This window comes from Rhyacophila brunnea, unplaced genomic scaffold (genome assembly GCF_057557595.1).
Source record: "Rhyacophila brunnea isolate RB1 unplaced genomic scaffold, BYU_Rbru_1.0 scaffold_1, whole genome shotgun sequence".
In the NCBI taxonomy this organism is placed as follows: Eukaryota; Metazoa; Arthropoda; class Insecta; order Trichoptera; family Rhyacophilidae; genus Rhyacophila; species Rhyacophila brunnea.
In genome coordinates this window covers 60,185,483-60,303,313 of record NW_028232751.1, presented here as the reverse complement: position 1 = coordinate 60,303,313, position 117,831 = coordinate 60,185,483, and the positions used below count along the sequence as shown (strand labels likewise).

The following is a 117,831-nucleotide window of genomic DNA, read 5'->3' as shown; positions in this document are numbered from 1 at the left end:
CAAAATAAATTGTTATACTTCCTAAAAGTATTTGAAAATAGATATCAGTAAATTTGAAAAATTATGGAATAAGCCCATTGTACGGGCTCATTTTTTTTTTCTTTACAATGTTCAATTCATTTAAGCGGTCAATAAATTTCTCACTTTAACTACTTAAACAACAGTATTTTAACAAATTATTACTACAACATATGAATTTATTAATTGAAGTAACATTTACTTAATAGAACTCCATTATAATGGTTTTCAAAGAAAGTTATTGTTAAATTTATGTTGACAGCTGTTACCGCTTCGGTTACAGTTACGTTATGGCTATAAACCCATCTTGAGAACGACCTACAACAAGTAGGTTCTACAATAAATAGATAATGAAGTTATCTTAGATCGTTCTACAGGATGAGTTTATAGACTGAAACATCTATCAACATAAATATTTAATAGAATTAACTAATGTTATAATAAAATATGTATTTTGAAACAAAGTTTTGTCACATTTGCAGTAATAATTATTATAGTATGCATGTACTTAATTATATACACATAGTTATAGGTATTCTAAATTGTTAATTAGTATTTAGACATAATATTTCCAGCACAAAACCATTTTTCAATCCGTCCATACACCTTTAATCGAATATGTTCCAGTGTTTTTGTAATCAAATAGGTAGGAAATTTAATACCTACTAAGCCTTGGATGTATTATAATTGTATAGTAAATATATTAAGTACATTTGTGAATTTTTTAATTGGCTTTACAAGCAATCAAATTCAATAAAGCTAGTGGAAAAGATTAATTTCATAAACAAACAATTTCAAACCTGTTTTGAAATGGTTAAATCTTGTGTAATTAAATAATAATAATAATTAAAATCATTAGCGAGGACGCTAAAACTAAACTTTAAAATGAAAGTTAGAAACGAAATTTAACCTTGATTTAATTTACAAAAGATATTTGCTATTACTGACAATTTAAAAACACCTCCGATACATAGTTTTTGAAAATATCTATGTGTATGTGATAGACCACAATCCGTCCAAAAAAAAAATCTGGGGTCTTAATATTTCTGAGGCTGTTAGAATCAATGGCATACGGTAACTTTTGCTAGTAGGTGAAATGCATAAGTATATACTATTACCCACTATATTATTGTCTACTGGTTTGTTACTAATTGAATCATGAAATGAGATGTAAATTTTACAATTACATAAAAATACATACTATTATCAATATAAATTGTTTTATCAAGTATTTCTGAGGATGTGTCATATCCACGGCATTTATGAATTACATGCCACTGGTTAGAAGATATGTTATCACGTCATGTGCCCAAAGTAATTATTTATGTATTTATATAATAATAAAACACATGTTTACTATTTATATTGGGATGAAACACAGAAGAGTAAAATTATGTTTAACAAAATTAGTATAAAATGTGTGATGAAATTTAATGCTCAAATTGTAAACTCTCAAGTATTAACATTTTTATTGAAATTTTGTAAGAAATAATTTTTTCAGAAAGTATTATTTTTTCATTAATTATACTAAGAACCTTCTCACCTAATGCTTAACGGAAGAGGAATGATACAATTTTATTGAATATATCAAGAAAGTATTTCATATAAAATTACTCTCAAAATTAAAAAGCATTATTATTAATATATTGCTCAAACGTCCATATATAAATAATATTAAACATTAGCTTTCTCTGTGTCCGGAAACTTGTACGTGTGCAGTTCGCCGTATCACACTTCACTGTGAAATGTTGTATCGGAAATATATGGCTGTATATTAAAAACTGTCCAACCTCTTTGGGTCGTATAGTACTGACATAAAATTCATGTCTAAATAGAACACGGTTCTTGCTGGTTTACACAGGAAGCCAGCAGCAAACAAATTTTGAAAATAGCCGATATACTGGATTATTTGTTAGGTTTTCATTCTTGAATTCATGAATTTTGCCAAAATCAGCTATGAAAATTGAATTAATGTTCATATTGAATCTAATAAAATTGGAGACCGTATAGTATACGGTCATCTCTTTCCGATAAGAAAGCTCACGGCAAACTGTGCCACAGTGAAATGTGTGTACTTACAATTTACATGTAACCAGCTTTGTCATATTAGCATTGTTAATAATGAGTACATGCACTGATTTTTCTATAATATTCATTATCAAAAAAAATGTTGTGTCTGTAGAACATGTACGGTAGAGGTGGAACTTCTTGAGGAAATTAACATTGATATTAAAAATTTTATATAATGAGGTATTCATCTTCAAAACTGATTTACTGACACGGAAACTGACATTACAGACATTTCTGTACATCAAGCGTAACTGGTTGGTTTTAACATTAGTTTCTCTTCACCGTACGGTACGCATTGGCGTTTTAATTGTTTAGTATTATTAGTTTCTGAAAATTTTGATAAATTATATATTGCGTGAAATTACACCTAGAATATCACAGTGGTGAGACGTGGAGGTATGCTGGTCTGACACAAATAGTGCACACTAAACTTTGTCAGTCATACTTATATATTTTTATTGTACAAATTGGAGATGGTGCGGTTAGTTTTTAAAATTCAATCATACTCTGCCTAAACCAAACCATAATAGTTTTGGCATGCTATGGCGATTGACAAAAATAGTGCACATTTTTTCAGTCGTACTTTTTTGTTTTCATTGAATTAAGAATAAATATTACAGATTGTGTTCATCAGTTTTAATTCATTAAGCCCTGCCTAACCAAACCATAATAGATAAAAATATAATTCCATCTATAAAATATCTAAAATTATGTATAATTTAATGGTGTAATTTTAGATATTTTATAGGTTAACGATTATTTATTATGGCTTGGTTTATACAGGGTTTAATTGAATTTCAGTACATTCTTTTTGTTACATTATGTCCATATCATGTGGGAACTTATTGGTTTTTGGATATTGACACTTCATAACATTTATTCGTAAATATCCATTGTTTCATGTTTGCACTACAAATGATAATTGAAATATAAAATATACTTATGATTATAAATCATCTAAACACCATCGATAGCATTTGATATTTTTGTTGAAATATTTTCATTGTAATTAACTTTTAAATTCAACATATTGATCGTAAACTGACCAAAATTCACATTAAAATCATCGGTCTATTGTCATTATCTCTTTTTAATAAATCTGTCTTGAATATCTGAAAAATTTTCAGTCTCATAGTTGGGCGAGTATCTACGAATACACCTAGACAATGTGAGAGAGAAAGAAATAGTATGTTATGTCTCACTGCCAGATTCAATTATTATGTTCCTCTAATTCTATGAAAAACATCCACCAAGAAGTTTCACAAAATATTGTATTAGCTTTTCTTGTGAAGAAAAATAATCTCTAAAACTAGGTCTGAGAGTCTATTGTCTGGCTGCTTTTAAATAATTAATTTAACATGTAAACTCAAAGCATATAGAAATATGCTAATATAGAAGAATATTAATGTGTCTTCTAGATATACAAATTTTAGTGGTAAAGTAACTAAATAATAGTATAAGTTTTAGTCCGCTCTCACATCAGAACTTGCCTTGTTTGCAACATGTCGAACACATCGATGTGAGGTCATTGCTATTCATAAAACACAGTTGCCAAATGGAGTTCCGCAGATTGGTCGAATGAAAAAAAATCTGTTGCAAATCGACAAGTTGCATGCGACTCAACCTAGTTGAGACTGGCTCTGCCGAGCCTGCGCTTGCGCATATTATTTGAGCTAGCCTGCGGGCTTGCGCAAACCGCTCACGTCAGCCATTAGCTATTCCTATCTAAACGTCACGTTCGATACATCAAATCAACAGAAATGGCAGACGAACGCAACAACATTTCGTTTGTACAAGAAATATAGAAGCAAGCATGTATATATATATGACTATACATGGAGACACCACTGTGTCATTTTTCATTAGCTGCAGTTCAACTAACTTCAACAGTACCTTAAAACAGTCCGGACTCATTCTATAGCAATTTTGGAATCTATCCGGGTGCTGCATGAGTTCTGCTGCGATAAATGATGCACTGTGCATCGATATATGCCTAATTGACGGTTTGATTTATGGCTGTGTGGCAGATGAAGTGAGTTTAGATGTGAGATCCGGCTTAGTCCATACAAAACATTCCAATAAATATTTGTAAGTCTCACATATTAAAAATGTAATAACAAAATTCTTTTTAAAATGTTCATTTGTATTATACTTAAATAAGTACTTAGTTGTATAATTGATTTTATTTACCGTTAATCTTTGGTGAAAGGCCATAGTATTTAAGTGAACAAGTTAGCTTTTTTATATTTCTGTAAGTAGTTCTCTCACTTTTTTTTAAATCGCTACCAACTAATAAGTATGGAAGCTGGTAGTTACTAAAACAAACAAAATTATTTTTATGGAAGATATGTATTATGGATCTTAATGATAAAATTATCAGCGGTATTAAAATAATCAGTCCATTTATATTAGCACTCGTCACAGAGAAGAGGCTACAATACTCATCCCTCTGTTCCAAGGCCAAAATCAACTGATGTTTTTACAATCATTATGTACATGTGTTTGGATTTAGCAGATATATTTACTGGATTGTGTGAATGACTGACAACCGATCCTGGCCTGTTTAGAATACATTTACATTGTGGAATAATGAAGCTTTATAAATCATTTTTACAATAAACATTTTTCATCCATATAATATGTATAATAATTAAATTAAGTTTTAAATATGTTTTATTATTGTTGAAATTAATTATTAATATTAAACTACTGTTTTAACACTTTATTAATGTCTTTTACTAGTGAATATTTATGAAAATTAGTTTTGCCAGCTAATGTTTTATGTTTAGCACTATCAATTTATAATACTTAGACCAGAGTTCACACTGTTGAGGGACATAAAATGAACTATTAATTATTATATTAATAAATTTTAGAACAAAAAAATATGCTGTTGCTATAGATGGACCGGTGTGACACCAATGTTAGACTATAATCAGAATAATAGCATATCGTCGTTGATTCTGCAATACCTGCTATGTGCACATTTTGAGTTATTTACATCGTTGGATAGGTTATTTTTTTCTCCATTCATCTATACTACCTGCTAAGTGATTGGAATTAGCAAAATATTCTAAATAAATAAGAACAAAAGCTGTCATCTGTCGGTGTTGAATTCAGTGATGGTAATATCTGCTTTGTGATGTAAGTGTACATAGCAGAAATTAACTTAAGATCACCTTTATGACATCGATCACATGGCAGATATTACTAAATGAAATAACAGTTAAGTGCAATTCAAACAAACATTGATATGACTCATCACTAGAGAGTGGATTTGTGGAGTATATAACCGTCAACCCATAAAAAAACACATTAAAATGGTGGACGAATCCAATATCCTAAGGAGACTTTTGCCCAAATGATTCTTAGTATGGAATTCTACAATTCGTCAGTTGTTTTTTCTGCCAGCTCAGGTGCGAAGGTACTTATAATAATTATCTTGCGAAAATAATTTTAGCTGAGCAGCGTATTGCAAACAATTGATAATAACATGTACCCATTAAGATACTCGGGTGACCACTTTTATTGTTCTTTTTATCGCAGCAATTTTATTGTAAGCAATAGTGAACCATTTTATACAATGCGTATAAAATACATGTTTTAATAATTATATTTCTAAGAACTTTTTCGTAGGTACGTACAACTACTATGCATACAAATACCAATTAATTGATACCTACAAATATTGAAAGATTTTGTCCGTGGACCTTGAAATATTCTAAAAGTATCATATTGATACCATTACCAAGTATGTGTATAGTATCAAAACAATAGGTTTTCTGGAAATATTCGTTTGAATAATTATTATATAATTATAATATATTATGTTATTATATATTGTGTATTGCGTCAGCCGTAATTGCATTCTTCTAAATGTTTTGCACTTACGTTCATTATAAATATTACGTTAATACATTTAGATTTTGAATATTACAGAGCTACTTATCCGCAATGCCACACACTTTACTACTTACCGTGATTAAATTAGTTATAAAACCTTAAGTAGATAAAATGTAGGTTACCGTTAATTTTAAAAAAACTCATCGCCCGTCCCATTTAAAGTTACATGTAAATTGTACGTAATACATTTCACCGTGGCACAGTTTACGGTGAGCTTTCTATCGGAAAAAGATGACCGTATACTATAAGATAAGGTATCCAATTTTATTAGATTCAATATGAATATTAATTCAATTTTTATAGCCGATTGTGGCAAAATTCATAAATTCAATAATGAAAACCTAACCTAACAAAAAATTATCCAGTAATCGGCTATTTTCAAAATTTGTTTGCCACTGGCTTCCTGTAAACCGACAAGAACCGTGTTTTATTTAGACATGAATTTTATCTCAGTACTATACGACCTAAAGAGGTTGAACAGTCTTTAATATACGACCATATATTATTACCGATACAATATTTCGGATACGGCGAACTGTATAATATGTACCTACAGATTTCCAGACACGCCCATTTATTCATGTATTTAGGTATTATTATTTGATTTAAATGCACATAAAGAGTAAAAAAAAAATATTCATGATATAAAACGACAGGTACCTAGACACATATTCCTTTAATAAACACTTAATATGAAAGTTTAAAATTTTTTTCTACTTTTGTAATTTTGATATACAACATATTTTATCATATTGGTGCATATTGTTGCGTACATAAAAATTAACTTTAATAAAAAACTAACTGGTGGTGATATTTGTACTTATTTATTAAATGACTGATTTATATAGATAGGTACGTTATGAGATGGGTAACTTTATCACTGAAAAATTTGCTATGTTTAAAATTCATCAACTGTAGGTGTCAAAAAAGGTTCTCTATCGATGACAAATTTTGAATTGCTTGTAATCGCTTCATAAATGAAGAAAGTGAACAACTTTAAAATGAATTATTTTCAATACAATATTATTTATCATCATCAGCTGTGGTATACACCAATATAGTATATATTTTTTATCGAAATACAAGATTTTGTACACACGGCGGCTGATGTAGCGTAGCCATCTATGAAACTGTGGGTTGCGGGTTCAATCCGGCAGATGGGAAAAATAATGCATATTGTTTTTTCAGCGTGTACCTACTCAATCTACTGAATGAATTTAGTGGGTTGGGCGAATGGACTAACAATAATAATTATTCCTCGTAAAGAAGGGTACGTTAATAGGTGGGTATAACTTGCACTTCGTAGGGATATATGTTTTCAAATTGGGACTGAAAATTGTATCCATCTAACTATCATTATTTTATGTATGCGTATTGTTCTTAAATCAGTTGTTTAAGACAATTCAGTCGCGTAACAGAATATAGAAAGCTCCATAAAGACAATGTTTTACTTAACTTCCTTTTTATTTAAAGGATATTGTGTACATATAGAATTATTAATCCACGACGTTCACAAAATGATATGTAATTTAAATAAGAGTAAGTGAAGCAATTTATAAGTATACCTAATAAAAAGCAACATGTATACGTCTCTAGTCAGAGTATTGATAAGTCGCGCAGCCCTTGTTATCATATTAATAAGTAAGGAATTCAAAGATATAATATTACATACCTATGTATGAGTAAGTAGATATTTAATATACAACAAATAAATATACGAAATGTACAATAAGAGCTTTAGAAAAATATAAATCATCCAATTAGCTATTTTTTTGTTCAAAGAATAATTCACAAGATTTGACAATGTAACATTTTTAATTGAAGATATCTACATAGTTTGAAAGCACATCAAAGAAAACTGAAAAGATCTTATTAAAAAATAATACGATGCCCAGCAGGATACAAACCTGCGCCCACTGGATTCGCGCCAATGTGCTCTGCCAACTAAGCTACCTGCGTTATATTCAATTGCGATGTAAATTATTCATCACAAATATATTCAGCTAAGCTGAAATTTAAGAGATACATCCCTCCACAGCTATTATATATTTTCATATGATACATTTATTTTAAATATGTTAACATATTATAAATATTATTAGCTACCGCAATGGGAAATTTTGTTGAATAAATTCATATGAATAGTCTGTAGGTAGATACAAGTTTGACATACTGTCCACGTATTATGATGACGAAGAGTTTTGATTCTTGGAGTAAAACACGCAGAGTTGTTCGAGGTAGATTGTAGATTTACCCAAGGGCCAAAACATCCTCCATGCAAATAACATCATATTAAATAATATCTAGTAATTTGGTTTGCAAAATTATTTAGTGTTTTATCAAAATCTATTGTGATATTTCAGCCAAAATACATAGTACAGTGCACAAAATGTAGAATCGAGTGCGATGATGGCATCGCATGCACAAGTAAAATCACTGCCATTTGAATTCATACATTCAGTTCGGATGCGATGATCTCTGGAAGTTCTCACATACAGGCGGACCTCGACTTACGAACGTTCGACTTTCGCACAATTCGCTATTTCGCACATTTCAAAAAAAATCTTTTTTAATCTGGCCGTGGGGTTAAGATATCCCCTTCTCGCTCGCTCACAAGCAAGTGCATTTCTTGCGTCACTTGCATCCTGCTCGCACCCGTCACTTTGCTTGTGAGTTAGCTAGGATAGGTGGCTTGCGCAGAAGCGCTTGCGGGCGTGTCATGTTGTGCGTTTTGCTAATTTTCTTCATTTGAAATATTTCACCCTAAAAATTTATAAACATGAGTGAGAAACGGAAAAACTGCAGTGTTGATACGAACAAAAAGAAATCAAGAAACTTCACATGACGTTCTGATTGCGGTGAATCTTTTGCTTCAATCGAACGTTCGTATGATACAAACAGGTCTACTACGATATGTTCAATTTTGAAAAATAAAAATAAAATTAAGGAATACGTTCAAAATTGTGGAAATATATTATCTTTAAAGGTTGTTTCTAAAGGACACGGCATAGTTATGGATGAAATGGAAAAATATTTGTCATCATGGATCGACGACCAACATCAAAAAGATGTCCCTCTGAATATTTCAATTATTCAAGCGAAGGCTCTTAGTTTGTACAAAGATTGGAAGGCTAGAAAAAGAAGATTCTAACACGATTTTTCAAGCAAGTAACGGTTGGTTTATATTAAATTCACTGGAAAATCGGCTGATGCGGATAAAGATGCTGCAAAAGAATTTATTTCCTCATTATCCAAAATTATTGAAGATGGAGAATATTCCTCTAGCCAAATATTTAATGTAGATGACACAGGTTTATTTTGGAAAAAAATGCCTAGTCGTACATTCTTATCTAAGGAAGAATCAGTTGCCCCAGGGCATAAACCTTCTAAAAACCGATTGACATTGCTTCTTGGTGGAAACTTGGCTGGTGATATAAAATTGATGCCAATGTTAATTTATCAACCAGAAAATCCCAGAGCATTGAAAGGGAAGGATAAAGAATTGCTTACAGTAATCAAATAAAAAAGCCTGGGTTTACTGCGTTAATATTAAAAGATTGGTTCACTTTACATTTCGTGCCAGCAGTTAAGCAATATTGTAAAGTTAATGATTTACCATTTAAAATAAGAAAAAGAAGAGTGGCAAAGAGTTAACTCTTGATAACTTTTTAAGGGAAACACCCGCAAACCCCACTTAAACATGTCTTTTAAACATCTTATATTTACTTGATAAATAAATATTTCAAAATACACACAATTTATTTTTTTTTACTTACCTCTACTTTCGAACATTCAACATTCGCACACCTTTTCAGGAACCAATTATGTGCGAAAGTCGAGGTCCTCCTGTACTTGTTATTTTTTTCTCCACCGTAGATCACATTAAATAGTTAATGAACTACTGTGACTGTATTCTTCAATAATTTGTCTAAATAAGTAGGTACTAAACTATACTAATACTATCGCTTCTACATAATGAAAATTCCTCAGTATCCATAAAGATACTATAACAATAATATTTATTTCATAATTCATTGTACCTACTACATCGTACACCTTATTTTTCTGAATAACATAGGTTCCATAAATTATTAACGCATTTTTTAATTAAAAAATGTTGTAATATTAGAGTCCGTCCCCAAAAAAAAAGACTCCGGCTGACATTTTAATGAGTCAAGTTAATACATTTGTCAGTCACATGACAGTAATTATCCATTGATTTATTGCATGGTAAGAATTATATTATTTCTTCTACTTACTATAATTATATAATTGTATTCAAGAATTAAAAGTGTTTGAAATTTAGTGGCTAAGGTTGAGGTAATTTTTACTATTTACTCTGTTAGGTGTAAAGTTATTGTAACATCAACATGTTGAAAACACATTTTGCCATTATTTAATTTCAATTTATTTAAAAAGTTTAGTGCCGCTATAATCTACATTAAGGTTTTATCCGAATTCAGGAAGTATATTAACAACCACCACCTCAATAGCCAATATTTAAATATTACTTACCTGTGTTTACAATAATTAAAAGTGAAACATTTTATCTGTTTTCATTTGTGTGTTCATTGTCATTTTAACTGTTTTTTTGACATGTAATTTTCAAAGCATTGTTTTTTACAGATGTCGTATCGAGGAAAATTTTTTTTGAATCAGCACTACACAAAAAGTATCAACAATCTGATGCTCCGGGATCTTTAGATAATTTTACAGCTTCTGGCTCTGATACGAAGCTCCTTCAGATTTTTAATGAAACTCCTCCATCGGATAATAGCGATGTTGGAGATCTTATTTTAACTCCCGTAGATGTGCATAGAAATTTAAATGAATTCACAAATTCAAACACAGATACCTTTGAATTTATAGACTATATTACATTGCTACTCCCTGACGACGGACTTACTCATATTTTAAATGGAACATTCCGTTCAGGTGAACAACATAATATTCTACACACAAATAATGATCCTTCTACGGTCGTCAATGAAAAATATATCCGTGTCTTCAGATATTATAGAACAAGCTGAGTTGTTGGAACCTTCGGTTGAAACTCTTCGAAAAAACACTCTTATAGGGCTGCAAAAAATGCTTCAAAAGAGAGTGCAAGTTCTGAAAAACTGGCATTGACAATGGATCTCCAAAGTGTACTTTTGTGCCCCAAAACAGATGCTTCTGCCATGTATTACAAGTAAAAACTCCAAGTTCATAACTTTATCATGTATGAATTAAATAATAAAGAAGTGTCATTGTACGTATGGCATAAAGCAAATGGGGGTGTATCAAGTATGCATTATGGATTACTTAGAAAATCTACTCCTAGCTATAAAGAAGTGGTACTTATATCTGATGGATGTAATTACCAGAATCGCAATAAGGTGTTAGTTAGCCAGTGCTCTTAGCGATACGGCTAAGAAAAAATCGATAACAATATGTATCAACATATTTTGGAAAAAGGTCACACTGATGGAGGCCGACAGTGTTCATTCAACGCTGAAACATTATTTCAAACCACCAATAAATTCACCACCATTATTTCCTTCCTTTTTAATGTTTTTTTTATTATTCAATCAATGTAAAACTATTAATGTCATCAAATTATATAGTCAACCGACTTGAAACATATTTACCTATTTTTTAAAACAGTTTTTTTTGTCTCCTGAACAATTTGGTTTTGTACTCATAGCAGGTATTGTAGAATCAATGACGAATACATAGGTTATATCGCACCCCCGCAACTAAACTGCCACAATCCAAAAAACATCAAACAGAGAAAATTAGCTTTGAAGTTTTTAACTTTCGCATTTTTGTACTGTGTTTTTGAAATATATTTAGATATTGAATGAATTTTTGACTTGAATTTGATGACTTAGAGATATAAAATTTTCGGTACATATACTATGAAGGATAGACAATGAAACATAGTAATTAACTCAAAACACGTAATTTTGGACTTGTGGAGATTTAGTTGCGGGCGTACGATATGTTACTCACAGAATCGTCTTGTTTGATTTATAATACATATCATCACCTTGGGATTGGTTTGTTGAGCTCCATTTTTGGCTAAATTAATTTTTAAATGAAGTTCAATTTCTTTTTATATGTTACACCGAATGTGCGAAATTGACTATTACATGAAATGGGCGAAATTTTGGCTAATTCATGTAATAGTCAAGCCTGTTGCCTTATCCATGAATTAGGTAATTTTTCTGCTGAGTACATGAATTCGCCACGGTATGGAATTCTTGAACTGTCAACATGACAGAAGAAAAAGTAAATTTAATACGGATGGTTTTATTAGTTATAATTGGACATAATATAATATTATTATTATTAGGTTAGGTTAGGTTTTGTAATTCTGAATTAAATTATTCAACTGAATGTCCATTTTGAGGTTAGCTATCAAGTGTCAACAAACTATCACAAACATTCAATCGACCATTGCACAATTGATACCCAAGCACGAATCAAATCGCGAAAATACTTTTCAATAAAATTCTTCCGTTATCATATTATAGTTCTAGAATTTTTTTGCGCATAGTAAATGGATATGAACGTCATTGTCATTGATTGGTATATTTTTATATTATAATCAATGACATTTGACACATTTGTTTAGTTGCAAAAAACACCACGGAGCGCGATCATCTATTTTGACCATAGATAATAATAAATGTACATTTTGACCAATCCATGAGCATTTGATACATTTAGTTTAGTTGCAAAAAATACCACCGTAGTGCTACTATCTAATTTGTCCAAGACATGAAGTAGGCAGAAAAATTACTGCCGATTTCACGCACTCTCCAGATATTTTGTCTAATTCATGAATAAGGCAACGGGCTTGCATTTTTCATGATTTAGGCAAAATTTTGCCCATTTCATGTAATATTCAATTTCGCACATTCGGCGTAACATATATAAACGCATTGAAATCATTAAAAAAGATACCTATTTTATTTTTCATTAGAAATAGATATTTTTTTAAAAAATGTCTTAAGAAACAATGGAATAAAAATAAAACAATCATTGCATGCTGATTTGTCTAATGTGTGGACATTTTGCAAACTAGCACCAAACAATTATTATTTCAAAAATGATACCCACTATCAGCTATATTTATATTGTAATTTTTTTCTGTTGCTTGTATGCATTTAACATTGATTTTGGTTCTCCGATTTACAGTGTAGCTTTAAGTAAGATTATATTATTTCCAGTACTATACCTACAAATTGAGTTCCTTATGAAAAGTATATTTGAAAGAAAAAATCGGTGTGTGCACTTATGTCCGTGCGTTAGAAGTTATACTTTGGCGTAACAAAACAAAAAAAATATTCAACATTTATTAGTTAAGTAGGTACATAATACAATTATTATTATGATACATTAGGTATTATTACCAAATCAAAATTTGGAGCCCTGACCGCGGTACGGATTCCCTGTTAATGTTACCTAGGATTAAGGCTAATAATATTACCTCTACAATTTATATCGTGTATTATCTCTGTTGGACCGGCTTCATAAATTTAATAATTTGAATAGCGCGGCTTTAGTTCGCAAACCACTGCCACCTGTCGGAATCATTGTCGTATTTATCCGAGACACAACCCTGCCTACAAGGCTTTGATGGAATGTATTGATCTAAATAACATTCATCTTTTCTTTTCTTTCGAGGCGTGTGCATAGAACAGCAAACTACATTCAAGCTATTTAATGCAAATTTGCATGCATAAACCTAAATAGAGTCCATTGAATAGTGACATCACGTCACTGACGTAATATGAGTCATGCCGTGACTAATGTTACTGATATTGTGAATAGGTGTAAAAATGTGCAAACAGTACCATATAAATTTAATACAGTATAACCCCTATTTTATGTTTTCTACCCCAACTAAATCTAACCTAACCTAATCTTAGTGTGATAATGATGCATCGAAATGTATGAAAATAGGTAGGTATCAAACTTTAAATTAACAATTATTGGATTGAAAAACATCTGTACTGACAGAAATGGGTATTTAATATAATTGCCTACATGGGATAAACTGTTTCCGCCAAAAAAAGAAGATAAATGGTCATGCGGTCATTGGTTTTTTTTTTTTTTTTTTTGAATTATTAATAACCATGTCCTTGCTTTTTCGTACAAGGTGGTTGTTGTTAGTAATTTTGAACAATCACAAACGCCCAGGCTTTGAGAAAAACACATAAATATTGTGTGTCCTGACCGGGAATCGAACCCAGGAACTCTCGGGTGGAAGGCCAGCGCCTTACCCACTGCACCACGAGAGCCGCCTGCGGTCATTGGTTATATACCTGACATAGTAATCAATATTATTCGTATTGTGATCGATGAGTAAACATTTTCGATAGTTTTCTTTTGATACCAAAAGCCAAACCAAATCCTAACCCAAAATAAGTAGGTTTTGTCACGTTTTGGATTGTTTTTAATATTTTACCGCATTTTCTTCTAACTTATACCCTCTAATTCAAACGTCAATTTAATAGGTACCTATACTAACGACAAAATCGATGTAATTCCAATAACATACCTACATGACCCGTCCATAAATTCTCACCTTGTAACGGATTCTATGTTAATCAAGCAATAAATGATCCGATTTATATCAGCTTAATTTATTAATTAGTAAGACGTTTGGTTTTCGATACAATGGATTTTCTATTGATTATTGATATATCAAACGTCAAATTGACATTTCAGATAAGGTGTTACTGCTTAGAGACAAATTAATATTTATTTCATTCTAGTGGCAGCACTAATTTTATTCAGCATTACTCTATCCATAAAGTTACAAAATATTATTAGGTACGTCATAATAATGTAGGTAGGTACGAGATATTTTCTTCTGAGCTCTGTCGATTAAGGATTATTGATGTGGGGGGGGATTTAGGCATTTATTGTAATGAGTTTCAGGGAAAATGTGATGTGATTTTGACACGTTTCAGTATCTATTGTTTTTCAATTTTTGCATTTTTTTCTATACTTATGCAAACAAAGGTACTGTAATTTTATTTTCACAAAATCTAGCGTTTTTCCTGCCAAATAGCTTGTTTTTGTTAACAATTGTTGGCAACACTTACTGAAACAAACGTCAAATCTCAAACTGTTTCTGGTTTACACTGCGCTTGCGCAATCCGTCAAAAAGTTGTCAATCGGCTCGAAAATGGTTGGAAACGTGCTGAAACATACCCAACATACCTGAAGTATGATCATAAACACAGATTATATCAGAATCAATTGTAATTCATGACATGAATAATTCTAGGTAAGCCATTTTCATTGATTATTCAATTATTATTTAAATATGTACCTACATTTAGAAACAAATTGATTTAAGTACATTTATAGGTACTTACTTATTTGTGTTTGACAGTTGATGCTAGGCAGGAGTGGGAAAATGATACAAAGCTTGTGTTTGTACCTACAAATAATTTTCGTCCATCGTTTACTATAATATTATAATATAGGTAATATAATAACAAAGTGAATAGCCAATCTGTTACTAATTGACCACCAGCTAATTTATTTGTAGGTATACCATATAACTTTTTAGACATAGCCTATAAATACTGACAATACACATATTATTTTGACAAATATATTTTATAAATGTACAATGCATTGCATACACAATAATCTAGTTTGGTAACAGAACGGATAAACATGCAAATTTCAGTATTTATATATAAAATAAATACCGCACAATGTGTTGTGTTAGATAAGCGAAAATAATATTTAGAGATAAAATACCTACTTACCTTACTACTTGTAATTAAGTATAAGATAAATGCAAAGACATCGTATACCTACCTACTTATCTATAAAATCTGATACCAACTGCGTCCAATTATCATTACTGATGTATCCATCAGTCATTCAGTATCATCTTACAACATATTTTTGGGTGCGTACTCCTGATTATTTATGATGGCTAGTGACAGGTAAATTAATTATTATGAATTGAGTGACAATAGTATTGTATGATTTATTGTTTTGATGACGTATTTGTTGTGTGATACAATAAAGTTATTCTAAACAGGAAACTGAAAAATTTATTTGAAATACAATTTTCATGTTTCTACATTAGAATTAACCACTGTTATAATTTTTTTAATAACAGGAATGATGTGGCTTACCATTTATCACTATAAATTAAATAATCCACAATTCGTTGACATGATTTTCAAATTTTAAGAAATATTGTAGGTAATAGGTTTTTGGGTTGTCACCGCGTGTTCTTCCTCTTTCTTTTGTCAACATTCCGGGCTCGTTGCAGAGGCTATTCTTATTGAAGTGTATAGTGAGGCGTATGAACGTGAACGCCACTCTAATTGTGTCAAAAGACAGCTCTCGTAGTGCAGTGCGTAAGGCGCTGGCCTCTCATCCGGGAGCTCCGGGCTCGACCCGGTGAGGTCACAATATATTTATGTGATTTTTTCAAAGCCTGGGTGTTTGTAATTGTTTCGTTTCTATTACTAAATAATACACTATTGTTTCACTACACTACTGTCATTGGGCCTCTTGGCATATGTAGTTTTGTTATAAAGAATATATATATATTTTTTATGTTAAAAAATTGCTGTCTGATATCTGTTTAACTAAAAGCAGATCTTGCTGATAGTAAAAAAGGGTGATAGTGTACTGTGCCAGAAGCCATGACGTTAGATGTAACCCATCATCCCTATTACAATCAGGGTTCCTATGAATTTTGATCATGTGTCTATAGAGTGTTCGCCAATTACTGATTGTGTAGTATTTTAGTCGATATGCCCTCTTGTGTCCACTCACACGATTTTTTACCGTTTGTGAGGTTTGGCCAAGGTTTTTCAGGACATCTACGACAGCTTATCTGGTACACAAACATTTTCTCCAATTATTTTTCAACATATCTTGTTATTTCTTCTTCATATTTGAATGGTTTTTCAATACATATAAGGTTTGTAACATTTTTATCCAGCAATGACTAGAAAAAGGTTGTGTAAAAAATATCTTCTTATGGTAGTTTTGTTTTATTCATAGTAAAGTGTACGACGTGTTGGTTGTGGGCTGCGGAGCATCAGGCATCGCGGCAATCACCCGACTTTTTCAAGATGGTGTCTCGGTTTTGGGGCTTGAAGGATCGAACCGGATCGGTGGGAGAATCCACAGTGTGGAATTTGGCGACAATATCATCGATTTAGGTGGCCAATGGTAAGATATGTTAAGGCTTTTTGTCCTCCAGCTTCAGTGGCCTTTCAAAAAAAACTGCTAAAATAAAATCACAGAATATCTGTTAGTTTTTTTAGCTCAGCCATATTTCAATCCACTAGTTTTTTTCTTCAAAGAGTATGTTTTAGGATATTAAAATAATTTGTTCCCGAAAGGAAGAGAAGTCTTCAATTGAAAAATTAGTTAAATATGGCAAATTAACAACGGTTTATATTTATTATGTATGAGTAAATGAGTAAAAAGACTAGATTAACCCTCTAAATTACTAAATTCCACACAGAAACAGTAATTTCCATACAAAGTTGTCCAAAACTTTTCTTTTGGCTGTCTTAAAAATTACCTAGTGATTTTATATTAGATCATCATGTTCGATTGTATAAGAATCATAATATGAGCCTCGACAGAGTGGAGGTTGTGTTAATGATTTTTTAACGAGAAATGTATGTTAACCACTTGCTCAACATATTAAGTCCATACTCTGGGTCCAAACACAAATTGAAAAACAACTTGTGAATTTGCCAGACTCGAGATTCAAAATATACATGCTTAGAAAAATGAACCTTACCTACGTTTTAATAAGGGTCATTCATTATTGCCGTATTCTGCTAATGCGTGAACATTTTGAGGCTACCTACCAATAATAGTAAGGAGCCGTAAATTGGAGTCGGTTTATTGATGTCACTTTATACAGGTATGTCACTGATTACTGATATACCTGCGTGTATCTTTTGTATTTTACCCCTCTGGATCATAATGTGTCATTCAGGTAAGGGTCCCTGAGATCTCAATAACCAAATAAAAGGTTGAAAATCACTGGGTTAATCACTATTTCCTCTCCATGACAACGGCAGTGATCTGCAGTGTGGACGTGTATCAACAGTCTTTTTTCAAGGATTGGCTGTCAAATTCACACAATCACCATGCGGTAAAATGTAATGAATTTTTTTGTAATTATTCCATAATCTGTAAATCTTTGTCATAATATGGCCTATATGTACACAGTTGATATAAGCAGTCTTTAAATTTCTTATCTTTATTGCTGTGTAATGAATTGCTACAATGATATACCTTCAAAGTAAATATGTATCGCAAACTCATATCTTATTTCTTGTATGGGATATTATAGATTTACTATTTTACGTCATAGCATTCTTTACACCTCATTACATATTACAGTCATCATATTTAGACAAGTTTCGACTCAAATCTGAGTTATTAAATCTTTGTTTTGTTTGTCATTCTCCTGATTAAGTACACCAATTTGTTTTTTTGAAGTTATACTTCTTTAGGCGTGTTTGGAAAATCAGATCAGAGTGTATTTTTGGCGTGTGACATGTAACACATAATTAATTTTTTCACACAAAAATAATCGCACTCGATTGGATTCGAACCACCGATTGTTCGGTTATCAGCCGAATGCACTACCATTACGCCACAGTATGATACTCGAAATCGTGACGATTATACAGTATAATATTATAGTTTAGAATTGTTCCGTTGCCTAGGCAGCGAATTTATTATACAGTATAATATTATAGTTTAGAATTGTTCCATTGCCAAGGCAGCGAATTTATTATTGTCGGCCATTTGCAATTCCTTATGTAAACAAACTATTAAACGTCATAGTGGCAGTTGTTACTTTAAAAATAAAAACAACGATAAATAATTATATAATTTAGTAATATAAGTTAAAGTGTATATAAATAAACCAATGGCGTTCCAATAAGCGGTCCTTTTTCTTGAGTGTGTAATATAACAAGATAATTAAGAGCCAGTCGAAGAATCTAGATTATCACAAGTTTGTTTTTGTTTTGTTACGCCAAAGAAGTATAACTTCTAACGCGCGTACATAAGTACACACACCGATTTTTTACAACGTTTTTATTAGGTCGTATTCTTATTTGTCCGGTGGTTGTTTATCCGGTACAAATCTTGCAATAGATTTTTAACTAACTTCCCGACTAGCTAGACATTTGAAACTTTTAGAATATATCAGAACACGATGCCAATGAATTTTTTTAATACTTTTAGCCATCTTTAAGTAGAATGTAATTCATTTTCAGTTAATTCTGTTTGTATGAAAAGTTATTTCAGAAGAAATCCGTAATCTAATCCACTATTATTGGTTGCTAAGGGGGGTGGTCCTAGCAACTCAATTATTAATATATACGTGCGTTACTATGGAAATCAATATGAAATGTCAAAATGACATTTCAGTATCCTATATTTATTCAGTATTTCTATCAAGTACAATTAAAAGTTTTTATTAATACATAGAATTGTCAAGTTTATATGATTCAACAGAAAATTTAAAAACATGGTACCTATATAAAAAGTTCTTTTTATCTTGTAATTATTTATGAATATTTTTTCATACATCAATGTGAAATTTATGAATACAAATAATGCTGTTATTAATTATACGTGGAATGATACTTTTCCTAAAGTGAAAATTAATTTAAAATTTTTGTCTTATTAAATGCACTTCTTCAGGCCAAAACCTAATGTGGGTTTAGTCCTCTTCAAGCATCTGCCTCCACCTAGGTCTTCCCGCTGGCCGCTTCCCTCCAGCTTAGGACGCCCAAGATCAAATATACCTACACACTCCGTGAAATGGTGCTTAATGGAAAACTCTTCTTGGCCATATCCACCCCTTAGATGGAGCATATGGACACCACGAGGCACCTCCAAGAATCCCTGTTGCTCGCCAGTCTTCTTGCTTCATTCCAGGTCAAACCAGCATCCCGTAGCTCCGCCGTATACACTCTATAGATAGTATTTAGCGGCCTTCCAGGATGCTGGAATCTGGTTGGCTTGAAGAACAGGCAAGCCAGGTTGAGGTATTTTTCTGGCATCCGCATCACATGGCCGAGCCAAGTCCAACGTCGCCTCTTCACTTACAGCCTGATGAGAGGCTGCTTGGTGCGTTCTTTTATCTCCTCGTTGCTCGTAAAGTCATACCACCGCACACCCAGTATCCATCGCAAACATCTGTTTTCGAATCTCAATAATCAAGCTTGGTATACGGTTGCCCTGAGCTTTCGTAAGGTGCCATGATTTGTTACCGTAAAGCAGCACCATCAAAATGCAAGCGTCAAATAGGTGGCATTTGGTTTTGACCGAGTACAATCGCGAGTGTCAGACACTCTGCATCGAGTAGAATGTTGTTCCAGCCATTCCCATTCGGATAGTGAGCTCTCTCTTGACTCTTGAAACTTGAAAACTCTAGTGCAGTCAAATACTTTGCAAAATTCAAAAAGGAAATAATATATTTAAATCAGTATATATATTGTAAACCTACAGATCGGTCATATATTCAGTTATTGTGTTTTATGTGCCATAAAATATTTATGATTCAAACAATAATAAATTATTCATTTATGATTGCACGTGATTGATACAAAAACATTGCATAGTTCTATTGTGTTATTGCTAGTAATTTATGAACATGCTCATAGATAACAAGAATTTTATTAAAAGTTATTTTCACGATTTGATTCGTGCTTGGGTATCAGGCAATGGTCGATTGTTTATTTGTGATAGTATGATTTGATAGTTTGTTGACAGTTGTTAGCTAACCTCAAAATGGACATTCAGTTGAATTCAGAATTACAAAACCTAACCTAATCTAATAATAATAGTATTATATTATGTCCAATAATTATGACTAATAAAACCATCCGTATTAAATTTACTTTTTCTACTGTCATGTTGACAGTTTAAGAATTCCATACCCTGCCCAATTCATGGACTCGGCAGATATTTTGCCTAATTCATAAATAAGGCAACAGGCTTGCATTTTTCATGAATTAGTCAAAATTTTTCCGATTTCATGTAATACGCAATTTCACACATTCAGTGTAACATATATTATATATGTGACGTTAAAAAACAAACGTGGCCATCTCCAGTCAATGACTTTTTTGAGATTTTTGGTTGGTATGATTGCTTGTGTTGTTTTATATAATATTATTTAGTTAAGACATGGCTATCTCCTCAATTTCTGCTTCAAAAATTCAAATAAAAGATGTGATTTTTTTCAAACTTAGTCATATCCATTGATTTTTTATATCAAACGTGGTCACATTCGTCTTGGCCAATAACGACGTAGCACTTTTTCAAAATGGCCAATCATGTCGTGGCATTTTATCAAGATGACTCCCATCAGCAAAAAGTTTTCTCTGTGTATACGATGTGCTCTTCAAGTTTTTAAGCGAAATAATTGTCAAAGAATGGAAAATAATCCAAATAAAGTTTGAAATAGTGTCTCCAGATAATGCACGAAAGTTAACCAGATCAAATTATACCATTAAACGTTCAAAGAAGACTGAAAAACGGTAAGTAAATTTTGATTTTCAAACGTTTTACGACAGTTAGCATTTTAGAACCTCAGGGCTGTGCCTTGGCTGTTCATATTTTATGTTCAGTTTTAAAGCTGCATAATATCGTGTAAACTGGTTCAGTCATCTTTATTTTTTTTATATATTTTTATTCAAAAATATTGTTATGTTTGTTTAGTTACCTTTAATTCTAATATCATAAAACTCAAAATAAATTCATAAACCCAATTATAATTTTCAAATTATGAAGTGTTAGTTGTAAATATGAAATAAGTTATACATTTATAATGTTGTTTTTTTCGGGTGCCGGTCGAAATCCCGAAGGGCCGAAATCCCGAATGCCGAAATCCCGAAAGCCGAAATCCCGAATGGCCGGAAGCCCAAAGGCCGAAATCCCGAAAAATAAAAAAATATAAACAGTAATAGTTTTCAACCAGCGGCACCCCAATAGGCGGCGCTTTTTCTAGAGTGTGTAATTTAACAAGATAATTGGAATAGTTATATAAAAAACTATTATTGATTATGGAATGATGCAACAAAATAATTTTCAACCAGCGGTACCCCAATAGGCGGCGCTTTTTCTAGAGTGTGTAATTTAACAAGATAATTAGAATAGTTATATAAAAAACTATTATTAATTATGGAATGATGCAACAAAATAATTTTCAACCAGCGGTACCCCAATAGGCGGCGCATTTTCTTGAGTAAGTAATTTAACAAGATAATTAAAATAGTTATTTAAAAACTATTATTTATTATGGAATGAAGCAACAAAATAATTTTCAACCAGCGGCACCCCAATACGCGGCGCTTTTCCTCGATTGCATAATTTAACAAGATAATTAAAATGGTTATATAAAAACTATTATTAATTATGGAATGAAGCCAGAAAATAATTTTCAACCAGCGGCACCCCAAAAGGCGGCGCTTTTTCTCGATTGTATAATTTAACTAGATAATTAAAATAGTTATATAAAAACTATTATTAATTATGGAATGAAAATTATTTTATTGCTTCATTCCATAATTAATAATAGTTTTTATATAACTATTTTAAATATCTTGTTAAATTACACACTCTAGAAAAAGAGCCGCCTATTGGGGTACCGCTGGTTGAAAATTATTTTTTTGCTTCATTCCATAATTATTAATAGTTATTATATAACTATTTTAATTATCTTGTTAAATTACACACTCTAGAAAAAGCGCCGCTTATTGGGGTACTACTGGTTAAAAAATATTTTTTGCTTCATTCTATAATTAACAATAGTTTTTAATACTACTATTTTCATTATCTAGTTAAATTATACAATCGAGAAAAAGCGCCGCCTTTTGGGGTGCCACTGGTTGAAAATTATTTTGTTGCTTGATTCCATAAATATTAATAGTTTTTATTATAACTATTTTAATTATCTTGTTAAATTACACACTCTAGATAAAGCGCCGCCTATTAGGGTACCGCTGGTTGAAAATTATTTTTTTGCTTCATTCTATAATTAATAATAGTTTTTAATACTACTATTTTAATTATCTAGTTAAATTATACAATCGAGAAAAAGCGCCCCCTTTTGGGGTGCCGCTGGTTGAAAATTATTTTGTTGCTTCATTCCATAATTAATAATAGTTTTTAATACTACTATTTTAATTATCTAGATTAATTATACAATCGAGAAAAAGCGCCGCCTATTGGGGAACCGCTGGTTGAAAATTAATACTGTTTATATATTTTTATTTTTCGGGATTTCGGCCATTTGGGATTTCGGCCATTCGGGATTTTGACATTCGGGATTTCGTCCGGCACCCATTTTAACACAACCCTGTTTGTAAGAATACAAAACAAACCGATCGAATACAAAACAAAACTGTCTATCTCCAATAGTATTTATGTCAAATCCAGATGATACAAAACAAACATAGCCATCTCCAACATAAAATCGTAAATATCTTGTTTATTAAGGATCCGCGATTATTGAGCATTGTTTAAATCGTATTCTTTAAATAAAATATAATCATAAATTAGGAAATTATTAACTCACGGGTTCAAATTAACCACAAAAACAAAAAAGTTGATTTACTCAGTTTCACATGTGATGGAGATGACCACGTTTGTTTTTTAGCGTCACATATTAGATTCCTAAGTTTCGTATTTGTGCGTCTATTCTATACACAAGGCTGCTATTAGCGGCTATCGATGGCTATTGAGGGTAGTTTATCAAATTTTTATTTTTTTTATTTTACGGAGGCTTTGACTATGACTTGCTGTCATATCGCCTCTTCTCATCTCGATGAGGATCCGCCGATCAGGTCCTTACTCCAATTCTGTTAAAGAACTTTACAATTTTACCAAGCTCTTCCGTCTTACTCACCGCCAGGGCATCTTTCAATTCGAAGATATCCGCAATTTGCAACTGTACTCTGTGTCGTTCATATTTTGGGCATTGTACTACTATATGTAGAATGTCCTCCAAAACATCACATTCATCGCAGAGCTGCGAATCGCCTCTTCCATGAGGACATCAAATCTTTTACCCATTGTGGGACCTGTTCTTAGCCTCAGTATCAGCTTAAGCTCATTTCTCTTGAAAGGAGACTCTATAAACCAGGGCACCAAACGTATGGATGGAAAATGGACTTATTCCATTTCTCCCTTTCTAGGGATGCCCTGTGGTGAAAATCTATCCACATGCTTTGGCACATTTTCTTTATGGCCTCATTTATGTATTGAGGTGTTATAATTGTTACAATAAGTTACCAGTTTAAACTGTCAAAACTATTTATCTTGCTCTAAAAGATAACACAGCCATGAGAGGTGCCGTTAAAACAGTTCAGAGGTTAAACTTATTGTAACAATGAATTAACCTCAATATTTACATATGATAAGCCACCCTCAATAGCCGCCGTGTGTATAGAATAGATATGCAAATATAGTTAATTGCAATAATAATAGTATTGAAATTATGTACAACAATATTGGTTTATGGGGATTCGATAATAATATTCTAACCTAACCGAAATTTATTTTTGTTTTTTTTTAAACGGTACATGTTCAAACACGAGCGTTAACATGTTCTTACTCCCTACTTCAGTTTTAGTTTGTCAATTTATGGCTACGGCCGTATGTTGTAGTTTAACCACTGGGGAATGCCAAAAGAAATGGCGTATTTCAAAAAAACACTACCTTATTCTTAGGTCAATAATTATTATAAAGCAATCATTATTCGTAGGATGTTTATCACACTTGAATGGTCAAAAACATAGCTTATAATTAGTATCTTAAGAATTATCTTCAAATGTGTTAATCTTGCCCATTTTTTGAATAATAAAATGCCTAATTCTTGTCAAATTTGGGATCACAGATATTATCAATATAAATTTTTATCGTAAATATTTAACTATAATAATGTCGACATAAATTATACTAATTATTATTAAACTGGCGCTAGGGGCCGTTCAGGTCCATGGCCGACTGCACAACGTTTCTCCAGGAATCTCTGTCCAGCGCTCTCTCTTCCCAGTTGACTATCCCCAGCCTTTCCGCATCCCTTTGAATGTTGTATACTAATGGTTTTATAAATGCGTTTAAAAATTAATAAATGTAAAAAATCTTAACACCACTGCACATGTATGTACTGAAATATGAGTATATTCTAAAACATTAGAGCGAGAGGTTTAAAAGAATACTATTTTATGTAATAAAAATACTTTATGCAGTCATCAAATGTTTAAAATAAATATAAAGGATAATAAGGCTTCAAAATTATATAAATAGACTAGCTGACACGGCAAACGTTGTTCTGCGATATAAATTATTTCTAGTGAATATTTTGGTTGTTAAATAAAAAATAACGAATGTATCGTAAGTGTGTGAGGATGGGATCTATGACAGAAAGAGGAATGGAGCGCTGTAGACGATGACCGCCGATAAAAACAAAAAAAACACCAACTTTTCATTTTCTCAATTCAAAATGAGTAATGATGTTCATAATGAATGAATTACCTGTGACAGGATCTCGTTGTTTAATGTTTATGCAATATCCGTCTTGTCCCTTCCAGAAAATTAGCGGATATTGGAGAGCGTCGTATGAATGGTGTGTGTCAGCGATGAACTCCAGATTATTGTTTCTTCTTCGAATCACGATTTCTCGCGTCGATGTGCGGTCGCCAACCATGATTCCAGCAATGTCGTCAATAACAGGCGCATTGAAACGACGCACGTGCTCTCCAGCTGGTGTTTTATCAGGATTGATGACAATAGCGTGATTGTCACTTGGCAATTCGTGCATGTGTGCTTTGAAGAAATTCTCACCGCCGCGCCGCGCCCATGAAGTAGATTTGTAAAAATGTATGTGGTTCGTTTGGCATTGGCAGCAATGAGCCTACTTTGTGGTATACTTGGCCTTTGATTTTGAACGTAGAATGGAATTGTTGACCATTTGCCGCAGTATTGTGAACTATTTCTGTTGCTCCAGACGAAGTCATTTGAAAGCATGAATTGAATGTGCGAATGGACTTCAGGAACAGGTTTGAATCTGGAACCGTGCCGATGAGCAAGCCGTTCAATGGTTCTGGTGGTATCTCAATTTCTGGTAGTTGCACTTTTCCTGATGCGCAACACATCCCGGCTGACTCATGTTTGAATTTGAGCGCATGACAATGGGGACATTCTTTGTCCATAGCACCAATCAGCACTTTCGGATGAGCGGAATATTCAATATCTGGCTCGTACTCGAATGCGAGACGAAGGAACGAAGCGGATGTAAATGTTCGATGTACTTGTTGGCGTTGTCGGTCATTTGCTCTGCGTGTGTTAACTACGAACCGGCGCGCTTGGCTCCGTTCCAATTGTCGTTGTTGATTTCGTTCAGCTCGTGCCTCTTGTGATTGAGATGCACGCAATTGCGACATGCTTACACGCACATTTTTGTTATCTTGTTGGATTTGTTCGTCTGTTCTTTCTGCTCTACTATTTCGCATATTTGTTGCTTTATTCGTTCGACGGCCCAAATGGCCCCCTTTGCGTCTTGCTGGCATTGTGCACTGTAATACACGCACATAAAAATAGATAAATTAAAATAAATCGTACAAAATTTTGCACGCACTGCGTTGTGATATGCCGAATGAAATGTCAAAATGACGCGACGCTTCTCTCGAATTTTTCTCGGACGTAGCGCCATCTGTCATTCAACAACATAAATAATTTCGTTCTGTTTGAAATACGAACGACGGTTAAATTTGTTCATACAAAAATAATAAAATCGCGATTTAAAAATGGGAGGGTGGGGGTAGGAGAATTAAAGTTTGGGGTTATATGTATTTTTTTATGCCAAATAATAAAAAAAATACAAAAAAAAAATTGTCAAAAAAATCAAAGAAAAATTTTCTGGATAGAGATACCCTAATCACCTAGCGGTATGAAATATACTTGTTGACCTATTCTCATACCTAACAAATATACATAAAAAAATTCATAAAAATCGGTTGAGCCATTTCGGAGGAGTTCAACCACAAACATCCTGACACGAGATTTTTATATATATAGAGATTATCTACAACGTTTAAGCAATGTCCAGGATCATACTTTGAATATACAATAAAAGCTCCATTTTGACCAACGCTGAGCACGTCCGCCCTTAATACATAGTGTGATCATTTACACAGCATAGTCAATTTTTAAAGATAATTTGTATGATTCCAAAGATATCTATGGAAATTGAAAGATGTTTTTACATTTTTCAGAAAGTTGTAGAGGTATTTGCTAAGCAGAAACAACGCAAAATAGATTGTCTATTTAAATAAGGTAAATACGTTTTTGTGCACACTCACTGAAAGCAATTTTAGGAACCACTTGCCACCACTGATAATCTAGTCATTTTACAACGTTTTTATTAGCTCGTATTCTTGTTTGGTGGTTGTTTGTCCAGTACAAATATTGCAATCGATTTTTAACTAACTTCCCGACCAGCTAGACATTTGAAACTTTTAGAATATATCAGAACACGATGCCAATGCTTTCTTTTAATACTTTTAGCCATCTTTAACCAGAATTGAGTTCATTTTCAGTTAATTCTGTTTTGTATGGAAAGTTATTTCAGAAAAATCCGTAAAAAGTAAAAGACTATTATTGGTTGCTAGCAACTAAATTATTAATATATACGTGCGTTACTATGGAAATCGAAATGAAATGTCAAAGTGACATTTCAGTATTCTATATTTGTTTGTTTGTTTGTTTGTTTTTTATTTACTTCATATCAAGTACAAGTTTGAGCATATTGAGCATAATAATTCAACAGAAAATTTGAAATCATTGTATAGGTATTATAAAAAGTTCTTTTTATCTTGTAATTATTTTATTAGTAATTTACTAAAGCGTAAACTTTTTTATGTACTTATTTATGTTTACGTTGATTTATTTGAAAACGTAAAGAATATTATACCTGTTATTATTATTTCAATGAAATGACAGCAAAGAATTTTCAAGGGCCATACTAGCATATATTACACATGTAAAATTTTATTTTATTTACACCAATTTCAACTCAAATTATTGCACGATTGCTTTTGTTTTGAAGATATCATGTAGAATCATTATTTGATAACCAATGGCCTGATGAGATTACCCACCAAGAAATATTTGTATGTTGGTGTTTAATTGTGCTATTATTTAATTTAGGTGTCATGGGGAAGAAGGCAATATTGTATATTCGATGGCAAAAGACTTGGATCTGCTCGAGCATCGTGACGCTGCTCTCAGCTTTACCATGATACACTCAAATGGATATGTTTTATCGAAGGAGGTTAATGATAAAATCCAAGAATTACACATTGAGGTAATCAATGAAGTTGACGAGGTCATGAAGAATAGTAAAGCACCACTGGGAGTGCATTATATGGAATTGTATGTATTTTATCTTTATTTTAAATCCATCTAAGCAAAAGAAAATTATTCATTATCAACCGGGGTCGTTCCCCTGCTAGATGAATACCTCCCTAGCTTTTTCCATTTTTCTCAGTTCCTAATTCTTTACTGTCATAATATTTCTACTGAACTAGGTGACTACTGATTGTACAATGTTATGTATTCTCATTAGCATTTGTGTATGGCATATAAATTGAACACTCTCATATGATCTTACTTTGTGTACCAGTGGCGAAGGATGGAGGTAGGCTGTTAAGATCTGCCTTCAATAGCGCACACTGAACTTTCTCAGTCATGTGTATTTGTTTTCATTGAAGTAAGACTACAATTTACAGATGCTGTTGGTTAGTTTTTAAAATTCAATTAAACCTACAACACCAAGCCATAATAGATAATAATCAAAAAATACTCATCTATCTATAAAATATCAAAATTATGCAATTAAATCATACATAACTTTGGATATTTTATATATAGAATAATATTTCTTATTTATTATAGTTTGGTTAGGCAGGGCTTAACGAATTATGTGTAATAATATGTATTCTTAATCCAACGAAAACAAATAAGTATGAATAAAAAAGTGTGCACAATTTTGTCATATCGCCCAAAATATACCAAAACTATTATGGTTTGGTTTAGGCAAGGTTTATTTGAATTTTAAAAACTCACCAATACCATCTGTAAATTGTAGTTCAATAAAAACAAATAAGTGTGACTAACAAAGTTTAGTATGCACTATTTACGCCCACGGTGGCCGCGCGGCATAAGCGTTGGACTATAAAGCCGTGGGTCCCAGGTTCGAATCCTGGGTCTGGCAAGTACACATATTGTTTTTCAATTTGTGTGTGTCAGAGTATGGACCTAATAGGTTGAGCAAGTGGCTGACATCCATTTCTCATAAAAAAACAAAATCTGTCAATACAAACTTCCACTCTGTGGAGGCCCATATGATCCTATCAGGATCGGACATGGTCGAAAAAAAAAAAAAAAAATTTATGCCGTATCTTAACAGCCTACATCCACACTTCGCTACTGGCGTGGATAGTATATGAAATAATTTTTTTTTAACCCATAATGGAATAATGACCTCCATCAAGCGATTGGAAGTTGGATGATTTTGGGCCTATGAAGGAACATAGTAATTGCAACGTCATACATGTCTTGACTGGGGAACTTGTGACATTGGTTTATGGTATCATGGCAGTGGCAAAGACTCCATACTACGCGATTATTTAAAGCCTACCTTCTTAAGGAAAAAAAAATTAATCGCATATTGACATATTTATATAATCACTTGATTATTTTATATTTTATAAAAATAAGTTGGAATGTATTGTACAAGATTACAAAATTCTCTGCAAAGATTAAAAAAAATATACCACAGCACGCAAATAAATGTCAGAGTATTTCTCAAGGAATTGTGATATTTTTTCGTATTGATTTTACGTCACGTAACCTTAATCAGTCTATCAAATTGTATTGTATATGGTAGGGTACTATCGCAGAGCCTTAAACCTTTGCGCATAATATTGTTGTCATGACTGCACTTTGTCCAAAATAATTAATAATTAGATACTTTATAAAGAAAATTTCTATTGTGCTTAATCGCATATTAATAAATATTGATTGTCTTTAAAAATAAAAAGATATTTTATCTGATGATTTGTGATGTGTATAAATATTTTGAAAAATACGTAATTTAAACTCATCCCTCAATTTTATGTGAGTGAGTTTTTGAACTTTCATTGAATTAGTGTGTCGTTGTCATTAGTTTGTACCTATAAATTAGTGGTAATATCGTATTATCTTCTTGTTTCCCGTAAGTATACCTGACAAGTATGCTCTTTTTCCCAGATCTCCACAGCCTACCTCTTTCGAAAAGTCACCCTTCGCCACCGTACCATGGAAAACCTTAGAGCTTTTGCTTGAAAGAATGAAACTGACATTTTTATTATAGACCTCCAAGAGGAAGACAGAGCATAGAAGACAAATAATTGCAAAGGTATTTTCATATCATCATTATTTAATATATTATCATTAATTACTTTCAGGTTTAACAAATTTCTCAAGGCACCTGAATATTCGGTAATTGATCCAGCAATTGGCCAACTAACTATAGAGATGTTCCAAAAATTTCAAAATACACTTGATGCATCGGACACATGGTTCGATACGTCCTCCGAAGGTTTGTCAAATTATGTGACTTGCCCCGGGGATCTATTACTACACTGGAAAGGAAGAGGATATAAAACAATTCTAGATGTTTTGATGGTAAATATATCTATGCATTGCATATACCAGTAGCGAAGGGTGGAGGTAGGCTGTTAAGATCTGCCATAAATATTGCACATTAAACTTTGTTAGTCATACGTATTTGTTTTCATTGAACTAAGACTACAATTTACAGATGGTGTTGGTTAGTTTTTAAAAATCAATTAAACCCTGCCTAACCGAACCATAATAGTTTTGGTATATTTTCGGCAATACGATAAATTGTGCACACTTTTTCATTCATATTTATTTGTTGTCATTGGGTTAAGAATACAGTCGAACTCGGTTATTACGATCACGAACATAGCGGGATCTCATATGTAACGAGGAAACATTCATTGACATTTTAATTTATGATTTTCTCCATACATTTATTCACTTTTATAACGAGCTACTTATTGGATATACCGAGCAAAAATATCTACAAAAATTTTCTTTCGACCCTATGCAATAAAATCCGACCGTAGACCGATGCCGCCGGGATCGGATCACGTTTATGACACTAGTTAAGTGTCCAAGTACCTAATTGGTGTTTTCGCCGACAATATTGAAAAAGTATCCACGCATATGCAATTTCATGCTTTGTGAAGTCAGTAGGTACCTACTAGCGTTGATTACAATAAACAACTTCTTTTGTAGTATATGAATGCCATTTGCCAATGCGGGGATTTTTACGATGGTTTTCAGATTTTTTATGTTCTATGCTTATATAGAACGTGACGTGAAAAATGTTATATAAAGATATAACAAGTAATGCTTATAACGAGCAAATTCAGTCGGTCCTATCTTCCTCGTAATAACCAAGTTCGACTGTAGGTACATATTACACATATTGTTGTTTCATTTTTTTTTTTAATTCATTAAGCCTTGCCTCAACCAAAATATAATAAATAAAAAATATTATTCTATCTATGAAATATCCAAAGTTTCAATTGCATAATTTTAGATATTTTATAGATCTACGAGTATTTTTTGACAATTATGGCTTGGTCTATCGCAGGGTTTGATTGAATTTTAAAAACTAATCAGGTAAATTGTAGTTTTATTTCAATGAAAATAAATATGTATGACTGACAAAGTTTAGTGTGTAATATTTATAGTGAATCTTAACAGCCTACCTCCACCCTTCGCCACTGGTATATACATACACAAGCAAGTCTGGTCTTGGGGCAATTGGATCAATTGGGCCTTGCACCCTACAGCGCTACAGTTGCTCTGGACGTAGTAATAAAAAAATATAAAATATTGAAACTTCACAAGAAAAGTTGGTTTTTAATTTAAAAAAAGCAGGGGGAAGGGGCTTGAATCATAATTCTTTAAAAATTTAATAAAATAAAAACATTCCAGCAGCTTTGTTCCAATTTATGATTGTATCCAGGATAAATGATATCCTCATTCCACCCAACTTGGAATTGTGAAAGTTTCTTGTGAATGATTTCGCTAGCGGTATATTTTCATTCTTCCTGTCATGATCGTGGATAGTTTGACAGTTCTACAATAGTATTATTTTATTCATATACATCTTACTATAAAATAATAATTAGAAATTATATTAACTACATTGTGAATATGTTTAAAAGTTAGTAAAAGCCGACGCGTACTAACCTAACCTGATCAGTACCACGGACGAGTTAACCCGCCAAAGCATGTATGTCGTGTCAGTCCACGGACGAGTTAACTCGCGGGTTCTTGTAAACGTCATAATTTCTGAATAAACTTTGTGTATATTTTCTAAACAATATTTATCATTTTAGTGTGAAAATATTCACGATAAACTCGAGAAACATGTTGATTTGGTAAATTTTAACAAATATTTATCATTCTGTTCCTATTTCATATATTTTAAGGGATTTATTTTATTCCAAAAATAGCTGGCCTATGAGTGTCCAGGTAGTAAAAATTGGCTGGCAGTGATGAGGTTAATTAAAATTTCAAATTTCAATACGTGCTGGAAAAATATAATTTCATCCGAAATGTCATTTAATTATTGTTCCTATTATATTAAGGCTTAGTCACATTGAATTTGATATTATTCTCTATTTAATAAACATTAAAAACTTCAAAAACTATTTATTGCGATATATATTATTTTATGTTTCTTGCTTGTAGAAAAAAATTCCAAATCCTGCCGAAGAATTGCCTATTGATATTTTATTTAACAAAGAGGTGACCAACATAAACATTGTCAATAGGTCAACGGGTAATACAAGAGTCCAAGTCAAATGCAAAGATGGCAGTTTATATACTGGAAAGCATGTTATTGTTACGGTATCCCTTGGGGTTCTTAAAGCAAGGTATTATATCAATTAATTTTGTTTTTGTATTTAATGACAATGAAATAAAATATTATCAATAAATTTTAGTAGGTACAGTATTGCTATATTTTTCTATACTGACCACAGTACAAAGGTTTAAAAATATAGTATGTTTATCACTGAGCAGATACCTAGCTGATACATGAATTTTATTTTTTTAATGAAACTTAACAATCGAGGTGCTGATGATTGAACAAATATAAATACACCGGTAACCAAGTTCAGTAAATTGTCTTCAAAGATATAGATGTAATTGTAAATTCTACATGACTGTTGTGAAATTTTCAATTTCAAACATTTCTTGCACTTCTAAACACTTCAGTTGCCACATTTTTATTTCCAAATACAATTGTTTTTATATTACGTACATTATATTTAGGGAATGCAATACCATATGGAAATACCTCTCCTATATTTCCAATTGAATACCAGTATTTGTAAAATAGTTGAAAAATATTAATATTTTATAGCACGTTATACGGTATTCATGATTTATTATTAATTTGTGACACATTTTCAGATATCTCGAGTTGTTTTCTCAACCGCTGCCACAATCAAAGGTGATGTCAATCCAAGGTCTTGAATTTGGGTCAGTTGATAAAATATTCTTCCTTTATGAAATGGCATGGTGGCCATCACACTTCCGATGGATTGGGCTATTGTGGACCGACCAGGACAAAGCTAAATTTAATGGCGAAGACAAATGGTTAACAGAAGTGTTTGGATTCAATGTAGTAGATGCCCAACCGAGCCTTCTATCATTCTGGGTCACTGGTCCTATTGCTCGATATGTGGAGACTCTGCCGCTTGACACGGTGAAGGATGGTATATGTCGCCTGGTTAAACAGTTCTTCGGAAAGCTGTATTCCATTCCGCCTCCTAAAGAAGTAAAAAGGTTTGAATCAGATGTAATTTTATAATTGTGAATAACGAAATTCATTCAATGTCAATATGTTAGTTTGGATTAACTGTGTTTTTTTAAGATCACTGAAAATAAATTCTGGGATATGTTTGTGAAACAAAGCGTTTGGACTATACTAGGAATTGCAATACTAAATGAAATGTCAGTACTAGTTTTTCAGTATTTATTATTGAATACCGGTATTCCTTAAAACATTAAAAAAAAAACAGAAGTACTTTCTGTAAATATAGCTATTAAAATCTCTGTAACCCATAGCCGACCAAACACGAGAATTTCTTGTGCAGCATTTTTTTGTCTTTTGTAGGTACCAAGAGAGGGCACCTTTTCGTTAATTTTTTGGGACGTCCATAGGCATCTATCAAAAAAATAACGAATTAAATAAGTTTAAGAAGAAGATTTCTGCACCAAATGAAACTTTGGTTAGCGAAGTTTCTTACCAAATAAATATATTTATTTTTTAAATGCATCACCATGAGAAAGTGTCGCTGCTTGAATTCGTACTGAATATATTTGTGAATTTTTTTGTAACTATGTGACAACTATTGCTTAAATTGTTGATCTAATATGTTTTAAAACAGCTTCCTATACTCTACAAATCAATGATTAGTGAAGTTTTCAACCAAATAATAATTTAAAAAAATACTTGAAAACATGGGTAGTTTGAAAAGAAATCAACAATAGTTTTTATTTATTTCTTTGAACCTCCCTATTTCCATTTTCATTTATTTTATTATTTTTAAAACTCGAAATTATAATAGGCCATCCTTTTTTTATATATGTTCCAAAAATAAATTGATTTCAAGTTATATATTTTGAGTTATTGATATTTGATTATTGGAAGTTATTTTACTGTTCTATATACAAAAATAAACTTGGATTGAATGACCAATTTTTTCCGATAGTCGGACACAATGGGTTAAATGGATTTTATATCAAAAACCTACCTACTTACATTTATTAGGTTAACATTAAAAAAAATGTATTGATCATAATACAATATTATGGTGATTTTTTCAAATAATTTCAATATATTGATAATTTTATCTAAAGCCTTCAATTTAAATGCAAATAAGTCCAGTCCGGCTGAAGGAAAATCTTCTTAAATTCAACACTTCTACATCAATAATTATAGAATAATTGAACAATTGTCATGATGTTTTCTATTTTGAAATAATATTATCATAATTCATCGCGACAATTATATAAATGTATTTGATGGATTTTGTTTCATTATTATTTAACCTCTGTTGAATTCAGTCAATATTTATGTTCTAATGGATTCAAGCTCTGTACTATTCCATTTAAGTCGTTTTTTGCGACCCGGGTTTCGCCTTTCGGCATCTTCAGGCGTCGTGTACACTCACCAAAGGCAAACACACACTGACAATGAACACCCTTAACTCTACCTTATATAGTAAAACAATACAATAAAGTAGGTAAAAACTCCATTACCTACCTATTTAGTCAGAAATTACAACAAAAAGTACAATAAACAAATTATGAATAGCTGAAGTGTCAGTAAAAAACCCAATTAGTAAAAACCCTATCTTATTAATAACAATACACTGGACAGCATATTATTATAATAAATCGTCAAACCTTTTTATTTTAATATAATACTGAAAAAACCGGTATTTCGGTATTGAAAAATACTGGAATACCAGTATTGCAATTCCTAGACTATACTTACAGGGAGTCTTATGAGCCTTCAGTATTACACGGTAGTTTTATGTAATAGGAAGAGTGAACAACTTAAAATCTGTAAATTGGCCTACTGAAAAAGGTCTTTAAGTTAATCCTTACAAATTTGCTTTTTTCTAAATTCTGGCATAGACTACAGCAGCTTTAGTTCTCAAAAAATACATATGCATTGTGTATTATTACAAAAATGCATTATTTTAGAGAGTTTTGCAACTGTGGTTTTCATATCTCCTTGCGACGATATCAAGTTTTTTTTTATTCATTCCAGATCTCAATGGTATACAAACGATTTAGTGAGAGGATCATATTCGTTCAGAAGTGTGGGGTCTGAAACTCTTGGGGCTAATCAAAAAGATTTGGGGGCCCCTGTGTTGAATGATTCCGGCACACCTGTAATTTGCTTTGCTGGGGAGGCGACATCCGTTGAATATTTCTCTACTGTGCATGGGGCTATTGAGTCGGGCCATAGGGAAGCAGAGAGACTGAAAAGTCTTCTCAAACCAAAGAGGTGAATATTATCTTTTATTATGCAATATTGTCCCTTTTAAGCACAGATGGAATATCTACTTGTCAGAAGAAGAGATAATAAATGATCTAAAACACTTATTTCTCTTCATAATAAATGGCCTGGCAATACTGACTGAGTGTACCCTATTAATGATATTCTAAATCAGTTGCAATTGTCAGATGATCGATTTGCTCTATGGAAAAAATAGTCTTCACTTATCAATAGGCTATTGTAACTAAGTATGTACTTGCAAATAAATACATTACGTATTTATTTGTAAGTAAAAATAGATTTTACTTAATAATACTTAAGCCCTCGGTGATTGAAGTAATCACAAAGAAACGAATAACAGATCCCACTAGAAAGAGTCTTATTAACAATATTATGTATTCTGTTTTGACACCGAATTGAGGAATTTGAAATATTGTTTGTTAAGGTTTAATTTTAAATAGACAGGAAAATTTATAGACATGCCACGATGACATAAATAATCATCATCATCATTTATCTCACTACACTTGGGCGAGTGGGTCTTGGCCTCCTTGATGATCCTGTGCCAACGCTTTCTAGTTGCATTGGCCAAGCATTCTTAAATTCTCTCTTGGAACATTCCAGCCATTTCAGTGTCGTCCATCCAGGTCTTCTTTTGATATTAGGGGAAGCGTATCTAGCCCCCTTTGCTGGTAACTCCTCTGGTATTCTATGCATGTGACCGATAGACCCTAAATTTTCATATGCCATGTGATCTTTTCACCACCATAAAGAGTATACAGGTCCTCAATATACCTTCAGATGCCATCTTTTTTAACCCGGCCGCCGCGTCAGTTTCAATATGAAAGGGGCTCTCTCTGCGGTACCATTTTTCTAAATGCTATGCTTCGCTATATTATGATAAATACGGCAATTAAAAATAGCTGGTATTACTGTTATCATGCCTAGATACATAAGGTTCGAAGTGCCACACTAAAAAATAGAATCGATTGTTGAATTTAGCTGTGAATGCTTGAATAAAATCGTCCATAGTCCCTTGTACCGAAAAAATACGCAGCCATGTTTGTGACGTAAAAACGCGTCATTGAGATTGTGCGCCTATGAAAAGAAATAAATCACTGACACTAATTTTATTTTAGTCATGTTGGAAACACTTAAAAATGCCGTTAAAAATATTGAAAATAATAGCTTTTATTGTGTCGCATATTATTACAAGTTTTATGGGTCGCGTAAAGTTGAGTCCACAGTGGTTGAAATATTGTAATAATTTCTTATGTTCTTTTTTTAGTGTAATTTGGATTTTTACTAGATTAAACTTTTCAGTTTTATTGAGCATTGTGTTATGTTAGTGATTGTCGTTTTATGTTTTATAAAAAAAACAATATTTATTTTGTAAAATCTGCTGCGTGCTTGTAAAAGTGCTATAAAAACATTTATTGCGTGAGGTTTTAAAATTTCATAAACATTAAATTGCATACAAAGATAATATGTAATACAGTTGAAAAGTCAATATTCCATGATTTACATTTTATATTATGTTGTATACCCGTGTGTTTTTTTTTATACTTACGTTTATTTATACGTTTTATATATTCCTTCCTGTAATTTATTGGTAAAACTCGCAATCGTCCTAACTAAAATATAATAATATATTATATTTTTTCATTCCGTGTGGACGTATCTTTACGACATATTTACGACTTTCAATAATGAGCTCGATTTATGACTTTCAAACAATTGGGGTGACACATGACGACATGACCATGAGTAATAAAAATAAATGACATAATCCAGAACACAAGTTCAAGTACATATTTATAAATATTTTGACGACACAGGTTCGTTTTTTTGGTTGTATTTTATTCCCGCAAACATGGTGTTGTAAAGATCGCGGTGAATATTCAACTTGACACGATAAATCACTCGGCGCACACTCAAACTCGAATGAAAATATTTTGTATACCTAGTGCGCAGGCGCTAAAAAATACCGCGTAGATTTGAACTGATGCAATCGTACCGGCGAATCTCAATAGATCGAGAGGGTTCGAAAGATCGATGTTTATGAAATTAAAACAACATATTTTTGACAAAGTTATATAGGTGGAAGTAGGCAGATGGATCGGGCTATTTTTTAATAAAATTCTCAATGCCGCATGAAAAATATTTCTTGCGTTATCCACAGGTCAAGGTTTGCGTATCTGACTGCTATACGGTCGCCCATGTGTTACGTACTAGCTGTATCCTACTGGAATACGGTCGCCGGGAAAGGGTTAACAGCTTTAGGTCGGATAATTGGTACTACGGATAACTCTACTGTAATGATGAAATTTTGCACATCTTTTATAATTGTCATCTTTCAATGTTACATAAATGAATTTTATCATTTGTGATTCTTTGGAGTGTTAATTTAAGTTTTTTTTAATGAATTCGGTTAGTAACTTTATGTAGTTTATTATTTAACTTTATAATACATTAACTAATGATTTTTATTTTTTTCAATACAGGAATATTCGCTCTAATTTGTAATTGACGCATGCGTGGATGTCACACATCACGACAGTTGGCAACCATTCACACCTGCGTGATAAATGACAAATCAATTCTCACGCCCTTTTAAGCCAAAATTCATCCTTGAGTAATATGAACATACCTACTAATTTATTTTATTTGTTAAGAATGCATTGAAATTTATATGTATTAAAGTTTTATTTGCTAATTTATATTTATTTGTAGAGATATTATTGTTTTATATTTTTGTTTAAATAAAATTTTGAAATCGTTATTGTTGGTTTATTCTAGTCAACTTATGGCATTGGATACAGAAGCTATCAATAAGACTGATGTGAATTCTTGTAAGGTACTGATAATAGGTGCTGGTCTAGCAGGCATAGCCGCCGCTAGAACACTTTTTCTAGCTCACATAGAGGACGTTATAATATTAGAAGCTCAGCACCAGGTCGGCGAAAGGATATGCTCCGCACCGTCCAACTCAGGTTTTATTGGATGTACAGGATACATGGTGAAAGCAGTACACTGAAAAACTTTGCCCAAAAGCATAATCTGCTATCGAGCATTCTCTCTGATGAACGTCAAGGACGATTCGTTCGAGATGACGGTTACGAATTCGACAGTAAATTTATAAAACAAGTCGACAATGTGATAGAGACCGACAAGTCTAACGTGAGGCTCCGCTGCATAGTTGCCGGGGAGCCTCATGTTAAACTTGTCAGTCTCTAGCAGGCATTTTATAAAAATGTGAATTGTTTTGCAAATAAATTTGTTAATTTTATGTCACGAGAGTATTTGGAGAAGGAATTCGAGAAGTACATCTGCAAAAATGTGAGCTCAAATTATATTACCCTATGGAAAGAGTTATTCCAATGGCATATTAAGTTTTAAATCATAGGTAGTTGACTGATTCTTTAAATAGCTTATTTGCCAAGTCGTGGGGGTGTAGGACTTCGACATAGGCAATTCTCAAAGCAATATTACTTTCAAAGATGGACATATGTGTTTTACATGAACTAATGTAACTTGCCAAATGCAATTATCAAATGTGATCCACCCATCATGGTAGGTATGTAACTGATTATTTTCCAATCATTTTGGCTGCTTAAATAGTTATTTAAATAAAGCACAATAATATGTGGTTAGGTTCTACTTTAATCCAAATTTTGGGTAAAGAAACAGTACTACATATCTTTGAAAAACAAGCCCATAATTTATATTTTTAAACGTTTACCACCTGTTTTTTTAAATGTAAAACAATAAAAAAATATTCATTCAGACCGTTTTTGATATCATGTGTAAAGTGATGTAATCTTGAATCATCTGAGCTAATAAAATCATATTTGCAATCAGCATACCTCAATAATTATAAAGGTAAAGATACAGTACTCCTTATTGTCAAAAAAAAAATACTAGAAAAACGGCTCGTAATTCACATTTTTAATGTAAGAATAAAAATAAACGCAAGCGTTGCGATTGCACAAATCACAATGTGAAAATACTCGGTGATCTAAATGCCAAAATAGGACGGGAGGAGATCTACACTGCCATTGTCAGAAAACATAGTCTTCATAATGAAAGTAATGATAATGGTACCCGACTAATTAACTGTGCAGCGTCACTAAATATGGTTATTGGTAGCACAATTTTTCCCCGTAAGGATATATATAAGGGAACTTGGAAATCCCCGGATGGGTGCACAATAAACCAAATAGACCATATTTTGATAGACAACAGGCACAGATCGGATCTAATGAGCGTCCGGACATACAGAGGGGCTAATGTAGACTCAGACCATTTCCTAGTGTGTGGAAAAGTTAGAGCAAAGATCTCAAACACCAAAAAGGAAATGGGAGCAAGAGCGAAACCCTTTGACACAGAGAAACTGAAGATTCCGCAGGAACTGGCTCGGTACCAGGAGAGCTTGAACACTCACCTGAGCGATAATGTTGAGGTTGGAGACCATGAAGAGGTGAATCAACACTGGGAAGAGTGCAAGACTGCCATGGTATCTTCAGCTAATGACATCTTAGAACGCCGAAAAACAGGTGAATGATCAGAATAGTTTGACGAAGATTGCCGCAAAGTCACTACGAGTAAGAATGAGGCTTACTTAATGATGCTACAGAAGAAAACACGGGCATCAGACGATGAGTATAAAAAGTGCCGGCGTGACGAAAAGAATAGTGATTATTTAAAAAAGGAAATGATCCTACTCCAAGAACACTATAAAGCCCAAGAAAGCCGGCTGTTCTATAGAAAGATAAATAATGCTAGGAAGTGTTTCAAGCCTCGTATCACAATGTGCAAGGATGACGATGGCATGATACTCACAGAAAAGCACAGTTTTCTTCTTCTCTTCAACATTTAAATACCCCCCATACTGATGCTGGCAACACTAACATTAATACTCATGACCAGGAATCAGTACAAAGTGGCATTGATGAAAAAAAAAACTACTGACATTAAATGAGGTAAAAGGTGCCATGTCAAGGTTAAAAACAAGCAAATCGCCTGGAATAGATAACCTACAGAGTGAAATAATAAAATGTGGGGGGAAAAGCCTGCTCAAACATTTGCATAGCCTAATCCACCAAGTATGGACTTCAGAAAAGATGCCAGAGGAGTGGAAGGATGAGCTGATTTGTCCCCTGCACAAGAAAGGAGACCAACTAGAATGTAGTAACTATAGAGGGTGACACTCTTTAACTCTGCATATAAACTGTTGTCGATTCTGATATTCCAGCGGCTGGAACCCATTGTAGAAGGAATACTCGGGCACTACCAAGGAGGCTTTCGACGAGGTAGATCATGTGTTACTCAAATATTCACTCTAAGGCAGATTCTAGAAAAGACCACTGAATTCAATATTAACACGTATCACCTGTTCATCGATTTTAAGGTAGCTTATGATAGCATTAATCGAAACCGGTTATACGAAGCAATGCGGGAATTTGAAATTCCGATGAAAATAATTAAACTTGTAGAGATGACAATGACACCAGTACAATGCCGGGTGAAGCTTCAAGCGGAAATATCCGAGCCATTTATACCACTGAATGGCCTCAGGCAAGGTGACGCTCTGGCATGCCTTCTTTTCAATATTGCGCTAGAAAAGGCAATACGCGATGCAAAGATTGATGCCAGTGACAGCGGCACGATATTTACTAAGCCTGTGCAGCTGTTGGCGTATGCCGATGATATCGACATCATTGCCATATCAGAATTGGTGCTAAAAAGGCATTCACAGCACTAGAAGCCTCTGCCAAAAGAATGGGCTTACAAATAAACGAGGCAAAAACTAAATACATGCCTGTCTATGTCACACCATGAGAAGGCGCACCAAAGTTAGATAAATATATATATCTCATATACTTTGGATCTCTTGTAACTCGACATAATGATATTATAGAAGAAATCAACAAGAGAATCATGTCTGCGAATAAATGCTACTTTGGCCTGTTAAGACATTTTAAGTCCCGCTTACTATCTCGCCGAACTAAAAGCATTCTTTACAAGACACTTGTAAAGCCAGTGCTCACCTACGCATCGGAAACCTGGACATTAACTCTGCGAAATGAACGAGCCCTCAACATCTTTGAAAGAAAAATTCTCCGCCGTATATATGGACCGATCAAGGACGGCACCATAGACTATAGATACATCTAGACGCCACCCGTTGCATTGCTAAATGAAGCCGCGTGCCATGTGTTTGGTTTGTGGGCGAGCGAACGCATTCGTCTACAAATGTTCGAGACCATAGACCATTTCGCTAGTGCTCGCCCCAAAGTGCTCGCACTAGACGCTCAGAATTAAAATATAATATTCTATTTTTTTACTTTATATAGCATTTTTAAGCGGTCAAAATGCAACCATTAGATAAAGATATCCATAATTTAAGTTATTTTAAAGAAACACTAGGTCACTGATATTAAAATATATAACAATATACAAATAAATTATCACGAACATGTATCAACTTACCTATGAAACGTAATACCATCTTCTTGCTTATCAGTACGGCTACCATATTTTAATACAACACAGAACCATCTTTTCTACTTAATTAACTAAAAATATTCATCCCTGATTTTATGTTTAACACAAGAAATAGCAATTTTAGCAACATGGTTATCAACGCTTAGTTATGCAATAAGCGAAGATTTTCCGGCTGCACCGTAGCAAACCATCTCCCAGATCTGTAAATCTTTTATCTTACTCTAGTGCGTGTCGCAGAGATTATAAGGGTACCGAATACTTTCTCACTCGCCTTTATGCATCGTTTTTGTTCAGGCCTTGGACGGCACCAATTGGAGGAGAAGATATAATGCTCAGCTCTACGGGCTGTACGAAGATTGCAGCGCAGTTCAATCAATTAAGATTGGGAGACTACGATGGCTAGGTCACGTGCACCGTATGAATGACAATGAACCGGCAAAGAGAGTGATGTCCAGCAATCTAATAGGGCAGGCCAAAGATTCGCTGGTTGGATGGAGTTGCCAGTAACTGCCGTATTCTGGGTGTACCGAATTGGAAAGTGGCCACACTGGGTAGGGACTGGTGGAGGGAGCTGTTGGAGGAGGCCAGGACCCACACCGGGTTGCCGCGCCCCTGATGATGATGATGAGTACGCGGACCAAAATTATAGTACAAATACTATAATTATAGTACGGTTGGCAACAGTGTCTAACTCTGACAGTTGTTCTGTAAGTTCAGTTTCTGTTATTACTGAAACCATAGATAATATACTAATTGTAATAATAGACTAAAATAGTTGTGTAGCATCATAAATATTAATTTATCCAGTTAATCGCAGTGCAATAATTATAGCAAATCATGTAATAGGTACTATACAATAATACGAATATGTGAGTCAATGGATTATGCTTTAACGAAATGAGAAACATTGTTTAGTTTAGTAAACTTAGAAGATACCTACCTAGGTACCGGGTCTTTTTACTGGGTCCCCGCCACCGCTCGCTGTCATCTGTCAGTGAGCACAGTGCTACCAACTGAACTATAATAATTATAGTACATTTGGGTTCGCGTACTATTAAAAAAGTAACATTTTCGTCCGCTTACTATTAAAAAATTAGAGTAGGTACGTCAAAAATACTACAATTTTGAAAAATGGAATTAATTGAATTCGCCGGTTGTGTGAATATTCTCCATTGCTTATTTCATTGCGTTTAAAAGTTTTATATATTGTCGATGTTTAAAGTTCCGTAAAATGTTCGTACTTCAATCACAGCAAATCATAATAACGTGAAGCGAGGCACGTAGTAAGTATAATCTATATAATATAAATAATATAAGATCTTAGTGTGGGATATTAGTCTATGGACGTAGTCTTGCGTTGTATACCTACTCTAAAAAACTAACGTGACATGACAGTTAATGACGGCGGCCGGTCGTCGCTATAGGATTTGTTTCCCGAATAGACCAAATGTCAATTTTTCAGGAGACCATAAACAAATTTCATTGTCGTATTATGAAATATCAGTAGATGTATCAATCATTTTTTCTACACTGTATGATTGCAACATTATCTAAGAATAGATTCCAAGAATAATATACTGGTATAAATCAGTAAATGCACAGAAAATGCCATTTTTTTACAAGTACTCGTTGTGGATATTCGGGAAATTTTTAGCGCTCTCTCAGAATAATGGATATTCGGGACGAAACAAGGACGTTCGGGACTTAAGACCGTAGCGTATTGCTGCACGGCCCACGGATTACTGAGTGGTCAAAAAGTACGCACCTCAAATGTTATATTTATTTACACGATAATTGTTAATGATTACTTTTACTATTTAAATACCTAATGATCGTAATAACCCAAGTTCGTAGGTAATAATAACATGGCGCGGCATTCGCTTTTTTCGGTTTTTTTCGTAATAAGTAATAAAATAGTTTTTAATAATCTTTTTTTTTTATTCAACATACATAATTTTTAAAATCACTTCTGAGAAAATATATTATAACCAATAGAAAAAATCTTTTTGAAAAAAGTAAGACACCCGGCAGGAATCGTCCCTGCATCTCCTTGGTTTACGACCCAGTCCACAAATTATCCACTATGCTACGAGGTGACATACTTATGACGACAAACTTTAACTATTGGCCTTTTAATACCTGCTCATCAGTATTCTTCAAAATCAAGCGACTATCGACGATCGGTTTTGGTTTATTAAATAAAAGTAGGTATCTACTACTTCAATTACTAACCGACGTCACGGATTTCTCCAATATTTTATGATGGTACTTACTCGTACTTGCTAACAATTTTATATTAATACTTTTTCCAAAAAAAAAAAAAAAACTATGTATATAATTATATCTATATATTTCTATAATTCACAATTAAACTTATTACAAACCACCAAATAAATATTATATATTTACTATTGGAATGACAATACAAAATATTAGCATCTATAAATTAATTACCATTGGCTGCTAATATTAGGTAGGTACCAATATCCTAAGTATATAATATTTACCAAATAAATAGTTACTAACATACATATTAAATTAAATTAACTATCAGCGCATTCAAAAATAAATAATAGCATCGCCTTTATTTTCATAGAAATACCTAGATTAAAAGTAAAATAAAGACAAACAATGTTTAATTAATAATAATTTGAAATAATAATTATTTTTTACGTCATAGTAGTTGCCGGGTCACACTGTAGAATTCATATAACCGTTGGGATTTTGTGTCATTTATCAAAACAAAATGCAGTTATTTAGGTTAAAATACTCACTTCCATAACTTTACTATAAGTTCAGGGCGAACTGGTGATGTATCAGCTATAAATGATCTCTTCAAATTTGATGAATTCACTATTAAAACAATAGTAACTTTAAAAACAATATCAATAAGACGAAATTTGAAAGAGCATTCCGGACGGCCGAAAAATATGAAAGTGGGCGTGATTGTTTTAGAGCTGGACAGCGTGAATGTAGGAGCGAGGTGCACGGCGTCAGCGCGGTTTGATTGGCTAAAAGTCATATTCGGGAAATAAAAACTGAGCCAGAGATTTATTTCGACCGAAATTAACTTGGATATTCAGGTACGAATAGTTGGACATTCGGGAGAACAACACGGAGTAATTGTTACTTAACATGGCGTATTCGGGTTTTTCAAAAAAATATCTCTGTTCCTAGATAAAAATATATTGTTTTTATAAATGATTTCGGTAGAGTTCGATAAAAGAAATTGAACTGTATTAAAATGTCGATTTCGACAAAAATGGATATTCGGGAAACAAATCCTATAGCGACGCGGTGTTAGCATTTTTCTGGTCGTAAGAGGTGATTTAATAAAGCAGGGCATCGGAATTTCTCGAATTCTCCGTTATGTTTATGTGACAAACAAAAAACTTACATTTTCAACATGTCCTATAATTTTTGCCGAAATACTATAATGTATTGGACCGCGAACTATAATTTGATGACAAAATGATAGCTGAATTCCAATATGGCGCCTGACAGATAGGCGACGACGGAGAACCAGTAAAAAGCTTCTAGGTATGAAAAAAAATATCATGAACGAATAATTTTGAGCTAGGTACCTAGTATGATTTATTTTCATTTTTCGATTCACATGTCTGAAGAAATAAATATTATTATCTAATATCTATGGACTATGGAGTTCGCACCAGCGTTGCCATGTCTACTGAAATTTCAGTAGATCTACTGATATTTTTTGCCAATATACTGAATTTTTGATTTTTTTTCGAAATTCATGAAATCTACTGATATTTGGCTATTTCCCATATTTTTAAGTCAACGATGGTGAATTTATTAATAAAGTTGAAAAGATTTACGCACGCCTTTGTTGATTTGGATACACGCTTCTAAATTAACAAAGGATGCATTGTTACGCTACCCAATACCGGCATTTTAACCCACTGACATCATCATTGCTTAGAAAATAATAAATTAATACCTACCTATTATTATTTATTACGTAAAACGTCACACCATAACGTAACATGACTCAATAATCATTATATTTGAATGCTATGCTATGTGTGACCAGCAAAAATAAAATTTAATGGGGATGAACAATTGCATCATTGTTAAGTGATAAGCTGATAAGAAGGAAACCGAAGAACAAGAGACATTATTCAAACATTTCAATCATTGTTAGTACAAAGGGTTTTTGTCCACAAATATTTTTTTTAGAACGCAAAAAAACTTTTTTCTTCTGGTTTCAAATATTTTTCTTATGCACGTAAGTTCGAATGAATGATACTTTTTGGATCCGGCTCAGGTACATAAAGTAAATTTGAACATTTAATTTGGTTAGGTATTAATTACTGAATAGCAATTTTAAATTTTAGGTCAGGTTTATCAAGAACCTTTCAGCAAGTAAAGGTGAATGTACATAATTATATGATATAACAATTTATAAGTCTTCCGATTAGTGAGAGCGCCACATGCTGATTTTGATATATCATTCAATATTTTTTATACTGTGGTGAGCTTAGTACTAAATTCGAAAACCGGACAATTTATGGTGGCATATCTATAACTAAAACTTTCTCATGAAATTTAGAATGAAAATAAAACTGAATAAAACATCGCGAATGGAGAGATTTCCTTTCTATAACTAGGAATTATTTTAATTACACCAAACAATGGGATCTCGAAACTCGAACAAGGAACAACTGGGTACCTACCTAGTACCTACTTTTTATAGTTTTGTTTTCATCAGATTGTTTAGAGTTTAGAGTGTTTAGACAGTCGAAAATGGTTTCTACTGTGCCCTTAATTTTCATCAGTTTTATTCTAGCATTCTCCGATAGCAGCAGTTATAGCAATATTAAAATTATTAATACAAGTTCGTTAATATTGATACCTATTATTTTTGAACTTCTTAAAATATTTTTCCTGATTCATTTGTTATTCAGAAAACATTTTAAATTGTCCTTAGTAGTAATCGTGAAACCAGTGATATAAAAATAACTAGGTGCCTACTTAAGTGTAGTGATAAATCGTATTATAAACTTAACATTATTTTGTGTAGAAAACAATAATAACGAAAACAAACAATAAATAAAACAATAAATAGATGGTGATGAATAGTTTTATTATTGTTATTTTATTTCATAATTATTATTACAAGACCATAATATTCTAAAGTAGCATCAAGGTCGTTTGTTATCTGCACAAGGTGAGTTCTTTCCTTATTTTTAAATCATACCTATCTGATATACTTATTGCATTTTCTAAAATCTACTAATATTTGTGTTTTCCATAATATTTGTGAGTAAATTCATGATTATGTTAATAGTAAACTTGACATGATTAATGCACTGAAGTGAAATGAAATGCAATGAAAATTTGGAAAATAAATTTGCAATGGAATATTTCTTGAAGCCCTCGCTAATTATTTTTGAACTTTCTGAATTTTTTCTAAAAAAAACGAGACGTTAATTACCTTACGCGGTATTTTACTCTAAAAAAACGAGACGTTAATTACTTTACGTGTATTTTTTTGAAAATCCAGAAAAGAATTGGTCATTCAATGAGTAGGTATTCACAATCTGAAATCTACTGATATTTTGTCAAATCTACTGAATTTTTTTGTCACATTCTACTGAAATTTTAAATTTTGACTTGGCAACACTGGTTCGCACGTTGGCAACACTACGCAGGTTCGCGGCGCTCATCTGACATTGGAGTGAGCCGGGCGAATTTATTATTTTTAAAATAAAATCTATGACATGAATTGTAGGTCAGTAATTTTCATTGTTTATTAAGTTATTTATATTCCTATATTTAGAAACAAATATTTTTATTAGATTTATACTTATTCTTGTCCTACAGGACAGGACGAGGGTAGAATAATGCACAGTTATGTTTGTACAAATAATTTTCGTCTAGCATCGTTTTCCATACCTATAATAACAAAGTGGATAGCCAACCTGTTACCTACTTGACTTAAAAACATATTGATCAATTTATTACATGGCGTTTTCAGTGCCAATGTTGGTGTATTTATTTTCCAGCTAATTTATATTTTACACCGCAGTATTTTTTAGATATCGGTACAACACAATAATAATACGATTTTTTTTTGTTTTGATAAACATATTTTTTAACATGCAGTGCGTTGCATACGTGAAAATGTTCTTTTGATAAAAGGACGGATAATTTAAAAATAAATACCGCACAGCACGTGTTATTAAAAACACATTATTGTGTTCGATAAGAGAACATAATATTTGGAGATAATTATGATTTGATAAGATATTATGCAAAAAATGTTTTTGAAGAGATCTCATATAAAAGCTGTTACAAACTGCACATAATTATCAATATTGATTTACCCGTCAGACATACAGTGTCATCTAATAACATATTCTTGGGTGACTAATCCTGATCTATGATGGCCAGTGAAAGGTAATTTAACTATTATTAACTATCATAAAATGAATGAGTGTAATGGAGGATTTATTATTTTGATGATGTATTTGTTTTGTGAAGCAGTTCTAAACATGGAAATGATTAATTAACAAAAAAAGTACTTATGTGTCTCATTGAAACCATAAAATTATTTGTGTTATTGGTAGGTATTATATAAACACACATCACATCATGCGCACTATTTTACTTAGAAACTCCATAATTTAAATGGGTGTATTCATAAACACCAAAAATTGCTAAAATACACTGAATACCGTTAATTTTACCTCGAACATCATTTGCCTTTAACCTCAGTGATAGGTAGGGGGCCCGCCAATGATCCTAGCTGGGGGCCCGCTTCAGGATGTGGAGGCCATGGTGTAGGTATATAATCGGTTTTCACAAGAATGATCGGTATGGTTCACTATTTACCAGTGGCGAAGTGTGAATGTAGGATGTGGAGATCCGCCACAGATAGTGCACACTAAACTTTGTCTATTATAGGTTGGGTTTAATTGACTTTTGCAAACTAACCTACACCATCTGCATTTTGTATTCTTAGTTCAATGAAAACAAATAAGTGTGATTGATAAAGTTTAGTATCCACTATTTACGGTGGACCTACACAGCCTACCTCCACTCTTCGCCGTTGCTATTTACTATTTATTGTTAGGTACTATAAAGGTCTTTCTTAAAATTAATAATCTGCTATATTTTTATGACTTATAAGTTTGAAGAAATGTCCTTTTAATTAAATCCTTCATCTTTGTTTATATTTTTTTTTGTTTAAAAAAGGGTGAGAATTAATCGCAAATCGCGTTAGTCAAAATTCACATCAACAAAAATATTCAATCATTTAGAAAATAGTTTGAACATAAACTAAATAATACCAAATAAAAGTGACGTATCACATTTTTAAAATATAAGTCAACTTGGTTAACGCGAAACAATATTTCACCAATGGTCGTTTGTCAAATAAAGTATGATATTCCTGTATAAATTGTCATTTTAATAATACTATTAAGTATACTCGTGTTAAAATATTAATTTAACCGCAAAAAAGAGCAACATATGTTTTCCATCGATACATCTATTCATTTTTGTTCATTACAATAATCAACTGACAATAGTGAGAACTATGTATTTATTTTCATATTGAAAATCTACCATTTCACAATTGTCTATCATTTGTGAAACCATCCATTTCCGATGTGAATTCCATCTTTTTAAATGTTGTCGAAATATTTTTTGATTTAAAAGTATTATAATTTTTTGTGAATAGTAAAAATATCTGATAAACATTTATTGTCATCTTCCCTGTTAATGTTTCAAACAGTGAAGTTTGATTTTTTCACTGCGCTCATGGAGATGTCAGTGAAAATCGTACATTGTCCACCGTCATTACCTGCATCAAATGTATGCGAATTTAGCTAAAAGCCTATTCTATATGGTAAATAAATGGTTTCAAATTGTGCTCTTGCTTACAATATTCGGTTATCTATACTTGAATATTATATGAATTATACTTGAAATGTAGAGTTAATAGCTTCTTATCACACAGGACCAAATATGTAAACCAGCCCCAAAAATATTTTATCGTCTGGTTTTCTTTCTTAAAATTAATTACAATTCATTAATATGTTATTCCAGTTATTAGTATCAATCTTTGAAGTTTGGTTGTCTTTCAGTTTTTATTAAAAAAAATCTTTTGTGCAAACATTTTAATTAATTATTTTCCAGTACCTCATGTTATTTATTTTTCATATTCGGGAGGTTCTATAATGAAAGGTTCATCAGATTTTCATCCAGCAGTGACTAGAAAAGAGTTGAAAAAAAAATATCTCCTTATGATAGTTATTTTTTTATTTACAGTAAAGTGTATGACGTGTTGGTTGTGGGCTGCGGACCATCAGGCATTGCAGCAATCACCCGACTTTTTCAAGATGGTGTCTCCGTTTTGGGGCTTGAAGGATCGAATCGGATCGGTGGGAGAGTCCATAGTGTGGAATTTGGCGACGGCTTCATCGATTTAGGCGCCCAATGGTAAGATATGTTAAAGGTTTTTGTGCTTCAGTAGCCATCAAATACAAAACCTAATATATAAAATCACAGACTATCGTTAATTTGCATCTGATAGGAAGTGGAAGGCATGTCTTAAAAATTGGAAAATTAGTTGAATAAGTCTAATTAAACATAGTTCGTATATGCATAATGAGAAAAGGGATGGTTCGAATCAACTCCTCTGAATTACCTACAGACCTCCCTACAAAAGTAGCAGTAGTCTAAAACTTTTTGGTGGCAGTCTTAAAAAGTAGCAATTTTAGATTTTTAGTTTGAAGTGCTAGTTGGTTTCTAAATTGATTTTTAAAAACTAACCACCAGCACCATCTAAAGTCTGTTTAAACCAAACCATAATAGTTAGCTATGCTATGGGCAATTCGACAAAAATAGTGCACACTTTTTAAGTCATACATATTGATGGTGTTAATCGGTTTTTAGAAATTCATTAAGCCCTGCCTAAACTAACCATAATAGATAAAAATATTCTTCTATCTATTAATAATAGATAATAAAATTATGTATGATTTAACATAATTTTAGATATTTTATAGATAGATGACTATTTTTTGACTATTATCTTTTATGGCTTGGTTTACACAGGGTTTAATTGAATTTAAAAAACTAACCAACACCATCTGCATTTGTAGTCTCAGTTCGATGAAAACAAATACATTTGGCTGAAAACGTTTAGTATGCACTATTTATGTTGGATCTTAACAGCCTACCTCCACCCTTCGCCATTGATATAGTCCCTTAGGTAATTTGCATATCGACACTGAAATACAATTCCCCTGGCATCTCTTGCCTTTCACACTTATGCTTATGCTTATTCGGAAAGTTACACTGCGCTTGCGTTTGAAATATGAATGATCAAGTGTTTCCTAAGCGTACATGGTCTTGAATAATCAATGGCTTGGTTGATCATCCCCCTGAAAATATCTGTATGTTGGTGTTTAATGGTGCTATTATTTTGTTTAGGTGTCATGGGGAAGAAGGCAATATTGTATATTCGATGGCAAAAGACTTGGATCTGCTCGAGCATCGTGAAGCTGCCAAAACCTTTACCATGATGCATTCAAATGGATATGTTTTACCGAAGGAGGTGAATGATAAGATTCCTGGGTTGTACATGAAGGTTATGGATGAAGGTGATGAGATCATGAAGAATAGAAAAGCGCCATTGGGAGTACTTTATATGGAATTGTATGTATACATAATTTTTTTTTTAACTGTCCGATCCTGAGAAGATCATATGGGCCTACCACCGAGGTCTATTATATATATTAGGTCCATATTGTGACATCAAACATACATTGAAAAACAACATTTGAATTTTCTGGACTTGGAATTCTAACCCGAGACCTACGACATTAGAGGCTTGTGTGTTAACGCTTGGCCATTGTGAACATATTGTATGAATGTTTCTCCCAGCTCATTAAAGTTCTTGTTTCCTAGTTCTTCACTGCCTTGTACTTCTACTGAAGTTGATGGCAATAGTTTCTAAACGCTATATATTCTTATTATCACTTGTTTATGCTGTAGAGTTGTATAAGGTGAACACTTATTTACGACACTATCACGAAAATATAAAAATATAAAAATGCATAAAACACTTTAGGTCTAGGGAGTATTTTCAAAGTGAACTTATTCCACTTCAACAAATTCTTGGCAAAAGCCAAAAAACTGTTTACGGCATAGACTATAGATACATCTAGACGCCACCCGTTGCATTGCTAAATGAAGCTACGTGCCGTGCGTTTGGTTTGTGGGCGAGCGAACGCATTCGCCTACAAATGTTCGAGACCATAGACCATTTCGCTAGTGCTCGCCCAAAGTGCTCGCACTAGACGCTCAGAATTAAAATATAATTTTCTATTTTTTTACGTTATATAGTATTTTTAAGCGGTCAAAATGCAACCATTAGGTAAAGATATCCATAATTTAAGTTATTTTAAAGAAACACTGGGTCACTGATATTAAAATAAATAATAATATACAAATAAATTGTCACGAACATGTATCAACTTACCTATGAAACGTAATACCATCTTCTTGCTTATCAGTACGGCTACCATATTTTAATACAACACGCAGAACCACCTTTCCTACTTAATTAACTAAAAATATATACAACTGACTTTATGTTTAACACAAAAAATAGCAAATTTAGCAACACGAACTCACAGATTATCGATGCTACGTGAAGCGATTCACCACGATTTGCCAGCGATAATTTTGGAAACTGACTCAAAAATATGTAGACCTTTTATCTTACTCTAGCGCGTGTCGCAGAGATTATAAGGGTGCCGAATACTTTCTCACTCGCACTCATGCATCGTTTTTGTTCAGGCCTTGGTTTACGGTGTTGATGTTATATATGGTTTTTTATATCGGAATAAGTTACTTTTGTAACTAACACCAATTTTGAAGTTGATTTTTCTACTGGATTGAATGCTATTAAGTTCTATACAAAAAATAAAAAAAATAAAAAAAATTATCCTTTAAATTCTGGCATTCATAACTCATTTTGGTCAAGTAGTGGAATATGTTCACTTTGAAAATACACCCCTCATATGAAACACTGATCTTCTTAAACCTATAAAAAAATACTAAGCTCCATCAAAGGAAGGGTGATTTATTATTTTGGGTCTGTAAAGGAACAAAGTTTACATGGTCTGACAGACTATGAAAGGATAGATATTAAAAGACACATTTCTTGACCAGGGAATCTGTGATGTTGGTTTATGGTAATACGGAAAGTCTAATAGCTGTTGCTTCAAAGAATGAAAATAACATTTTTAATTACTGACCTCTTGAGGGGAAAACGAACATTGAAGAAAAATAATTGTGGTTTTTTTTATTTCAGGTTTAATAAATTTCTCAAGACACCTGAATATTCGGTAATTGATCCAGCAACTGGTCAACTAATTGTAGAGATGTTTGCAAAATATCAAAATACAGTTGATGCATCTGACACATGGTTTGATACATCTTCCGAAGGTTTGTTAAATTATGTGGATTGTCCCGGAGATCCTTTACTACACTGGAAAGGAAGAGGATATAAAACAATCCTTGATGTTATGATGGTAAATATAACTATGCGTTGAATATACACAATAATAATACATATTGCAATCGAAATTATAAAAGTAGTATTATGTATTCTTAATTCAATGAAAACAAATAAGTACGACTGAAAAAATGTCCACTATTTTTGTTGAATCTCCGATAGCATACTTAAACTATTATGGTTTGGTTAGGAAGGGTTTAATTGAATTTTAAAAAATAACCAGCACCGGCTGCAAATTGTATTCTTAGTTCAATGAAAACAAAATAATTATGACTGACAAAGTTTAGTGTGCACTATTTATATCGAGTCTTAACATCCTACACCCACCCTTCGCCACTGTTATAGGTACATTTTAACACATTTTCAAATTTTCTATGTCAAAATTGTAAGTATATGTGTTAATACAGTTTTGAGATATTTGTATAATTTATTTCTTTCTTCACTTCTTACTTACTTATTAGATATAATATAATACAATAGACTAGAATGAAAACGTCTTTTTAAAAATACAGTAGATCCTCGATTATCTGGATTTTTCAAAACCAAAACAAATTTTATAAATTTGCTGCGTAGCACGTGGTGGATTTGCATAATACAATAAAGCAGCACTAATGAGTCAACTGATATGAGTCAATAACCGGTTAAATTCTGTATGTATTAGACATTTGTTTTCGCGATTTAAATATTTATTTTGAAAATTATCAACATGCCATCGAAAAGAAAACATATTGTACTATCATTAAAAAACAAAGTATATATAATCAATGCTTTGGTGAGGTGACTCTGGAAGTTTTTTGTCTAAGAAATATGGCATAGCTCAACAATCTCTTATATAAAAAAAACAAATTGAAAAAATTACGTAGTTTCCTAATTGTATAATGCTCAACAATAGCAGATTAGAGTGTAAACTTACGAAAAATTTACAAAATGTAAAGTCGAAGACTGTATTTTCATTCAAAACCAATAATTAAATTTCTTACTAAATAATAATTAAAAATTTACACTATATGTATATAATGTATGTAGGTATATACGATGCCCAAGTCCGATGCCCGCGATGGTCGAGCGGCTTAAGCATCTGCTTATAATATCGTGAGTCCCAGGTTCGAATCCTGTGTCTGACAAATACACATTTATTCAATTTGTTTTGGAGTCAGAGTATGATCCTAATAGGTTGAGCAAGTGGCTAACATCCATTTCTCGTAAAAACAAAATTCTGTTAATACAAACTTCCACTCTATGGAGGCCAATATGATCCTGTTAGGATTAGACATGGTCAAAAGAAGAATATATATATACCAATATAAAATGTTCATACTAAATGTACTTTTCTTTCCCTGACAATGATTTCTTTCGATTGTCTGGATTTCTCAATATTCCAAATAATTTCATCCCCCCCAATTAGTTCAGATAATCGAGGTTCTACTGTATAACCACCTGATATGAAAACCTCAAAGGCTGTTTATTGCGATATATATTTTATTTTGTGTTTCTCATTTGTAGAAAAAAATTCCAAATCCAGCAGAAGAATTGCCTATTGACATTTTATTTAACAAGGAGGTGACCAACATAAATATTATCGATAAGTCAACGGGTAATACAACAGTCCAAGTCAAATGCAAAGATGGCAGTGTATATACTGGAAAGCATGTTATTGTTACGGTATCCCTTGGGGTTCTTAAAGCAAGGTACCATATTATATCAATAATTTTGTTTTTGTATTTAATGACAATAAAATAAAATATTATCAATAATTTTTAGTACTAGGTACAGTTTTGCCATCTTTGTGGTGATTATAGTACAAAGATATAAAAAAATTGGTGTGTGTACTTATGTACCCGCATTAGAAGTGATACTTCTTTGGTGTAACAAAACAAAAAAATATTCAACATTTATTAGGTAAGTAGGTACATAATACAATTATGATACATTAAGTATTATTACCAAATCAAAATTTAAAGCCCAGACCGCAGTACGGATTCCCTGTTAATGTTACCTAGGATTAAGGCTAATAATATTTCCTCTACAATTTACATATATTGTGTATTATCCTCTGTTGGACCGGCTTTATAAATTTAATAATTTGAATAGCGCGGCTTTAGTTCGCAAACCACTGCCACCTGTCAGAATCGTTGTCGTATTTATCCGACATGCAACCCTGCCTACCAGGCTTCAATGGAATGTATTGATCTAAATAACATTTATCTTTTCTTTTCTTTCTAAGTTTGTTTCCCGTGGCGATCTCTGTAATTTAGTTATAATAAATAAATAAATAATCCACGGATCCACTCGAGCTTCAATATTGGGACCATACCTAAAATAAAATTTGATATAAATAAAAAGGATTTCAAGTTATACACACATTTATATTTTTATAAAAACCGATCTTTTTTAAAATAAATATAAAAATATTAAAACGATGAATTAGTCAAAAATCTAAACGACGAAAAATTGAAAACTTAAACTAAATTTTAATAATAAATATGACCATAAAATATAATGTAATAATAAGATGTGACCCTGCAACGAATTCACATTTTATTTCATTTTTTTACAATAATTGTAAGTTTATCGTTAAATTAAAAAAAAAATTTAAAATCTTTTTAATGTTTTCAGGTACATATTTATTAATTAATACATTTGAAATTTTAAATTATCAAAAAAAATCTCAAATTGCAAGCTTTGTATTTTTCCGCTAGGTTCTCTGCTTGCTGGCATGCCTCTCCCCCTTAACGATAAATCCAGACGATCGAAAACCTAAAGAAAAATTCCTTTTCACTATACATTTTTAAAAATCATACATTTTTTATGATGTACATATATAAATGATTCGGATAATCGAGGTTCTATTGTTTATGCAAAATTGGGAAAACATGAATTTTGGGCATGAAAAATCGAGGTTCCGCTGAATATTCGTGAAAGTTTTATTTCCAACTCATGATAATAATGAAATCAAGATAATCATGTTCTGTTGTATTCATGATGTATTATTATATTGTGACATTTTCAGATATCTTGAGTTGTTTACTCAACCGCTGCCACAGTCAAAGGTGATGTCAATCCAAGGTCTCGGATTTGGGCCGGTCGATAAAATATTCTTCCTCTATGAAACGGCATGGTGGCCATCGCATTTCCGATGGATTGGGTTATTGTGGACTGACGAAGACAAAGCTAAATTTATCGGCGAAGACAAATGGCTGACGGAAGTGTTTGGATTCAATGTAGTCGAAGCCCAATCAAGCCTTTTATCATTCTGGGTCACTGGTCCTGTTGCTCGATATGTGGAGACTCTGCCGCTTGACATGGTGAAGGATGGTTTATGTCGCCTGGTTCAGCAGTTCTTCGGGAAGCTGTATTCCATTCCGCCTCTTAAAGAAGTAAAAAGGTTTGAATTAGATATAATTTTATTATTGAACAAAATGAAATTCATTCAACGTTTCGATTGGCTGTGTGTTTTGTTAAGGTCAACGGAAATAAATTCTGGGATATGTATGTGAAACAAAGACTATAACTAGAGGGAGTCTTATGAGTTGTTTATCTCAAATTTATATAACTAAATATTTAAAATAATAATGCTTCTGTGGCTTTAGCTGTTTCTATGTACAAAAATTGATGTATATAGTCTGTCATTTTATGGGTTATATTTGTAATATAATACGTGAAATAAGTTATATTTGCTTTATAATGTGAATGTTTTGGTTTTGGTATAAGTCGCGTGTTCAAATTGGTCAATGTATGTAGTAAATTAATAAAACCATACATCCATTCATCAAAAACATGTTTGAGGGTTTATCTTGGCAAATCTGCACATTCAATGATCTACGGAAACGACCGATTGTGTGAATTTAAAATTGTATTGAAATGCTTGCGAATTTTGACATATGCGGGCGATAATATTGTGTTGTTTACTGCAAATCAACCTGCAATGCGAAATTATTTTCAGATAATTTAATCACTTGTCTTTGCAGTCTTTTTTTTCAGCTTCAATTTAATATATTTAGACTCTATTTTCCTTCATTGAACTTCTTTGGTCTGAAAGCAGTATTCGATCTACTTAAATAGTCTTGAATATTGACACTGTGTCATGCATATGGATCTAATAAAATGATTCAATAGTTTTGATATATATATATATATAGGTATATATCTTATATCTGACCTTGATATTCGAGCATGTTAACATTGACTTAATAATAGTCCTAAACATATCATGTTCCAGAATTCATTCCCGGTAAAAAGAAACTTGGGACTATCGACCTGTCACATTTCCTGCCACCCTATTATGTTATTGAAAATACATATTTATTCTTCAGTTATCCTAACACTAGATTATTTTGCATGTTTACAAAACATTTTTGTTAGACAAAAAGTGCTTAATATTGTATATTGATACATATTACATATAAATGTATTTTTAAGCATTACATTTAAAAACAAACAATAAATATCTTAGTATATTACATATTATTTTTAAATACACACAATAAACTTGGAATGAATAAAAAAAATCCTTTAAAAAATCATGGCTTCAGTGGAATTCGAACCCTCATATCGCATGCCATGCGAGTGGTTTATTAGTTAAAATATTTGTGCAGAAATTTCATAACAACTATGCATTGCATGTTTTCAAGTTCCATCAATAAATGCAATCATTTATTGTTATTTTATATCAGAGTAATAACAGTTCTATCTTTATATTTTAAACGTAAATTTTTATATTACCAGCCGTTTACCAATGTTGATGGTTTTTGAAAACATCTCGGGCGTTTAGTTGTTTAGAAAATATCAGCATCGATAGTAAGTATTTAATTGACAAAGCAGTCACCAAGCACTTTATACATGTAGGTTCGAATTGCACCTGTGCATCTATTCTATACACCAGACTTTTATCAAGCGCTATCGGCCGGTATTGAGGTATTATAATTTTTACAATAAGCTAGTTGTAATTGTTACAATAAGTGCTATGTTTTAACAGCATATCTCTTGGCAGTGCTAAATTTTAGAGCGAGATGGACAGTTTTGACTGTTTAGACGGCTAACTTATTGTAACAATTATGATACTTCAATACAAACATATGAAAAACTACCTTCGATAGCTGCCGATAGCAGTCTTGTGTATAGAATAGATGCGCTGATCCAAAATTTATTCAAGAATTTGCCATTATTGCATATTTCTAAAGCTGTTCCATGTTATATATTATTATTATTATTATTATCAGTAAAGAATGTTACATTCTTGTGTTGAATAGTTAAAAATGTTCACAACCATTTTCGTTCCAAACAGAGCATAATATGTTATGTGTCTCTATTATTATGTGTCTCCAACAGTGGAGATTATCTTTCTACAGCCCCTTTTTAGAAGGAAAAGTTATAAACCATTGGGCCCATGCATCAAACACATATTGCAAAGAAAACGTATGAATTTTCCAGACGCGAGATTTAGAGGACTCATATTATGCATAAAAAATAAAAAAACAAATATTTTACTCTTCAGCCTTTTGACATAAGATCACTGGAGGAACATATCTCCAGGAACCAAAGTGAACAATATATTCATTTTTATCTTTTGTAAACATGCAAAGTATTCAATCCGTGTTGAATGTTATTTTTCCAATGCTGGTTTTATTGTGCAAACTTCGCTTATTAATTTTCCTTTGTTCAAAATACAGAACACTGGTGTTAAGTTTTAAGATGAAATTTGTTTGGATTTGTTATTTTGTAATAAATGTTTTGATTTTCTTTATCTGTTATAATATGCATTCTTTACTAATAATGCGCGAATAAATATTCTTTGTCCGTAAGCAATTAGTAATTATTATGGATTTATATCTATGGTATTATTAATCGTTATTAACTTTACTGTTGTTAATTGTTATTTCTCTGTGAGAAGTGACGGTTGAAAGAAATTAACAACACAATTTATTATGTTTGCGACCAATTGATTGTAATACAGTATTTGAAACTTGTCCACTTGTTGGGTGTTGGAGAATTTTGACACTCTAGCTACCGGTGCACCTTGTCGGCTGAGTGAAGGCATTTGGAATATCATTCATTATTTTAAAATTTGGTTTCAAGTTTGAACATCGGACGATTTATGTTAGTATATCTTATAACAGTGGTGCACAACCCACGGCCCTCCATGCCAATGAATTATTGCGGCCCATCGACTAAATGAAATTTCCAAAAAAAATATCCATATCCTAATATTATATAGGTTTACAATGAAACATGGTAATATGTTTTCATCTGTATAATTATTATAACTTTTAAAGTTTATTGTTTTGCAACAGATATCTCATATCGATATGCTTGATGCATGGTGCATATAACGATGAATGTACATGAAATTCGTGGTTCATAGCGACACCTTCGTAAACAAAAAAAAAATGTTTTATTTGATTCACGTCTTAAGCAGTTAAATTTATGATCAGGCATTTTTCTTAATAAAACTAAGTCTTAACATCGAAATCACTTGAATAATGATAATGTCGATGTATACTGAGGATAGCAATCGCAAATATTAGCAAATATAAATATATATCACTAGCACTGACACTAATTTGCATATTCTAATTTCAACATAATGCAGAGTGGTGGGTGAACAATTACAAATCACATAAATTGGTTATATCAATAAAAAGGTTCGCATCACTGATATATAAGCTGATTTATCGATACGAATATCTGTTTTCTCTGCATTTGCACATAAACAGGGTTGTTTTTAAACAATACAGCAATAATATGTGTTGTGTATTATTACAAAAAAATTTTGCGACTTTTGCAACTGTGCGCTTCATATCTCCTTGCGATGAAATCATTTTTTTTTTTGTTTATTCCAGATCTCAATGGTTTACAAATGAGTTAGTGAGAGGGTCATATTCCTTCAGAAGTGTGGGATCCGAAACTCTTGGGGCTAATCAAAAAGATTTGGGAGCCCCCGTATTGAATGATGCTGGCACACCTGTAATTTGCTTTGCCGGGGAGGCGACGTCTGTTGAACATTTCTCTACCGTGCATGGGGCCATTGGGTCAGGCTATAGGGAAGCGGAGAGACTGAAAAGTCATCTCAAACCGAAGAGGTGAATATTATGTTTTATTAATATAACATTTTAGACAACTCATTTTGTGTAAATCGAGTCCAGGAAGTTTTAAATGCCGTTTGAAATCGAGAATGGTATGTGTTAATTTTGAATACTTAGGTGGGAAAATTTAAAGACATACCCCACCTATTATAGCCTGAGTACCTACTCCATTTTTAATACAGATAACGAATGTTATTTTGATATGCCACAATGACATAGATACTAGTTATTCAACACCCATCAAAAGAAAACAAAAATTACATACATACCTTTTCTGTGCTTAGTGTGGTAATATAAATATGCTTTTAATTACTTTCCAACTACTAATAATTGTTAAAAATTGAAAATAACATTTTTATTTGAACACATTGAAATCTTTCACTACCAAAATGAACTGCTCACTACTGTCATTAAATTTGCATTAGCAGTATTATTCAAATTTAAATTTGGAAGATTTGATTTTGTTTTTATTTTTAACACAGTTTGAATATTTGGCATAGGTACTGTAATATTAAAAAGTGTGTTTTTGGTTGATATACCTATATATTTTTTATTTAAAAAATGAACAAAATCCTTAAATCAGTCAGTAGTTAATGAGATATTAATTTATTTCGCTGTAAATATTTATTATACTACATATTGATATTGCTAGGCCAAAAGGATGTGAAGTGACAATATGCAATTTTACACAAAAGAAACTGAAAAAATGATTTTGTCATATATATTTTTCACTAACTACGCTGTCAAAATATAGGGGTTTTAATGGCAAAAATCTCAAAAGCCGAAATCGAGAATGCCAAAATCATTTTGAAGCTAAGTAGTTGCTAGTTGTAATTTTGTCATGGAATAACTTTTCAAGCCTCAATGACAGTGAGCTACTTTAAAAGCTGCTTGTTGGCGAATTTATCCAGAATATTCTAACCCCATAAATAATTAATTTCGGCAAAAGAGATTTACGGCCTTTTGACTTAACACCCATGGTATGCATAATTCATTATGTACCTAATATTTTACCCCCGATAACATGACATTTGATTCCTTGATGTTCTGGATTATCCTACCACTCACTCTACTTAATTCATGGTACATAATGTGGGTTTTAAACATTTTAAAGTAAGTACTTAATAAAACAACAAGTTTTCAGTTTGTCTATTTTATTTTCACCTTCAGAATTTAACTCATTTCTGGCATGTTCCGGATTGTCATAGGACCTTCCAGCAATTCTCTTTAATTCAGAAAATCGGGACTGTAATAATGAGATTTTTGTAGGTACATAATGTTTTATAATTGTCATGTTTCAATGTTACACAAATAAACCATATCATTTATGCCTCTTTGAATTTTTAATTTTAGTTTCTTTGATTGATTTGATTAGATTTACTTATGATTTTTATTTTTTGCATGCAGGAATATTCGATCTAATTTGTAATTGACGCATACGTTGATGTTACACATCATGCTACGACAGTTGACAACCATTCACACCTGCGTGATAAATGACAAATCAATTCTTACGCCCATTCAAACCTACTAATTTATTTTATTTTTATTTATTAAGTACGCATTGAAATTTATATATTATTGTATCAAAGTTTTGTTTGCTAATTTTATATTTATTTGTAGAGATATTATTGTTTTATATTTTTGTTTAAATAAAATTTTGAAACTGTTATTGTTGTTTTATTCTAGTCAACTTATGACATTGGATACAGAGGCTATCAATAAGACTGATGTGAATTCTTGTAAGGTACTGATAATAGGTGCCGGTCTAGCAGGCATAGCCGCCGCTAGAACCCTTTTTCTAGCTCACATAGAGGACGTTATAATATTAGAAGCTCAGCACCAGGTTGGCGGAAGGATATGCTCTGCACCGTCCAACTCAGGTTTTATTGAATATGGAGCTCATTGGATACATGGTGAAAACAGTACACTGAAAAACTTTGCCCAAAAGCATAATCTGCTATCGAGTGTTCTCTCTGACGAAGGTCAAGGACGATTCCTTCGAGACGACGGTTACGAATTCGACAGTAAATTTATAAAAGAAGTCGACGATGTAATAGCAGGCATTTTAAAAAAATGTGAATTGTTTTGCGAAAGTAATGAAGTTTGTAAATTCTCTGTCGGAGAGTATTTGGAGAAAGAATTCGAGAAGTACATCTCCAAAAATGTGAGCTTAAATAACATTAGCCTATGGAAAGATCTATTCCAATGGCATATTAAGTTTCAAGTCATAGACAATTCCTGTGACTCCTTAAATAGCTTATCTGCCAAGTCGTGGGGGTTGTACGACTTTGACGGAGGCGATTCTCAAAGTCATATTAATTTCAAAGATGGATACGTGTCTGTTTTAAATGAACTGATGCAGCTGTTGCCAGATGGAATTATCAAATGCGATACACCCGTTAAGAAAGTATTATGGGCTGGCAAGGAGAGCAAAAAGCATAGAGTAAAAGTCATCTGTGAAAATAACAACATATTCTGGGCGGATCATGTCATTGCTACAATGTCATTAGGTGTCTTAAAGGCACGGTACCGAGAGATGTTCAGTCCTCACCTTCCAGAGAAACATGTCATGTCAATAAATAGCTTGGGTTTTGCTTCGATTGGCAAAATATTTCTTCAATTTGAATCGAATTGGTGGGGCGAAGTAAAGGGTATTCAGTTAGTTTGGAAAATTAAGAATGGAGACCCTTCAAAATCAAAGGTTTGTAGCATTTATTATTTCTGTGAAAATTTTGCATGCTTCCTTTGATGGTAATTTCCTACCAAGTTAACTATGTGTGAAATGAACTGAATATTAAGGGGGGACATGCTCAGCGTAGGTCAAAATGGAGCTTTTATTGCATTTTCAAAGCATGATCCTGGACATTCCTTAAATGTTGTAGATAATCTATTTATATAACTTTTAAGCCTTATTATCCTTTATATTTATTTTAAACATTTGATGACTGCATAAAGTATTTTTATTACATAAAATAGTATTCTTTTAAACCTCTCGCTCTAATGTTTTAGAATATAGTCATATTTCAGTACATGCATGTGCAGTGGTGTTAAGATTTTTTACGTTTATTAATTTTTAAACGCATTTTTAAAACCATCAGTATACTTTATATCGACATTATTATAGTGAAATATTTATGATAAAAAATTATATTGATAATCTCTGTGATCCCAAATTTGACAAGACAATATAATTATTTTTTATCGTAAATATTTACGCTACGCTGAGCATGTCCGCCCTTAAACAAATAATATGAATGTATTATCCAAACACACAAAGCAAAAAGCACACTGAAAATTTTCTATACCAAATCACACTGGCTGTAGTTTTCATTGCTATTAATAGATGTTACCAATTGGGATGTTAGGTAGAAGAAGGACCAAAGTCTTAAAGAAAAAGGTGACACACTAGAGAAGGCATCAGTAATTCCAAAAACACTTCATATCACTCCAACACCCCATATTTACTTAGCTGCCACATCTATCCAACATGTGAAATTATTTAATTTTTAAGTGTCAGCAAGAAAAAAATATGTACTCGACACATATGACGTTACGCTCTAGGGGGGGGGGGTCAAAGCAAATGTGACGTCACAAAGTAATTTAAGGAAAAACATAATTTTTTCTGTTTTTCAACTTTAAAGGGGGGGGGGGGGTGTCAAAAATGTGATGTAATATAGAAGGGGTTAAAAGGTTATGTGATGAAATGTGGTGATGGGGCAGAGGGGATAAAAAATAGCCAAAATCATGTGACATCATGTGAACGGCCTATTACATTGAGTTTTTTGCGAGTAGTTAATATAGATATATGTAGTTATTTAGCTGCATTGTGTCGGATTTGTATTATTATTAATATAGCTGGAACACGGTGCTGTAGGCATATTTTTTAATAGAGTGTGACCTAATTGAGGCTGCCATGTTACAGTGCTGTAGTGTGTGAAAGGATGGAAACCATTGTGGGGAGACATGGATATACAGACAGATCGGGGATGGGAAATTTCCGCTAACTTCCGAAATGACCGCTATGACATGTCTGCGACAATATTTTTCAGCCTGAATTTTTTGTTTTTATGTATTAATAGGATTTTTTGACTTCAAAAGTAAAGTTGTTAAAATGAGAAACGGGGAAATATACTTTGATGAAATCATTGTGTATGACTTTCCATGAAATCAAGAGTTTCTCTGCATCGTGGTTTTCTAATGGATATTTTCAATTTATCTTTGTGTCCCTGATATTAATATGGTAATTTCAGCTCCGGGTATGACAGTTATTCCATATACCTGTGTGCTTTATAATCTCTAGCAATATTTTTTTAATGAATATGAGAAATATATCCTATATAACTAATTGCAGAAGTCATCTTGGGTGCAGCATATATCAGGGTTTGATGTATTGACGGTAGGTCCACCCAACACGCTCCTAGGTTGGGTGGACTGTCGAGGTGTGACCACTATGGAGAGCCTTACTAAGGAAGAAGTTGCTAACGACTGTGTGATGGTGCTGAAGAGATTTACCGGAAGGAAAGAGTTTCCAAGGATAAAAAATATTGAAAGGTATAAAATGGTGTTAGGATATATTTTTGACACACTGTCGGCATTTTGTCAAATTCTTAAAATTTCTCCATTATACGATATGTGGGCCATTCATAATTATATATATATTTATTTTTCGACCACGTTCGATCCCAATAAGATCATATGGACCTCCACAGAGTGGAGGTTTGTATTAATACATTTTGTTTTTACGAGAAATGGATGTCAGCCACTTGATCAACCTATTAGGTCAATACTCTGACTCATACACAAATTGAAAAACAATATGTGTACTTGCCAGGCACCCAGGATTCGAACCTGGGACCCACGATGCTAGTGTCCAGAAACTTGTACGTATGCAGTTCGCCTTATCACACTTCACCGTGAAATGTTGTATCAGAAATATATGGCCGTATATTAAAGACCGTCCAACCTCTTTGGGTTGTATAGTACTGACATAAAATTTCATGTCTAAATTAAACACGGTTCTTGTCAGTTTACACTTTACAGGAAGCCAACAGCAAACAATTTTTGAAAATAGCTGATATACTGGATTATTTGTTAGGTTAGGTTAGGTTTTCATTCTTGAATTCATGAATTTTGCCAAAATCAGCAATGAAAATTGAATTAATGTTCATATTGAATATAATAAAATTTGAGACCGTATAGTATACGGTCATCTCTTTCCGATAGAAAGCTCACGGTGAACTGTGCCACGTTGAAATGTTTTACGTACAATTTACATGTAACCCGATGCTATAGGCCGACGTTTAAGCCGCGCGGCCATCGTGGGTGTTATAGATAAATATAGATAAATATTCAAAATAATATTTCTTGTTTTAGATCTACGTGGGACTCAAATCCTTATGTCAGAGGATGTTATAGTCATATTACGATGGAGTGCGATCGCACTGGAGTGGGACCAAAAACTTTAGCCGAGCCAATAGCAGATAATGACGGATGCCCAGTCTTATGTTTTGCTGGAGAAGCATGCCATCAGACGTTTTTCTCCACCACGCATGGAGCATTCGACTCAGGGACAAAACAGGCAGAAACAATCTGCCGATATATTCTAAAGTAAAATTAATGAGCCAAGACTAATTGGTTGTATTGACTGCAACTTCATGGTGGGTTTTTATTAAAATTAGATAAAATTTAAATGTCATGCATGGAATAACAAAGTTACTGGAAATTTCAATCTCCGTATGGGACAAAGCGATTTTTTTTAGAAAAGTGCCAAAACAAGAATAATCAAAGAATTTGCTAATGGAAATATACCAACGTGATATAATATACCAATGAGCCATAATATTTTGTCTTCCAATCTTACCATTAGACTAGATGATTTTCAAAAACCATTAAAAACAGTTGCCATTATTATAGAACTATGACATGACAATGATATACAGTGGAACCCCGATCTACCATTCTCGCATAAATCGTTTTCCGACACGGATTGTTCATTTTTGAAAGTCGCGCCAAGCACCCATAAGAACAATGTTAAATAATCCCGCATTAACCGTTCCCCGATTTATCATTCTCCTCGATCTATCGTCTAAAGATGCCGAAAGGCAAAATCCGGGTCGCAAAAAATGAATTAAATGGAATAGTACAGAGCTTGAATCCATTAGAATTTAACCAAAATACTGTGAAATCACAAACTGGTTTGACACGAACATGCACACTATCACAGGCATTACGTTAAGTTTATTCTTTTTGGTAAACAACACCAATAATTTGAGGAATTAAGAGGAAAATTGAACCATGCCATATAAACATACATAATTTACAAAGGTAAAGCAGGTTGTATTCTGTCACTTACGGGGATTGAAATTTTCAGTGTCAATATAAAAACTTGAATCATTTTCTTCCCAATTCTTAGATGGTAATATCTGTCTTCCCCAATCAACTTGGTGTTCACGTAATAATGTAATTGATGGACTGTTAATGTTAAATACAATAAAAGTATTCCTTGACAAATCAAATTCTCAATATGAATCCTGTAATGCAACAAATCATACTATTGTTTAAAATGCATATGTAATTAGTATTACAACAATCGTGTAATTTGTGGATGACTTGTAGTATGTATGGAATTGAGAAATGCAAATGCCATATGTACATAACGGAATAATTTATGTATCACAGCTGCTAGGAAAACCTTCAAATTAAATATATCAAGAGTTCATATTTCACTGTCAATTCTTGGTGGAAAGACATATTAATTCAGCTACTCCAAGTAAAAACACTACGTGCTAATAAGTAAAATGGCCATAAAATCAGAAAGTCTTCAAAACAACAAAGCCCTAAGTACTGATAGACTCCAAGGTGAGCTTTTTAAAGAGGGTGATTTACTCCTAAATCTTTTAGATTTTATAAAAAACAGAAGAAATGCGTCTAGAATGGAACAAGGGTATTATCTGCCCAGTACATAAAAATGGTGGCACACTTAACTGCACCAACTACTAAGGTATAATCCTCCTGAATATGGCATACAATTGTACATGGTACTGTCAAAAATACTAAATCGGTTGCAATTATATTCAGAGAGTGCAGTAGAGAACTACCAATGTGGTTTCAGATGTGGCAGGTCAACAACCGACCAAATCTTTTTGCTCCGGGTTAGGGTTAGGCTTACCTCCAAAACTCATTGCAATGGTACAGCTTATGATGAAAAATATAGAATGCCGAGTGAAAGTATAGTCTGAACTATCCAAATCACTATAAATGATCTTCAACAGAGTGGTGCCCTGGCATGTATATTGTTTAACATCACCATGGAGAAGGCAGTATGGGATTCAAAAGTGGAGGCAAATGAAAATAATATACTTCATAAACCACTACAGATTCTTGCCTATGTGAATGACATAGATATAATTGCCGGATCTAATTATGCATTAGTAGAAGCTTTTACTGCTCTTGAAGTGTCCGTAAAACACATGGGCTTGAAGATCAACAAGACATACAATATAACAAAGCGTATGCCTGTTTCTTCGAATCAATGACTACATTTCTGAGTGTGTTTAACTTCGCTAATAATGAACAAGAATGTCATCAGTGAGGAAATTAAAATGGAGAGTTATAGCAACAAACGGGTGCTTCTTTGGTCTACAAAATCAGCTAGTCTGACATTCTCTCTCATACAATATACAGATGTACAAGACGCTGATCCAACCAATACTAAACTACGGGTCGGAGTGTTGGACTCTCACCGTGGCCGATGAGCATGCCCTCAATATATTCGAGAGTAAAATATTACGTAGAATATAATATATTATATTATGGACCCATACTAGAAGAAGAAGAATGGTGTATTTGGCATAACCTCTTCCTAAAAGAATGCATCTCCGCATTCGTCAAACTTGGCAGGCTCTAATGGGCTGGCCATGTAGCAAGAATGGACAGTGCTCAACCGCTGAGGGGAATACTGGATACCAGACCAGACGGTCGAAGGTTGATTGGTAGACCCAGACACCGATAGTTGGATGGTGTCAACGGAGATGCTAAAGCGGTCGGCAGAGGTAGAGGGAGATGGAGGAGGTTCTTGGAGGAGGATAAGACCCGCTATCGGTTGATGGGAGCAAAACATAATAATATGTAGGTACTAAAATTAATGCTATCACGAGTCGTGAGACATGAACATCTGTCTTCGTCACCCGCCTCTCCCTAGCTCAGATAGTGCCGGATTACTAGACATGCCTGGCCTCTGGAGTGCCGGAATTTGTGAGATGAGGTCAAGTATTATAATTATACTTTAAATACCATACATATTGTTAATTAAAAGTACCTACAAAATGGGTATAAAAAGATTATGACGTGACACGAATCAATATTAATTTGAAAATGGTCTTCAAAGCTTTTCTAGTCAGATAAACAAGAGTTGACCAATAGTTTGAATGTATGTGTATGTTTTCCATTTATTTATGCATGTATTTAATTTATTACATACTTATAGATATTATAATAATATCACCACCATTAGTTATTTTTAGATTATTTTTGTGCTGTCATAAGATAAACAGAAAGCTTGGAGTGCATTTTTTAATGATACATATCGTCGCTTAAGAAACAACACCGCAGAAGTCAATTAATTAAAATTTTCAGGGGAAACAAAAAACGTCTCAAAAAATTGAAAATTGATACCTTTTAACTTATTTTCAATTTTTTGAGACGTTTTTTGTTTCCCCTGAAAATTTTTATTAATTGACTTCCGCGGTGTTGTTTCTTAAGCGACGATATATCCTTCACAAAACAACAATTGTATGTCTTAATTATTTATATCTGCCAACTGCAAAGCCAAAGATAGATTTATTTAGTGTATTAAATACACACTTACATTAATTTACATTTTTATTCAATGTTATATTAATATCTAGTAAATTAGTGTTTATTTGAAGTTTATTTAGTGTTAATATTATCATTATGAATAAGAAAGCTTCCTAATCTAAAAGATGACTTAATTTAGTGTTAGTTTTGCAAGAATTGCATGTAAGTAATATCTCAATAATTATGTACTCCATTAACAGTGAGAGAAGTATAGAAATCGAAATTTAGAGAAGAATGCAGGCAACAAAATATGTCGTTTCAGTTTAATGAAGGCGTTACATTATACGGGATTAAACTGACACTTGTAATGAATCTTGTACAAAACACTAACAAGACTAGTTGTCATGTATGGCTCGGAAACCTGGTGCATAATCAAAAATATGGAAAGAATGTTGGGCTCACTGGAGCGGAGCTTGCTGCTTGTTATCTAAAGGTGCGATTAGACCAAACGAACAAGAACGTAGAGCGAGAGCTAGAACATTCTGTTCCTGCTCGCCTGGTGTAAACACCTAGTAAACAAAATCCACAAAACAAGTTTAAACTAAAATAGCTAGAATATAGAACTGCGAGCAAATGCTCTGGCTCTCTCTGTTGTTCAGATGTATTGAGAGTTTTTCTTGGTTTATATTTGTCCAGTAAAAAATGCATTCTATATTATGCAAATCATTTTGATTTATAAGTGGTATCGGAACCACTACCAGATTTTTGAGTAAGCCATTTTTGACGCTCCCTTCTATAGGAAGCGAGAAGAAAATCCATCTTTTTCTCCGTCTCTTCACAACGGACACCCATAGAAGACGCACTCTCATCCTGCACATATTGTTTTTTGGTATTGTTTTTACACATATCAATAGTAGTATACCACAAACATTTATGTTCTTGCTACATCTCGGTTAATTGTGAACATTTTTCTTGGGTCCAATCCATTTTGAGTGCAACAATACGCAACAGTGATGTACCATTTAGTAATCGTATAGGTATGTTCGGCAGCGAGCGAAGAACACTTTGATGAAACCACTCCATCAGCGAGCGCGACACGAAAGAATGTTCAACACAACTGTGCTCTGGCTCTAGCATCTGTTTAGATCAAACGAACGAGCATTCTTAGAGTATTCTAGTTAATTGTAGCGAATCTCCGTGGAATCCAAAAGAATGCTCGCTCGCTCGACAAAAAGTGTCTATGTCAAGAGAATTTCGCTGGGGTGGGGGAAGAACAAACATTCGCTCACTTGGTCTAATTGCTGCTTTATAATACTCATAAAAAAACTGTATACTATGTACAGGAGCCCAGCATATTGTATATTTAATTTAATTGGACCGCGTTAGGTGGCCGGTCCATGCACACCAGATGGATGAGTCGCGCCTGACAAAGAAATTGACAATAGGAAAGCCGAACGGGAAATGAAGACCCGGTCGATCTTGTTAAAGATTAGTGTTAAGTTGGATTTTAAAATCTTGGGCTTCCAAAACTGGAAGAATGCTGTTTTAAACAGACCTGGGTGGAGATAGATACTAGAGGAGTCCAAGACTCGTAGGGTTGTAGCGCTAGGTCGAAGAAGATGAATCAATCGGGCCTGTGTTTGACAGTGATAGAATGTTAGCTTTTGAAACTTTGGGTGGCAGGTTCAAATCATGTGTCTAAAAAAAATTATATGTTTATTTAATGTGTGTTTAAATCCAGAGAAGGGACATAAATGGTTGACTGAATGGCTAGCAACCGCATCGGATTATGATGAATATCTCAATTTAAGAATGAAGTTCTAGTTCCACGAACGATGTAATGCTCATGTATTTTTATAAAAATGAGTCTTAAATTTATGAAAATTACTGTTTCATCTATGTGCCGATAAAGATGGAGTTTAACGAGAATGTTTAATATTAGTAATTAGCAAATGATTGTTGTAACCAATGTTTCCTTCATTCTTTCTATGGTATCCCTCATTTATTATTATTATTTTCTGCTGCCATACTGTATTTCTATTGGGAATTTGTATGTTAAGAGTACCTACTAAATACATAATCACTGTTTAATAAATAAGCTATCTGTATGTGTATGAATCGACTATGTATTTCTTATGAAAAGGATAATCAGCTTGTGAATAAATCAAAATACAGTATTTGCTCTTCCTTGACATTTTTTCAAATATGTTTTAACTGTGAAAAATCAAGGAAATGTAAACACTTATTTTTTTTCTCTTGTTATAAATAAGAAATTACAGAATGAATAAAAAAATGTTTGGATTATTCAGTTTAGGTCAGCGTTTCTCAACCATTAAATCATGATATACTATACTATATACAGCGTATGTTTCGGAATACTCTTTTCATAACTGGCCAAATCGGAGAGGTAAACTACATTACCTATGTACCTTTTTTAGTCTAGTCAAATACCAAATTATCTTATTTAAAATGCTTGTGATTTAATAGAATGTCTTAATCCTGAATTTTGTTTATTATTCATTAAATGTAATTGTCAAGTGCAAGTACGTTAACACATTCGCGGACATGATGCCTATAAACGTTGTATTTTGTGAGATGTGATATGACTGTACTGAGGAACGGAATATGACACGACGTTTATAAAAGCCATATTTTGGATTGAAACAATATGTTCCCTGCTACTTGTGTTACGGTGCGAACATATTATTTCCATTAGATAGTGTCGTATCTTAAGACTTAACTCATTTCTATATCTAAATCGAAAATTTAAAAAATTAAAATTTTAATATGTGTTACTATCACTAACATGTGTCCGCGAATGTGTTAAAAACTAAATTTTGATATATCTGGATCCTGAATACGAATCAATATATAGATCAACCAGTCTAATTGAGTTTTTCCTCCTGAGGGAGTGCGCTATATCCTAACATTAAAATTTGGCAAATCTTTGTTTTATACTGTGATCAGCTCAGTTCGAAATTATATTAGTTTATTATAGGTACCTTTATATGTAAATGCCGGGAGGTATTAGAATGGTGGTACCCAGCGGACCACGAATTTATATGAAAAAATAAAATCGTAGAAACATCATTATTTAGAAATATATCATAAAGACTTGCAAATTGGTTAAGAATGTCACCATGATTACAAGAGATGGCAATATGTATATTAATTTATTTAAAACTGACTGGGGCTAGTGTAGTGAGTGTAAAGTATAGTGTGTATACATGCTCATTTTCTATGGTCGGCCTTGCATACATGGATTTGTAGAGCACGTAAACGCACTTGTCGCATACATCCAGCTGTTAATATGTGGTTCAAGAAGTATGAAAGGTTGAGAAGCACTGATTTAGATAATGCCATAAAAAAATATATTCTGTCGCAAAATAAAGTTACTATGTGTTTACTGTACCTATGCATGTATTAGTGTTTTCCCAATATATGTTGTGCGTTAAAATGAAGTGGTATAGGAAGGTCTGAGAGTTTATAATTAGTATTTTGCTTAATTTTATGAAAAAAATTCAACGACAATACAATATTTTTTTATAGTAATTATTTCGTGTTTTTCATTAGGTACATATTGATTGCAAATTCAAAATTTTTGAATAATTCGGAGATTAAATAAATAAACTATTTCAATTTTATTTTTCAAAAGTTTTACACAAAGTACACATTTGCAATTAAATTCTTACAAAAAAAAAATTGTCATTATAATTTAATGATCAGAGGAATAATTTGTCAATGTCTACATAATATGAAATATAATCAGTAAATATCTATACCTAAAATATTAAATAACAACTGAATGTGCTATCCATGTTCTGATTACTTGTATACTTCCCAATCCTAGTGGACAGTTTGAATGACACATATTAGTACATAATGATATGTTATGACTACATCTGTGTTAAGAATTAATAAATAAAATATTAACTGAACTTTTGTTTAACCTATTTTTGTCTACTATTTGTCACTTCATCCTATTTGCAGGTATCTATCTATTGTGCTATCAATTCCCATTATCATATCCGTATGACGGTAAACCGTAATATAAAATAAACTTTCAGTTGAAAAGACTGTTTTTTTTCATTGAGTTTTTATGAATTTTGTGTAAGGGGGCCTCCTCGTATCTAAAACCGCCTCTACAAAATATTAGTTCATTTTTATAATTTGATGAATTTCTCCAAACTGTCCTTTTATTAATGTCATCCGTGTTTTCACAAAAACTTATGAAATATATTTGAATGTAGTTACTGGAAACAATAAAATAACCAAATTAATGTATTACATGTTTTTTAATGATTCTTCTTCCTTTATGAAATTTATTATCCACACTTGAAGTGAAGCGAAATGCCAGCACATGGTGGCTCTCAAGTTATTTTAAATCCTGTTAACATGACGTCTATTGCAATAGGTAAACAACAGTGGCGAAGACTTCGTACTAAGCAATTATTTTAATTGCATCTTAAGGTATTTAAATAATAACTTGATTATTTTATATTTTACAAAAATAATTTAATTTGCCAACGACATCTGTCATATATGTAGAAATGTATTATAAATATATACATAATCATATGTCAAAGGTTAAAAAAAACGTTACAGTGCCATCTCTCTTCTACTATTGTATGTATCGGATTATTCTGCGATGAATGTCAGAGTATGTATGGACACCTGATGTGACCTCAGCCCCGTCTACCGTAATGTATGCCATACGGTAGGCTTGAAAGGTGAAGCCTAAAGCCTATGCGCATAATATTGTCTATTACTGCAGCTTTGTTCAAAATAATTTCTATGACATTCTTCATATAAATTTTATCTACTTAGGTACTGACTTTTGACCAGTACCAAATCATAGGTTTCAAGTGCCAGAAAATCAATTTTTCAGGAGAGACTTAAAAATGTTTAAATAAATAAATAATGCATACATTCATTCTTGCAACTTTTAGAACCATGTTCTTGCCTTTTCGTACAAGGTGGTTGTTAGTAATTTTGCACAATCACAAACCCGGGCTTTGAGAAAAACACATACATATTGTGTCCTGACCGGGAATCGAACCCAGAACTCTCAGGTGGAAGGCAAGTGCCTTACGCACTGCACCACGAGAGCCGCCAACATTTATTATTGAACTTTAATTCTTCTGTGAGGTATTATAATTATTTAATGAGCAATCAATAGCTATAGCAATGAAGCATGCCTTGGGTCCCAGGTTCGAATCCTGGGTCTGGCAAGTACACATATTGTTTTTCAATATGTGTGTGAGTCAGGGTATGGACCTAATAGGTTGAGCAAGTGGCTGACATCCATTTCTCGTAAAAAAAATCTGTTAATACAAACCTCTACTCTGTGGAGGCCCATATGATCCTATTAGGATCGGACATGGTCGGAAGAAGAATAAATCGTAGATAATAGAAAAATAAATTTAAAAAAAACAAGAAGAACAAAACGTTTTAAGTGCCATCATGTGTGCTAGTTATAAAGTTGCATGTACCTCTTTACTTGCACAACAGTAAGGTGAGTGGGACGATTCATAATAATAAATGGACAACTTCTATAGTGTCGTCCATGTGCCTTAGCACCTCGAGGACGCTGTACAAAAAATAATACACCACAAAAAAATTACATATGAGCTTTTCATAAAATGGCCTGTTTTCTCTGGATAAATAAGGCAACATGGCAGCAATATCTTTCTTTTTCTCCTCGGACAAAGGTATAGGCGTTTCCTTTGTTGCGATTTCCAAGTTTTGGAAACTCAACTTAGTGACCCTGGTTTCAGCACTGAAGTTGTAAGCCATAAATTCATTTCGCTATAAGCCCTTTTTGTTTGAATTTCATCAAAATGCTCAGATGTTACCCTGATCATCGTGGCTGTAGATATCATCAGCTTTTTGACGTTAATCATCTCTTTAGCAATATCCATCCAGTTAAAGAATGTCATAGTAGGTACTCACTACCAAGAACGGATTTTTCTTTCCAGATTTTACAACAAGCACAATTATTATTAGGTCTGCCGGAAGAGTAGGAGCTGCACGTATTTTCTGCTTTTCAATAACCGCAAAATCCCGATCACATGACAGAAAGGTATGCCCTTTCATGGGAAATTATTGAGTGATTTCCTAAAAGTATCCTTTGGTAACTAAAGTTAAGAGCATTGTAAGGACAGTCTGGTTTTTGTTTTGGTAGGCACAATTATTATCAGACCACTGGACCAGTTTAGGTTTGTGAGTAATGTATCCTATCTCATTACACGTGAAAAACTTGTACCTACAAACAGGAAGCTATTTCATTGGATCCCCTTTGGCCAACAGTTTCATTCCAAAGAAACATAACTCCATTTCCTTCGTCGTCCAAATGAATTCCAATATTGATGCAAGCAAGCTGCGGCTATAATACATTTGGGTATGAGTTAACGAGGGAAGATACATCTGTTTATGCAGGTCAAATTGAACGACTTGAACATCTGAGTCGAGCCCTCTTGATTTAATGCCATCTCTACTCATTTCATTTCTTGCAGTTTCAGCTTGCCGGTGATGAAATTCCAATTCCTGCTGGGTCTTTTGTTGAGACAGTAGGTATCAATTTTGATTTTAAGGGAGTCACATGTAGGACATGTATCAACTCTATGGGGCTTGAACAAAAGGTTAAATTCCATCAAAAATATTTCATTGAACCATTGACGAGACACAGGTGGCATATTAGTTCCACCACGGTGCTGTTCCAAGAAACCTCTGTATAATTTGACCACATTAAGTTCGGAAGATATTTTCTGTTGGGTGAGTTGTTTCGACAATAATGACTTTCCTGGACTGGTATTGAGGATATAACATCCATTATACTTTGTCTCTATAAACAAGAGCGTCTTTGTCTTTTTTCATCGCGACAGTGCAACTAATAAGGCCCTTACAACATTATGATTTGCTACTTCAAGTTTCTAGCGCTAGGAAGCGGCATTTCAAAATTAATTTACTTTATTTTGTTAATTGTCAATTCATGGTGGAACTGCATTGTATTGTTGTTTGATTTAATAAAACGCATTTTTTTTTCTAGTACTTATTCCACTTTAATAAATAAATTTAGACCGGTTTCGACATTTTGAAAATGTTCCTCTGAATTCCCCCTCCCATCAGAATTGGTCTATTCCTCTCAGATGTATTGCTTCATTATTTATCAACATTTGCTTAGAAATGCTAGTAGAAATACTATAATAGAATAAATAAAAAAAATTGTAGAAAAATTAGTTGCGTAATACTTTGAAATATTTATCGTTGTGTTAGGCGGATTCAGATTTGTTTCTGTTAACTTTCCTAATTAATAATTACGGAACGAAGCAATAAAATAATTTTAAACCAGCGGCGCTCCAATAAGCGGCGCTTTTTCTAAGTGTGTAACAAGATAATTAAAATAATGATATTAAATAATATTAATTATTACGAAAAACATATTGAACAGTATATACAGTGATGCCACAGCATGCGTGAAACTCCACAAACGGTCGTGTAAATTCCCCATTAACAAAGGTGTCCGGCAAGGTGATACCATTTCACCTAAACTTTTTACCGCTACTCTTGAGGACTTATTTAGGAAACTTGATTGGGAGGAAAAAGGTGTTCCAATTAATGGGGAGCACCTCAGTCACCTGCGCTTTGCAGATGATATTGTTATACTCTCAGAAGACCCGAAAGACCTCCAAGGTAGAATGCAAGAATTCGCGGATGTCAGTCGAACGGTCGGTCTAAAGATAAATATCTCAAAGACAAAAGTGATGAGGAACTGTTTTTCGGACCCTGCGATTATCTGTATTTCTAGCACCCAACTCGAGCAAGTCAGCAGCTACGTCTATCTCGGACAGCAGGTGTCCATAGACGGAAGCATGCACGATGAAATTGCTCGAAGAACAAAGCTGGGTTGGAGTGCTTTCGGACGTCTGAATATTATCTTCAAGAGTGACCTACCATTATGTCTTAAGCGTAGGGTGTTCAACCAATGTGTGCTACCCGTGCTCACGTATGGCTGCGAGACGTGGACCCTCAATACGAGAGATGTCCAAAGGCTAAGAGTCACACAGCGAGGCATGGAGAGGTGCATGTTGGGCATCACGCGAAAGGACCGTAAGAGGAACAAATGGGTTAGGAAGCAGACAAGAGTACGCAATGTAATAGACGTTGCCAAACAGCTTAAATGGAGATGGGCGGGGCACATTGCTCGCCGAAAGGACGGCCGCTGGATAAATGCCGTCATCCAGTGGTACCCAAGGGGTACGAAACGGCCACAGGGTCGCCCTAAAAGCCGCTGGATTGACGAACTGGTAAAGTTCGGCGGAAATACGTGGCAGCGAACGACACAGGACCGAGAGAGTTGGAGAAAGCTTGGGGAGGCCTTCATCCAGCAGTGGATTGACCCCGGCTGATGATGATGATGAATTATTACGAAATGAAGCAATAAAATAATTTTAAACCAGCGGCGCTCCAATAAGCGGCCCCTTTTCTGAGTGTGTAATTTAACAAAATAATTAAAATAGTAATATTAAATAATAATAATAATTACCGAATACAGCAATAAATAATTTTAACCTAGCGGCGCTGCAATAAGCGGCCATTTTTCTGAGTGTGTAATTTGACAAGATAATTAAAATAGTAATATTAATAATTACGGAATGAAGAAATAAAACAATTTTAAACCACCAGAGCTCTAATAAGCGGCCCTTATTGTGAGGTGTAATTTAATAAGATAATTAAAATAGTAATAGTAAATAATATTACTAAACACAGAATGAAGCAACAAGATAATTTTAAACCAGCGGCACTCCATTTCAACTTCCTACCAATAAGAAAAACAAATAATTTGGATAGGTCGATGAACCAAAGAAACACTTTTATTTATTTTGTGAACCTGATTCTAAATCACCACACCAGAGCTAGTCGAAGAATCTAGGTTATCACAAGTTTTGTTTTTGTTTTGTTACGCTAAAGAAGTATAACTTCTAACGCGCGTACATAATTTTAAAGACTCCTTTACTTAAATACTTTCCGTGGGTCTATCTGACTGACTTTCTCTTGCACATATTTGTTTATATGTTTGAAAAAAAACGATATTTCTATGCTTCCATGGTTCCATGCACTGTTTTACACGTATTACCCTGTCTGTAATTTAAATATTGTTAGAGTTAGGATTTTAAATACCCAGTGAGTTATGATAAAGTTTATTTCAGATGTTTTCGACAAAGAAAAGCTACCTTACTTTGGTAGAAATTAATTTTTAAAACAATTAAACATAAAATTTAAAATTTCCATTATTCCATTTTTTCTCATTTGAAAATAGCAAATCTCATACCACACACAATTTTCTCCTACAGGGAGTAGTATCAGGCAGTTAGTAAATAGTTATACTCGCATCAATTAAATTGTCATAATTTATATCTCAAAGTATGTGTTATTTCTTATTACACATTTCTTATTACATCGGTACCAGACAATAAATATTTTTTTGGTACACTTTCATTTTTAATAGTATATTGGATTATAATATATAATTTTATAAATTAGATTATGATTAGATACCTACATGATTACTGAATTATAATATATTATATAATCCAGTGATTATGTACCTAATCTTGGGACTGTAATCCATGGTACAAGTCGAGTGATACAAAAGGTAGGTGACTAGTATATCGATTTTTTTACTTAATGACCTTTATGCTTACAATAATGACGTACCCGCAGGGAAAGGAAAGTCTCCTCCAAAGTGATTTCGAAAATTCGGTACAGGTGGTTTTTCGCGAGAGGCGCTGCGAAACACTTTCTCTCGCAGCACCGTTTACGCGTAGACGCCGTTACACCGAAAATGTATTTGTAAAATATTTTTACCGCCCACCAGGGGCCAGTGACTACATATCATAATAAGAGAACGGCGCCGAGCTTTTTGGGAGTCCATTAGGGAAAATATGCCGAGCATAATGCGCTTCCAGCGAACGAGTCAGTGACAAAGTTCCCACTAAACTAAGATTAGTTTCAGCCGCGATCCGGATGTACGAGGCCGAAGGGAAGATTTCTTTATTACCCGGTCTGCGTAATATTTAAGGGAAAAGGAACGTTTTATTCGTGTCAGCTTTTGTAATCATCGAGTCATTTCTATTAACTCTTTTTACAACGTTTTTATTATCTCGTATTCTTGTTTATCCGGTGGTTGTTTGTCCAGAACAAATCTTGCAATCGATTTTTAACTAACTTCCCGACCCGAGATTTGAAACTTTTAGAATATATCAGAACACGATGCCAATGCATTCTTTTAATACTTTTAGCCATCTTTAAGCGAATTGAATTCATTTTCAGTTAATTCTGTTTTGTATGGAAAGTTATTTCAGAAAAATCCCTAAAAAGTAAAAGACTATTTTGGTTGCTAAGGGGGTGGTCCTAGCAACTAAATTATTAATATATACGTGCGTTACTATGGAAATCAAAATGAAATGTCAAAATGACATTTCAGTATTCTATATTTGTTTGTTTGTTTGTTTTTTATTTACTTCATATCAAGTACAAGTTTGAGCATATTGAGCATAATAATTCAAGAGAAAATTTAAAAACGATGTATATAAAAAGTTCTTTTTATCTTAAAATTATTATTTTTATGGTCAATATAGTACGAGGATTGTCCAAGAATCAAAGACCTTTATTCATTTTGGGCGACGCGGGAGTTATTTCTCAAAAGATGGCAGAACTGGCACCTCTCCATAACGATGGGTGAGCCGGCTCGGTAGCAGCTTTAGTATGACCTTCGAGTCCGTTTGAGATGGACGCTCCGCTGTCGAATCCCGCCGCCTGTGAGGTACATTCAATCATTTGGTTTCTCAACCAGGAGGGAGTCCATCCTGTTGAAATCCATCGTCGTCTCACATCCAATTATGGTAATGTGATGGACCAGCGGAATGTCAGGAAGTGGTGTACTGAGTTTACGTGGAGGTATTCAATTGGTGACGTTTTCTTGAAGAAAATCAATGATATAGTTCGTGAAGATCGCCATCTGAGAGTCCGTGCGCTCGCATTTTCTTTGATCCCAGACGTCATTAAGTCTCAATACAAACGATTTTGAGGGGAAAATTGGGGTATGCAAAGGTGTACTCGTTGGGTGCCCAAAATGCTGATGGAAGCTCACCAAACAAAATCGTGTGAAAAGCGCTTAGGTCTTTTTGAACCTTTTGGACTCATTTAAATGGGATGTCTATGTCTTCCATCATCCTGCTCGCTCCGACCTGGCGCCGAGATATTTCCATCCTTTTCTTCACCTGAAGCAACATTTGGTCGGAAAACGCTTCGAGACCGACGAGGACGTGGAGGAAGAGATGAAAACATTTTTTATGACGGCGGCGGCGGAGTTCTACGACAAGGGAATCAAGAACCTAGAGCCACGGCTTACCAAGTGCATCGATCGCAACGGGGATGACGTCGAAAAATAGTGGCGATTTGTACATAAAATTTCGTATGCTTTTTTATAAAAACAAAATTTTCCTGATTTTAAAAATAATAAAGGTCTTTAATTCTTGGACAACCCTCGTATTTACTATAGAACTAAAGCTATAAAAAAGAGTCAGAAAAATAACATTTTAAAATAGGTATGAAAAAACTCTCATGTAAACGAATATCTCGATAAAAGTAGGTAGCTACTGTCTTTAACGTTCATTATCCACACATTTGTATATTAGAATTCGCTATAACGCTCAGACGTTATGATATAGGTACAAAATCAACATCATCCAAAACATTTTGTGGCTGAAAGATGTGATATTTCACACAGCAAAAAAACCAAGAAGAACATTAAAGCTATTGAACGCTTTGTGTTGCGCAACGTGGCATGGAGAGGTGTATGCATCATGCGTAAATCCACAAACAGACCCCACCAAACCAAACACCGCGCACCACATTCGGTCTAAATCGAGCATATTATCACGAGGCCCTACATTAAATGTGAAACATCAGTAGGTAGTTGTTTACGGCCTGGGAATGTCTCAGGAGCAGATACCCAAAACTTTGGTCGCTACGCACTCAAGTGTGCGTTGACTGTTTTTACAGAGACTTACTAATAAAAGTGCTCATGTGAAAGAGCAGCACGGTAAGCTAACAAAAATCAATGATTCTAATTATTAATATAATATTATAAAAAACAAATTTAAAACAATAAGGACATAACAAAACTATGTGAAGACATCTTCACGTCTGCATTAAGAAGTCGGATTTTTTTAAGCGCAATAAAATTGGCTTTTGTGGTGACTGGGTCCGTACAGCCTGATGGGCTCAACTGACTTAAGCATTTCTTCGCCTTTGAAGTACATTCTCGGACATTCCCAGAGGATATGGTCTGCATCATGTAATTCTTCACCACATGGAATGTTGGTTGGGCACAAGTGCAAGTTCAAAGAGTTTGGCAGAGAATCCACCGTGGTCAGTCAAGAATTGATTAGTCTAGTAGTCAGGAGTTGAACCGGTTATCTCCAATCACTATTGAACATTTTAAAAGTACAAATATGTATAAGTACCTGACGTTGTTGGAGACATTGTATTTACGCTTCCAGGTCATCGGCCATATCATGCGTAAAGACAGAAACACGATCGATCGGATAAGGGAGCAAATCAGTGTATGTGACATAATTGAGAATGCCAAAACTCTTAATTGGCGATGGGACTAACATATAGCTGGTAGGCAGTACGGTCTCTGGTCAAATGTGATAATCCAGTCTTGCTCGAGGAATATAAGACGACCGAAAGGCCACCGCAAGGTTCCGAAACGAAATGTTAGGGTTCGACGGAATTGGGTACATGGCAGCAAAGAACAAGAACCCGAGAAGAGTGGAGAGAGTTTGAAGAGGCCTTCACCCAGCAGTAAATTAAAACAGATATGCGAGGCCGAGTTATGTGATTTTTTAAACACCATAAAATACCACAACGGTATCAATATAGGATTTATCTATCTAATATATTCACATCCCGTAAATAACAAATTGTGCAGGCTTGAAAAAATTACATACTTACTTAATTATGTATTGTGACTTTACCTGGCATCGAGCTCTAAATTCCCGGTATGAGAAGCCAATGTTTTGCGTATGGTGTATGCCACAACGGCGGAAAATGATAAATATAAAACTGGTAATTTATAGATTGCTAAGTAGGTAGGTATATAGTTTTACAGTTTTACTGCATTTTGTGAATTCTATCAATCCATAGTATTGAAGTAATGATAGTACGTAGGTAGATTCTTACCTGCTTACTATCATTATTACCATATCAGTTTCTTTTATCAGATTATAGGGAGAAATTAAGGGTTGAAACCAGTCCAATGAAAAATATCTGTTTTTGGTTGGTTGTAAATTTAGGTATTCATCATCATCATCAGCCTGAATCTATCCACTGCTGGATGAAGGCCTCTTCAAGCTACTTCCACTTCTCTCGGTCCTGTGCGTTGCGTTGCCACGTACTTCCGCAGAACTTTATCATTTCATCGATACAGCGGCCTCTAGGTTTCTGGACCTCTTTTTTACTTAGGGTACATGTTTCACACGCATATTTGATCGCGGGAAGCACACACTGTGAACAAACTAGTTAGGTATTATTGAATTTATTTATTTAAAAAAAAACTGATTATTTTTTATTGGACCACGGATAAAAGATGTTTGAATTTAAAATGTGATAGACTTTTAGCATAATGACCTTGGGAGACTAATACTATAAAATTATGATAATATAATTATTATGTACCACAGTAACACAAAAGGGACGTAAAATAGCTATAAAAGTATTTTATATAAATAATCATACCGTAATACACATACATACGTACATATATACAATATGAAAAAAATAATACGTTTCGCTTAAAATTCAACTACATATGTATACCCACCTCAGTTCTTTTCAATCGGTCGTTGATTAGCTCGGTATCGCCAATGAAGTTTAAAACATCTTCTCTATTTTATTGCAAATACCAAATATATTATGAAAGTGAAACTGCTGCAAAACGGTTTCAAAATCAATGATTAAAATAACTTCAAGTCGTTTCCCACTGCAGATTCATTTGTACAATACTTCGCATTTGTCAAGAACGGTCAGCATTTTAGATTAACTCAATCAGTAAATTTCATACTTAAATTAGTAAATATACCTATACTCAAATATTTTTAAGATACATTAACCATTTCGAGTACAAAATATGTTCGACTTATTAAATAAAAAAAATCCTATACTAATGCATTATTCTAATAGAATGGACAATGAATTTTAATATTGTATATTTATATTGGCAGCCAAATATATCCTTATGCCATTATTTAGAATCACTAAAGGTCGCGTACATATTATACGCCATAATTACGATATCTTTATTATCGATATTTTTCTATTTGTCTTATGTAAATAAAGAATATTAATTTTTATACTGTTACCAACTTCACTATCTCACAAGTTAAAGAATTGTCAAAGAAATGCTAGACGATATAGATATTTGGCCACGTATTTTTTTCGACATATACGTGGTGTGAGTGAGAACTCTGCCATTCTTGGTGGTATTGACTTGTGTGTACCTGATAACAATCATAGAAATCAGGAGCATCAGTTGTTTGTTTTCCCTAGGAGCAGAACTAACCTGCCATTGGTGATGCCAATTGGGAGGGCAATAACTCTGTTCAACTCTTGTGAACTTGTGATCTTGATACATTCCACCTACATGAGGATGAGTATAGGTGAACGTTGTTTTATAAATTCTTAAAATAGGGTCCACTCAGCTCATTCGGTGTGCTTCCATGCTTTATATTTTATATTTTTATAATTTTTGTACCTTTTACTTTACCTTTCACAATTTCTTCTTTACACTGTTTCTTTGTTTTTAAATGTCATGTTGTAAACGTCTTAAATTTATAATTTGTAATGTTCACGGTATGTAAAAATAAATAAATTTAAATTTGAATTCATCAAGTATTTTAGTATACAAATATCACTAGATTTACTTATTCTAGTTCAAAATATTTGAGTATCGCTGACGAATCGAAAACAACCACGGGCAATGTATATAAAATTTCACGATTTCAGAAACACAGATTAATATAGAATATGTATTTATAATTCTTTTGTACGTCTCAACAGTGAAATTTTCGATTTACAATTTCTACGGAAACTCGAATTATTTAAATGAAATTCGTTTGCAGGATTTTGTCTGGGCCCTGAGAAGGCGCGCGATGCCCAGGGCGAAATTAAATAGCGCCCACGCTTCAATCCGCCACTTATGCATGGTGGGTAAGTTACATTATTACTTATACTACTGTACTTAATAAAAAAAATGATTAATATTTAGTTCATTAGACTCGTTTGGGGTTATTTTTTCCCCAACCATGTCCGATCCAATGGGGCTCCACAGACTGGAGATTTTTTGTATTGACAGATTTTGTTTTTACGAGAAATGGATGTCAGCCACTTGCTCAATCTATTAGGTCCATACTCTGACTCATACACAAATTGAAAAACAATATGTTTGTTTGTCAGACCCAGAATTAGAACCTGGGACCCACGAGGCTATGTTTTTTTTTTGCTTGAGGTTATTTTTAGCGAAGGATTACTAAATGATGTTTTTTAGTCTTTCCTGTGTGCTATGTATGAATCGTGATAATTATCATTTTTTGACTATTATCTATTATGGCTTGGTTTCGCAGGGTTTAATTGAATTTTTAAAACTAACCAGCACCATTAGTAAATTGTAGTCAAAGTTCAATAAAAACAATTACGTATGACTAAAAAAAAAGTTTAGTGTGTAGCTACTATTTATGTCAGATTTTAAAAGCCTACCTCCACTCTTTGCCACTGACTTATAGATAAGACAGGCTATATAAGAAAAGAAAAATACATTTTTAAAAATATGCAATAAAAATAAGCAGGCGTCTAGATACAATTAGTCGTAGATTTTGGAGTAATATTTTTGATTTTCGATTAGGTGATACCTATGTGAATTCTGAAAAATCAAGTAAACATTGAACCGTTTGAAAAGATCACTATAATTAAAATATGGTTGGCAGCACTGTATCTCATAGCTTTGACCGCTTTATGGGCCGTTCGTAATATGCTTATAATAATATGTAGTTAACATTTAGTGAGTTTCTGATACAATACGTATAACTGGTAATAGTATGTACGGGCCCACGACACCCTTGAGACCCTTCAATTGCCACGAGACATGTGAAATGTTTTCTTTAAGTCTGGCCTCTTTACCCTTCATATTTCACATTTACAAGCTGGGGAGCCGTGTTATTATAATTAATAAGGGTTATAGTGATACCGCCGGGGCCGAGCTGTAAAGGGTTAGGTTGGGTATTCGACGAACATAATATTTTGACACGAGTATCCATTGTGTTGTAAGTTATTTCGGAAAATGTCGGTAGACATGTAGATATATACAGAATATTTAAAAAAAAGTACAGTCTTGTGATTAAATATGCTTTCTTGAAATAATTTCCTGCAGGCTATAGTAGATATAACATACGTAAAAAATACAGATGACATGTTTATTAGTTGTAAATATGCGTTAGTGTAAATACTTGATTATATCTTCTTCTTCGGCCATATCCGCCCTTTACTTGGAGCATATGGACACCGCGCGGCGCCTCCAAGAACCCTTGTCGCTCGCCAGTCTTCTTGCATCGTTCCAGGTCAAACCAGCATCCCGTAGCTCTGCCGTATACTTTCTATATATAGTATTTAGCGGACTTCCATGACGCCGGAATCCGGTCGATTTGAAAAACAGGCAAGCCAGGTTGAGGTTCTCTTCTGGCATGCGCAGCACATGGCCGAGCCAGGTCCAGTGTCGCCTCTTCACTCTCAGAGTGATGAGAGGCTGCTTGGTGCGTTCTCTTATCTCCTCGTTGCTCCTAAAGTCATACCTCCATCCGTCGAAAATATCTGTTTTCGAAGCTCAGTATACGGTTGCTCTAAGGTTTCGTATGATGCCATGATTAGTTACCATAAAGAAGCACCGTCAGAATGTAAGCGTAGAATAGGCGGCATTTGGTTTTGACCGAGTACAATCGTGAGTCCCAGACACTCGTTGGCAGTTGAATGTAGCTCCAGCCATTCCCATTCGGATAGCGAGATCTCTCTGCAAAATGCAATCTCCCGTGATTTGTACCCCCAAGTATTTGCAGCTGTCGACTCTATAGATGTTTTGCCCGTCCCGTCCATGGTGACCGCGCGGCTTAAGCGTTGGCCTATAGTGCTGTGGGTCCCATGTTCGAATCCTGGGTTTGGCAATTGCATATATTGTTATTCAATTTGTGTAAGAGTCAGAGTATGGAACTAATAGGTTGAGCAAGTGGCTGACATCCAATTCTCGTAAAAACAAAAATCTGTTAATACAAACCTCCACTGTGGCCCAGGCCCATATGATCCTATTAGATATCGAAGACGTGTCGCAAACCTTATTTATGCTTGCGGCTGATCGTCCGAGGCAGGTAGGTATATAAAGAAAAAATCTTAACCATTTATTTGTATATAATATACATACAATTATATAAATGTGTTAAAATTATCGAGTAGTCCGGTTCGTACAATTTTCCATTTTTTACGGTTTCATAACTTTACTGCTAAACGGCCACGGCCAAATTGTGTATTTTCAACATGCTTGTAATATAAATATGTATTTATGGTTAAATTGTGACAGAATATTAGAGTTGCCTATAGTCAAAACTCACATTTTACAATTTTCTCATTTTTAGTTAACAATGCCAAGTGATTCTAACTGCATCAATCTATAAAAAATATAGTTGGATATCAAAATACACTTTTAATTATGTAAAAATCATTTCCAAAAATCACTCTTTGGTAAATTATATCTTACTAATCAGGAATGAATCTGTATTTTTTCTCAGACTCTCATGGCGAATTTTACATTTTAATACGACACAATTAAATCCATATACACTTAAAAAAATTAAATCAACAATGTCAGTCATTACTATTTTGTGATTACGTAAAATAGTGTATAGTGCGAAAACATCTTCTTGGCTACGTATTAAAACTGTGAACTAACATGCTCCGCCCATTTTTAACCGCATTTCCATTATAAACTAACAAGCTCCTCCCATTTAGTAGACAACAGCGCCTAGAAGCGTAGCCAAGAAGATGCTTTCGCACATTAGTCTAAGACTCTAGTGTTTTTTGCGATTTATTGAAAACTTGATTTTTGGAGAATGTGAGACTAGGCGACTCATTTTAAGACTGCAACTTTCACTCGAAATGATAGATCTTACGTTTTTATGCTATCCACTTTTTTTATTTTTTTACTAGTTTTTACTTCAGCAACACTAAGACACCCCCTCCTCTACCGCCCGGGCACATACCGTGTTCATTGATTCTGCAATTTGAATAACGCCAAATAAAAACATGCATAAAATGGCACGAAAAAAAAGCGTAAAACTTTAATTGAAACTCTTGGGATTTTATGATTATTTGAATTCTAGTTCTAACGGCTGTGAGACTTCCCTGCAACGGTGACTGCGACGTTGAGGGAAGGGGGGTCGTAGTCAGGGAGGGGGAAAGTTTAACGCGAAAACGAGCGACAAACTTTATGGTGGCTTGTAATTGCCAATTTTATTATAGGTAGCCGTCCATGGCTATAATAATATATTACAGACATACAAAGGAGACCGCACGCGTTTTTATTATTCTAAAATGCGTTTGGCCAAAGACAGTGAATATCACCGTCATCCTATTAAAATGGAAAGCTTGCTACACACATTCTTACATACCTACATCCGTAAACAAATAATATGTAAATGTACCTATAAAACATTTAAAAAGTTGTTTTAAAAGCGATTTGAAAACATTTTTTCCCGTTGCGGATGGAAAACACGCCCACAAAACATTTTGTAGATTTGAGTTGCCTATAGTCATAACTAGGCTTAGGATTTTTAGGTGCTAAAAAATGAATAATTGGTACCTAAAATATGTAGATATAATTGGAAAATATGTGATTAAAGTTTCATAATTATGTGCTAAAAAACAAAAATAGGTGCTAAAAATTTAACTAAGTACCTATTACAATAAATCAAAAATATATTACCACAGTTTAATTTATTATTTATTCACAAACAGAAAACGCTTTATTACAATAAATAATAAAATATTGCTTCAAATTTTCGAATGTGAATCTTTGACGATTTGACCTTAGTTAAATTTTTATATATAGAACAACTTCTTTCCACTTCTACAGCTGATGTTATTATTGCGTATGTAAATGAAACTATTTCTGAAGTAGAAAAAAATTGAAACATCTGAGAGATCTAACGGATTTTCCAAAACAGCTTTAATATTCTGCAGCGTTTGATGTCCAGTATTTTTATTTAGAGCACTGCATATTTAATTATGTACTTAATTTTATTTCAATTTTATTGGTCCAGGAACATTGAAATTTTGCGTTTATGTGAAAATATTATGTAACCTAGAATATGTAAAAATATGTAATTATCCAAAAATATTTAAAAATAGGTGCTAACAAATAGGGCTTAAATGTTTCAAAATTGTCTGAAACGGATAGATGTTTTTGATATTTTGTGGGGCCGCTCAAAAAAAATCTTTAAATACCTAAGAATCCTAAGCCTAGTCATAACTCACATACCGATTCAAAAAATCGACTTTTGAGATAATTGCAAAAAACCACCAGACCACTGTTTTTGTAATTAGAAGAAAGGTATTGAACTCCCTTGAATTGTAATGAGTGAGTCGATTTACATTATTTTTTAAAAAATATTATAATAGATATAATCTCCTAAGACTGCAGGCATGGTTACATGTAAATTGTACGTAACACATTTTACCATGACACAGTTCGCCGTGAGCTTTCTTATCGGTAAGAGATGACCGTATACTATAATTACGGTCTCCAATTTTATTAGATTAAATATGAACATTAATTCAATTTTTATAGCTGGTTTTGGCAAAATTCATGAATTCAAGAATGAAAACCTAACCTAACCTAACAAAAATAATCCAGTATATCGACTATTTTCAAAAATTGTTTGCTGTTGGCTTACTGTAATAAGCCGACAAGAACCGTATTTTATTTAGACATGAATTTTATGTCAGTACTATATGACCCAGAGGTTGGACGGTTTTTAATATTCGGCCATATATTTCCGATACAACATTTCACGGTGAAGTGTGATACGGTGAACTGCATGCGTATAAGTTTCCGGACAGGAACATTTTGTACATTTGAGTTGCGTATAGTCATAACTCACATATTCCAAAAATCGAGTTTTGAGATAATCGCAAAAAACCACCAGAGCAATGTTTTTTTGTAATTAGAAGAAAAGTTAATATTAATGAGTGAGTGGGTTGATTTACATTTTTTTAAATATATATAATACTCTTTAAGGCTGTAGACACACATCACACTATGAGAAATAGAGTTCCCTGATTGGTTAGAAAGGCATTGATGACAAGAGTTACATTATTCATTAAAAATGCCAGTTATGACACCAACAGTCAACTTTGTCAACGATTTTCACATGGTTTAAAGTGAATTTTGATAGCCAACTATTTTTCTTTATATTATTATATAGATTAATGCATTTAGAATCACTTGGTATATTTAACTAAAAAATGAGAAAATTGCGAAATGTGAGTTATGACTCTAGCCGACTCATTTATGTTCGAACAAAAATTTACACTTATCTATGTTTGTCAATACCTAGTGTATGTAGGCTAAAATGAAGTTGGAAGAGGTTACGAAAGACAGTGATTAAAATAATTAATTGCTAGGTATTTAGCAAACGCCACATCCGTACTCTTTATTCTGTACTTTTTTATTCAACGAATAAGACGTAACATTTGAGAATGTAACATTCTATATATAAATCCTCGTAATTGACTAAGATGCACGTAGCTTAATTGGAAAAGCATACTAGCGCGAATCCAGCAGATACAGGTTCAATACCCGTCGGGTGTCGTATATTTTTTCTCTACAATATGATTTTTTCTTGTGTATATATTATGCATGATATGTTTTCAAATTATGTATAATCTACATTCTCTAAATACTCTTTTCAATAAACTGTAAAAGAGCAATATCAAAAGTCAGCCCATTGGATACTCTCACGGTTGCGTATTATTATTATATAGTTAATGCAGCGCTCGAAATGGATTTTTTTACGAACCGGAGCGCCCGATAATTTTACGAAAATATTAACATATCTAATTGAATGTGTATTTTATATAGATGAGTGTCTTATAATGTTTATTAGGTATATGGCATATCTAGCTTACACGGTCAAATTAATATTTCCATATAGAGCGATAACTTTGGGGATTTATGGACCGGAACGGCGCTCCGGTGCGCTCCGGTCTATTTCGAGCCCTGAGTTAATGTAAAATTAATTGACGGCTTATATAATATTCAATAATGAAAAGTGTTTCTGGTTCCCTCGCTGTCCGGTAGTACTTAGTCAACAATATGCCAAATTTAATTAAACTAGATAATTATATAAAATTTGTTACTATGTACCTACTATTTATTTCCGTTCGAGTGGTTATATCATATTGCAAAACACGGTCACGTCGGCTAGTTAAAATATTTTTTTCAGAATTTGACCATAATTACATTTTTATCAAAATTGGAACCAAATCATGTCATACGTGGTTTCAGGATGCAGGTACATTATGTGGCAGAGAAATCCGAACCCCGATTGGTATATTTTATTTTTCCAGTTTCCTAGAACGACAGACACGTCGCTGCCTGCACTCCCATCTCAACTCGGCTCATATAAAAGTGGGGCGATATATCTTCTATGTCCGGCGCTGCCCATGTGGGGCCTCATGTACAGGTCCGCTCATAGTAAATGAGGGACCCGTACGTGACTCAAAATAAATATAATAATATTCTCGTGCAAAAACGGTTCACTAAAGGTTTAATTACATTCATTGTAATTTTAATAGTTATTGGTTAGGCCAATTATCGTGGCCGTCATTCCTTATTACCCCATCTATCTCAAATCCTTATTTATTATTGTCACAAGACCAGACGACGAGCAATTACGGGTCATCAGTCAACCGTGATTGAATAACATTTAGTTAGCTCAAGTATCATCAAGAAAGCGGACGCGTGCAGGTTTGTTATAGCTTAGCCGTCGCTAACTGGCACTTGTGAATTGTTCATAGACTACTGTGCGTATAGGGTGATTCGTCCATCGAGTACCTTTCGACGTTACAGGCAGATACTTCAAGACAGTCGACGCGCCTAAGCTTGTTAAAGCTATCGCGCTTTATCTGATACGATATGAACGAGGCCACGTTAACTACAAAGTCACTAAAAACGCATATGTTTGACCTTCGTTGTGCTAAATATGATACGGTTTGAGCGAACGTCGCGTCTATCATCCATCCTGAGCTTTTCATCATTATTCATCCCAAAACCAAGTGAAACCGTAGGAGTGATATTCCGAGTCGTCCGTTTACAGTGTGTGAGTGCGTGAACACCTAACCGGCTCCAGCGCGCGCCAGCCCTCTCAACATAAAAGTTCAGTGCTTGGCATACTGTCAAACCCCCCCCCCCCACCTAGATCCGTAATCTACCATCATCTTCAAATTCAAAATGTAAAAAGCGCAACGAGTTATAATTTTTAATTAAAAAAATGGTTTGGATTTGATTATAAATTTAGCTGCTAGATAGATACTCTTTTCGTCCAAGTATCGGAAAAGATTTTCATAAAAAATCAATTATTAGTTTCTTCACTTTCAATGTATAATACCGTAAGTTGTTAAGTTTCTTTTTAAGCATCTTCGACCTTGGAACATGTTAACTTTAAGAGGTATAAGGTTCATTATCCTTGTGTTACTGCCACTGAAACCACCAAATATGTTAGTGGTGTTGTGAATAAATTTTGCATTCGTTGATTCTGAGAAATAAAAATAAATTGAACATACATAACTTGAAAACACCTCAGATATATTATACCTACTAGAAAAAATCATATTTGAAAAAATTACGATGCTCGACGGGTTTGAACACGTATAACCAATAGTATCGCGCACAACTTTACATTGACCAATTATGCTACGAGCCTCCTATCTAATTACGACGTTACTGTTAGTTGGAAACTGATGAAACAAGAAACTTGTATTCCTAGATTTAATTGACTAGTGATTCAGTTTCCTTTATTCATCCTCATAAAATGGTTTACAATCATATTAGATTAAAATTAAATTACTTTGACAAAAAAAAATATTATCATTATTTTCTTGCTATGCGCTGAGACCTTTGAGCGTGGGGCCCTGGTCGTGACGTGTATTCCGTCCCTGCGCTTTAAGTAACAGTAGCATACTGGATGCTCATTTTACGAGGACAGTTTTAGAACCATTTGAGAGATCAATACATGATAATTATCATGGGCATAGCATGCTATCCATATGCTTAGCATTAAATAAAGTAGTACATACTGTGAGCTGTTTTTTTTTTAAATACTTATATATTTCCTTCCCCTTCTGCCATCCTCCTTAAACATAGTTACAAATATTTCTTTGGTAATTAAAAAAGTCGTTATAATATAATCGCAACGATTAGTGACAGACTATAATATGTATTATATAATATTAAACTCACCAATCGCTTAAATCAAATTTATATTTAACTATAAAAAAGTTTTCTGGAAATGAATATTAAAATAGAAATATGTCAAAAGAAGCAGAAGGAAACGGATGAATCTAATAAACGTCGCTGAAAAAGTAAATTTAACACTAACATACAACATTTTCCGAAACGTAACTTTCATTTGAATCTCCTGAAAAGTAGTGATTTTAGATTTATCTCATCTGTACTTTTACACAAAGATATAAGTTGTGATATTTTACCACGTTTTTATTAGCTCGTATTCTTGTTTGTCCTGTACAGATTTTTTCTTGTGTGTCCAGTATAATTTTTTTCTTGTTTGTCCAAGATTTGTATTGGACGATTGAATATTTTTAACTAACTTCCCGACTAGCTAGACATTTCGACAATGCATTCTTTTAATACCTTTAGCCATTTTTAAGCAGAATTGAATTAATTTTCAATTAATCCTTTTTGTATGGAAAGTTATTATAGTCGGTTGCTAAAGGGGTCCTAGCAACTAAATTATTAATATATACGTGTATTACTAATGTAAAAGAAATGTCAAAATGACATTTCAGTATTCTATATTTATTCAGCATTTCTATCATGTACAATAAAAATATTTATTAATACATAGAATTGTCAAGTTTATATTATGATTCAACAGAAAATTTAAAAACGTGGTATACAAAAAGTTTTTTTATCTTGTAATTATTTAAAATTAAGAATTAAATATTAAATTTGTCATTTTTTTGTATTCATTGATTTCAAATTCCTGTGCAATAATAATATTATTATATGCGGAATGTTAAATGAAACATTTATAGTGCTTTCTGTTTAGAAAAAAGTCCCGGGGTGGCAACCGACTCCGACTGCACCACTGATGTTATCATCTAGGTTCGATATTGTATATAGCACACCAAATTAAGAGATACTATGAGAAACAGAAAACGCTATGCCTATCGACTGCTTTTATTGATTTATTACCACGTGTATCATGCTAATAAAACGTGACGTTATCGGGAATTCGGTGCTCTATTAATGTTATGTTATATTCATTTAGAATATCAAATTTATATTATTAGATGCGGAGAAATAAACAAGTGTACGTGATATATTATACCTATTACTTACATTATATTAAAAAAATGAGCTTGGAGTAATTTTCACACTACCACATACATATGTATGCGTGAAGAATGATTCCAATTTAAAATGTTTATATGTGAAATATTATCTAGCATTATAATTATTATAATATTATATTATGTCCTATGGATATGGTGTATAAACGTTGTTATTGTTTACAAATCAACGTATTTAATTTGAATGTATTAGTCCAAATTGTTTTTATTTAAATACTTAAAACATTTTTTTAATTAGCTCTACAATGGATCTGGGCCGCCTCATGAAGAGCTGGTTTCTGAACAGATATTTTGTTTTACGAGAAATGTATGTAAGTCGGCTCGCACATATAAACTAATTTCGGCTACAACGTGTCGAATACGTCGACGTGAGGTCATCGTTATTCACAAAACACACGTTGCCAAATAGAGCTCCGCACATTGGTGAATTGCGACATTTTAGTTTGAAAAAAACATCTAGTGCTGCTAGCAACAAATCTCTTGCATCTCGGGCTGCGAGTAGAAGCCGTCAGTACGCATAGGCGCACGACACGAATTGGTAATTTCTATACCAGTTCGCCGGTTACCGTATTCCATATGGCATAATTATATCCTCGTTTCGAGAGGTTACGCGCGACTGTCGGGTAGTCGCATATGTGCGCGGTCTTCATATGCAACATCGTTGCGAAGTTACCAGATGGCTTGCTATATGGCTGCGCGGCAGACGAGGCGAGTTTAGATGTGCGAGCCGGTTTAGTCACTTGCTCAACCTATTACGTTCACACTCTGGGTCTAAACACACATGCAAAAACAACACGTGAATTTTTGCCATATGAAGAATTCAAACTCGACACGTAGCCGCTTGGCCATCGTGGGTGCATAAAACTAAGAACATTAATACACATAAAATAGTAATAATGGATCACTTGAGAAGATACTTAACTTATAGAAAGTTGAAAATATTTATATAGATTGTAAAATCGTAGTATATTAAATTTTTGTTCAATTTACTAAACTTTGTCTCCGGTGTAATTGTATTCATTCATACGTTAGTATACCAACTAATCGAATTGGGTATTTATATAAAATTTGGCTATTATATTATGTACAAGCTTGTAATACTATATGATGTTTCCTCAATAAGTTAGATACGAATAGAGTGCGCTTAACAATTTTTAAAAACCGTAAATAGATACCTAATACAAATTAAATTGGAACAGGTATTTAATATTAGTACATATGAATAGGTAAGTATATAATATTCATTCCAAAAGGTATTTTGGAATAATTCCGGTTTCAATTATTTCCAATTCAGCATTTCAACTCCCTCCACATTTTGAGATCAATTTCCTTGCGGGGTAGTGTGACGTGTGATGAAGCGATGTTTAGCTCTGCAGGGGTGTCCATAATGCGGACACGTGTCGTGCCATTGATGCTCGACCTCTGACACAAAATATGTAATTATATTTACGATTAATAATAATGAAATATTTCGATGGGTGCAGAATTTATGACCCGTCGTAATGAAATAAACACCTTTTGCATTATTTCGCATATGCTCAAGTGTCATTGGAAAAATAAAAGGGGGTGCAGTGCGTAGTTATTCATTATTTATATTTTTATTATTGTGCCGAAGTCATACATACCTACGTCAGTGGCGAAGGGTGGAGACAGGCTGTTGAGATCTGAAATAAATGGTGCACACTAAACATTCTCAGTCATATTTTATTTATTTTCATTGAGTTAAGAATACAAATTGAAAAACGGTGTAGGTTAGATTTAAAAAAATAATTAAACCCTGCGTAAACTAAGCCATTACTGATAATATATAGACAACAAATATTCGTCAATCTATAAAATATTTTTTATCATAATGGTTTGGTTGCTAACCAACACCATCTGCAATTTGTACTCTTAATTCAATGAAAACAAATAAGTACCTATGACTGACAAGATGTGTACTATTTTGTTAGGTCGCCAGAGCCTATATCCGCTATGATGGTTTGGTTTGGCAGGGCTTAACTGAATTCCAAAAACCAACCAATTTATACTTAGTTTAATAAAAACTAATAAGTATGATTGACTAAGTTTAGTGTGCACTGTTTACATCGGATATCTACAGCCTACCTGCACCCTTCGCCACCGCTATATTTTATACCTAGTGTTGTTGATTTTTGTGTATTGATATCGGCGGACGAATTTTATAAATAAATTTGAATATTGCTATTAGATTTATTTATATGGTAAATTACATATTTTAATTATTTTGATTGAGTATTATAACAGGTAACTAACGACCGTAAAAACTACATAGGTAATTAGGTTTATGATTATTATTATTATAATAGAAAAAGTTTCTTAATATTTAAGTACCAACATATCTAAACATACGAAGTACCTACATTGTATTTAATCGGCATAATATACTGTTACATAATGGCTTTGCCCTGCAGTAGTCTGAAGAAGAAGAAAATAGCAAACGTGTTAGTCCTCAGTAGTGACGATGGATCTGATAAGAATGAGCAGTTTCTATTAATTCATCCTCCAGTTGTCTCTGGACTGCCGACACAAATAAAGACTGTTTTTTAAAGAATTTTATTTGATCATTTTCATGCGGGTTTTCTTCGTATTTCGAGTTTATCTTTTACGCCGTGAAACATTATCAGATAACTAAACAGTTCATCTTAGACAGTTTATCATTGATTGTGCAAGGATGGATTTGTTGGTATGCCTGGTAGTCCAATGGATGCTGAGCATACGTCTTCAACACCTCAACGTCTCAATATCATCAATCCTTTTTCGATTCTTGGGTTTTACGGGTCCAGATTTAATGATATTTATTATCCGTATGTACCTAATACTAGGGTTTGCAATACCCGTATTTAAAAAACCGTTATCGAAATAGCGGTTTAAAAATCAGACAATACCGTTATATTTGGTATTGAAAATAGGAACAACATGTATTAATTAACATAAAATGTTTAATAGGATTGTACACTTTTTAATCGGATTATAGGATGTCTGGTTTACTTCCTTTGATGATCAACGACACGTGAAGATTTGCAAAATACATTATTGTAGGTAAGTACTTCCCTAAATTTAAATTTATCCAAATGCTTTCGCCAGTCGCTTGCTGGTTTTAGAAGTTGTCAATAGTGTGTTTTAGATTTAGCAGAGATGTATATATATTGGTAGATACTTCTGTTTTTTTCCATATATTTCAGGAATACCGGTATTAATTCATAGGGAATACCGGTATAAGTATTAGTTATTGCAATCCCTACTGTGTACCTACACACCCAGTAAACGATAGTTTTACTATAATGCATTGTTTTTTTATTTGACATAACGTTGGAATGTTTTAAAGTTAATATATAAATACCGCAGAGATTTTTGAAACGAAAACCATTTCGCTGGCACGTTTGAGCCGATCAAAAATAAAGAGAGACATGAAAAGTTTTAGACTAAGTATCACAAAATGATTCCGGTAATATAGAATAAGTCTGCCAAAATTGACTACTGTAAAGAGGTAAGTAATATAATTCGTAAAGAAAATAATATTTACTACTCATATTAAATAAAGATCATTATAATATTTAATACGATTTATTGATTAAAATAGGTCATAAACCAAATACAAAATAAATAAAACTGGACTCCTTTGGTGAAACTGTATTCCTCTTGTCCGTAAAAGGAATATGAAACGATAAAAAAGGCTTTCGAATCAAAGCTTATGCGGGCGTAATTATTATTTTGTATACAGAATTTATTCGTCTGTTTTGCTGTTGTATTTATGTTTTTTATTTACACATAAATAAATATATTATTCACACAAAAGAAAAAAAGAGAACAATGTAAAATTAACACCAAGATCTATTTACAGAACGATTATGTAATGTTAAAATAAAATATTTTTAAATAAATCATAATATTACATGTAAATTGTGGAAGGTTTCATTTATTGAGTTTGGTAGGTACAATATCTTTGTTGCATATCTACCGATCGTCATAAAACAATATTATAATTTAGTTCTTAGGTATATAATATTTATAAAATATCACGTGGATTAATTAATGTAACCAGGGTTTTTTTAATGTAATGCGGTGGAACGGCGTTCCGGCACCTTTTATCACGGTATTTTTAATGATTCAAAAGCAGTTAGATGAAACATTTAATGTTTGAGGCTTTCACGGTTGTTTTTTATCGTAGTATATTCTTGGGTTTTCACCGTGTCTCCTTCTTCCTTCTTTACTCGACGTTTCGGGCTCGTTGCAGAGGCCATTATCAAGAGATATGTTTTATGATGAAATGTAGTGTATGTATGTGAATGTAAACGTTGCTCTAAGAAAGTCAAAAGGAATCCGATTATCTAAGAGCAAACGTTGTTCAGAGTAATCTGTCAATCATTACGACTGGAGATACTGGCTCGAATATTAGATTTTGCTGATAGTGCCGGAAGCCATGACGTTTTTAATCGTAATCCATCATCCCTATTAATGTTTTCAGGGTTTCTGTGGATTTCAATGGCCTCCTTTACCAATCGTGCGAAATATCCTTTATTCCGACCCAATATCTTGGTCTCGAAGTCAAATTTGTGCCCTGTATCCATCGAGTGCTCGGCAATTGCCGACATCGTGTAATGTTTAAGACGGTATGCTCTCTCGTGTTCACTCACACGCTTCTGTACCGTTCTAGAAGTCTGGCCTATATACTTTTTTGGGCATCCACGACAGCTTATCTGGTATACACCTGCCGAGTACAAAGGCTGTGAGTCCTTTACTGGTCTTAGCATATTTCGGACCTTTGTCGATGTTGAGAATATTGTTTCAATATTATGTTTCCGAAGTATCCTGGAAATAGTATCTGTGGTGTTTTTGATGTAAGGTAGATAGGCCCGGCCTTTGAACTGTATCTTTTCCTCTTGACTGATCGGGTTAAGGTTGATTTTGCTTCTGGTGGCTTTTTGGATCATATTGTGAGAATATCCGTTTGCTTGAAGAGCCTTTGATACTTGAGATATCTCGGATTTTAAATACGAAGATTCGCAGATACGCCGAGCTCTTGTCATCAAAGTCGAAATCAGACCCATTTTTTGAGCAGGGTGGTGGTGAGAAGAAGCATGTAAATAACGATTGGTATGAGTTGGTTTCCGATAGACTCTGTGTCCTAGAGAACCATCCAATTTTCTGATAACTTCCACGTCAAGAAATGGTAGAGCTCCGTTCTGTTCAATCTCCATCGTGAATTTAATCATCGAATGTAGATTGTTTAAATGGGCCAAAAACTCATTTAGAGCTTCTATACCATGAGGCCATATTAAGAAGGTATCATCGACATACCGTAACCAGCACGAAGGTTTTAATCTACACGTGTCAAGAGCTGTCTGTTCAAAATTTTCCATGAAAAAATTCGCAACCACGGGAGATAGAGGGGACCCCATAGCGACTCCTTCGGTTTGTTCAAACACTTTGCCCTGAAAGCTAAAGTAGCTTGACGTCAAACAGTGCTTGAAAAGTCCAGTCATTTCTGCGGAGAAAACTTCACCTATTAATTTTAGGGTATCATCTAGGGGGACATTTGTGAATAGTGACTCTACATCAAAGCTTACTAAGAGGTCAGTAGGCTTTATAGTCATATCAGCTAATAATTTGACAAAATGTGTTGAATCCTTAACCCATGATGCGGTGGCGTTGGTATGTGGTTGCAAAAGGGACGCCAGATATTTAGAAAGTCTATACGTGGGAGAGTCGATTGCGCTAACTATCGGTCGAAGTGGGCAGTCAGGCTTGTGAATCTTGGGTAACCCATATATCCCAGGAGTCTTCGGCGCTTTAGTAAATACTTTCCAGTATTCCTCACTAGGAATATCGGAAGATCGAACTAATTCCCTCGTTTTTCTGTCAATCTTGTCGGTGGGGTTCCGCTTTACATGTTTATACACAGGGGCTTTCAGTAACTCTTCCATTTTGGCAACATAGTCCGTCGCATCCATAACGACTGTCGCGTTTCCTTTATCAGCGGGTAAAACCACCAGTTTGTCGTTTTTTCGCAAATCGCGTAATGCTCGACTTTCCGCAGGCGTTATGTTACTTTGTGGCGGTTTTGATTTCCTGAGGATACGGCTGGCGTCTTGTCGTATTTCTTCAGCTGTCTTGGACGACGCAACAATAGCTGTACTCGGAAAAGGAATGAATTTTGCAATAACACCAAAACACATTCCTGTTGACGACATCATATGCGAAGTTGAATCTGCTATACACAAACTGCCCCCTGCTGTTGCAGAAGAAATACGACAAGACGCCAGCCGTATCCTCAGGAAATCAAAACCGCCACAAAGTAACATAACGCCTGCGGAAAGTCGAGCATTACGCGATTTGCGAAAAAACGACAAACTGGTGGTTTTACCCGCTGATAAAGGAAACGCGACAGTCGTTATGGATGCGACGGACTATGTTGCCAAAATGGAAGAGTTACTGAAAGCCCCTGTGTATAAACATGTAAAGCGGAACCCCACCGACAAGATTGACAGAAAAACGAGGGAATTAGTTCGATCTTCCGATATTCCTAGTGAGGAATACTGGAAAGTATTTACTAAAGCGCCGAAGACTCCTGGGATATATGGGTTACCCAAGATTCACAAGCCTGACTGCCCACTTCGACCGATAGTTAGCGCAATCGACTCTCCCACGTATAGACTTTCTAAATATCTGGCGTCCCTTTTGCAACCACATACCAACGCCACCGCATCATGGGTTAAGGATTCAACACATTTTGTCAAATTATTAGCTGGTATGACTATAAAGCCTACTGACCTCTTAGTAAGCTTTGATGTAGAGTCACTATTCACAAATGTCCCCCTAGATGATACCCTAAAATTAATAGGTGAAGTTTTCTCCGCAGAAATGACTGGACTTTTCAAGCACTGTTTGACGTCAAGCTACTTTAGCTTTCAGGGCAAAGTGTTTGAACAAACCGAAGGAGTCGCTATGGGGTCCCCTCTATCTCCCGTGGTTGCGAATTTTTTCATGGAAAATTTTGAACAGACAGCTCTTGACACGTGTAGATTAAAACCTTCGTGCTGGTTACGGTATGTCGATGATACCTTCTTAATATGGCCTCATGGTATAGAAGCTCTAAATGAGTTTTTGGCCCATTTAAACAATCTACATTCGATGATTAAATTCACGATGGAGATTGAACAGAACGGAGCTCTACCATTTCTTGACGTGGAAGTTATCAGAAAATTGGATGGTTCTCTAGGACACAGAGTCTATCGGAAACCAACTCATACCAATCGTTATTTACATGCTTCTTCTCACCACCACCCTGCTCAAAAAATGGGTCTGATTTCGACTTTGATGACAAGAGCTCGGCGTATCTGCGAATCTTCGTATTTAAAATCCGAGATATCTCAAGTATCAAAGGCTCTTCAAGCAAACGGATATTCTCACAATATGATCCAAAAAGCCACCAGAAGCAAAATCAACCTTAACCCGATCAGTCAAGAGGAAAAGATACAGTTCAAAGGCCGGGCCTATCTACCTTACATCAAAAACACCACAGATACTATTTCCAGGATACTTCGGAAACATAATATTGAAACAATATTCTCAACATCGACAAAGGTCCGAAATATGCTAAGACCAGTAAAGGACTCACAGCCTTTGTACTCGGCAGGTGTATACCAGATAAGCTGTCGTGGATGCCCAAAAAAGTATATAGGCCAGACTTCTAGAACGGTACAGAAGCGTGTGAGTGAACACGAGAGAGCATACCGTCTTAAACATTACACGATGTCGGCAATTGCCGAGCACTCGATGGATACAGGGCACAAATTTGACTTCGAGACCAAGATATTGGGTCGGAATAAAGGATATTTCGCACGATTGGTAAAGGAGGCCATTGAAATCCACAGAAACCCTGAAAACATTAATAGGGATGATGGATTACGATTAAAAACGTCATGGCTTCCGGCACTATCAGCAAAATCTAATATTCGAGCCAGTATCTCCGGTCGTAATGATTGACAGATTACTCTGAACAACGTTTGCTCTTAGATAATCGGATTCCTTTTGACTTTCTTAGAGCAACGTTTACATTCACATACATACACTACATTTCATCATAAAACATATCTCTTGATAATGGCCTCTGCAACGAGCCCGAAACGTCGAGTAAAGAAGGAAGAAGGAGACACGGTGAAAACCCAAGAATATACTACGATAAGATGAAACATTGTTCGCGATTACATAGTACCTACAAGTTAATTTTCCTGAATCATCTCATATGAAAAGACATAGGTATCCTGAAAAACTATCGCGTTTGATATGTGCATTGAATTCTATTACCATTTCTTCAGGTGAATGCGAACGAGAATTTTTGCAAATGAATCTAATTATTACTCCAATAAGAGCTTCGTTGAAGACCAAAACAGTTTCGGCACTTTTGGTCATTAAACTCGTCGGACCACCTTTGACACTTTTTGATCATTCAAAATACATTGATCGGTGGTAACTCAGTGGAAGAAGACATTCGGCCATAGACTCTAACTATAAGAAAAGAAATCGAGACGAAAATTGGACTGAACTTTGGAAATCACTATGGCCCCCACAAAGGGGGGCTGATAGGGCCTTAGCCTGGTGGATCGACCAGATAATTGAAATAACGCACATCACAAATTTACTCTAATCGTAAAAAAATCGCCAGCGGCGCTAATTTCCTTCGGATGTATTAACATTTTAAAATATGTGGTTGTGTGATTGCATTTTTTGGTAAATGTTTGTTTGTTGATACACTAAATACCTTTAATTTTACCATTAGAACACCATTTGAAAAATGCTACTATAGAGCATAACACTGCCTTTAACCTTAGTGATAGGTAGGGGCCCGCTTCAGGATGTGGGTACCATGGAGATCACTATATACTTTTATTCAAATATGTACCTATATTTACAGTAGGTAAATTCTTTGGCAAGAAGAGAGTTCCGGCACCATTTTTTATTTAAATCCCTGAATATAACTATGATGGATCATAAGCTTATATTATTCAAGATAAACTGTACGGCTTTTGATTTGCCACGTAACAAATAACATCTTACAATAAAATATTAGGAATATGGCTTTCTTGTATGTAGAAAATAGAATGTGAGGAGAAATATATGAAATGACGAATTATGAAAACTAGCGGAGTCAGGTGTTTCGCTAGCCGGTAAACGATGATAGTCGAATAGGTATAGCAGAGCAAATAATGTCGACTGTGGAAAGGCAAAAGGTTTAACCCTTACTTTTTGCAAAATAGGTTTTATTGAAAAATAGCATTGTACACAACTAAATACACGTTCTGTCTAAAGGACGTAAGCTGCAAAATGCCAAATTATTATCAAATTTTAGCTTTTAATTTTTAAAAAAGAAGAGCGTTTGAAATTTGCGTCCAGGTAAAAGGATTTATTCCACATCAATGACACTATTAGTCATGTAATATTAGATGTAATAGAGTAATATCATTATTATGCACTGTTTTATGTTAATATATTATAGTAATAACATAAATCGCATGTAAAATGTATGTGTCTAACTCCAAATATGTTGATAACTACCTAATTTTTAGTCAGGTAGAATGACTTAACCCTCATTTTTATTAGTTTTTCTTCAATAACTTCATTATTTAATTATATATTGGGGGAAAAAAACACCAAATTATTAATCACCATGCACTTCAAGTTTGTGTCTATTTTATATTTAGACTTTGCCCCAAAATCATTATCAAAATGTTTTTTATGCCTCCTGTAAAATTTGATTAGTGTGGATTAACTCCTTTTGCCTTTCCACAGTCGATGTGTAATTCATAGCACCGAGAGAAATATAATCAGCTTTGTGAGGCATTCATTCAGCAGTGGATTGATCCAGGCTATTGGCTAATAATGATTATGATAAATTGCTATATTTATGTCTTAAATATTTCGGGTAACTAAAGATAAATTTTGTCAGTTAGGCAGTATTTTTTCGCTTATTTTTCAATTTTGCAGATGTTTAGATTGTAGCAGTAAAACATAAGTATCTAATTATACATTTTATTTTTTGATGACGCATGAACACAATGGATAATTGATTAAATACTATTTTTCACGTAACGTTTTTTACGTAACTTATAATTTGTAATACAATTTGTAATTTTGCTTGACACAGGTGTGAAAACGATGTTTTTAAATTAGGAATCATGAATATCAAGAAGAGGTATATAATGTATTACTATATCATTGCTTTAGCAAAATACATATTTTATATGGAGTTAGATAATATTAATAAACAGGAAAAATGTAATATACATAATATATATACATACGCGCTAATATATACATACTAAAAGCTCAAAATAAAACCAGGAAGTTAATTACAATACTATTCAACTTTAATACACTTTAGAAATGAACATGAAAATCTATGTAGGTATTTTGTACGATATTTATTTTACACAGTATATAATAATATCTTCTATTTTTGTAGGAAACAATGATACTTATCACATCTTTGTCGGTCCTTAAGTTTCCTGACTGATGTATGATAGATAGGTGGTATTATACTGTATGTAACGAAAAGCTTTATTCATTTGGGTTGCGACGAATGTTAAAATACTAATTATTATCAGTCGCCTTCAGAATGATTACCAGTTTGGACAAGCGGTCACTCGGAAAATATTAGAATAATCAACGCACTTAAAACTAGAAGGAAGTGGTTTTGAATAGACCCGGGTGAATAAGGATGTTGAATAAAGATACACATACGATTGTTATGATAAAATGACGTAGATTTAACAATAATAGGTACTGGATACAATATGGTTGGGCCAATTATATTGGCTATCATTCCTTATTTCCCCACCTACCTCAAATCCTTATTTATTATTGTCACAAGACCAGACGACGAGAAATTACGGGTCATCAGTCGACCGTGATTGAATAACACTTAGTTAGCTCAAGTATCATCAAGAAAGCGGACGCGTGCAGGTTTGTTATAGCTCAGCTGTCGCTAACTGGCACTTGTGAATTGTTCATAGACCGCTGTGCGTATAGGGTGATTCATCCATCGAGTACCTTTCGACGTTACAGACAGTTATCGCGCTTTATTTGATACGATACGAACAAGGCCGCGTTAACTACAAAGTGACTCAAAACGCATATGTCTGGCCTTCGTTGTGCTAAATATGATACGGTTTGAGCGAACGTCGCGTCTATCATCCATCCTGAGCTTTTTATCATCATTCATCCCAAAACCAAGTGAAACCGTGAGAGTCATATTCCGAGCCGTCCGTGTACAGTGTGTGAGTGCGTGAACACCGAACCGGCTCCAGTGCGCGCCAGCCCTTTCAATACAAAAGGTCAGTGCCTGGCATCCTCTTCCCACCTAGATTCGTAATCCAATATCACATTAAAATTATAGTCCATTGCAAAAAGCGCCACCACAATTCGTAGATATGGAAAAAATAATATTTAAGTTGTTTATCCAAAATAAAAAAAAAATGATAAAAAAGGCTATCACCGAAATAATCTGATCCGCGGAGAATTTTTAAATGATAATAATGTACAACTTCTTTTCGCAGCGGGCGGAACGAATTCAGGGGGACAGGCATACGCAAGCAGATCAAAACGCAAGGATTAATCTTTTTAATTTCCGTCCGAATGTAATACCCACCCCCCGCTTGTACCCCGTGAGTCATATCATATTGTGACGTCGGAGCCGGCTAGAAGCATTTCTAAAGGTGACGATTCCCTCGCAATAATTTACGCTGGCAGTAGAACAATCGACTCCGTACGAAATACCCACCCTGGCAAAGTACACCGCATCGAGGCAGCATGGTGTCACCCCACTTTTGTGTTATATTCCGCGGAACGTTTTTTAAATGCAAAAAAATGGTTTGCAAACACCTATATAAGTAAATCTTACGAATCTGATCACGCCACTTATTGATTCATTGTGTATTTATTCACACCTTGAAATCTCATTGTTAGTTGAGGTTGTGACCTCCCCTGAAACAACACTGTTCTTATTTCGATTTTAACAAATGTTGGGAAAATGAAAAAACCGTTTTGAAGCAAAAAGAAGAAATGTAAATAACATTTTATTTTTTTCTTTTAGATTATTTTTAGTGATCTACATACAAAAAAATAAATATATCCCTGCAATAACACTGTATATCACCCCAGTGGTCATAACCGTGTACATCATTTCTTACTATGAAAAAAAGACGGCAACTTAAAAATTGATTTAAATAATGTTTTTAATTTATGTATATTGTTGTTAAATACGATGCCCAAGGAGATGTACAACATTGTCGCATTCATAACTGGAACTGCGCAAAATCGATATACAGTGGTCTTGCAAGGGAAGTCTCGTTGATGGTAAACCTTGAAATTTACCTGTGGAAATATCACAATATCGACGGTAGTGAACTGGAATAATAACTGATGGAGGGGAGGTTTGTGGCTTAAACGTTAAATATATTATGATGCACGTCACGTACTATCACGTCTTTGTGTGTAGTGAGATATCTCGTCAAATGGTCCACGTTCGCTACGCCAGATACGAGATATCTCGGTAGTACTAATAATTCGAAAACGAATAATTTCAAAATAGGAAACATACTGACAGCTATCGGAATGTTCCTAAAACATTTTACGATATTAGTTAATGATTTTACAATCGGTTTACCTTGAATTTTGAAATTTGAAAAGTGTTACAACTGACATTTTAGAGATGTCGCATTTTTTTGATTTTTTTTTCGCAAATCATATTTGGCCTATTAGGTACTGCCAAGGCCTTTTTTACGGTAGCCAAAAGGTTAAAAGGTTATCAGACAAATGCTCCCATCCCGTGGCACATTTTGAACCTTTGAACGAACAATGTCAGTTATCAGTCAGCCAGCAAAAACTGCCGACATCACCAGAACACCAATGAGCACACCTCACGCGTACCGCACTGCATCGACATCCGCATGACTCAAAGAATGTATTTTTATCATTTTCTACAATATGCCTACACATTTTTAACTCATGTCAAAATTGCTTGTTTTTTGTTTTTAGCGGTTGGGACTATGTATTTTCTATAATAATGTTGTCTTTTATTTATGGTCTGCAGGTTGAGTTCTGTTCAAAATATTATCTATGGATCGCAAGTAATTTTAACGTACGCATACGTAGAAACTGGTAAATTAATTGAAATTAGCATGAATAATGAATAATTATTCAAAATACTAATATATTAGAGTTGGCAGTATGCACCATTGAATTTATAGAGACAGTGATCGTTTAAAATATTCTGAAAAATGACGAGACCATAGACTAAATTTGTCACCGTGACAGCGTGACAGTACGCGACGTGCATCGTAATGTAAGTAAAGCATTATTGATCTCGATTTCGACTGTAAAATATCTATGTTGAGGGTCTGATGTCAAAAACCTGAAACAACAGCCAATAACATGTCCGACGACTATTTATACTTCGATGGTGCAGGTGGAAAACTATTGCGGTTGCAAAATAGTTGAGCGAGTTAATGGTTTAACTAATTTTTGAAAAAAGAGATGGTCATGGTAATTTCATTTTAGTTTCATCCGTAACATATGAAGACATTTTAAGAAGACTTTGAGTCTGACCGGTAGTTAATTATGATAATTTTTATAAGTACGTACTAAATATCTATAAGAAACTGGGGTACATCCAAATAATCAAGAAAATACGGTTTTTAAGAGAATTTAATTAAATATTGATATTATTTTATAGAATCCTGTTACCGTAATGTCACCCCAAATTAAAATGCCTTAGCGAAATTCCAGTAGGGTGTCGCGGCACACTGTGATATTGTTATGAGTGGTAAATTCCTGGGATCCCCCTATCTGACACCCCTTTGGCAAGGGGGTGCTCCTATCACATAAACAGAGAAACAAAACAACTGACCCTGCATTAGGCAAACATGTATGAATGTGGAACACGAAAAAACCATCACAGAATCTAGACATTACGTACTAGGTAGTTGTTTTCTTGAATATGATAAATGTCTTTATACTTGAAGACATTTGTACTTACAAGTCCCGTTTGCAAGTCAATGTTTCTTGTTAAGGGCTCACGTGTACCATGTAGGTCAAAATAGAGATTATATGCTATTTTTAGAGATTAAGTCTGGACATTCTTTCAACTTCGTAAAAAATCTATTTATATTATTTTGAAGCGATTGTTTATATATTATGAGTATTTTTTAAAGGTCTCGATCCAATGGTTTAGTTTAGAATAACGTATAATTTTAGTATCTACATCCATGTGCAATGGTTATTTCACTTTTATGACTTATTATTTTACTAACTTACGTATAAAACTATTAGTATAATTTTTGTTTAACATTAATTATTAAAATTTATTCGGTAGCAAAATTTGCAATCTCGGTGGACCCAAATCTGAAACAGATCCGACAAGAATTAGATATTCTACGATAATTCCAAAGATACTGATTACAAGCAATGAATGACGAAATATTTTACTAATAATTATGATTTCTTTGTAATAATTATCCACCTTAGAATGAGTTGGTATTTTATTTGAAATCCGCTATATTCTTCGCTTATTTCCTTTGTTATAGGGTACACGCTGATGAATCAAGCGAGCATGTTATTCGAAAAGATCTTGATAGTTATGGCCGCCGGATACATTAACATTAAATCAAAAAGTATCCGCAGAGGATAATATGCAAAGAAGTGCTCGATTCAATTGTGGTCGCACTCAATAGTTCTATTATTCTTTCTATCAACTAACATGCCTTCCGCCTAGAAATGACACTAAAGACCATTAATTTATAATAATAACGTAATTCTTCATGAAGTCTTCATAGTAAAGATAATAAAATTCATTACGCTAGTTTAGATAACGGCTTAGCTGAATATAAATAAGTTATTAATAATAATCATTATTTGAGTTTATTCTGTATTGAAAATAATAATATGTTTTATAGAAAAGCAAGAGTGCAACCAAGAATAGTTGGTACCAACGTGGTTTCTAAGCTTGCCTTCATTGATACAAATGTACCATTATTATTATGTCCACTGTGTGTATTATATACCTATTTGAATGAAGGCTTGGTTTAAGTATACATAATTCTACTATTGCAATATGTCACGATTCACTACTCTGAAGAAATAACTTTGCCAGTAGGTACGAATATTTTAAATATGTAGGTATAGTAATATATTCACTAAAACCTGATGTTCATAATATAGTAGATAATATAATATGATGCTAAGGTTGAGTGGAATAGATCGTTTTTATTTTACCCTAACGAAGTGATAAAAGCAATCCCCCATATAAAATAGTATGCTGTGCCAACTTTCGTACGGTAGGCCCTCCCTGCTTCGCACCAATGCATTAACAGAATAATGCACTTCAATTGCAATCGTCGAAATCCAATAATACATAATATAATAGCCGAAATACAATTCGGTTAAAGCATGCCGACCAACATATGAAGGGTATCTACTTTTCAGAAAGTGGTAATAAAAGTATTTGGCCACACCTAATGTTATTGTACGTAGGTATGTAACGAAATTGTGATCTAAAAAAGGTTTATTTTAATTTTATTTAAAAAATATTGAATTTACATATAAATAATAAAATTAAATATAAGATATTACACATAATACTTAAGGGAAAACGATGATAGCGAACTCAAGATTGTGAGTGATTTTTTTAACGGTAGTTGAACATAAACAAAAAAATCATCTTGTCTTCCGTAGAGCAAAGGTTGGCTTGCCATAGATTCGAATAACAATGATCGGTATTTATAGGTGTTTTAATTGTTACAATTTTACTTTTTATCAACATGTTATCAACATATATTTTTGTCTCTCTAATGCCGGGTCCACACCGAAAACAAGTCGCGCGACAACTCGTTAAATTTTACGATATGCATGATAATTATCGTAAAATTTCTTAAGCAATTATGATAATTATCGTAAAATTTAACGAGTTGTCGCGCGACTTGTTGCCGGTGTGGACCAGGCATAAGATAATCAAGTACACTTTCACTATTTTAAGTAAATGTAGTAATTATCGTGTTTTGTTGCTCTGAATCACTTGTCTGGTTACGACGAAATGATATGTTGTATATAAAAATGCAGTAGGTATGTATTAAACATTAATAATATGAATCAAAATATTTATTTATATAAACACATTATTATAATATTATTATAAACATCCGGCGTATGATAAAAAGTGTGTCTATATTAAGAATTTAACACATTCAAATAATATATAATAATATATTACTTATTATTTCCTCTAATGTTTACAACGTTATATCAGATTATTTATGTACATATTTAATAAATTATTTATGTTTGTACACGCGACTCTACATCGTTTGTCAATTATTATTCTTTAGTATTTTAATAATATTCAAAGGACCATTTCCTTGAAAATATGAGGGGAGTTTTTAAAGATATACCTATAACTTGATACTGCATGTACAGGTACTATATAACTATACGATACTATAGATGTTTCCTATGGGATACTGTTTTTTTATTCATTAATAATACCAGTAGATAGCTCTGAGTAGGTATAGATTTCATTTTAAAAACATTAAAAAAAATTATCTACCCTACCTATCAAATGAAAAAAAATATAACTTTAATTTTAAAACGACTTTATTCCTACTTATATTTTACCGTACCCTATCATGATTATAGATTTTTAAATGTTAATATTAAAATATGTATATAAGCACGAGTAACTGAATTCCTTAATATTATTTAATATTATAATATAATTACATAATATGTAGACTGTTTAATAAATTCTTCAAAACAATAATATAGGGACACTTAAATATTGATACAATATACCTAGTCGTTTTCTTATTAGTTTGAATTAGTTAAGTCTTATAAATACGATAATTAAATTGATTTAAAAAAAAACCTTCAATACGATTTATTAGTAATAATTTAATATTGGTTTTTCGCCTAGAAATTTTCAAGTATTCACTGTTCAAATTTTAGATTATTAATTTAACTTTACAGAGCTTTTCAACCGTTGTACATATCGCGAGAAAATTCTTATTATAATGTTTTCAGTTAAAACATACAAAATGTTTCAATCTGAGAGTTGTAAAATAATGATAGGTACCTATGTCAGTATTTTTTCAGTGCCGCAAACAACTAAAAATATGTAATTAGAATAGTGTGTCATTGATCGAAAGAAGTATATCTACAGGGTAGGATTATCTAACTCGTGGTACGAATTTCACAGTACCTACTGTAAAATTTTTCAAAAAAAATATTTCGCGCGTATTTTTTGATACCATTTAACCATTGCCGTTGCTGACTCAAGTAGAAAGCCGATATATTCACAACGACTGGTCCTACTTTTTCCGCACCTCCCATTGTTGTCTAAAGATTACATATCATTGCCTGCACTGGCGGCTCCCTCTATAGGTCATTCGGTCATTGACCTGCCAAAATAAATACCTAAAAGTGCGGCCACACCGGCAACAAGTCGCGCGACAACTCGTTAAATTTTACGATAATTATCATAATTGCTTAAGAAATTTTACGATAATTATCATGCTTATCGTAAAATTTAACGAGTTGTCGCGCGACTTGTTTTCGGTGTGGACCCGGCATTACAATCGACATAATAATATTAATAATATGTGCAATGTCATATATAATAATATTAATAATAATCGGTGGATTTGAAATTATAGGGCGCGCGATATTGTGTCAACCCAGTCTATTGGGCTTTTTTTGTTTGGGCGATAATTCCCGGAACAAAAATATTGTGTTCGCCGGCAGTCTGAAAATTGACCCAAATTGAATATTTTTATAAAATTTTCTCTCTCGTTTCTCATACATAAGACAGAGATCGATATAACACAAAATACGAGATCGAAGCTTGTAACGGTGCGTGAATTACTGTAATATCGGCAATGCCCGAGTGTGAGACAAAAGATTTTTTCACCTAATTAAATGAAACAGAATGATAACACTGACTAGATAATTGGTCTCAAGACGCAACTGTGTATGCGGTTCGGATTCGTTGACAGGTTTTGACGAATGCCTTTGGTTATTTTAATAATATATAAGGAGTTTTTGGTGATTTATAACATTTTTGTGAAGCAGTTAGTACGCACGCAGTAGCAATTGAAGTCTGTGATACAATTATAATGGAAATGGAAGCACGATTTGCATCCAACAATCATCTCATTATATCCGATTTGTTCAATAAAGAAAATTACACTGATTTTAAAAATGATTTTCCCACACGTCAAGTAAATTTGGTAAAACTGTTAGAAGAAATAAACATAATCAAGTTAAAAAATGAATTATTGGTGTTTTATCAACGAGATGATTTGCATGGCGCTATTAGTGCAGTTTCTCTTCTACATTTTTTACTCAGCAATAATTTCAACGAAACATTTTCCGAGTCGATCAAAGTTCTCCAATTTATTTGCGTCATACCAATGACAACAGTTGAAAGTGAAAGATGTTTTTCCACTCTCAAAAGAATAAAAACCTTTCTACGCAATAGGGCCAGGATAGACTGACCGCTCTTGCAATGCTCAGTATTGAAAAAAAATATGTGGGAAAAATAGACAATTTTTATAATCGTGTGATTGATGATTTTTCAAAAAGCAAAGAAAGAAAAGTGGACCTGATTTACAAAAAATTATAACGCGTTGTGTGCAATTTCGGTTAACGATGGGTTGGCGTTATGAAAAACGGACATTTTTTGAAGGGTTAGTAGGTACCGACCTATAACAATTTCTAGCACTTATTCTATAATGTATAAAAAGTCAATTTGCAATACGTCTTTTTAGTATACAACGAAAAGGCAAATTAAAATAATATATTCAAAATTGACCTGCTAGGTTTTTCCGGATTAAGCCGCCAATGATTGCCTGTCATTTTTCTACAGAGTGCTCATACTGACGCACCTGTCGTGTTCACACAGGGAATGGATTGATTTGCATAGATAAGTTACATGATAGATAATACACTAGCATTAACACACCTTCCACAAATGTAATGCATAGATCAATGCTACATATTTTTTGAAAATCTATATTACCACCAGTTTTTGTGTGAAGGACTACTATGACTTTGACAACTGATGAATAAGAAGAATGTATAGTATTTATAATTTATTAATATATTTGATTTGAGAATTTTTTATAATTCAATTTGAAACGAGAAAGGGCGAATCAATATGTCAAGCAATCTGGGATCAGATTTTGACAGCTGAAAAGTGGACCACTCGTTGCTTGTGCAAAAAGATTTGTTCAGGCTTCATTAATCTAAAGATAGCGCTGATTTAACACAATAATTTATCATTTATCCACCGCATAACGGGTCGCACTTCGATTAATTGGAAGATTGTGAAACATGTGGTTTCAACAGGATGGGTCCACTTGCCATACAGCTCGTGAAACAGTGACTTTATTGAGTGAAAAGTTTGATGACCGTCTAATTTTAAGACTTTAATTGGCCATCAAGATCGTGCGATTTGACACCGTTGGATTTCTTTTTGAAGGGTTACGCGAAAGGAAACGTCTATGCCAATAATTCACAAACTACTCTTGATTCGCTTAAGGACAACATCCGTAATGTTATGGCTGAGATAGCGTCCGAAATGTGTGTAAAAGTAATCGAATATTGGAATAGTGGATTGTGAACTGCAAGATTGTCCGAGAAGGTTATTTGAATGATATTGTGTTCCATTTGTAATTGCAAAGACAAAATTAGCGATTGAAATAAATATATTCGCAAAAAGTTAACGATGTGTATTTAAAAAAAAAACATACCAGGACTTGAAGTGCGCACCAATGTTTTATATCATAAATCTATATTATACCTATTTTATATCTAATTTATAAAATTAGTTTTTACTCTTTCTACTAATTAATAACTTAATAATACATGCATTACTTTTTTATATATATACTGTTTTAATACTATTTCTTTGTTTTTAAATGTCATGTTATGAACGTCTAATTAAATTAATAATTTATAAAGTTCACTATGTTATGTAAAATAAATAAAATTTGATTTGATTTGAAAAAATAGTATTCATGGTTGTATTTTTTACCGCTTTTTATCAGACTGCGTATGTTAAAATGATAATCCCTGCCCTAGATATATCTCGTAGAATGAAATTCGCAGAGGCGCCCAAGTTAATGACGGAAACTTAAAGCCATTCAGCCGAGGCGTTGTATTTACTTATCCTGCCCATTAATAATATCCTCACAAGACGAGAACGGGAAGTCCCCGTGAGAAGTCCTCCCCTTGCAGGCAATGGTCCCGACATAATGGGAGCAAATATTAACCATAAATTGAACCATACGCAAAAGTTCGCGCGCTCTCTGTGAATAAACCTAAGAGGTGGCGACAATCGGAGGTCGCGGTCCAATTACGATCCCAAAAGAGCCTACGAATAATTGAGTAGGTAGTAAGGTGAAAGCTTAGAGAAGGACATACCCTAGCCTCGTCTATATTTATTTCATGATGTATAAAAATCTGTCAGTAACTGTCGAATCGAAGTGAAATGGAATTTGCTTGGAGTGGGCTTTATCCAGTAGTGGATTCATGCAGATCCAAGGTGATCGCTTCAAGACCATAGAATATTTAATACATCCACTTGGATTGCGTGTACACAAGTATTCGTGTATGGGCTTAAACATTAAAACACTAAATTATTCGTTTATAAAAAAGTAACATTTCTAGATGTGAATGTTTATAGTTGTACAGCTCGATGTGTTCTAAAAATACATACATCTATCACAATCCGAAACTGTTCTGTCAGTAGGTACGTTAAATCATTAAGAGCGTACATAAGTGAAACGGCAAATAATTTTCAACAGTATGTGGGACGTAATTTCTGCCGCGTTGCCAGTCGGAGAGCAATAGTAGACCTGTGAGCACGTCAATTTGTTTTGTGATGACGTCGGAGGAATATATTCTTGAATCGTGTAAAAATGACTAAAAAACGTTCCGCATGTACTTAAAAAAGAAAACATGTCAATATAATAATAAACATAACATTAAAAGGACGCATGTTGAATTTTAAGACAAATTATATTTCGTTCGGCTCGCGTCGTTTGCACAATCCGCGCATCGCCTAGTCACGATCTTTTTAGACCATGCCTCAGCTGAGGTATACCTTAATGAAAGAATACTGAGTTTACTAATTGGGAAGGCAAAAAGGTGACCAGACATGTAGTGGCAAACACATTTGCTGGATACGTTAAGTCTGTTTTCGTAACTTATGCAAGTAATATTCTAAATCTGGATGTTGCATCAATATCAAGAAAACCGTACAATTTAGACATTTTTCCAATTGATGAGGGGCAGTATGTTTGGATGTATTAATAAAATAAAACCCTCTCTTAAGGAGCGGATAATATCACTACATTTTTAGACAGGTGTATTATTGACATTGTCAAAAATGGTCATTTTCATAAAGGTAATATTTATTTTTACAACGAATATGGGAATCTTTTCGGAAAAAGATGTCAAAGATTACTCCAATTCATAAGTGGTCTTGATATGATTATGCACAGCCAAATTTGTCAAAAATTTAAATCATTTACTTAAGAATGGATTGCCCATTGCTTCAAAGGATTTCATTTCATGATTTACCTTGCAATTATTACAAGAAATAACTTATGTGAATTCTTCTCTCATGGTCAATTTTATGGCGTAATATTATCAACGAATAATCCAAAAACTTACTGGCAGATAAATATAATGAAATTTCCAAAAATCTTGTCTGTGTCAATGGCTGAAAGATTATCTTTGAGGGAAAAGAATGTAACCTAACCAAGCAAACGCAACAATCATAATGTAAAGTAATAACAACAACACATTCATTATTTTGTTATTAGTAAAAATATATAAATCAGTAAAAATAACACAAAGGAAAACCCCCAAGCAGTGTTGCCAACCGTACTATAATTATAGTAAGTATACTATAATTTTGATCCGCGTACTATGTACGATATAAAACAGGTATGGTACGCCTAAACTACTACAATTTTGAATATCGGAAAAAATATGTCGAGTACTAAAATTTAGATATTTTCGTTTGATAAATTGGTGCAAAGTACTATAATTTTGCAATATAATATGAATATTTGGAGAACTTGGAAAAAAAATTCTCGAAAAACCTAAAAAAATCCCTTGACTTTAGTTTAAAATGAAATTTCTTGAATTCTTCAGTAAGAATTTTTGGTCGGAAAAGGCACCAAAACAAAAAGGGGTTTCGGAGTTTTTCAAATTCTCCGTTATTTTTTTCTGAGAAACAAAAAACCTATACATTTTCGACAGAATATGACAACGCGTACTATATGTTTCCCCCAAATACTATAATTTTGGAGGTTCTGTACTATAATTCCACTTTGAAAAGATGACAACACTGCACCCAAGTGAAGCTGGGCACAAACTTGTACAAGCTAGTAGTTTTATAAAACCAGAAAGATTGCTGGTTTTTAGTCAGTCACGACTCACGAGAATATGAATAATGAGGTAGTTATTCAAACATGTAAATACATCCAGCGTTGCCAAATTAGCGTTTTTCTTGCCAGATCTAACATTTTTGAATAGGCATCTAGCATGTAAAATTTAAACCTGCCGTATGGCGTAAAATCTAGCGTTTTCGACACCGTACACAGCTTAAAACTTTTTGTAATAAAGCCTGAATATTACAGTAGATTTGCTTGAAAATCAACATGTTGGTCTTACGTATTTTATATCTTACTAGGAAAAAATACCAGGTGGCAGTGCCACCCAACAACATTCTTGTCAATGGGCTCAATGCGTTCCGTGTGTTCAATGCGCAGCCGATATAGAGTATATGTGTGCGTCCTGTATATGTCATGCGCTGAGTTTCAGGTAGGTACATCCTCTTATAATAATTGATATAGTAAATT

General features: G+C 33.4%; 4 protein-coding genes across 6 annotated transcripts; 3 read left to right on the top strand and 1 right to left on the bottom strand.

The window, feature by feature from the left end:
* Window positions 1-15,086: 15,086 nt before the first annotated feature.
* LOC147080018 (spermine oxidase-like) lies at window positions 15,087-38,968 on the top strand. Of its 2 annotated transcripts, none has more exons than XM_085947584.1 (8): window positions 15,087-15,277; window positions 17,032-17,202; window positions 28,231-28,455; window positions 30,531-30,750; window positions 32,860-33,044; window positions 33,586-33,960; window positions 35,957-36,196; window positions 38,692-38,968. In XM_085947584.1, exons 1-8 carry the CDS (start codon window positions 15,264-15,266, stop codon window positions 38,711-38,713), a joined length of 1,452 nt encoding a protein of 483 aa, XP_085803710.1. In that variant the 5' UTR covers window positions 15,087-15,263; the 3' UTR covers window positions 38,714-38,968. The 2 variants fall into 2 exon arrangements, with proteins under 2 accessions (XP_085803710.1, XP_085803702.1); XM_085947576.1 differs by lacking the exon at window positions 15,087-15,277 and adding an exon at window positions 15,858-15,953.
* Window positions 38,969-48,363: 9,395 nt separating this feature from the next.
* Window positions 48,364-67,597, top strand: LOC147080017 (uncharacterized). Of its 2 annotated transcripts, none has more exons than XM_085947566.1 (10): window positions 48,364-48,449; window positions 50,993-51,163; window positions 52,160-52,384; window positions 54,048-54,267; window positions 55,755-55,939; window positions 57,262-57,636; window positions 61,091-61,330; window positions 63,023-64,037; window positions 65,688-65,887; window positions 66,710-67,597. In XM_085947566.1, exons 1-10 carry the CDS (start codon window positions 48,439-48,441, stop codon window positions 66,945-66,947), a joined length of 2,880 nt encoding a protein of 959 aa, XP_085803692.1. In that variant the 5' UTR covers window positions 48,364-48,438; the 3' UTR covers window positions 66,948-67,597. The 2 variants fall into 2 exon arrangements, with proteins under 2 accessions (XP_085803692.1, XP_085803683.1); XM_085947557.1 differs by lacking the exon at window positions 48,364-48,449 and adding an exon at window positions 48,621-49,117.
* Window positions 67,598-96,178: 28,581 nt separating this feature from the next.
* Window positions 96,179-100,860, bottom strand: LOC147080016 (uncharacterized). The gene is made up of 2 exons (XM_085946263.1): window positions 99,670-100,860; window positions 96,179-96,310 (listed from the first exon to the last, which is right to left on the bottom strand). The coding sequence occupies exons 1-2, from the start codon at window positions 100,858-100,860 to the stop codon at window positions 96,179-96,181; spliced, it is 1,323 nt and encodes a 440-aa protein (XP_085802389.1).
* Window positions 100,861-100,951: 91 nt separating this feature from the next.
* On the top strand, window positions 100,952-106,523 carry LOC147080015 (uncharacterized). Its single transcript, XM_085946257.1, has 2 exons — window positions 100,952-102,395; window positions 106,465-106,523. The coding sequence occupies exons 1-2, from the start codon at window positions 100,952-100,954 to the stop codon at window positions 106,521-106,523; spliced, it is 1,503 nt and encodes a 500-aa protein (XP_085802383.1).
* The last annotated feature ends 11,308 nt before the right edge of the window (window positions 106,524-117,831 follow it).

Bases quoted from the DNA above. Each gene is read 5' to 3' on its own strand.
- LOC147080016 (XM_085946263.1), bottom strand. From the start codon at position 100,860: ATGGATGCGACGGACTATGTTGCCAAAATGGAAGAGTTACTGAAAGCC. The intron at 96,311-99,669 runs GTCCGAAATATG...ATTTTGTGTCAG, and splicing joins TATTCTCAACATCGACAAAG to AGGTCGAGCATCAATGGCAC.
- LOC147080015 (XM_085946257.1), top strand. From the start codon at position 100,952: ATGTTACTTTGTGGCGGTTTTGATTTCCTGAGGATACGGCTGGCGTCT. The intron at 102,396-106,464 runs GCCGGGCCTATC...TTCTTTTCGCAG, and splicing joins GGAAAAGATACAGTTCAAAG to CGGGCGGAACGAATTCAGGG.
- LOC147080017 (XM_085947557.1), top strand. The intron at 51,164-52,159 runs GTAAGATATGTT...TATTTTGTTTAG, and splicing joins ATCGATTTAGGCGCCCAATG to GTGTCATGGGGAAGAAGGCA. The intron at 65,888-66,709 runs GTATAAAATGGT...TTCTTGTTTTAG, and splicing joins AGGATAAAAAATATTGAAAG to ATCTACGTGGGACTCAAATC.
- LOC147080018 (XM_085947576.1), top strand. The intron at 28,456-30,530 runs GTATGTATTTTA...AATTACTTTCAG, and splicing joins GGAGTGCATTATATGGAATT to GTTTAACAAATTTCTCAAGG. The intron at 33,045-33,585 runs GTATTATATCAA...ACACATTTTCAG, and splicing joins CTTGGGGTTCTTAAAGCAAG to ATATCTCGAGTTGTTTTCTC.